General features: G+C 38.4%; 2 protein-coding genes and 1 non-coding gene across 3 annotated transcripts; 1 reads left to right on the top strand and 2 right to left on the bottom strand.

Moving 5' to 3' along the window:
* The first annotated feature begins 24,429 nt into the window (after positions 1 to 24,429).
* Positions 24,430 to 125,270, top strand: CCDC150 (coiled-coil domain containing 150). The gene is made up of 28 exons (XM_010381609.2): positions 24,430 to 24,576; positions 31,125 to 31,288; positions 43,559 to 43,779; positions 43,884 to 44,062; positions 45,672 to 45,740; positions 52,738 to 52,854; positions 53,880 to 54,009; positions 56,960 to 57,003; positions 59,480 to 59,572; positions 61,366 to 61,473; positions 63,292 to 63,416; positions 63,707 to 63,884; positions 64,445 to 64,513; positions 81,051 to 81,164; positions 93,667 to 93,750; positions 104,286 to 104,393; positions 104,831 to 104,893; positions 110,714 to 110,842; positions 111,689 to 111,858; positions 112,765 to 112,858; positions 113,698 to 113,867; positions 118,374 to 118,500; positions 121,681 to 121,875; positions 122,280 to 122,348; positions 122,444 to 122,605; positions 123,344 to 123,430; positions 124,506 to 124,625; positions 124,917 to 125,270. Exons 1-28 carry the CDS (start codon positions 24,565 to 24,567, stop codon positions 125,031 to 125,033), a joined length of 3,318 nt encoding a protein of 1,105 aa, XP_010379911.1. The 5' UTR covers positions 24,430 to 24,564; the 3' UTR covers positions 125,034 to 125,270.
* Positions 72,932 to 73,115, bottom strand: LOC115893369. Its single transcript, XR_004053381.1, has one exon.
* Positions 125,271 to 132,319: 7,049 nt separating the features above from the next.
* LOC104676736 (60S ribosomal protein L21) lies at positions 132,320 to 132,879 on the bottom strand. The gene has a single exon (XM_010381611.2). It carries the CDS (start codon positions 132,841 to 132,843, stop codon positions 132,361 to 132,363), a length of 483 nt encoding a protein of 160 aa, XP_010379913.1. The 5' UTR covers positions 132,844 to 132,879; the 3' UTR covers positions 132,320 to 132,360.
* Between the last annotated feature and the right edge of the window lie 11,300 nt (positions 132,880 to 144,179).

Below are 144,179 nucleotides of genomic sequence, written 5' to 3'. Positions count from 1 at the left end.
TACCCAGTAGTGGGATGGCTGGGTCATATGGTACATCTAGTTCTAGATCCTTGAGGAATCGCCATACTGTTTTCCATAATGGTTGAACTAGTTTACAATCCCACCAACAGTGTAAAAGTGTTCCTATTTCTCCACATCCTCTCCAGCACCTGTTGTTTCCTGACTTTTTAATGATTGCCATTCTAACTGGTGTGAGATGGTATCTCATTGTGGTTTTGATTTGCATCTCTCTGATGGCGAGTGATGATGAGCATTTTTTCATGTGTCTGTTGGCTGTATGAATGTCTTCTTTTGAGAAATGTCTGTTCATATCCTTTGCCCACTTTTTGATGGGGTTGTTTGTTTTTTTCTTGTAAATTGGTTTGAGTTCTTTGTAGATTCTGGATATTAGCCCTTTGTCAGATGAGTAGATTGCAAAAATTTTCTCCCATTCTGTAGGTTGCCTGTTCACTCTGATGGTAGTTTCTTTTGCTGTGCAGAAGCTCTTTAGTTTAATTAGATCCCATTTGTCAATTTTGGCTTTTGCTGCCGTTGCTTTTGGTGTTTTAGACATGAAGTCCTTGCCCATGCCTATGTCCTGAATGGTACTACCTAGGTTTTCTTCTAGGGTTTTTATGGCATTAGGTCTAACATTTAAGTCTCTAATCCATCTTGAATTAATTTTTGTATAAGGAGTAAGGAAAGGATCCAGTTTCAGCTTTCTACTTATGGCTAGCCAATTTTCCCAGCACCATTTATTAAATAGGGAATCCTTTCCCCATTTCTTGTTTTTGTCAGGTTTGTCAAAGATCAGATGGCTGTAGATGTGTGGTATTATTTCTGAGGACTCTGTTCCATTGGTCTGTATCTCTGTTTTGGTACCAGTACCATGCTGTTTTGGTTACTGTAGCCTTGTAGTATAGTTTGAAGTCAGGTAGCATGATGCCTCCAGCTTTGTTCTTATGACTTAGGATTGTCTTGGCAATGAAGAGACTATTTAAAGAGGGATTGGCAATTTCAAAGAACAAGAAGACATGGTAAAACATCCAGGGAGTGATGACAGCGGGAAACCCTTACCACCTCCAAATATGAAGAGGGAGGGGAAGGGAGTAGTGATCCCAGGGCCTGGAGTGAGCTGCAGCAGTGGAACAGGAGTCAGAAAAGAGCTGAGAACTTCAGCAGAGAAATTAGAGGATCTCACTTGCTGCTTAAGCCAAGGTCTGCTAGGGAAATAAATACCAGGCTCTTGTTCCTTCCTACCCCAATCTCCTGTCTGTGACTTTCATTGACCAAAACCAACCAGAAGCCAGGAGAACCTATAATATATGAGGCTGTCCTTAAAGGTCAGTTTCTTGTACCACACAACGGGAAACGGAAGGGGAGAAAATTGATTTGGAAAGGCAAACAGATAATTATCAATGTGATTGTTTTGTACTTTCATAATTAACACAAATATTAGCAGATAGTATATAAACTTAAGTTTTTTTTTTTTTTTTTTTTTTTTTTTTTTGAGACAGAGTCTCACTCTGTAGCCCAGGCTGGAGTGCAGTGGCACAATCTTGGCTCACTGCAAGCTCCACCTCCCGGGTTTAAGCCATTCTCCTGCCTCAGCCTCCCGAGTAGCTGGGACTACAGGCACCCACCACCACATCTGGATAATTTTTTGTATTTTTTTTTTTTTTTTTTTTTTTGTATTTTTAGTAGAGACAGGGCTTCACTGTGTTAGCCAGGATGGTCTCGATCTCCTGACCTCGTGATCCGCCCGCATCGGCCTCCCAAAGTGCTGGGATTACAGGCATGAGCCACCGTGCCCTGCCCATAAACTTAATTTTAAAATGATGTGTTAACTAATTCCTTCCATATAACCATAAACTAAAAATCCAAGTTGTTAAACCACAATTTTATTTCTGACACTACAGTTGTTTACTACTATGCATTGGCAACAACAACAGAAAAGAGAAAGCGATGGAGAGATGGAGAGAGAGAGAGAGAGAGAGAGAGAGAGAGAGAGAGAGAGAGAGAGAGAGATTGATTCCAGAGTTCCCTGAAGAAAGGGTAGACTGGTTTTTCCTCTCTGATGTTTTAGGGAGGCAGCAAGACAAGAGAAAAGATTCTGTCTTCTTGTCAATTGAACAACTTCAGAATTGCCGAGTGTTCCATCCTTCACCTTCCCCTAGCAGGAAACAGAAATATGACAGCAGAAACACATGCTGTTAGCAAATAAATACCATAAATACCATTGCCCTGCCTTAAAAAGCAAAACAAAACAAAAAACACAAAATTATTGAGATATACTTCAAATACCATATAATTCACTCATTAAAAGTGTGCAATTTGATTGTCTTTATTTTTTCTTTATTTTTTATTTTTTGAGATGGAGTTTCGCTCTTGTTGCCCAGACTGGAGTGCAACGATGTAATCTCGGCTGACCGCAACCTCCACCTCCCATGTTCAAGCGATTCTCCTGCCTCAGCCTCCAAGTAGCTGGGATTATAGGCATGCACCACCACGCCCGGCTAATTTTGTATTTTTAGTAGAGACGGGGTTTCTCCATGTTGGTCAGGCTGGTCTCGAACTCCCGACCTCAGGTGATCCCCCGTCCTTGGCCTCCCAAAGTGCTGGGATTACAGGCATGAGTCACCGCGCCCGGCCTGGATGGTCTTTACTATGTTCAGAGTTATGCATTCATCACCACAGTTGATTTTAGCACATTTTCATCACCCCAAAAAGAAATCAATACCCCCTAAGCCATCACCCTGTTGATGCTCGTTCTTTTTCAGCTTTTTTGATCATTTGATGTAACACTGAAAGAACTAATATTACTACCTAATTTACATAACTCTATGGCATGTACAATATGTTCTTTTCTTCTAAATTCTGACTCTCAAATCTGAAAGACTAAACCAGGTTAATCTTTTGAATGCATAAGTAACATTTTCCCCTTATTTATTACCCTTCACCAGAGATGCCAAAATTAATTTGTTAAACATGTCAATAACTACATGTTCAATTCTTAATCCTTTAAATTACTATGAGATGTGTTCAAGATTTTTAATTACTTTGGTAAAATTTCAATTATCTTCAGCTTCCTGCAATATTGTACAAGATAAGTGAAATGCAATTTCGGATGCAACAGGTTGTTTAAAAGTTTTAAATGATGTTATTGGCACAAACAACAAAAAATTATGAAATACCCAGAAGAAAGATAGTTCTGCTTTATTGGGAATTAATTAGAACCTTTATTAATGCACTGCCTTTAAACTTTCTTCTTTTTAAAATTGATAAATAATGGATGTACTTATTTTTGAGGTACATACGATAACAAAACATTCTTATCATTTGTAAGGATCAAATCAGTGTAATTGGGTAATTACATTTGGGCAATATATATATATATATATATATATATATATATATTACCTTAACTATGTGTCTTTTCTTTATGGTGGAAGTATTCAAATTATTCTTTTTTAAACGATTTTGAAATACACAATAGATTCTGGTAAACTGTAGTCACCCTACTGATCTATCAAATACTAGGTTTTATTTCTTCTACCAAAGTGTACATTTGATAGAAGAAATTAATCAACCTCTCTTCATCCTCCCCTCTACCCTTCCTGGCCTCTGGTAATTACCAATCTACCAGCTCATGAGATCCACCTTTTCCGCTCCCACATGAATGAGAACATGTAATATTTGTCTTTCTGTGCTGGATTTATTTCACTTAACATAATGACCCCCAGTTCCATCCATGTTGCTGCATATGGCAGAATTTCATTCTTTATTATGGCTGAATAATATTCCATTGCATATGTATACCACATTTTCTGCATCCATTCATCCATTGATGGACACTTAGGTTGGTTTTATATTTTGACTATTGCGAATAGTGCTGCAATAAATATGGGAGTGCAGGTATCTCTAACATATTGAATTTATTTTCTTTGGATATGTACTCAATAGTGGAATTGCTGAATTATCTGGTAGTTTTATTTTTAGTTTTTTTGAGGAACCTCCATACAGTTTTCCATAGTAGCTATACTAATTTATATTCCCATCAACAGTGTATGAGAGTTTCCCTTTCTTCCCATCCTTGCCAGCATTTATTATTCCCTGCCTTTTTGATAAACGTCATTTTAACTGGGATGAGATGATATCTCATGGTTTTGATTTGCATTTCTGTGATGGTCAGTGATGTTGAGCATTTTCTCATGCATGTGTTGGCCATTTGTTTGCCTTCTTTTGAAAAATGTGTGTTCAAATCTTTTGCCCATTTTTAATCATATTATTATTATTTTGCTATTAAGTTGTTTGAGCTCCTTATATATTCTGGCTATTAATCCCTGACAAAAGGATAGTTTGAAGATATTTTCTTCCAATCTGTGGATCATGTCTTTACTTTGTTTATTTTTTTATTTTTTTTTTATTTTTTGCTGTGCAGAAGCATTTTAGCTTGATATAATCCTATTTGTCCATTTTTGCTTTGGTTGCCTGTGCTTTTAAGGTCTTATACAAAAAAATGTTTTCCTAGACCGATGTACTGGAGCATTTCTCCAATGTTTTTTTCCTAGCAGTTTCCTAGTTTCAGGCCTTAGATTTAAGCCTTTAATCCATTTTTATTGATTTCTGGATATGGCGAGAAACAGTGATCTAATTTCATTCTTCTTCATATGGCATATTCAGTTTTCCCAGCACCATTTATTGCATCATTTATTCAAGACATTGTTCTTTCCCCATTGTGTGTTCTTGATGTCTTTTTTGAAAATGAGTTGGCTATGAATGTTTGGATTTATTTCTGGGTTCTCTATTTTGTTCCATGGTCTATGTGTCTGTTCTTATGCCAGTGCCATGCTGATTTGATTACTATAGCTTTACCTCTAATTTTAATTCCTTCATTTAAGTGTAATATAGAGAAACAAGAGACAGTCCAGAGGGGAGCAAACAAAATAAAGGATTTTAAAAGGGAATAAGTGTAGAGAAGTATAGAAGTGGATCTTGTTTCACTCTGAAAATGAGAAGGCCGAGGAACAAATTGGCTCTCCTCAAGTTTAAAGAAAGGATAGTTCATCTACATCTCCACAGATGCCTGCATTACTCTCACTATATACACCCACCCTGGGCAATCTCATCTACTTCCACTGCTTCACCTACTGGTTGTGGATCTACAAGTGGGCAATCTCATCTACTTCCACTGCTTCACCTACCGGTTGTGGATCTACAAGTGGATTCTGAACTTACCGCTCCATCTCTAACCCTCTTTTCTGGCCCTGGACCCACGTATCCCACTGAATATTTGTATTTGAATGTTACAAGAAACTCAAAATGTCCAAACTGAACTTATCTTTCCCCTTGGGGTAGACAGATTCTAAGGTAGTCCCTTGATCCCTGCCACACTGTGTTCACATCTTGGTGTCATCCCCTCCCCTTTGAGTGTGGGCAGGACCTGTGACTTGCTTCTAACCAGTAGAATACGGCAAAAGTAGTGGATGTCACTCCTGTGGTCATACTATGTTATACAACGTTCCATTTTGCCAGCAGGATCACTTTAGAGACTCTCTCTGCTGACTTAATAACATAAGTAGTCATTTTGGGAGAGCCCAGGTGGCAAGAAACTGTGACCAATCTTCAGAAACTGCATGTGGCCTCAAGGAGCTAAAGTAAGAAGTGGGTACCCTCAGTTCTACAACCACAGGACATGAACTCTGCCAGCAACCAATGGCCAACACTTTGATTATAACCTTGTAATATGCTAAGCAGAGGACCCAGCTAAGTTATGCCCAGATTCCTGACCAAACCCCCTCTGACCAAAAAAAAAAAACAGTAAGCTAACAAATGTGCTGTTTAAACTGCTAAGTTTATGAAAATGTATTACACAGCAATAGACAACAAATTTACCCCCAAATCTCATCCTCTTCCTCTTTTCTTTGTCTCCTTAAATGGCTGCATACTCTACCCTGTTGACCAAGTCATTCTGAATTCTTCCCTCTTCACTACCACATTTAATCAGTCTCTGTGGGCCATCATTTCTGCCTCCTGAATAGCTTCCTCAATCAGCAATTCCCAAACTAGGTCCCATAGACTTCAAATAGGTGTTCTACACACACACACACACACACACACACAAATTCAGTGTCAATTAAGTATGCCACATGTAAATTCAGGTCTTTAGAATTATTTGCCTGCCATATCACTGCCATAGCCTTTTAATTTGTCTCTCTACCTCTATCCTTTACTATTTCCAATTCAGTCTCATAAGACTGCCAAATTTATCTCTCCAAAACACAAATCCAACCATTTCATTCCATAAATAAATGACATCAATGGCTTACTGGCAAAATTCAGACAGCCTCAAGACGAAGTTCAGAGTCCTTACTGTAACTTCGATCTAAGTAGTGCCTACTTTCATTCCTCACCATTTCTGCTCTAGTCACACTGCAGTTTCCGTTTCTCACATGGACCTTGCTTTCTCACTACCAAACACACTTGCACGGGTTGTTCCTCCCACCTGGGGCTCCCTTTCTGCCTGTAGTCAACTGGATCACTCCTGTTTATCGCTTTTCACTTAACTATGACATCATTTCCTCCAGAAAACTTTCTCAGAGCCCTATCCAAATTAGATGCCCCTCCTGAGCCTACTGGACTTCCATCACAGGAGGTGGCTTAGTTGTTTGGGTTTCAGTCTTTCTTACCAGACAGTGAGGTCCTTGTCTTCTGGAACTTTGCCTTATTAATTTGCTACCCCTACAGTTAGCATAGTGTCTTATCCAAGCAATAAGTGGTCAGTTAATGAACTAAGTCAGCTCACACCTCATATAGAGTTTGGCAGAAAATGCAGTTATTGACTACACAGGGAGAAGGCAGAGACTCTTGCAGGAGCAAGATGTAAAATAGGAAAGCAGCTTTTCCTCTGCCTCCAGCTCAGGACCAAGCAAATGCGCTTCTTCTTTCTAGAAAAAGCTGGTGGAAGGTTGAACATGGTTTTCTGAGCTTGAGTCTTGGCTCAATACAGGCCTAAGATCTCCTAAGCATTGGTGGAAATAGTAGAAAGTTGAGGATAGGGCTCAGTGACATCTCAGAGCTGCAATCAGTCTTCGTGTATTAGAGGGAAGGCACTGCCATCCTGGCTAACACGGTGAAACTCCATCTCTACTAATAATACACACAAAAAATTAGCCAGGCATGGTGGCAGGTGCCTGTAGTCCCAGCTACTTGGGAGGCTGAGGCAGGAGAATGGGCTTGAACACGGGAGGCAGAGCTTGCAGTGAGCCGAGATTGCGCCCCTGCACTCCAGCCTGGGCAACAGAGCGAGCGAGACTCCATCTCAAAAAAAAAAAAAAAAAAAAGAAGGCACTGAGAATTGAAAGCAGCTCTGATATGGGTTATAGTTTTAATTTGAAAAAACAACTCAAATAGAACATTTAATTGCACAAAAGAAAACCAAAGCCCATATAAGACAGTGTAGATATTGGAGTTCTTAGTCATTGGGTTTTTCCAAAACCTGAATCTAAGAAAGGACTTGGGTGCAGATTGATTATTTAGGAAGTGATCCCAGGCAGCTGAAATAAGTGAGTGGAGAAAGTAAAACAGAGAAGGGAGAAAAGCCAACAAAGAGTGCCTCATTGAGTTGTGGGCAACTGGAGTTGGTTGAGGGTTGGCCCAGGAGCAACTGCCGCCTCCTCCTATGCTTTTGTCTGAACTTTTCAGCTGAATCTGTTTGGGTTGGGCTGAGTGGCCTTCTGTTTTTCAAGGAAAGTCTTGAAGTAGAAAGGCAGAGAGATGCCACTGCCCACATTTGAGGTCGAATGTGACACTGTGCTTGGAATTGTCTACCATAGCTATGCTGGAATCACCTGGGCTAAGGGTGTTGTTTGGGACACCCAAGTATCTGCTGTGAGTTCTAAGAAGCTAAACTGCATTTGTGGTCATGCATTTTTCTTTAGGCTATAGCCAGAGCTGAATGTCTGCAATCCATGTCCTCTTCGGAGAAATGTTTTCTGTAAGTAGATTTAAACTGCCTTATGCCTGCAAATGTTGCTGGGTTTTGTTGAGATTATTGTGTTCTCATTTGAGCAGTTATTACAGAAAAGGCCCTGTAATCCTCAAAACTGCAGGAAGCATGTTCAGACATTTTATTCATCTCACACTAGAGAAGAAGTCATAAAAGGAACCAGACTGGGTTTAGCAAAGCTCACCTTGGACTGAATTCCTGCTGTCAAGGATATGATATTATTGAAAATATAACAACACAGGTTTGATAAATGTTTAAGAAATGTTTTTTGTCTCTTTGCTATTTGGAAGTGGGACATTTAAGATTGCAATCCTACTGCTTTTGGGTGTGCATCTCCTGTATCGATATTGGATACTGTGCTCTGAGGTGTCATATTGAGGAGGATATGTGAGCTGTTATGAAGGGCATGGTTGTTTTCACTGCCAATCATGTTGGGAAGAGGAGGATGCTAAATCAGATGAGAAGGAATTTTTTTTTTTCACCACTCTAGGCCTGGGCTCCAAGAACATACATGAAGCTACTCATAAGTGGTAAAGGAAACTGGTGTCTGCCACAGGGAAATACGTGGTAACCAGGCAAAAGAGCACCCGTATGGATGAATCATGGGTACGAAAAGAACTATACCTGGTAGCCAGTTGTCTCCAATGTGCTTCCATCTAGCCTGAGACTCATTAAGTTTTGTTAGAGTGAAGAGCCTAACTTCAGCTCAGTTTTGAGGCTGGGAGTCTATCTGTGCTTAACGTAGAGTACTCTCTCCTAAAACTGAAGTAAACACAGTATGCCCAAAAGAACAAGGATGGACAATGGTGTTACACACTACAGAAAGGTCAGAAAGAATGAAGACAAGAGTTTTTAAAGTCACCAGGACCCTGCAAGATGGAGGTCAACAGTGCCATCCCCGATGGCCACTGCAGGGAAAGTACTGAAGATCACCATCCAATTACAGTGCCTAAAAATAGGCAGATGAAAGAAGTGGAAACAGTTTAGAAAATTCTTTATGTTGCAAATTAAAGGAAATCATAGAGTTTTTCTTAGTTATTGTTTGAACTATTACACCTTTATATTGCAAATAAAGAAACTAAGTCTCAGATTGTGACTTCCCAAAGTCACACAGCTAGAAAGTTAACAGAGCCAGATTGTTTTCCCTCTTGTTCAATTATTTTCCCCACTCATTTTCAGGCTGGTGGCTTGATAACCGGGGTCAAATAATGGTTTTTGTTTTATTTTTATGTACTCTTTTCTACCCACTCCCTTCTCCCCCAACAAATGGCCATCTGGACATATCTATACACAGAAGATCAAAAGCCAGGGGAATATTCTAAAGACAAGATAATAATTAAAGAGGTAAGCTGGGCATGGTGGTGTGTACCTATAGCCCTAACCACTTGGGAGGTTGAGGCAGGAGGATCACTGGAGCCCAGGAGTTGAAGGCTGCAGTGAGCTAAGATCACTCCACTGCCCTCCAGCCTTGGCAACAGAGTGAGAACCTATTGCAAAAATAAAATAAAATAAAATAATAAGGAGGCAAAATTCTTCCAGTCAGTCATTTATTGAAGCTATTACCCAGAGTCAATAACATGTGAGAAGGTGTTTTCTGGGCCTTCTGGGAGAGAAAATCATGTACTTTTCACAGAAGTTATCAGCGCTATCTCCCTCCCCGGACCTGCTGGAGGCACTGGAGGAAGATGAAGGTGGTAAGGTGAGGATGGTTTAAAAACAGAGATTGAAGACAACACTGTGGGAGGCAAAAGAAGGTTAGCAGACATACAAAGACAACAGGATCCTTGGAAATAGATATTTACCTTGAGACCTTACATTTTTATAGCTCTCTATCTCTTTGGGAGGCCGAGGTGGGCAGATCACGATGTCAGGAGATCGAGACCATCCTAGTCAACACGGTGAAACCCCGTCTCTACTAAAAATACAAAAAAATTACCCGGGCATGGTGGTGGGCACCTGTAGTCCCAGTTACTCGGGAGGCTGAGGCAGGAGAATGGCGTGAACACAGGAGACGGGGCTTGCAGTGAGCAAAGATCATGCCACTGCACTCCAGCCTGAGCGACAGAGCCAGACTCCATCTTTAAAAAAAAAAAAAAAGTAATACATATATATATATATATATACATTTTCCTACAATGCAAAAGTACGTAAAAGTATAAAATGGAAGTTATTTCTTCATCTCCCAACTCTAATACTGAGAGATAAATACTGTTAACAGTTTATATATTTATCTCTTTACTATGCATATAAAATAAATATGTGTATGTACAGTTTTAAAAATAAAAACAGGATCATATTATAGATATTATACACCTTGTTTGTTTCATTCAGTGATGTATTGTGAACATTTTCCATTTTAGAACATTCAGATATACTCATTCTTTCTAATAGCTGTTTAGTATGGATATACAATTATTAACCACTTTCCTGTTAATGAGTATGGTAGATTGAATTATTGATTCTGATTATTTACTCTTCTATGATATATCCAACACCCTTGCCATGGGTGGCCTCAATGTGGTTTTCTCTGCCTTTACTTTGGGCTCAGTTATGTTGCTTGTTTCAACCGTTAGGATGTTATTATGTGACACAAGCAGAGGCTTGAAATGTGCTTGTGCAGTTAGATTTGTCATCTCGTTTTCTATCGTGGCCAAGAAAAGCATGCCCCAGAGAGTGAGGTCCCATTTGCCTGGGCCCCAGAAAGGGACACAGGGAGCAGAGCTGTACCAGATAGCTTGTAGGCAGTAGATGAGATTAAATGCTTATTTGTGTGTAACACTGAGTTTTACAGTGGTTTCGTTAGGCAGTATTACTGTGGCAATATAAGAATTATAGAATGTTCTATAAGAATGTAATATAAGGCATTATAGAATGCTCATTTAGGTTGGTTCTAATTTTTTGTTGTTATAAAGTTTTGTAATTAATATCCATCCTTTTAAACATATCTTGTGTCCAGACACAGTGGCTCATGCCTGTAGTTCTAGCTACTCAGGAGGTTGAGGTGGGAGGATCACTTGAGCCTGGAAGGTTAGGCTGCTGTGAACTGTGATTGCACCACTGCAATCACACAGAGCAAAACCCCATTTCAAAAAAAAAAAAAAGGAAAGAAAATACCTTATAACTCTAAGCCAGATAAGTTCCCAGAAATATAATTGCTAGATGAGAGCTTAGTATTTTTGAAGCCACATAAAGTTGATAGTAATAAATATTAATATTAATAATGTTAATATTTGTTGATTTCTTGAGCGCTTCCTACATTCTAGACTCTTTTTTTTTTTTTTTTTTGAGATAGAGTCTCACTCTGTTACACAGGCTGGAGTGCAGTGGTGCGATCTTGGCTCACTGCAACCTCTGCCTCCCGAGTAGCTGGGACTATAGGCGTGTGCCACCATACCTGGCTAATTTTTGTATTTTTTTAGTGGAGATGGGGTTTCACAATATTGGCGAGGCTGGCCTCGAACTCCTGACCTCAGGTGATCTGCCCGTCTCGGCCTCCCAAAGTGCTGGGATTACAAGGTGTGAGCCACCATGCCTGGCCATATTCTAGACTCTTAGTCTTTTATGTGTCAAGAACTGTAAAGGATCTGAGAGTTGACCTTACTTGCAAGCTAAGAAGTTATTTTGCCAGTTTCATGGATGCTGACAGAGCCCTGAAACTCCTGGGTCAGAGATGAAGGACTTTGTTATTCATGACACAGCAATCAGCACGATCGTCAGCACGTTTGCATGAGTTGCTCTTGACCCAAAGTACCAGAGGGACATCACATATCAGTCCAGATGGGTACTTGTACATGTAGCAGGTTGTATTTCAGTAGGTGATTCCTGAATTTAGGGAATCCAAATTTTTTATAATTGGTGGTAAGCAAGACTGCCCTTTGCTTCAGAGGAAGACATTATTTCCATTTTCCAAGGCTGTTCCCTATGCAAATATTCTTGAAAAGATGGTCCGAAATAAAAGGCATTCAGTGCCTTTTCTAATAAGTCATGTAGAAATGGGAAAGACCTATAGACAATTGTCTCCTAATGGTATTTATTAACTTAATACTCTTTACTTTACAAATATACTCTACTTTTCAAATATACAAACTAAAACACAGAGAGCGTAAGGAACTTACCCAAGATCACACAGCAAATGAATAGTAGAGCCAGGCATATTGGTTGATTTTTTCATTATCATTTAAAATAGCAGACTTTTTGAATTTATTAAGCTGTTCCATTTATGTAAGAAAAAATTGTGTCTTGGTAGTGCTGTAGCTAGAGAGAATGTTTTCCATTAACAGTTATTTAAAGAAGCCAGGATGCTTTCCAGGAAGAGAATGTATAGGGATAGAAAATGAAAGCAGCCAAGCTGTCAAAAGTTTCAAAAGACAGTATGCACTTCAGGGCTAATGTAGAAACTTGATTTTTTGTCAATATGTTTGATTGATGTACTACTTCAATGAGTCTTCTCTACTGATCGCTATGAGGAAGCAACAAAGAAACCAATGTGAATATGGATTTTTCTATTTGTTGAGGGCCAGAGGAGAAACACTTCTACTTTGTAATATAATCATATCAAAGAAGGTTTTATAAAGATTTAGCCTTTTACCATCTGATAATCGTCTCACTAAGATATCCAAGTGATACCTTGAGCTCAATTTTAATGATTTTAGTGGAATATATATTTTTGTATTCTGTAGGGGGTTACCACTATTGTAACAATAAGATGTCATCTGTATCTGAATATAATTAATATCTAGAAAAGAATCAGAGAACCTTTCCAAAAACGGAAAAAAATCCTGAGAAATAAAATTTATAAACCAATTGTTTTAAATTCAATGTCTCGGGAAAATGTTATTTTGATTTTCACTTTTGTCAGCCACCTGAAATTTCCTACATCTTTGATGAGACATTTTGTTGTTGTAATAATGACTTTTAGAGACAGGTCTCACTCTGTCAACCAGGCTGGCCTCGAACTCCTGACCTCAGATGATCTGCCCACCTAGGCCTCCCAAAGTGCTGACATTACAAGGTGTGAGCTACAAGGTGTGAGATTACAAGGCCAAGAGTTTGAGGATACAGTGAGCTATGATCGTGCCAGTGACCCATGACTGAGTCACTGCAGTAGAGAGCGACCCTGTCTCAAAAAAAAAAAAAAAAAAAAATTTCATAAAAAGAAAACTTGAATTTGTGGGGCACCACATACTACGTTGAATCCACCCACATAAATGAAGTGATGTGTAGGCATAATACTAGGTATTATAAACAACCTAAAGATAATTTAAAGTATAGGAGAGGATTGCATAAGTTACATGCAAATGCTGTGTCATTTCATGTAGGGGATTTGAGCATTCCCAGATTTTCTTATCCACAGGGGTCCTGGAATGAATCCCCCATGGATACCAAGAAACAACTGTACTTATCTGAACGTATTACTTGGTTTTAATTTATCAAATCAGTTCTCTAGGATATATATGTATGTGCACATGTTTTTCATATGATTTTTAGGAAAGACATAATTTTCCCCAAAATCTACAGAAGGAATAGTGTTATAGCCCCTTTCATTCCAGAAATAAAACAACTGTATTCTATTCATCTGATTTATTGGCTTCTGGAATTCAAAGACATACTAAATATCCAAAAATGCAGCTGGGTACAAATGAACCAAAGTTCTGACTGTTAGAACATTTCACTCAGACATTTAACTCTAAATAACCACATTATATATTTTATTTCCAATCAGTTTTCCTATTATTGTATAGGTTTTGTTGTGCAAAAATTGTGTGGAAGAGGCACTGGCTGTGTTGGGGACACACATTTAGAACATATATGAAAATGACAATTCTCACAGTCACCATGTAGATAGAGAACAGATTTTGAGGAAAAGGATCGGAGATAGGGAGACCCTCAATGACAACCTCTACAGAGAATCTGTAGTCTCCTTTTCTTTCATCCTGATTTTTTACAGCAAGTTGCAGTTTACTCTTTCTTTGTATGCATGATGCCTCAAATGAATTGGTAGGCAGAGAAGGATAAATAATAAAAACAAAATAACAAAATCTGTGTTGATAATACTTTATGTTACCAAACCCAAAGATTAGGAATGCAGAACAAATCAATCGTTCAGTTCTGCTACATATGTTATATAGGCTTTCAGATTTGGATGTGTAATGATTACCTCCATTTTCTTCAGTGAAGCCCAGGTAATCACAATGCTAACAGATTGATTGATTCATTCATTTATTCAACAAGCTTACACTGAGATCTTATTACATGTGAGAAACTATGCCAGTATTTGAATAATGCATTTATTTTATTTTTAAATAGGTTATACATTCAAATGATTAACATAGATGCAAAAATCCTCAATAAAATACTAGAAAACCAAAGTCAACAGCACACTAAAAGGATCATATACCATAGTCAAGTAGATTTGTTCCTGCTGTGCAAGGATGGTTCAATATACACAAATCTATCAATGTGACACAACACATTAACAGAATGAAGGATAAAAACCATATATGATCTTCTCAACAAATGCAGAAAAAAACATTTGACAAAACTGAACATCCTTTTATAACAAAAATTCTCACCAATTAGCTATAGCAAAAACATACCTTAACACAATAAAGGCCATGTATGACAAGCCTACAGCTAACATCATATAAATATGTGAAAAGTTGAAAGTTTTTCCTCTAAGATTACAAACAAGACAAGAATGCTCACTCTCACCACTTCTATTCAACATAGTGTTGCAAGTTCTAGCCAAAGCAGTTAGGCAAGAAAAATAAATAAAAAGCATCTAAACCAGAAAGAAAAAAGTGAAATTGCTTCTGTTTGCAGATGGTATGATCTTACATATAGAAAATCCTAAAGACTTCATTAAACAAATGACAGGGCTAATAAATTCAGTAAATTGTGAGATACAAAATCAGCATACAGAAATCAGTTATGTTTTTCTACACTAAGAGTGAATGATCTGAAAAAGAAATTGAGAAAACGATCCCTTTTACAATAGCATAAAAATAAAATACTTAGGAATCAATTTAACCAAGGAGGTGAAATATCTATACAATAAAAACTCTAAAACACTCATGCAAGAAATTGAAGAAGACACAAAGAAATAGAAAGATATCCTGTGTTCATCTATTGGAAGAGTTAACATTATTAAAATGTCCATACTGCCCAATGTGATCTCTAGATTCAATGCAATCTCTACTAAAATTCCAGTGGCATTTTTCACAGAAATAGAAAAAAAAAAATCCTAAAATTTATATGAAACCACAAAAGACCCCAAATAGAGAAAACCATCTTGCATAAGAAGAACAAAGCTGAAGACATCTTTCAAACTATATTGCAAAGCTATAGTAATCAAAGCAGTATGGTACTGGCATAAAAACAAACACATAGACCAGTGGAACAGAATAGACAGCCAAGAAATAAACCCATACATATTTGGTCAACCAATTTTCAACAAAAGTAACAATAATACACAATGGGAAAAAATAGATTCTTCAATAAATGGTTCTGTAAATTGGATATCCACATGCAGAAAGAAAGAAAGAAAAGAAAGAAAGAAAAACAAACAAACAAATAAATAAATAAATAACTTGAACTCCTCTCTTATAGCATACATAAAAATCAATTTAAAAGGGAGTAACGACTGAAACATAAGACCTGAAACTATAAAACTCCTAGAAAAAAGCATAAAGGAAAAGCTTTACAACATTGATCTTGGCAATAGTTTTTCAGATTTGATACCAAATGGAAAGCCAATAAAAACAGAAATAAGCAATGTACAGTAATAAAACTAAATGTACCTAACATACAGTATCAAACTAAAAAATTTTTGCATAACAAAGAAAACAACCAACAAAATTAAAAGACAACTTATGAAATGGTAGCAAATATTTGTAAACTACATATCCAATAATGAGTTGACACTCAAAATATGTAAGGAACTCATAAAACTCAATAGCAAAAAAAAAAAAAAAAAAAAAAAAAAACACTAAATAACCCAATTTAAAAATCGGCAAAGGGCCTGAATAGACATTTTCCTTAAGAAGACATACAATATCCAACAACTATATGAAAAGATGCTCAGGCCGGGCGCGGTGGCTCAAGCCTGTAATCCCAGCACTTTGGGAGGCCGAGACGGGCGGATCACGAGGTCAGGAGATCGAGACCATCCTGGCTAACACGGTGAAACCCCGTCTCTACTAAAAAATACAAAAAACTAGCCGGGCGAGGTGGCGGGCGCCTGTAGTCCCAGCTACTCGGGAGGCTGAGGCAGGAGAATGGCGTAAACCCGGGAGACGGAGCTTGCAGTGAACTGAGATCCAGCCACTGCACTCCAGCCCGGGAGACAGAGCGAGACTCCATTTCAAAAAAAAAAAAAAAAAAGATGCTCAACCTCACTAATCATCAGAAAATTGAAAATTAAACTGAGATATCCCCTCACACTGACCTATCACCTCACACTTGTTAGGATGGTTTTTACCAAAATGTCACAAGATAACAAGTGTTGGCAAGGATGTGGAGAAAAGGGAACCCTTAGACTTTTTTTTGTGAGAATGTAAATTGGTACAGTTGTTATGGAAAAAAGTATAGAAGTTTCTCAAAAAAATTAAAATAGAACCACCATGTGATCCAGAAATCTCACTTCTGGGTATGTATCTAAAGAAATTGAAGTCAGTATGTCAAAGAGATATCTGCACTCCCATGTTCATTGTAGCATTATTCACAACAGCCAAGATGTGGAAACAACCTAAGTGTCTGTCAACAGATGATGTGGATACAGAAAATGTGGTACACATATATACTGGAATATTATCAAGCCTTAAAAACTAAGTAAATCTTGCCATTTTCAACAACATGGATCAAACTTGGAGACATTATGCTAAGTAGCAGAAACCAAACACAGAAAGACAAAACTGCATGATCTAATTTATATGTGGAATTTAAAGAAAAGTGGAACTCGCAGAACAGAGAATAGAATGATTGTTACCAGAGGCTGTGGAGAAGGGGACAAAAGAAGATATTTGGGGTACAAACCTTCAGCCATAAGGTAAATAAGTACTGGAGACCCAGTGTACAGTATGATGGTATATTAGTCCATTCTCGCACTGCTATAAGAAACCACACGAGACTGGGTAATTTATGAAGAAAAGAGGTTTAATTGATTCACAGTTCCACAGGCTGTACAGGAAGCATGGCTGGGGGAGACCTCAGGAAACTTACAATCATGGCAGAAGGTGAAGGGGAAACACACACATCTTCACCTGGTGGAGCAGAAGAGAGAGGGCAAAGGGGAAGGTGCCATACACTTTTAAACAACCGGATGTCCTGAGAACTGAATCATGAGACAGCATTAAGGGACTGGTCTAAACCATTAGAAACCACCCCCATGATCCAATCATCTCCCACCAGACTCCACCTCCAACACTGGGGACTACAGTTCAACATGCCATTTGTGTGGGGACACAGAGCCAAACCATATCAGATAGCGATAGTTAATAATAATGTACAATTTAAAGTTGCTAAAAGAGTAGATCTCAAGTATTGTCATGAAAAAAGGTAATTATGTGAGGTGATTGATACGTTAATTAGTTTTATTGTGGTAATCATTTTACTATGTATGCATATATCAAAATATCATGTTGTATATTTAAAATATATCCAATTTTTATTTGTCAATCGTATCTCAATAAAGCTGGGAAAAAACTCCAAATGATTTTAAATCAAAATAGTCCTAAAAGGTATACACTGTAAAGTTTTATTCCCACAGAGGTTCCCATCTGCTTCTCCCTGTCACATATCCTATAGGCAGGGTGATCATACATTGTGGTTCCCCAAGAACATTTCCAGTTTATGCCTTTTTTTCTTGGTTTAATTATTAATACTGCCCCCATTTACTCTCAAAAGTTTAAATAATAAACATGAGAGGAAAAAAAAAATCAATGAACTTGAAAACAAAAGCAATAGAAAAAAATTAATGAAACCAAAAGCAGATTCTTCTAAAAAGTCAATAGAATTAATAAACTTCCAGCCAGACTGACCACGAAAAAAAGGAAGAAGACAAAATTACCAGTATTGGAAATAAAAGAGGAGCTATCATGACAGACCCCCACAGAAATTAAAATGATAAAAGGAACACAGGAGGTCCTCAAAGTATGTCATTTCATTCAACTTCGATGAGATTGATTAACAAAAAATTGATTAATGACACACGGTCTGTGTGGAGTTTGCATGTTCTCCCCATGTCTGTGGGTTTTCTCTGGTTACTGCAGTTTCCTCCCAAATCCCAAAGATGGGTATGTGAGGTAAACTGCTGTGCTAAATGGTCCCCATGTAACTGATTGTGCGTGTGTGTGTGTGTCTGTGTGTGTGTGTGTGTGTGTGTGCCCTGAGATAGGATGGCATCCTGCCTAGGGCTGGTTCCTGCCTTGTGTCCTGAGCTGCAGGGATAGACTCTGGCCACCCACACCCTGAACTGGGATAACTGGGTAAATAATTATCTTACTTGTTTTTATTATTATTATTATTTTTTGAGACGGCATCTCTATCGTCCAGGCTGGAGTGCAGTGGCTCAATCTCGGCTCATTGCAACCTCCCCCTAACAGGTTCAAGCAATTCTCATGCTTCAGCCTCCCCAGTCGCTGGGACTTCAGGCATGTGCCACCATGCCTGGCATTTTTGTATTTTCAGTAGAGACGGGGTTTCACCTTGTTGGCCAGGCTGGTCTTGGACTCCTGACCTCAGGTGATCCACCCACCTCGACCTCCCAAAGTGCTGGGATTACAGACGTCAGCCACCACATCTGGCCTACTAATCTTTCTTAAATGTATGTGTAGCTCTCATTTATTTCAATATTTAATATTAGAAGTGTTCTGGTCTTTATTTAGAAATTTGGTGATGTTTTTGTGACCAGAAGTATGTCATAGGCACATCTCATTTATATCAATTAGCCTATAATAAAAGTGGTCTCCCAACCCAAATGTCCATCAGTGATAGCCTGGATTAAGAAAATGTGGCACATATACACCATGGAATACTAGGTAGCCATAAAAAAGGATGAGTTCATGTCCTTTGTAGGGACATGGATGAAGTTGGAAACCATCATTCTCAACAAACTATTGCAAAGACAAAAAACCAAACACTGCATGTTCTCCCTCATAGGTGGGAATTGAACAGTGAGAACACTTGGACACAGGAAGGGGAACATCACACACCAGGGCCTGTCCAGGGGTGGGGGGATGGGGGAGGGATAGCATTAGGAGATATACCTAATGTAAAAGACTAGTTAATGGGTGCAGCACACCAACATGGCACACGAATACATATGTAACAAACCTGCACGTTGTGCACATGTACCTTAGAACTTAAAGTATAATTTAAAAATAAAATAAAATAAATAAAAGTGGTTTCCTTAAACTTTCAATTAAAGTTTCCGTTTCCAAGAACCTATTGAGGACGTTAAGTAAGGATTTACTGTCCTGAAAACAACTCTATGCCCATAAATCCAACAACTTAGATAAAACAGACCAATTCTTAAAATACACAAGCTACCTAAACTCACTAAAAAAAAAAAAAAAAAAAAAAAAAAACAGACAAAACCAAATAGTTCTACAACTATTAAAGAAATTGAATTTGTAGTTATACATTTTTCAATAAAGAAAACACCCTGCCCGTATTTTTTACTGCAAAATTCTAGAAAACATTTAAGGAAGAAACAATAACAGTTCTATACAACCTTTTTCTGAATTTATAAGAGAAGGAAACACTTCCCCATGCAGCTTACGAAGCTACCATTACCCTAATAACAAAACCCAACAACAGCAGTATAATGAAAGAAAAATAAAGACCAGGCCAGGTGCGGCGACTCACGCCTATAGTCCCAGCACTTTGGGAGGCTGAGGCGGGCAGATCACTTGAGGTCCGGAGTTTGAGACAAGCCTGGCCAACAAGGTGAAACGTTTTCTCTTCTAAAACTACAAAAATTAGCTGGGTGTGGTGGTGCATGCCTTTAGTCCAGGCTGCTTGGGAGGATGAGGCCCAAGAATTGCTTGAGCCTAGGAGGTAGAGGTTGCAGTGAGCTGAGATCACACCACTGCACTCCAGCCTGGGTGACAGAGTGAGACTCTGTTTCCAAAAAAAAAAAAAAGAAAGAAAGAAAAGAAAAAGAAAGACCAATATCCCCCACAAACATAGACACAAAAATACTCAACAAATTATTAGTAAATTGGTTCTAGAAATATATAAAAAGGGAAAATACAGAATGATTAAGTGGGATTTATCCAAAGAATGCAAGATTGTTTCAATTTGGGAAAAGTCAACCAATGTAATTTACCAGATTACCAAACTAAAGAAAAAAAGCATGATTATCTAAACGGCATTTGACAAATTCAAATTTCTTTCCAACAAAAACTCTCAGCAGACTAGAAATGAAAGGAAATTGCCTGGATATGATTAAGGACAACTATAAAAACCTGTGACTAACATCATACTTGATGGGAACAAGATAAGGACATCCTTCTTTCACCACTGCTATTCAATATCATAGTAAAAGTTTTAGCCAGTGCAACGAGGCAAGAAAAAGTCACTCCGATCAAAAGGGGAAAGAAAAAACTCTATTTGCAGATGACATAATTGTTTATGTAAAAAAAATCCCAAATAACATATAAAAAAATCTCTAAAGCTAGTCCTAAAACTAGTAAGGGAGTTTAGCAAGGTCATAGGATAAGAGATCAAAATACAAAAGTCAATTATATTTCTATATACTAGCAACAAACAATGGATTTGAAATTTTTAAAAAACACTATTAACAAAAGGTAGAAAACTTAAATACAAATCTAACAAAATATATAGTATCTATATGTTGAAAACTGTAAGACACTAATTAAAGAAATCAAAGAAGACCTTAGACATGTGGAGAGATATGTTATCTTGGTTTGGATGAAAATTATATGGTCACACTATCTACACAGGTAATAAAAGATACTTTTATTGATTTGTGTATATTCCCAGTGCTTATTTATGCAAATATAAAATTCTTATCCCCCCTGGTGTTACACAGTACCTCATTTGTTCAACTTAAAATATATCCTATAGAATTTTCCATAAGTACATAGAAATTTTCCTCATAAAAATTTTTTATCATGAAAATAATTTTAGACATACAGAAAATTTGTAAGAATGGCATAGCAAATACTCACATACCACCACCTGAATTTCCTTATTTTCTCTGATAAACATGGTATTTGATTGTGTGAAGTTAATTCATATATTTCTCATTGCGTAGTTAGATGCTGTAAATTCTGTCTTACCCCACTGCTGTCAGATGGGGTGGAGAATGGTAGGGGATGGAGTCTAACCAAAATGTATAGGCTTTGAAGTGAGACAGAGCCATCTCCAAACACCCATTCTGTCACTTATTGGCTGTATGGCCTTTAGGCAAGTTACTTAACTTTCCCCCGTGTCAGTTACTTCATCAGTAAAATGAGAATATAACTACTACACCAAAGGTTACAGTCAGAATCAAGTGTGGTGATATGATAAAGTACCAAATAGTACTTTAATCTTAGGAAATGTAAAATAAAGCTGCAGCATCATCATCATAGCCTTGACCTTATTCATAAGTTTGGTTAACGTAACAAGGTGAAAATCTACCTGACTATAAAATTTAGTTGGTGGAGCTAAGTGACAGAGACCTTATAAGAAACACTGTTACCCTTGGCCAATTCAATTAACAGAATTATCTTCTCAGCCTTGGGCTGATTCACCAGTTCATTAAAAAGTCAAAGACTCTTTCAATCCTAATCTCTATACCCGGAGCCAGTACTTTACCAAAATATCTGAATTGCCCACACAAGGCGAGGAACCAGTTAGTGAATTTGCCATTCTTATTTCTTTATTGTACCAACAAGATATGAAAACTTTGGGTGTTTTGTTTGCATTTATTTGTCCAAGGAATACATTTCCAACTCCAAGGTGAAGCAGTTGCAGGTAACTTTACTGCCATTCGTGTAACTACAATGTCAAATCATCAGCAGCATATATTCTATTTGGAGGCCTTTTCCTGGCATACAAGTAGAGAGTGAAACACAGCCTCTATTAGTAGGGCCATTCAAAATGTATTCATTCACTCACCTAACAAAAACTTTCCAAACCCCTAATGTGTGCCAGGTATTGTACTTGGTGTTGAAAATAAACAACAAAAATTCCTGTCTTTAAGTAGCTTACAGCTCAAATAAGGGGAAATAAGATACACTGACAATTATGAAGTGCTTTGGGAGGGAATAGAATGGCTTCACAGAAGAGGCTAAGTTTCTGTTGAGCTGGTGAGACTGACAAGAGGAAGGCCATTCCCAGCAGAGTGAGCATAACCTGCAAGCACAAAGACATTCTATGCTAGCAGGCTTGAATTCAGAGTTCCACTGGGGCACTAGGTGCAGAGGAGCCTGGAGGGTTCAGCTGAAGCTATTACCAGTTTGATCTTCATCCTGCTCAACGGAAAACTTTTAATTCAATGGGGGAACCATTAAATGCTTTTAAGCAAAGGCCTGAGATAATCAGATTTACTTTTGTAAAAAATCTGGTAGCCATATGAAGGATACTTTGGAAGGAGTAATAGGAAAACCAGTTAGGAGGCTATTGTAATGAAAGAGAATGTGGTCCTCACGAAATATCTAGGATTTCCATGGATTGAAATGATCTGCTTTGATAAATGGGGTAATGTCTGAGAACTATTTATCAACTGAAAATCAAGAGGGAAATCAGCAAGAAAATCGGTATGTTCAGCATTATTTCAATCAAAATCCTAGCAGAATTTTTGTAGGTATCAACAAGTTGATTCAAAGCATTTGGGAGAAAGGTAAAGGAACTAGAAAGTTAAAGGAACAGCCAAAACAAATTTGAAAAGGACAAAGTTGGAAGACTATACTCCCTAGTTTCAAGTTTATTGAAGACTTCGGGTCCTTTTCTCTAACTTTGTAATTGCTTAAGTTCTTACACGGTTTGCCAGATAGTGAATAGGGGAAAACAAATGAAATAATAATAAATAATAATAAATAATCAGTTTGGTTCCCTGACTGCTTCTTAATATGCAGATTTGAGGAGAAGGTGAAAACTCTCATTACACAGAAACACGTAGATTTCTTAATTCCACTGATAAACCAGAGGTCATTGTAAGATAAAACATACATAATAAAAATAATTGGCTCTTCGCACTGACGCTTTAAAACACATTTTCACTTCCTATTAAAAGCTTTATTTGGTCCCTTTCCCTGAATAATGCATGCAGTGCTCATTTCTCCTTCACCGGATCGGCTCAAAGCTTGATGAATATGGCCGTGGTTTGATGGGCAGTCTCTCCATCTCACGTTGAGGCTTGGCTATGAAAAGAATTAGAATAGCAAGATCAATTGTCAGGCTAAGTAAATGAGGTCTCATCTCGGATCTGATTGCTTATATGAGAGGGCTGAAGTGATTCTTGGCTGCACTCTTAGGGAGAAGAGAGAAATGCATTTTAATTGCCCTGGCAGGGATAACAGGTGTTCTTCCAGCTACCAAAACGCAAAGCTGCGTTGTCTTTGCACTATAGAAGTCTTTCCCTTAAGTGAGAATACGTATTCTTAAAGCAAAACAACCCAGAAACGCTGGCGTGGTGATGCACGCCTGTAATCCCAGGACTTTGGGAGGCCGAGGTGGGCGGATGGCTTGAGCCCAGGAGTTCCAGACTAGCCTGAGCAATATGGTGATAACTCCGCCTCCACGAAAAAATACAAAAATTAGCCAGACGTGGTGGCGCGCGCCTGTGGTCCCAGCTACGGGGGAGGCTGAGATTGGAGGATCGCTTGAGCTCGGGAGGTCGAGGCTGCAGTGAGCAGAGATCGCACCACTGTAATCCACCCTGGGCCACAGAGGAAGGCCCTATCTCAAAAAAGCAAACCACCAAAAAACCCAGGGGTAGTTCAATGTTCTTTTTCGTTTCATAGCTACTTCAACTCAAACTTACAAATACCTATTATCTTGTCGACAGGGCAAGAAATAATTTATGCTGAAGAGACGAAAGACCAGAAAGCACATTTCTGTGTTTTATTCTCCATGTGGCCATCATGGACGAGGACGAAGAGGGACATGATTTTTCCTTTAACGAGAAGAATGCTTAAGCTCTGAATTTTTAACCAATTTTTATGCTCGTTACCCTGCTGTAGGGTATGTATTTACCAAGATTAGCAGAACACCGCGAGTTCACCAGGCAGAGACAAGTCACTGTGAAGTAGATAGCACAGGACCTCCCGGAGGGTAGCGGCCAGAAACTACATATCCCGGCGTGTCCCGCTCGCCAGCACAATGGAGCCTGTCGTCATTCGGTTCACGACGCTACGCATTCCCTGAGCGCCGCCGGATGCCGGCCTGGGTCCCGCCCAGTGCGGAGGGCCCCCCTGGGCCAGGAAAACTACAGTTCCCGACATGCCCCGCCACGGGTGCGCCTGCGTACCGGAGCTACTGCGCCGGGGAGCGGGTTGGTTTAAAACGCTTTGTTAGTTTCAAGGAAACCCGCTCGCCTGCAGCAGTACGGAGCCTCAGGCGGACAGATGGACTGTAGGGTGAGGCTGCCGGGCCCTGGGCGGGTGAGCTGGGGTCGGAGGCTCGTTGGGGAGAGGCGTCGGCCCAGATAAGGACAGTCATCACTCCCTGGCGCCCTCTCCCTGTCCTGACGGAGTCCAGTCTCACTCCCTGGACCTCAGGGCCCTGATTTAAGGCTCTTCGGCGTTGGCTGCTGATGAAAGCCATTAGGAGTGAAGTTTGCATTGGCCTGGCTCCAGCTGAGGGATGGGAGATAGCCGCGGAAGCCTCCACATAAGCCCAATACCACCTTTATTTATGTGTTAAGTTGGAGGTTAATAAGTTCCTGGGAAGGCTATTTCGGCGTTAATGTTTGCTTTTTACCCCCAGTTAATCCTCCCTGGCTTGCTTACCAGAATATAGGTGTCAGGAATTTGCACTTGTTCTTTACGGCTTCTGCAGTACCTGGCGCTTTTGCTAGAACGGAATAGACATTCGTTAAGTTCCTGTCGAAGTATTCTCCTGTTTATTTACCACCCATAATTTCCCAGGCACTGTACTGGGCTCGAAAGATAGAAAAGTGTCTATTTTGACCCCACTTTGGGGAAGTTCTGTTAGTCTGCCGTAAATGCCCGCACACACGTGCTTCTAATTTGTTAATCTTGGCATGCTCAGGACTAGGTCCTTTAGTCCTTTCTGTTCTGTTATCCCGCCTTATGGTTTTCTTGAGCTCTTCAGAAACTAATCTCCAGTCCACACCTCATCCCCAAACTTTAGATCCACAAATTCAATAATGTATCTTTCATGTTTTAAATTTGACATTTTAAAAACTACTATCTTTTCCACGAAACGGATTCTTCCTTAATAAGTTTCCGTTGTCTCAGTGATAGCACCGTCCAGGCCAAAAACCTTGGAGTAATCTTGGCTTTTGCCTTTCCCTCATATCTCATATCTAATGCATCAGCAAAAGCTATCTTTCAAATATATCTAGCCACTAACCTCTCTTACAGTAAGAATACCACTGCTGTCACCTTGGTTCTGACCGGTAGCATCTCTACTTCTGCTCTTGTTCTTCCACCATTTGGAGTGGGAGGGAGTCAAAGTGATCCAGTTAAAAGGAAAGTTAGATAGCATTCCTCAGCTATAGACCCCCAGTGGCTCTGAGAATCACTGACAGCAAAAGCCAGACTTTTACATTGGCCTTCAAGGCCCTGTGTATTCTGATCTATTTATTTTTTTTCTTTGAGATAGAGTCTCACTCAGTCGCCCAGGCTGGAGTGCAGTGGTGCGATCTCAGCTCACTGCAAGCTCCCTTTCCTGGGTTCACGCCTTTCTTGTGCCTCAGCCTCCTGAATAGCTGGGACTACAGGCACATGCCATCACGCCCGGCAATTTTTTTTTTTTTTTTTTTTGTACTTTTAGTAGAGACAGGGTTTCACCGTGTTAGCCAGGATGGTCTCGTTCTGCTGACCTCGTGATCCTCCCGTCTCGGCCTCCCAAAGTGCTGGGATTACAGGCGTGAACCACCGCTTCCGGCCGTATTCTGGTTTTATTATTACCCTCTCACTTCATCTGTCAGTGTTCTCTGTGTTACTCCTTCCTCTCCAGCCAAACCCACGTCTTTATTGTATGTGAACTCATCAGACCTTCTAACTTCAGGCCTTTGCACTTGCTGTTTCCGTCTTCTGGGCCTTTCTGCCCTCTGATATCTATATAGCAGGTCTTTGCTCAAATCTTATGAGGCTTTCTTTGACCACACTACTTAAAATGAAAACCTGCCCTGCAGCCTTCATCCCATGTTCTTTCCTATTTCACTTTCCTCCTTTGCACTTATCACCAATAAACAGACTATGTATTTTACTTACTGTCTTCTTCAACTGGAATATAAGCTCCACAAAGGCAGGGAGTTTTGTCGGTACTGCTCTACCCCGTCCACGCCCCGTGCCATTGCCTATAACAGTGTCTAGCTCTTGGTAAATGTTCAGGAAATGTTTGTTAGATGTGTGAGTGAATGAAGATAGTGTTACCATATTATTTTCCAGTGGTTGTGATAAACAACATTGACTCCCTGGACTGTTATTTTGGAACCAATGGCATATACTTGTATATGCTTTTGCCAGTGTGCACCTATTGCCAGGTGTAGGAATGGAGCCTGTGTCCACAGAAGCAAGTGTTCTCTTTTAAAAGTCATCTGGCTTTTACTAGTATATTACTTGTGACATTGGTCTTTTTCTTGCCATGCTTTCCATAAGGTTACCTGCCTAGAAGCTCTTTGGAAATTTTCTTCCTAAACATTAAGACAGAATTCTATTAGTTTGATAATGATATATGCATAGAAATTAGTTATGAATGAACTTTTTTAAAATTAAAAGTTTATATCTCAGTATTTTTATTGCTGTTACTATCAAGCATTAGGACTTAGGTTCAGGGCAGCAATCAATATTTGCTCCTTTTCAAACACAACAAAGCACAGATATGTTAAAGCTGTTTTCTCTTTGCTAGAATGTCAGCCAGTAGAGGTAGATTCTTTTCATGTAATACTGTTCTTCTTGGGCTATGAGCCATAGAACTATGACTTATGAGGATCTGCCAAGTGGCCAATGGAGAGTGTGTGTGTATTTATGTGTGTATGGGTGTGGGTGGCATTTCTGCTCTGCCTTGGGCCTACCAGATAGGGAGGACAGACAAGGGTATGAGCAACTGCAGTGAAAATGAAAATCTTTCTTTAACTTTAAGCCCCAACTTGGTAGATTAATTTACTGGATTGAAAGTTCTTATCTCATACTTTAACAGCCTCCCAGATACTTGGGGACTCTGCCTGGTGGCTTTAAGACTGTCCTCTTGCTGCTCAGCCATCACTGCCCCCTCCCTTGCTTCCAAGGACTCTCCTGACCTTGGCATTGTTTGGTTTTGTTTTTGTTTTCCCATGGTGGGAAGTGGAGGTGGTGGTTGGGAGGGAAGGTTTTCAGCTAACCCTGAGACTTGTTTTTATTTTTATTTTTTTAGAGACAGGGTCTTGCTTTGTCACCCAGGCTGGGGTGCAGTGGCACAATCATAGCTCACTGAAGCCTGTACCTCCTGGGCTCAAGTGATCCATGTGCCTCAGCCTCCCGAGTAGCTAGGGCTACAGGCACAGGCCATTGTGCCCAGCTCATTTTTAAACATTTTTGGTAGAGAATAGGGTCTTGCCATGTGGGCCAGGCTGGTCTGGAACTCCCGGCCTCAAGTGATCCTCTCACATGGGCCTTTCAAAAATGCTGGGACTACAGGCATGAGCCACTGTGCCTGGCCATGAGATCTGTTTTTAGTAAATCCCCAAAGGCCAGATTGGCTTATTTAATTTTTGCATCAGCAACTTTGATGACCTGAACAGGATTCTCAGCGATTGACTAAGAGGATATTTTAAGGACAACACCATATATTTCACTCAAAAGCTTTGTCCCCTGCCTACCATCAATCAGTGTCCCAGTCACCTCAATCTCCCCCTTCTTAGGGTGAATTTTCTACAAACCTCCTGCCCCTCAGAGACCGGGGCAAGTTGGTTCCTCCTTTTTGAAAGTATATTTTCTCTGTGGAAGCCTGAGAAGCTTCAGTGTAGAGCAGGGTCGGATGGCATTGGGTGTGGATGCAAACCAAATTCCTACCACGACATGTTGGACCTTCTTTTTTTTAAAACAAATGAAGCAACTTAAATGATTTGCCATTTTCATTTCATGGCTGAATGTACACATGTCCTGGAGAGTGAATGTGAGCATTTAATACAGATCATAGGTTCCTTAGGGAAATATCAACAAAACTAGACATTTGAACAATGACATGAAAAAATTTTAGTTGGGAATCTGCATCCTATTCAAACTATGTGGGGGAGCTTCTCCATTTCCTATATATTTTTTTCCGAAGATAGACTTTTGCAAAATGCATATTAGTATTATGTGCTTGGCTTCTGATATAAATGAACATGGACAAGACTCTGTATTATAACTGGCTACCTGGGCCTAATAAATTGCCACAGAAATTGTTCTCCCTCCCCCGCTGTGGCACTGCTTGTCATTTTTACTTCTTCCTTCTACTTTTTTTCCACCAGCTAATGCCTGGGCCTACCGTATGGAGAAGAAAGTGACTAAAACAAAAAAACAAAAGTTTTAAATCTCACATAAGCAGAGTTTGAAGATTACTGGTTTTGCCCAAATGTCATGTTAGTCTGAGGTGCACTGTCTTTTCCTTGTGTTTATCAGACCATGGTGATCCTTGGCTCTTTGTATTTGAGAGTGAGGTGCTGCATGCCTGACTGATAGAACGCTCTGGGAATTGTAAGGGGGTAGGAAAAGACAGGTGCCATCTTTTCTCTCCTTTTTATTTAGAAAAACAAAATCCTGCCTAGGAGCCCTTTTGCAAACTTCTGCCCAAAGTCTCTTTGGCCAGAATATTCACATGAGTGTGCCGCTGAGGCGAGGCTGGGGTCATGAGCTTTTCTGCTGCCTTTGGAGAGAGAACAAAGGAGCTGTGTCTGCACACACCTGTTAGCCAACCTTTCCTTACTTTTTCTCCCCACCTTTGGCCTGATTTATCTCTAGGTCAGTAGCTGGACAGCAGGTGACAGAAAATAGCATGGAGGTGTTTCTCCGTTGTTACCCCTCCATTTTTTGCCCACCCAGTGCTATTGGTGGCTCCCCCAACTCCAGCCCTGGTTTATGGCAGCTGATCCAGCCCTATGGGCTTACTCAGAGGCTCTTCCTTTTACTACTTGAGGAATACTATACCGGCTCATGTGGTAACATTACCAGGAGTCTCCACATCTGTTTTTTTTTCCCCCAGAAATATAGACGAACCCTACTTTGAATCTTTGTATGTCCAGAGACTGCATCAGTATCTGCATGTCTTTGTCTTTCCTTCAGGAATGAACTGAAAAAAAAGAAAGTTAGTTAATAGAAGGGAGCTTCTTTCACCCCATGTCGTTAAGCTGACTTAACAGCAGATCTAAAGAATGCAAAAAGCTTGTGTCAAAAAATGCATTGTTTCACAGTAGGGCATGAAAGAAAAATTCTGGTCAGAAACACCATAATAAGAGTAAAAAGAAAAACAGGCTGGGTGTGATGGCTCATGCCTGTAATGCCAGCACTTTGGGAGACTGAGGCTGGCGGATCACTTGAGGTCAGGAGTTTGAGACCAGCCTGGCCAACATAGTGAAACCTCGTGTCTACTAAAAATACAAAAAAAAAAAAAAAAAAAAAAAAAAAAATTAGCTGGGCCTGGTGGTACACACCTGTAATCTCAGCTACCCGGGAGGCTGAGGTGGGAGGATTGCTTGAACTCAGGAGGTGGAGGTTGCAGTGAGCCAAGATTGCTCCATTTCAGTCCAGCTTAGGTGACAGAGCAAGACTCCGCCTCAAAAAAGAAAAAAATAGACCATTTTCTGGGACCTGTGAGAAGAGATAGAAAGTGAATTGGAGAGCTATTTCAGGATGAAGAAACATCCTCAGCAGGTATAGCAAGCTCAGCCCCACCATGATTCTTGCTCCCACGAGTCCTCCCACTTCATGAATTCTTGCCCTGGGTCCTGGGACCACCTTCAGCAACTTGAACATGAGGTGGACCCCCCTTTCACTTACAGGAAGGTGAGGGTCAGGGAGATACCTAATTACGTAGGAAGTGGTAACAAGGTGTATTCCTGATACTCCAAGTTGGACCCTTATGAACACATTCCCATATGAACACGATCCCTAGAAATGGCTGAGGTTTACAGCATGATTAGTAGAGAAATGTCTGTACAGGATGGAGTTGCAGGAAAATGTTTTTAAAGTTTTCATCAATTACTTTGTCATTGAACACGATTCATTTACACGTTGGGACCACGTATAAGCTAATTCTGCTTCTGTCACTAATATCTTGAAAGAGTATTCTCACTATTCTTATTTTCATTGGGTTTTGGGGGAGGAGCCTGTGGAAATTTGATGTCAATAGCTGTAGAAAGGTCTTTGCTTTTGCTTGAAGTTAAGGTTGCATGTTATTTTTAAAAATGCTGCTTCAATGTAGGATACATAGTTGGTAAATCATTTATTTTATGACAGCTGTACAGAAGTCCAAGTATAGAATGTTTTTCAAGAAGGTTGAATGGTAATAATGTTATGATGAAAATGGCTAGTAATAAAAGCCTTTCCCTCAGCAAGTCATAGGTCCTCGTGTGTGACTAATAGTGGCAAATAGAATAGATTAAATTATGATGAAATAAACTACTCAACAATCTTACTGGCTTACAACAACATAGGTTTATTGTATGTCATGACATGCACACTGTATATCATGAATGGGTTGTGGGTCTGTTTGATGTCATCGTCACCTTGGGACCCTAGTGCATGGAGAAAGTCCTGCCTGGGATGTTGCTCATCTCATGGGGGAGGGAAAAGAGAGAGATGGTGAAGAACAAGCTGGCTTTCATAACTTCCACCTACATTTAATTGGCCAAAGCAGAACACATGACCATTCCTGAGTTCAACAGGACAGTGATGCCTAATCCTGGCACAGGAATGGCAGTGACTATTTTTGAACAATAATAGGACGTACCACACTAAGATTGTGACTGTATTCTTAGGTACATATGGAGACTGCAGCGTCCAGACCGGTCCTTTCTCCAACCCACATCAATGCTACAGCTTCTGAAACATTCACAGTACTTCAGCAAAGGATGAGAATAGTTGAGGAACAGACCAGTTCACTGAGGGATGACCTAATAATGTTGGATTTTGGTGAAAAAAGGTAACAAAAATGAACTAGATCTCTGTAGGTTGAAGAATTTTGCTTCACTACTTATTAAGTCACAGTAGTTTGGCAGATGAGATGGATATTTGCAAAAGAACTGAGAAATAATTTTCATTTGAGCATTACTTAGAAAACATTTACAAAATGAAGAGTTGTCATTCTGTGGTAGAGCTAGAGTTACTATCACTTCTTTCCTAAACAGATACTTAAAATGTGTTAATTAGGTATATAAACTTCGGTATTCTGTTCGCTTGATTAAAAACAAATGTAATTTTTCATGTAATAAAAAAAGATTGGTTCTTATTTTAAAATAAAAAGAGACATATTAAGGTTAAAAGCTAGAATGTTGCTTCATGCCATTAATTTGGTCATTTTCTTCTCCCATATTTATTGTAAATTAAAAGAGGTTTTTGAAGTCTTTAAAAATTTTATAATTTAGAATGAGATACTCAAAAAAAATTGTTTTTTCCCCTAGTGCCTCTAAAGAAGTAATTAAAAGTTGGATTATCAATGGCCTGCAGAATCTGTGGGCTTAAGCAGCCAATTTAGAGTTTACTGGTGTGATTTTTAAAAAATTACATGTATATTTCCTGAGTGTCTCTCACGAAAGGTATCAAATTAGTATAGTGGGTATTGCACCTATGGAATAAATAATCCTTTATTCACAATATAGTTGTTATAGCACCCATGAAATAAATAACCCTTTAGCAGTTAAAGATTAAATTTGGTTCAAATGTTGAGTATGTTGGTAACACAATAGGAATATTTATTATGAATTTAAAAATTTTCTAAAAACATGAACATATTGCCTCCATGCAGACTTTAATAGTTCACTATAATAGAATTAACATTTAACATTTTTATGCATATAAAATATACATATATGCATACATATTTTATATACATGTATTATGTATCTTATCACACCTTAAATATTTAACATATTTTTATTTATTTATTTTTTATTACACTTTATAGGGTACATGTGCACAACATGCAGGTTTGTTACATGTGTATACATGTGCCATGTTGGTGTGCTGCACCCATTAACTCTTCATTTACATTAGGTATATCTCCTAATGCTATCCCTCCCCTCTCCCCCTCCTCACAATAGGCCCTGGTGTGTGATGTTCCCCTTCCTGTGTCCAAGTGATCTCATTGTTCAATTCCCACCTATGAGTGAGAACATGCAGTGTTTGGTTTTCTGTTCTTGTGATAGTTTGCTAAGAATGATGGTTTCCAGCTGCATCCATGTCCCTACAAAGGACACGAACTCATCCTTTTTTATGGCTGCATAGTATTCCATGGTGTATATGTGCCACATTTTCTTAATCCAGTCTGTCACTGATGGACATTTGGGTTGATTCCAAGTCTTTGCTATTGTGAATAGTGCCACAGTAAACACATGTGTGCATGTGTCTTTATGGCAGCATGATTTATAATCCTTTGGGTATATACCCAGTAATGGGTAGACTGGGTCAAATGGTATTTCTAGTTCTAGATCCTTGAGGAATTGCCACACTGTTTTCCACAATGGTTGAACTAGTTTACAGTCCCATCAACAGTGTAAAAGTGTTCCTATTTTTCCACATCCTCTCCAGCACCTATTGTTTCCTGACTTTTTAATGATTGGCATTCTAACGGGTGTGAGATGGTATCTCATTGTGGTTTTGATTTGCATTTCTCTGATGGCGAGTGATGATGAGCATCTTTTCATGTGTCTGTTGGCTGTATAGATGTCTTCTTTTGAGAAATGTCTGTTCATATCCTTTCCCACTTTTTGGTGGGGTTTTTTTCTTGTAAATTTGTCTGAGTTCTTTGTAGGTTCTGGATATTAGCCCTTTGTCAGATAAGTAGATTGCAAAAATTTTCTTCCATTCTGTAGGTTGCTTGTTCACTCTGATGGTAGTTTCTTTTGCTGTGCAGAAGCTCTTTAGTTTAATTAGATCGCATTTGTCGATTTTGGCTTTTGTTGTCATTGCTTTTGGTGTTTTAGACATGAAGTCCTTGCCCATGCCTATGTCCTGAATGGTATTACCTAGTTTTTCTTCTAGGGTTTTTATGGCATTAGGTCTAACATTTAAGTCTCTAATCCATCTTGAATTAATTTTCGTATAAGGAGTAAGGAAAGGATCCAGTTTCAGCTTTCTACTTATGGCTAGCCAATTTTCCCAGCACCATTTATTAAATAGGGATTCCTTTCCCCATTTCTTGTTTTTGTCAGGTTTGTCAAAGATCAGATGGCTGTAGATGTGTGGTATTAGGGGCTCTGTTCTGTTCCATTGGTCTATATCTCTGTTTTGGTACCAGTACCATGCTATTTTGGTTACTGTAGCCTTGTAGTATAGTTTGAAGTCAGGTGGCGTGATGCCTCCAGCTTTTTTCTTTTGGCTTAGGATTGTCTTGGCAATGCGGGGTCTTTTTTGGTTTCATATGAACTTTAAAGCAGTTTTTTCCAATTCTGTGAAGAAACTCATTGGTAGCTTCATGGGGATTGAATCTATAAATTACCTTGAGCAGTATGGCCATTTTCATGATATTGATTCTTCCTATCCATGAGCATGGAATGTTCTTCCATTTGTTTGTGTCCTCTTTTATTTCACTGAACAGTGGTTTGTAGTTCTCCTTGAAGAGGTTCTTCACATCCCTTGTAAGTTGGATTCCTAGGTATTTTATTCTCTTTGAAGCTATTGTGAATGGGAATTCATTTATGATTTGGCTCTCTGTTTGTCTGTTATTGGTGTATAAGAATGCTTGTGATTTTTGCACATTGATTTTGTATCCTGAGAGTTTGCTGAAGTTGCTTATCAGCTTAAGGAGATTTTGGGCTGAGACGATGGTGTTTTCTAAATATACAGTCATGTCATCTGCAAACAGGGACAATTTGACATACTTAATTAGGTACCTAATTATCACACCTTAAATATTTAACATGTTTTATGTATCACTTGTTTCTACATAACAAGAAAAGGTTTATGAAAAATCCATATTAAAATAAACAACAATTAAAAGTCAGTGGTCCTCATTTATCCCACATTGGCCTCATCTTTACCTAATAACAAGAAATATATTTAAAATTGAAATGGTTAATAAATGCTTGTTAACTAAAGAGTCTATTCTTTTTTCTTTTTTTATATTTCATTTTTAATTGACAAATAATTGTATATATTTATGGGGTAAAATGTAATGCTATGATGCATGCATACATTGTAGAATTATTGAATCAGGCTAACTAACATATCTATTACCTCACATACTTATTTCCTTGTGGCAAAAAGATTTAAAATTACTCTTTTAAGAATTTTGAAATATGCAATACATTATTATTAATTATACTCAATGTACTTTGCAGTGGATCGCTAGAACTTATACCTCCTCTTAAACTGGAGCTTTGTACTCTGATGAACAATCTCTTCTTTCCCTATCTACCTCCTCTCCTTTACCCAGCCTTTGTTAACTACTGTTCTACATTCTACTTCTGTGAGTTTGACTTTTTAAGATTTACATATAAGTGAAATCATGCATATTTGTTTTTCCATGCCTGGCTTATTTCCCTATTGATGGGCATTTAGGTTGTTTCTGTATCTTGGCTATTGTGAATAGTGCTATATCCCTTTATATAGGAGTGCATATATCCCTTTAACATACTGATTTCAATTCCTTAGGATGTGTACCCAGAAGTGGGATTGCTGGATCCTATGGCAGTTCTGCTTTTAGTGTTTTGAGAAGCCTCCATACTGTTCTCCAAAATGGCTATACTAATTTACATTCCCATCAGCTGTGTACAGGAGATTCCCTTTTCTCAGTACCCTTGCCAACTTGTTATCTTTCATCTTTTTGATAATAGCCATTCTAACAGGTGTGAGGTTTTCTCATTGTGGTTTTAATTTGTATTTCCCTGATGATTTGTGATGTTGAGTTTTGTTTTTATGTATCTGTTGGCCATTTGTATGTCTTCATTTGAGGAATGTCTATTCTGGTTTTTTGCCCATGTTAAAAAAATAAGGTTGTTTTCTTATTATTGAGTAGTTTGAGTTTCTTGTATATTTTGAATATTAGTCCTTTATCAGATGTATGATTTGCAAGTATCTTCTCCCAATCTGTGAGATGTTTCTTCATTCTGGTGATTGTTTCCATTGCTGTGCAGAAGCCTTTTAGTTTGATGCATTCCTATTTGTCTATTTTTGCTTTTGTTGCCTGTGCTTTGGGAGTCATATCCAAGAAATCATTGCTGAGACCAATGTTAAAGAGGTTTTCCCTTATGTTTTCTTCTAGTAGTTTTAGTTTCAGGTCTTATGTTTTACATTTGTCTTTAATCCATTCTGAGCTGATTCTAGTATATGGGGTGAAATAAGGGCCCAATTTCATTCTTCTATATATGGATAGCCAGTTTTCCTAGTACTTGATTGAAGAGACTGTCCTTTCCCATTGTGTATTCTTGGCACCTTTGTTGAAAATCAATTGACCATAAATGCATAGGTTTACTTCTGGGCTGCCTATCATATTTCGTTGAGATATGTGTTGTTATGTAGAAATGTTTAGATATACAAATACTTACCATTGTTTTACATTTGCCTACAGTATTCAGTACAGTAACATGCTATACCGGTTTATAGCCCAGGAGATATAGCCTAGGTATGTTGGACAGTGTATCTTTTTGTGCAGATACTGTGCTCTCTTTATTACTATATCTTTGTAATATATTTGAAATTAGCTAATGTGCTGCCTCCACCTTTGTTATTTTTGCTCAGGATTGGTTTGGCTATTTTGGGGGTCTTTTGTGGTTCCATATGAATTTTCAGGTTTTTCTATTTCTATGAAGAATGACATTGGGATTTTAATAGGGATTGCAGTGAATCTGTAGATGACTTTGGGTATTATAGACGTTTTCACAGTATTAATTCTTTTAATCCATAAACCTGGGATATCTTTCAATTTACAGTCATGTGGCACATAAGGTCCTTTCAGTCAGTGACAGAGTGTATATTAGATGGTAGTCCCATAAGACTGTAATGGAGCTGAAAAATTCCTATTATCTGGTGATGTCATAGCCATGGTAACATTGCAGTGCAAGGCATCACCTTTTCTATGTTTGGATATACAAATACTTACCATTGTTTTACATTTACCTACAGTATTCAGTACAGTAACATGCTATACCGGTTTATAGCCCAGGAGATATAGCCTAGGTAAGGAGTGGGCTATAGCATCTATGTTTGTGTAAATGTACTCTATGATGTTTGTACAATGACAAAATCACCTAACAACACATATCTCAGAACGTATCCTTGTCATTGCATAACTTATTACTGTATTTGTGTCATCCTCAATTTCTTTCATCAGCCTTTTAGAGTTTTCATTGTACAGATCTTTCACCTCCTTGGTTAAACTTATTCCTCAGTAGCTTTTTTTTTTTGATGCTCTTGTAAATGGGATTATTTTCTTAATTTCTTTTTCAGATAGTTCATTGTTAGTGGATAGAAATGCTACTGATTTTTTGTATGTTGATTTTGTATCCTGCAACTTGACTGAATTCATTTATTGTAATCATTTTTTGGTAGAGTCTTTAGGGTTTTCTGTACATAAGATTTTGTATGTCTTCAACAAAAAGAGACAATTTCACTTCTTCCTTTCCTGTTTGGATTTCTTTTATTTCTTTTTCTTTTCTAATTGCTTTGGCTAGGACTTAAAACAGTACATTGAATAGAAGTGGTAAGAATGGGCATCCTTATCTCAGTCCTGATCAGAAGCTTTCAACTTCTCACCATTGAGCATGATGTTAGCTGTAGGCTTATCATATATGGCCTTTATTATGTTGAAGTACATTCCTTCTATACCTTTGATGTTGAGAGTTTTTATTATGAAACTATTGAATTTTGTTAAATGCTTTCTCTGCATCTATTGAGATGATTATATAATTTTTATCCTTCATTCTATTAATACAGTGGATCACATTTATGGATTTGCACATGTTGAACTGTTGTTACATCTCAGGGATGAATCTCACTTCATCGTGGTGAATGATCCTTTTACTGTACCGTGGAATATGGTTTGGTAGTGTTTTTTTTGTTTGTTTGTTTTTTGTTTTGTTTGTTTTTGAGACCGAGTCTTGCTGTGTCACCCAGGTTGGAGTGCAGTGGTGCAGTCTTGGCTCACTGCAACCTCTGCCTCCTGGGTTCAAGCAATTCTCCTGCCTCAGCCTCCTGAGGATCTGGGATTACAGGCATGTGCCACCACGCCTGGCTAATTTTTGTATTTTCAATAAATACAGGGTTTCCCCATGTTGGTTAGGCTTGTCTCAAACTCCTGGTCTCGTGATCTGCCCGCCTCGGCCTCCCACAGTGCTGGGATTACAGGCATGAACCACTGTACCAGCCGCTGATGTTTTTATTGATAATTTTTGCGTCTGTATTCAGGAATATTTACCTGTAATTTTCTTTTCTTTTAGTGTCTTTGTCTGCCTTTAATTTCAGGGTAATGCTGACCTTGTAAAATGAATTTGATGTATTCCCTCCTCTTCAATGTTTTGACAGCTTGAAAAGAATTGGTATTCTGCATTAAATGTTTGGTAGAAATTCGCAGTGATGCCATCTGGTACTGGGTTTTTATTTGATAGGAGGAAACTTTTTATTACTGATTCAATCTTCTTACTCTTTATTGGCCTGTTCAGATTTTCAGTTTCTTCATTATTCAGTCTTGGTAGGTTACATGTTTCTAGGAATTAATCCATTTCTTCTAGTTATCCAATGTGTTCTCATTTTGCTGTGTGGTTATTCTGAGGATTGCAAAAAAACACAATAGGCTATTTTAAAGTGATAACAATTTAAGTTTTACTGCGTGCCCGAACTCCACACTTTCACTCTCCCTGCTCTCACTATTTATGTTCTTAATGTCACAAATTACATGTGTTTATAATGTGTATCTCTTAGCAAATTATTGTAGCTATAGTTGTTTTTATTAGTTTTGTCTTTTAACCTGTATACTAGAGATATAATTGATCAATAACCTGCTATTACAGCATTAGAGTGATTTGAATTTGACAGTACTTTTACTAGTGATTTTTATGCTTTGTTTTTCCTTCAGCTTGAAGAACTTTCTTTAGCTTTTCTTGTAAAGGTAGTGGCAATAAACTCCTTCACCTTTTGTTTGTCTGAGAAAGTCTTTATTGCCCCTTTGTTTTTGAAAGATAGCATTGCTGAGTATAGTATTCTTGGCTGACAGTTGTATTTTTCTTTCGGGATTTTGACTGTATATTCCACTTTCTTCTTGCCTACTAGGTTTCTGTTGAAAACTTCATTGATAGTCTAATATGGGTTCTCCTGTATGTAACAAGCTACTTTTCCCTTGATGCTTTTAAAAATCTTTGTTTTTAACTTTTGACAATTTGATGTCAATGTGTCTGCATTAGTCCATTCTGCATTGCTATAAAGGGATACTTGAGACTGGGTAATTCATAAAGAAGAGAGATATATTTGGTTCATAGTTCTGCAGGCTGTAAAAACATGGTGCCAGCAACTACTCAACTTCTGTTGAGGCCTCAGGAAGCTTACAATCATGGTGGAAGGCAAAGGCGGAGCAGGTGAGTCACATGGTGAGAGAGGGAGCAAGAGAGAGGAGGAGGTGCCAGGCCCCTTTAAACAACCAGTGTGAACTAACAGAGTGAGAAGTCACTCATTACCATGGGGAGGGCACCAAGCCATTCATGAGGGATCTGCCCCTGTGACCTAACAGCTTCCACCAGGCCCTACCTCTAACAATGGAGATCACATTTCAACATGAGATTTGGAGGGGACAGACATCCAAACTATGTCATATGCCCCCAAATCTCATGTTCTTCTCACACTGCAAAATATAATCATCCCTTCTCAATAGTACCCTAAAGGCTTAACTTATTCCAGTGTTAATTCAAAAGTCCCAAATCTGAATTCCAAAGTCTCATCTGAGACTCAAGGCAAGTTCTTTCCACCTATGAACCTGTAAGACAAAATGAAAGTTATTTACTTCCAAGATATAATGTGGTACAAACATGGGGTAAACATTCCCATTCCGAAAGGAAGAAATTGGCTAAAAGAAAGGAGCAGTGGGTCCTACAATTTAAAGCTCCAAAACAATCTTTGACTGTGTCCCACATCCTGGGTACACTGGTATGCCAGATAGGCTAGCAAAGCCCTGAGCAGCTCTGCCCCTCTGGTTTTGCAGGTTGCAGCCCCCGTGGCTGCTCTCAAGGGTTGGAGTTGAGTGCCTGTGGCTTTTACAGGCTCAGGGTGAAAGCTGCCAGTGGCTCTGCCCTTCTAGGGTCTGGAGGGTGGGTTCATTCCCACAGCTCCCCTGAGCAGTGCCCTCAGGTGGACCATTTGTGGGGACTCCAGTCCCATATTGCCCTTCAGTGCTGCCCTAACAAGTCTGTTGCAGGAGCAGAGCCTTTGCAGGCAGCTTCTGCATGGGCACTCACACTTTCTCATACATCCTCTGAAATCCAGGTGGAAGCTGCCAGACCTCCTTCATTCTTGCATTCCACATGCCTGCAAGCTTAGCACCACATGGAAACTACAAAGGCTTATGGCCTATGTCCTCTGAAGCAGTGGCCTGAGCTGTATTTGGGGCCCTTTGAGCCCTGGTGAGAGCTGGAACAGCCAGGATGTGGGGAGCACTCCTGAGGTGGTGCAGGGCAGTGACACCCAGTCCCCAAAACCATTCTTTCATCCTAGGCCTCTGGGCCTGTGATGAGAGGGGCTGCTTCAAAGATTTCTGAAATGCCTTCAGAGCCTTTTCCCCATTGCGTTGGCTATTAGCATCTGGCTTCCTTTTAGTCATGCTAATCTCTCTAGCAAATGGTTGCTCCACAGGCCACTTGAATTCCTTTCCTGAAAATGTTCTTTTGTTCTCTACCACATGGCTAGGCTGTAAATTTTCCAAATTTTTATATTGTGCTTCAATTTTCAATGTAAGTTTCAACCTTAAGTCATTTCTTTGCTCCTATATCTAATTGTAGACTGTTAAAAGCAGCCGCCTCACTTCTGGAGCATTTTACTGCTTACAGATTTCTTCTGCTTGATACCCTAGGACATCACTCTTAAGTTCAGACTTCCACAGATCCCTAAGGGCATGGACACAGTGCAGCCAAGTTCTTTGCTAGGGTGTCACATGGGTGACCTTTACTCTATTTTCCGGTAACTTCCTCATTTTTATCTGAGACCTCATCAGCCTGTCCTCTGTCTATATCTGAGATCTCAGCAGCATGTCCTCTGTCTATATTTCTGTTGGCATTTTCATCACAACCACTTAAGTCTCTGAGAAGTTCTGCTTTCCCTTGTTTTCCTGTTTTCTTCTGAGCCCTCCAAACTCTTCCAATCTCTGCCCATTGCCCAGTTCCAAAGCTACTTTTACATTTTCAAGTACCTTTATAGCAGTGCCTCACTATTTGTTTCCAACTTTCTGTGTTAATCTATTTTGTGTTGCTTATAAAGGAATACTTAAGGCTGGGTAATTTATAGAGAAAAGACATTTATTTGGCTTATAATTCTGCAGGCTAAAAAGCATGGCACCAGCATCTGTTTACCTTCTGATGAGGGCCTCAGGAAGCCACCAATCATGGTGGAAGGCCAAGGGGGAGCAGGTGAGTCACATGATGAGAGAGGAAGTGAGAGAAAGAGGATGAGATGCCAGGCTCCTTTAGATAGCCAGCTCTTCTGTGGACAAAAAGTGAGAACTCACTCATTGCCAAGCCATTCATGAGTGAGCTGTCCCGTGACCCAGATAGTTCCCACCAGGCCCTACCTCCAGCAATGGGGATCACATTTCAACACGAGATTCGGAGGGAACAAACATCCAAACTATATAAGTGTCTAAGTATGGGACTGTGGAACTCTGAATTTATCTTGTTTGTTGTCCTTTGGGTTTCTTGGATCTGGATTTCTATGTCCTTCCCCAGGCTCGGGAAGTTTTTTGTTATTATTTCTTCGAATATGTTTTCTATTCCTTTCACTTTTCCTTCTGCAATTTTGATAATGGGCATATTGTTCTGTTGATGGTATCTCATAAGTTCCATAAGCTATCTTCACTCCTTTTCATTTTTTTTCTTTCTGCTCCTCACATTGGATGATTATCAGTGACCTGTCATCAGATTTACTTATTCACTTCCACTTGATATAGTCTGCCATTGAACCCCTCTATTGAATTTTTTCAGTTCTCTTACTGTATTCTTCGGCTATATGATTTGTTGGGTACTTTTTTATACTTTCTTACTGTCTTTTGTTGAAATTCTGTTTGTTCTTGCATTATTCTCCTGACCTTGGCGAGCATCTTTATGACCATTATTTTGAATTGCCTCTTGGAAAAACCACATATCTCCATTTCAGTAGGACTGGTTTCTGGAGATTTGTCTTATTCGTTTATTTGGAACATATTTTCCTATTCTTTTTTTTTTTTTTTTTTAACTTTCTGTGTTGGTTTCTGTACATTGAGTAAGACAGTAACCTCTCCCAGTCTTGTCAAACTGGCCCTCATGTAGGAGATCTTACCAATTCATAGAGCCAGAAATTATAATGTGTCTCTCAAATCTCTGTGTTTGTACAATCTGATATCTCTGTTTTTGGTGGCCCCAGAAGATTAAGATGTGCCGAGTCTTGTTAGTACCATGAGAGCAGTAAGACAGAAGCCACGCTCTCTAGATGCAGCTGAAAATGTTAGGGTGTTAGATGCATGTTCCAGTTCCTTCTATCCTCAGGGTGAAGCTGAGAGCAGGTATTTATCCCTTATTGCACTAAAGCAGGCATTATCTATCTGCACTAAGGCAGGCATTTATCTCTCTCTACTCTAAGCCAGGGAGAAGCTCTGTGGCAAATACCTATACTACTGTCATTCAGACTACATCCTCTGAGGGTACGGCACTGGGAGTGGGCCCGTTGTATGTCTACCTTTTTGTTTTCTGTGGTCTAGAGAGACTTGAAAATGCACAGCCAAATCAGCTTCCAGAACTGGGTGGCTAAGGAGGTAGTCCTTGTATGAGAGCTGTAGGAGTTATGTCACTTGATGAGTGGACAAACTACTTTTAGGAAGCTTCTGTAGACTTGGAGTTATTGCTAGGGCAAGCTAGGGGAGAAGTCTTGGCAAGTACCAAGCTCTCATTTAGGCTGCCAGAGGTGTATTGTTTGCCTGCCCCGTTAATTCCCTGATGCAAGTTAGTTAGAAGCCAGACCATCAAGTATTCACTGGGAGAATGTATAGAGAAATCCTTATTAGTGAAAACCAGAACTGTGTGTTTCAGCCCTTTCTCCGCACTGCTTCCAAGAAGTGTGGTCCCTGGAACTGCTTGCACTCCTGTTTAAAACCACCTCTTAGTATTGTGATTTGGGAAGATTCTCATATGAGACTCTCGTATTCCTAATCCTTTCTGTCCCTAGAGCTACGAGGTTTAAAATGCAGTCCCTCAAGTAGAAGTTATAAAAGTTAGGGCGCTTGATGCATGGAAAAAGTTTTTCCAGGAGGAATTGGTAGACTGTAGTTATTGATGGAGTGAGCCAGGGGAATAGGCTTGGGGGCTGCCAAACTCCCCTTTAGGCTGCCAGAGGTTATGTTTGTCAGCCCAGTTAATTCCCTGATGCAGGCTTGTATGAAACTCAACTGGTAACAGCAGCAGTTGACAGAGTACATTGGCAAACCCCTTCCAGGCAGAAACTGGGAGCTTTGAGTTGTAGGCCCTTCTCTATCCTGATCCTGGGGGATGAAGCCTCTGTAAGTGCCTACACACCCATGTGTAATCACCTCTGTGTTCTGTGGTCTGGGGAGACTCGGGTATGCCTAATCACTTCTGCTCCTAGAGGCAGGTGAATTCAGAGCCACACTGTGGGGAATCTTAGAGTTAGGGTGCTAAATATGAGGTCCAAACGCTTCTCTCCTCAGGGAGAGAATACGTGTTGGGGATACCTTCTTAATTGGATGGCACAGTTCCTGGGGTGAGGTTTGGACCTGAGTGTGCGTCAGCTTTTCCTACCTAGTCAATGTGGATATTTTCTCAGTTACCAGATACAGAAGAGTCTCTCAACTTGTTTCTGACTTTCCCTCAGAGGGAATTGATCTGTGTCAATTAATCACTTCTCGGAGGGAATTGATTAGCATGTCCCTGCGTGGAGGGAGAGTCAGAAGCCCACCATGTTCGTGGGCTCCAATTATTATTCTTATTGGAAATGTTACATTGACTCAGTTTTGGGCATTACCGTAGTAGAAATTGCATTGCATAATATTGTTATTTTGGGATCTTTGTCCCAGAGGCTATTTGGAGGCTCCAAACTGTTTAGAAGACCTGGACAGCCAGAAAGTCATTAGTCCTATCCAAAATGAAGCAATTTGTGCAGGAAAAACAGATATTTTATGGAAGAACTGTGAGTTTCTGGTAAATCGAATGTGCCGTCTTGAAAGCCTCATTCAGTCCTTGAAGATGAACATCTTCCGGCTGCAAACTGAAAAGGATTTGAATCCTCAGAAAACAGGTATAGAGATAAGAATCATCAGAAATGTGGTCCTGTGTAGGTGCTTGATTTACTTTACTGACCTTCTTTCTGCTGCTTGATGCCCCTCTTGTGCTGTCTGGTAGCTTTTCTGAAAGATCGACTGAATACAGTACAGGAAGAGCATTCTAAGGACCTGAAGCTGTTGCATCTTGAAGTTGTGAATTTGCGCCAGCAACTGAGAGCTGTACAAGAGGAAGAAGACAAGGCACAAGATGAGGTGCAAAGATTGACTGCCACTCTGGAGATTGCCTCGCAAACAAAGGTTTGAGTCTAAGAGTTCTGAAGTGTAAACACACTGTTAGGTGTTAGCTGGAGGAGGCAACAGACCTATGACACTGACTTTTAAAAATAGGTGATGTCGATACGAGGATTCTTGGCATTTGACATTTGGCATGTTGATTTGAGGATTCTTGGCCTATTAGATTTGCACTGTACAACTCTTACCCCATACAAGTGATGGTGTGGGTCCAGAGGTATGAGATAGAGCCTGTGCTCTTCAGGAACTCATATGCTAGTTGGGAGAACAAGCCACAGCATGAAAAATTCAAAAGGGAAAAATAAGTATAGAAAGTGTTACAGAACAGTATAGTATAGGACAAAAAGTGAATATTGCCAAGTAAGGGCTTTGTGTTCAGACATGTTTGAGAGGGTGAGGATGCCCTATCTGGAATAGATTAGGCAGGCTTCAGGGAAGGCATAGGACCTTTAGAAGCAAAGTGTAGGGGTGAGGACATTTCAAGGAGCACACGCAGAGGCAGCAAAGAATAAGGACTACTTGGAAAAGAAACTAACAATGTTGTTCTCCCTTCATGGGCTAGGCAATGTAATAGATATTCCACGTGTTATTTTGTGTAATCTTTGCAAAATCTTGTGAATAGGATATTATTGTCCCCATTTTTTTAACAATGATAGTACTGGGTCCCTGGGATAAATCACTTGTCCAAGATCACACATGCCTGTTATCTTCTTGTTACCCAGGTTTGAACCTGGATCTTTCTACTGGGTACAGCTAGGAGAAATATATAAACTAGCCTTACAAGAGTGAGGATTTGTTTGTGGGAAATAAGTTGGATATTAGCTAGCAATGACATTATACAGCATCTGAAAATCACGAATAATTAGTAGTTGGGGTTGATCCTATGGGGAGTGATTAAGATTTTTGATATGGAAGTGACATAATGAAAACAGGAAAACAAATTTAGCAATATAGAGGGAGAGAAACTGGAGGCAGGGAAACCAATTAGGAATCCATAGCATTATTTGAGGCATGAGCCAAATTAGGTCTGAGCTAGGGTTGTGGCATTTTGAAAGGAAAGAGGAATGTTCTGTAAAAAAAAAAAAAAGATATGCTAGAATATGGTACTGGGAAGGACTGAAGGCAGTAAATAAAGAAGGCAAAGATGGTTCTGAGGTTTTACATCTGAGATTGTGGTGCCATTTATCTTAATAGAGAATAAGTAGGGAAAGCTGTGTTTTTCATCCTCAGCTTGTAAGCACGAATAATATTTGAAGCTGGAAAAAATAGAGTTCTTTAAAAAATTAAGAATATATCCTGTAAGTAAAATGTCTGTCAATTGCCAGATTGACCTCTAATTATTGAATTATATGTAGGAGGTGGGTGCAAGTAATCACTGTTTATGATATAAAAGAGGAAATTATAGAAATCATGTATCAAAGTAATAAAATAGCTTTCCTGTTAAATAACTCATGGTAATAATTACTTCAGACTTATAACAAAGACTATTTATAACCATATTAAAAATAGCATTTATAGGTTGCCAGAAAAAAACCTGATTTGATCTGATATACCGATAGACAATTTCTTCCTGTCATTTCAGATTATTTAGAATCTTTTCTCCTTCTGCTTTTAGAAGAATGCAGCCATTGTTGAAGAGGAACTGAAGACCACAAAACGTAAAATGAACCTTAAAATTCAAGAGGTAAGACAAAAAGATGGAGGGTGGAGGAGGTGTTGGAATTGCAGAGGGGAAATCAAGGAAGCAGAAAGAGAGAATGAAAAGAAACCTTTGAAGAAGAAAATATGTGACTATGTAGTAGGAAGACTTTAAAAATATGCCACATTGAATTCAAGTGGAAGTGCCTGCCCTTACATGACATTAAGACTTCCTTTTACCTCAATACTGGCATGAAACTAGAAATAAAAAATAAATGCTTTGTGAGCCAGGAAGGAATAGTTACCACTTGTGGCTGCCCATATACTATAATTAAGTGGACACTTTCATGCAAAGGCCTTTTAAAGTTGTATTTAAAATAAAAAACTATTAATAAGTCTGTTCATCTAATTTTACCTTAAACTTTCATTTCAGCTTGTTTTTTAGTAGATAGCAGATTGGGAAATATGAAGTAGGTGGCTGCTAAAAGCTGTTGGACTAAAAATTTGCAGCTGAAAACAGTGGAAGAATCTGTAGAATTGCTAACTCAATATACTCTGGCAGTGGCCTGAAACCTCAATATTCCCTGACATAATAGTATTAATAATTGATGTTCAAATCAAATGGGTCAAATTATATTTAAAAGATTCTGTTAATACAAAATAGAGAAGTAGACATACTTTTTAGGAAAATTCTTATGCAAAACTATTTTTAAGGTTATAAATTTTAGTGCTTAGGTGGTAAGCATAGGTATTTGGAAAATTGCATTATATTAAGTACTTTATTTGCCAGTAATTACTGATAAAAGCTTGATTGTTCATAGTTAGAATGTATTGAGTTTATTTTTAAGATATTTTAATAGACTATTTTTAGGGCAGTTTTAGGTTCACAGAAAAATTATGCAGAAAACACAGAGTCCTGTATACCCCACTCACCACTCCCGCAGTTTCACTGTTATTAACATCTTGCTTTAGTATGGTACTTTTGTAACATTTGATGAGCCAATATTGAGCCATCATTTAGTGAAATATGTTAAGATTCACTATTCATCATGCTGTAAAGTTCTATGGGTTTGACAAATGCATAACGCCATGTATTTATCATTATAGGATCACACAGAATAGTTGCACTGCCCTGAAAATGCCCTGTGCTTCACCTACCCATCCCTCCTCATGTCTTCCCCTGAGCCCCTGACAACCACTGATCTTTTTTTTTTTTTTTTTTTTTTTTTTTTTTTTTTTTTTTTTTTTTTTTTTTTTGAGACAGAGTCTGGCTCTGTTGCCCAGGCTGGAGTGCAGTGGCTGGATCTCAGCTCACTGCAAGCTCCGCCTCCCGGGTTTATGCCATTCTCCTGCCTCAGCCTCCCGAGTAGCTGGGACTACAGGCGCCTGCCACCTTGCCCGGCTAGTTTTTTGTATTTTTTAGTAGAGACGGGGTTTCACCGTGTTAGCCAGGATGGTCTCGATCTCCTGACCTCATGATCCGCCCGTCTCGGCCTCCCAAAGTGCTGGGATTACAGGCTTGAGCCACTGTGCCCGGCCAACCACTGATCTTTTTATCGTCTCTCTAGTTCTGTTATTATTGGAATCATACAGTATGTATGTAGTCTTTTTGTACTGGCTTGTTTTATAGCATATGGGCTTAAAGTTCCTTCATGTTTTTTCATGGTTCAGTAACTCATTTCTTTATATAGCTGAACAATATTCTATTGTATGTACTGCAATTTGTTTATCCATTCACCTATTGAAGGACATATTGGTTGCTTCCAGTTTTTGGCAATTATGAATAAAGCTGCTATAAACATTGTGTGCAGGTTCTTACATAGACATAAGTTTCCCACTCATTTGGGCAAATATAATACCCAGGAATGCAATTGCTGGATCATCTGGTAAGCCTATGTTTAGCTTTGTATGAAGCTGCTAACCTGTCTTACAAAATGACTGTATCGTTTGCATGCCCATCAGCAAGGAATAAGGGTTATGGTTGCTGCACATCCTCACCAGAATTTGGTCTTGTCAGTGTTTTGAATTTTTGCCATTCCAGTGGGCGTGTAGTGGTATCTTGTTTTGATTTTCAATCCCTAATGATATAATGACATTGAGAATCATCTCATGTGTTTATTTGCCATCTGTATATCTCCTTTGGTGAGTTATCTGTTAGACTCCTACCCCATTTTGTAACTGGGTTATTTCTTATTGTTGTGTTTTAAGAGTTCTTTGTATATTTTGGATACCAGTCCTTTATCAAAGTTGTGTTATGCAGTTATTTTCCCCTACTCTGTAGCTTATCTTTTTATGCTCTTAGCTGTCTTTCACAGAGCAGGAACTTTTAATTTTAACGAAGTCCAGTATATCAATTTTTTTCTTTCATGGATCGTAATTTTAGAATTGTATCTAAAAAGTCTACAAACCCAAGTCGCTAAGATTTTCTCTTGTGTCATCTTCTAAGAGATTTTATAGGTTTTCGTTTTACATTTAGGTCTTTGATCTATTTTGAGCTAATTTTTATGAAAGGTATGAGATCTGTATCTAGATGAATTTCTTCTTGGCATGTGGATGTCCAGTGTTTCCAGCACCATTTGTTGAAAAGACAATCCTTTGTCCTTTGGATTGCCATTTAACATTATTTTTTACTGGGGAAATCTTATTCTTAATTCTTGGTTCTATGGTAAAGTTTTGAATTTTGATTAAGCTCTGTCAAAGACTTGCAAAAGTGCTATGATAGTCAAACATGGGCATTCTGAGGGTATGTGAAAAAAAGAAAGGGTGTATTAGTTTGCTGGGCTGCCATGACAGAGTCCTAAAGACTTGGTGGTATAAACAGAAATTTATTTGTTGAAGTTCTGGAGGCTTGAAGTCCAAGATCATGTTGTTAGCAAATTTGGTTTCTCCTGGCCTTTCTCCTTGGCTTGCAGGTGTCCACCTTCTAACTGGGTCCTCACATGCTTTTCTATTTGTGTGTAGCCATCCCTGGTGTCTCTGTGTGCCCAAATCTCTTCTAATCAGGATATAGTCAGATTGCATTAGGGTACACCCCAATGGCTTCATTTTAATTTAATCACCTGTTGAAAGGCCCTGTCTCCAAAGAGAGTCTCATTGTGAGGTAGCAGATGTTCGGCTTCAACATAGGAATTTTGGAGGACATAATTCAGCCTATGACAGAGGGTTATCTGCAGATAGAAGTGTGGTATTTATCTTCCTAAGACATATGAAATATATATAAAATAGATACAAAATCTGGATGTTATAAACATTAAATGGATTAACTGATTGCCCTTAATGGTACTTCAGAAACAAATACTTCAGTAGTAAAGGATTCTTTTTGTAATGTGCTTTTGTACAGCACATTATAGGTATATCATGTATAAAAGAGGAAAATGTCTCTTTTTAAAAGTGGCCGTTCTTTAAAAAGTGGCTAGCTGAATGCTTTCAAGCCTACGTAATGGGGGTCACTAAAACAGAATTTAAAAGAGTGAAATATTTAATTATGAGTGAACTAGAGGTTGAATCACATTTGACAGTGATGCAACTAAAATTTAAACGAGATGATTTCCTGGGTAAGTATTTTGAAACTTTCAAGGAATACATTATATTTTGGACAAATTGTAGTACATAATTTAATACAAAGTTTAGAAAAGTATATTAAGCTGCTATATTTGAGAAAGTAATTATAATCTGATACTAAAATCTGAAAAAATATAACCACAAATAAAATGGCTCATTCTTACATAAGATTGTAATATTTAACTTATCATTGGATAAGTAAGCAATTTCTAAGCTTAAAAAGAACGAAATTATAAAAAGTCAATAGATTTGACCACATAAGAATACTTCTACATATAAAAAGCAAAACTAATAAAGCAGTAGTCCCTAATCTTTTTGGCGCTAGGGACCAGTTTCTTGGAAGACAGTTTTTCCATGGGGTTGGGGCAGTTGAGGGGAATGGTTTTGGGATGAAACCGTTCCACCTCAAATCATCAGGCATTAGTTAGATTCTCATCAGAAGCGCGCAACCTAGATCCCTTGCATGCACCATTCACAATAAGGTTCACAGTCCTATGAGAATCTCATGCTGCCACTGATCTGACTGGAGGTGGAGCCCAGGCAGTAGGGCTGGTTCACCCACTGCCCACCTCCTGCTGTGTGGCCTGGTTCCTAACAAGCCATGGAGCAGTGCCAGTCTGTGGCCCCAGGGGTTGGGGACCCTTATAATAAGGTATTATAACACAAATAGGCAACGTGTTAATAGTTTTCCCTTTTAAAGAGTTTAACAGCCTGGGCAACATGGCAAAACCCCGTTTCTACAAAAAAACAAACAAACAAACAAAAACAGCACAATGGTGTACACCTGTGGTCCCAGATACTTAGGAGGCTGAGGTGGGAGGATCACTTGAGCCTGGGAGGTCGAGGCTGCAGTGATCATGCCACTGCAGCCTGGGCCACAGAGTGAGATCCCATCTCCAAAACCCACCACCCCAAAACTTAAAACTGCCAGGTACAGTGACTCATACCTGTAAGCTCAGCACTTTAGGAGACTGAGGCAGGAGGATTGCTTGAGCCCAGGGGTGAGACCAGCCTTGGTAACAAAATGAGACCCTGGCTCAACAACAAATTTTTTGAATTAGCTGGGCATGGTGGCACACTCCTTTAGTACCAGGTATTCAGGAGGCTGAGGTGGGAGGTTCACTTGAGCCTGGGGAGGTCAAGACTTCAGTGAGCCATGGTTGCACCATTGCACTCATCCTGGCTGACACAGTGAGACCCAATCTCAAAAACAAAAACAAAAACAAAAAAAGTAAAATTGTCTTAAAATGCCCGAAAAACAATGGACAAAGGATAAGTATGACAGTTTATTACATAAATATATAAAGAGCTGATAACTATATTAGAAGATATTTAATCTCACAATAACCAAAGAAATCCAAAATTATTAAGATGTTAGTTTTCATTTATTAGATCAGAAGAGATTTAAGAAAATTTTAATACATAGTACTGATGAGATTTATTCAAATACTATTGATAAGGTAATAATTGGAAAATTATGAAGGTAATAATGGGAAAAAATGATTCTTATAGGAATTTATCCTTAGGAAATAATCAGAAATGTAAGGAAAGACCTGCTCACAAGTATATTCAGGAGAGCAGCATTTACAATAGTGAAAAATCGGAAAAACCTACATGTCAAATATCAAGGACATGATTAAAAACGTTATAGAGCATTTCCAAAATGAGCAATCTTGTAACAGTTTTATCCCAAGACATTTTTTACCTTTTAACTTTTAAAAAACATTCTAAAAATTATAAAATATGTTATCCATAGAGGAAAAAATGTGTACAATTTAGAAAACAGGTATAGTGTACTCTTAATGTCATCTACACTGGAGTTTTAAAATAGAATTTCTTTCAGTTTCACATCACTTCTTAAAAGGAATAGCATTCTCTGCAATTCCCATTTCAATTGGAAAGGATCTCTTTACCTAATAATAAAAGAGACTCTTAACCTTCTTTATGTTTTATGTGATTCTTTTTATAGTCATTTATTGACAAAAATAAGGTCAGTGTGCCTCCAAAATAGGGAAGAAAACAAAAAGTGTGTTTTTCTACTCTCACATACCTCACAGCAGAACACTTCTGGCACCCAACAACACACCAAGAAATTCTGTTCTTCAGTGGACATCAGTTGAGTGTCCTGTAATTCAATTCAGTCCTTACACTATCTACCCTGAAGACAGGTGAGGACTCAGTCTCACAAGATTGCCCCCCACTTTAGACGCCAGTTGCAAGCCCCAAGTTGTCCTTCTGGCTGACTTGCAAAAAATCGGTGTTCCCATGATGCCCCTCAACAAGTTTAAATAATTTGCTAGAACAGCTCAGAGAATTCAAACACTTGACTTACATTTGCCCATTTGTTATAGAGGACATTACAAAGGATACAGCTGAGCAGCCAGATGGAAGAGATGCACAGGGCAAGGCATGTGGGAAGGGGCACAGGCCCTTTCTGGGGCTCACCACCTTCCAGGCACCTCCATGTGTTTAGCTGTCCAGAAGCACTCTGAACCCAGTTCTTTTGAATTTTTATGGAGGCCTCATTACATAGGCATGATTGATTAAATCACTGGCCATTGACGATCAACTTACCTTCCAGCCCTTCTCCCCTCATTAGAGGTTGAGAGGAGGGGCTAGAAGTCCCAGTCCTCTAATCATGCTTTGATCTTTCTGGGGACCAGCCCCCATCCACAGCTACCTATCTTCCCTCACCCCCAGCCAATCAGTCATTAGCACACAAAAGACGCTCTTCTGAGGTGATTCCAAGTTTTTTATGAGCTATGTGCCAGGAACTAGGGTCAGAGATGAAATAATATATTTCTTATTATATCACAATATCACAGTACCCAAATTATTGGAGTGTTGGTTTGGTCTGCTACTTAATGGTTACTTCATTATTTGTTTAGACCTCTAAATTCCAAAATTGAATGAAAACAGTTTCAGTAATGTTTATAATACTGCAAGATAAAAAATATATAGATAAATCAAAATACGGGAAAATAAGAGTTGAAAAATAAAGTCAGAAAATATAGAAATACAAAAAATACACAGTAAGGTAAGATACTAGTGTTTTTCAAACTTTTTTTGACAATCCATTGTTGAACATGTATTTTACACTACAACACACGTACATATACACAAACATTTCACAAAGCAGCACTTACCCTTACTACTTGCTATGCACTCTGATATTTTCTTTCTACTCTTTTAGTTTTTCCTTTTTCTGAGTGCTGCTTTCAATTTACTAATGGATTTTGACCTCCATTTTAGAAAACAGACCTAAATTATAGGAGGATGAGTGCAATACGTTTGATCTACATTCCTTAGGAGGTAATCCTAGGCCTTCTAGGGAGAAACAAAAGCATGCTTCTGAGTAGTCATAAATGAATTAAGACTGGGGGTGAGATGGCATGTCTGATAAACTTCTCAGGTAACTTTGATCTTTGTTAAACTAGTATGATGTTAAATTGGTCTTGCCTAACTGTAATGTTGCTTTATAGCTAAGGAGACAACTGGCTCAGGAGAAGTACCTTAGGGAATCTTTAGAGAAATCAGCATCAGCCATGCTCCTCAAAATACAAGAAATGGGATCAGCAGTGGAGGTAGAACGAAAACAGGTAGAAAGATTTCTTCTCCTTATGTATGTTTGGGAAGTGAAACCAAACAAAAACTGGTATTTTACCTATACACTTAAAATTTTACTAATTTCCTCTAGATTTGTTAAAATATTTACTTTTTGTTAGCAATATGTTAACAATCTTACTACAGTTTTTTTTTTTTTTAAGTTAGTGCAAACTAAGACCCTAATGTCATTATTCAAAACTCTTAATTTATGAATCAGAGAGCTAAGGACCAGAAAAGTTAATTTACCTCAGGCTTTATAGAGGTGAACTCTTGGCTCCTAAAAGAAAGATAAAGTATTTTTCCATTATACCATACAATCTCTGTTATAGACATTGATTTTGGAAGGCATTGCCCTGGTCTCATGCTGTGTATGTCTGCCATGGATAGAAAATAAAGACTAATGCGATCTAACACTGGAAGCAAAGAATATCAATAAGTAAAACAATTAGGACTCTATTTACGCTGCTGTTTTCAGTTATCATTATTTTAACATATTTTGGCCTTCATATTTATTTGAAGTACCTACAAATAATTTAGAATACTTTAACTGAGTCAATTCATAGTTTCATTTTTAATATAATTGGATGACATAATCTTTATTATTTTAACGAATGGAAAAAGTTTCCCTTCATAACTGAATTATAACAAGGATTCTACTTTAGGAATTTGCAAATGATCCTTTGTTGCCATAACTTGCAATGCCAATATGGTAGCCATTAGCCACATATGGCTGTTTAAATAAAATAAAATATTTATTTCTTCATGCACTAGCCACATTCAGGTGCTCCATAGCCACTTGTGGCTAGTGGATTGTTGCACTGGAAAGTGCGCAGAAGGTTCTATTGGATGGCACTGCTCCAAGACCACATTCTGTTGAGATTTTAGCTATAACATAGACTAACTTCTCGTTGCTTCTCAGTGACATTAAGATTGGAATGTTGCCTTATGCATGTGCTATAAGGCAACTTATTAGAAATCTTTATCTTATAGAAAAGGAGTTTTTCTTATACAATTTCAGGTGCACATTTTGCAGCAAAACTGCATTGCTCTACATGATTCTATACAGAGCACTCAAGAACTACTGGCCCAGGAACAACAACAAAAAGAAGAGTTGGAGACTGCTACTTCACAGCTCAAATCTGATCTAAGTATGAAAATAGATGCTAGAAATCACCTTCTTGTTAGTTTTTTGAGATTTCATGGAAAAACTCTTAAGATCCCAAATTCTTGAAGTGGCCCGTGTTATTGGTATTTCCCACAGTGCTGTATGGAAAACATTGGGGATTTCCCTTCTACCTGTAGTACTGAGACAGAGAAGGAATGTTGTTAATAGTATATTTGACTCTCTTAATTGTAAACTATTCCTTATTTGTTTTTTTCCAGCTTGTTTGTGGACCTGGGAATATTTGGTTTCTAGACATCTGGCTTGAATATTGGGCAAAAAAGTAAAACAATAGATTGAATATTGGATAATAAAATATTAATAAGGAAGTAAGGCCCCAAATCCTTGATAACTTAGGGATTCTGTCAGTTCATCATGTCAGATTCTCCATTCTTCATGTTATCAATCTATTTTGATTAACTTATATTTGTAGAGATGGATAGTTGTACCTTAAAGAGAGCTTAGATTAATCTCTTTTTATAGATGAGTCCTCAAAGATGACAGAGCTGGGAAATGAAAGAGCCTGGACTTGATCTGAAGGTGTTTGGTCATGTTCTAACCCATCAGCCTTTTATCATATTACTGTTGCTAGTACTTCATTATAAAGCAGTTTCCAGATAGTCTCAATGACAGAGGTCATTGAGATACAAGGACAGTGCTTCATGTGATTAATACATCATGGTTTACATCGAACTTTCACATAAATTATTTCATTCAATACTCAAAGCTGTCTTTCCAGACTTACAAAAGGAAAAAATGGCAAAGTAAGACCTAGAACTGGATCATCTAACTCCAAGCTAGTGTACTCTCCAGTTCACCTTCTGTACTCTGTGGCTGTAATGGGGGCAGAGAATACCAAAAAGGAAATGGAAATTATAAAAAATATAGAGCAAGAGTAATCTATTCAATGTTTTGACTTACTGCTTTTAGCAGAAAATATTCCCTTTTCTTATAGTAGTGAATTACTGTGTGAAGTTCTCACTGACAATGCCCCTGGATAATTTTCTGTCTTCCTGTAATTGTGTGCCTACAAAAATATATGTACATTTTATGGTGCTGCCACATTATCTCATTTGAGCACTGCAACAACCTGTCAGAAAGATAAGAAAATACACACATTCTATAGAAGATGTAAAAGGGGGCTGGGCCCGGTGGCTCACGCCTGTAATCCCAGCACTTGGGGAGGCCAAGGCAGGTGGATCATGAGGTCAGGAGATTGAGAGCATTCTGGCTAACACAGTGAAACCCCATCTCTACTAAAAATACAAAAAATTAGCCAAGTGTGGTGGCACGCACCCGTAGTCCCAGATATTCAGGAGGCTGCCAACTACTTGGGAGGCCGAGGTTGCAGTGAGCCGAGATCATGCCATTGCACTCCAGCCTGGGCGACAGAGCAAGACTCCATTTAAAAAAAAAAAAAGAAGATACAAAAGGATCTACACTGACTGTACCCAAAGACCCACAGCAAGTAGAATTAGAATAGCTGGGCCTAAAACAGTTATCTATTAGTTGGCCCTCTGAATTTTTATGTTACTTTCTTGTTGGATTAATGCTTTATTTTTGAATTTTATAAAGAATTTGTGCAACACTATTAAAAAACCAAGATTAAAACAACAATTCAAACTGACATGAGGAAAAGGAAGCCCGTCTGAATGCCAACTAGGTGCATAATACTGAATTATAGACTTGACATATATGCAATTTTATTACTTTAAGGTACAAGTAGTTATTCAAGCTACATTAATAAAAGGAATGCCTTTAAATATTTGCTTCAATGAATTTAAACATGTAATTAAGTTTATTAACAATAAGCAGATTATATACAGATTTATAGTACTTACCATGAATAAATTGTTCTTCCAAGTAAGATAAACACTCCCCTTTCATTCTTACTTTGATTAGTAGAATTTTCCCAAGGTCATATAGTTCATCTTTTTTCTCCTTCATGTATTTTAAGTTTGAGTTTATTCTGTTGAATTGTGGATTCATATGTTCAAAAAGTATAGTTTTTCTAAGGTATATCCTATATAAAATGTCCCTTTTCATATGTTTTATAATTTCTGGCTTTAGAATATTTAAGTGAAACAAGACTGATAGATCACTATGAATTTTTCTGTGAAGGCAAAACATTACTCTCAGATAAGTTTACGCTTTTTGGCTGCTAGTATATAATGCCAAACTGTTCCACAAGTTTTAGTCTTTGGTTTTCTTTTCATTTGTGCATGCTCTGAGTGGTTTCAGATCTGTTTTTCCATACAAAATCATCCTCCTGAGTTCTAGACCAGTATCTGACTGACAACTAAATATCTACATTTGGATGCCTTGCAGATATATCAAAACACATAGAATACTTAAGTGTTTCACTCATTCTGTCCCCAAAACCTGCTCCGTGGTCTGTATTCCCTATTTAGCTGAAGAGTCCACTGTTCACCCTGCTGCCCAAGATGTTCTCCTTGTCTCATCTGTTGATTTTACCCCACCAGTAAGCCACCAAGTCCAGAAGTGCTCTCTGTTTACTGTTTCACACATCTGTTTTTCCACTGTGTCTCTGTTGTCATGACCAGTAAGAGTCAGTCCTCATTATCATTACTTTATTGAATTGTCATTTACTCATGTGTCAGTTACTTTAACAGCTACTAAATTCATCTCCTTGCCTTTATTGTACCTCTGTTAGAGTGATCTCTCTAACAGAATCTTTTGATCATGCCCCTCCTCAGCTTAAAATCCTTCAGAGACCTCATTTACCATTGCAAATGACTGTGGACTAGTTTCTTGATAATTCCATAACAGTTTCTAGTCTATAAAAATATGATAGAAATAGTTGGGTTCTCCTTATCTCTACAAAAAATAGACATAAAATATTTAAAGCTTCTCACTATGTGATTTCAATGTAGCAAGTTACTATTATCATAGTTGTGTGTAATTTTTGTTTTTAGCTTCTAGAGATGACCTCATTTCCAAGTTGGTTGAAGAAAATAAGGTGAGTTGTGAAGTTGTGGAGTACAGAGGTGGTCTTTCCTCTCTTCGCTAAGTCCTGTTTCTTCCATGTTGGCTTACAGTGCTTCTTATTCTCATAAAAGTTTTATAAAAAAAAGTTTCATGTAAATGAGTAGTATATTTAGGATAATAGTGTTAGGAACTAAGAAATCATTTCATGAAGGTTATTAGAGTTTGAAAAATGTCAGTTGGCAAAAATAATAAGATTTATTTGTGTTTTTTGCCTATTGCAAGCTAATTGTTTAAAATAAACTTAATGTAAAAAATATAACTACTCTTTGGTGTTGGTGGTTGCACAACAGTGTGGATGTGTTTAATGACACTATACACTTAACAGTGGTTCAAATGATAAATTTTGTCTTATGTATATATTGCCATAATTTTTAAAATTAAAAACATAATGACTTTATGTCTTACTACATTTCTAAGTCTCTTGATGTGTTGATTCTATTTCTTTTGGATGCTGTCTCGTCCTGTGTTATATGATGTTTATTTTTCTTGAGATGCTTCTTCTGGGAAAATAGAAAGGTGTTTCTTCCTCTGTAGGAAGAAGATTTATATTTTGTCTTTCCCCATTCTACTAAGTACGTTTTAGGGAAAGTCCCACCTACAATGCACCTCTGTTATCACTTCTCTCATCTCAAAGAAAACTAGCTTTTTTTTTTTTTTCTATAACCACAGAACAAAGGTGTTTTCTTCTGTTCCACCCTCAGGTCCTCATTTTTGAAAATATCTTCACTTATAACTTTAAAAGATCCTTGAATGTCTTCCTTTGAAGTCATAAGATCTTACTGCTAATAGGAAAAAATGTGTATGTATAATAATATAACAAATATTTAATCTTAGGGAGTAGAACTTTGATATAAAGATACTAGATATATTTAGGTTATGGTTTTAGGCAAATTCTTTCTAACTGGAATCTCAATATAAGAATAGGTTTAATAAACAGTTTTTAAAAAATAGGCTTTATTTTTAAGAGCAGCTTTAAGTTCACAACAAAATTGAACAGAAGGTAAAGAGATTTCCCGTATACTCTGTACCCCTATTCATGCATAGGCTTCCTCATTAGCCATTTGATGGATATCCATTTAAAAAATTGATGTACCATTTTACATCCCCCACCAGAGTGGTACATTATTACAGTTGATGAACCTATATTGACACATTGTCACCCAGAGTCCATAGTTTACATTAGGGTTCCCTCTTGGTGTTGTGCATTCTATGGATTTAAACAAATGTATAATGACATATATCTACCATTATAGTAGATATATTTTATATTATAGTATCATACAGAGTAGTTTCATTGCTCTAAAAATCTTCTGTGCTTTGCTTACTCATCCCTCCCTCCCCTTCTAATCCCTGGCAACCACTGATCTTTTTACTGTCTTTGTAGATTTGCCTTTTCCAGAATGCCATATAGTTGGAATCATACAGTCTATAGCCTTTCAGTCTATAGCCTTTCAGACTGGTTTCTTTCACTTAGTAATAAGTATTTATGTTTCCTCCATGTCTTTTCATGGCTTGATAGCACATTTTTCTTTTCTCTTTTTTTTTTTTTTTTTTTGAGACGGAGTCTCACTCACTCGAGCTGGAGTGCATTGGCGCTATCAGATCACTGCAACCTCTACCTCCTGGGTTCAAACAATTCTCGTGTCTCAGCCTTGCGAGTAGTTGGGATTACAAGCGCCCTCTACCACGCCTGGCTAATTTTTGTATTTTTTAGTAGAGATGGGGTTTCATCATGTTAGCCAGCTGGTCTCAAACTCCTGACCTCAGGTGATCTGCCTGCCTCAGCCTCCCAAAGTGTTGGGATTACAGGGATGAGCCATAGTGCCTGGCTAAAAGCTCATTTATTTTTAGTGCTGAATAATATTCCTTTGTCTGGATATACCACAATTAATCCATTGACTTACTCATGGATATCTTGATTGCTCCAAGCTTTGGCAGTTATGATTAAAGCTGCTATAAGTATCTGTGTGCGGGTTTTGTGTGGGCATAGGTATTCAGCTCCAAATGGATAAATCTCAAGGAGCATGATTACTGGATCATATGGTAAGATATGTTTAGTTTTGTAGGAAATCACCAAACTGTCTTTCAAAGTAGCTGTACCATTTTACATTCCCGCCAGCAATGAATGAGAGTCCCTGTTGCTCCACATCCTTGACAACAGTCGGTGTTGTCAGTGTTCTAGATTTTGGCCATTGTTTTAGGTGTGTAGTGGTATCTCATTATTGTTTTAAATAAACAGTTTTGATAAATAGTTCTGAAATAAAGAGAAGTTTAGGAGTTGAAGATACCAAGATTTTTATACATTCTTTATAAGACATTTATAAAGTTCCAGTGTATGTCATTGGAACTTGAACTGGTACAGGCTGAAATATAAAACGGTTATTTTTATAGGGGTGCACACAATATCTCTTATATGTGAAAAAGAGAGTAATTTTTTTTTCTTATAGAACCTGCAGATATCTTTCAATAAGGAACATGAAGAAAGTGCATATTTGAGGTCCAAAATAACGTCTCTTCATGAAGCATCAGAAAAAGCACAAGTAAATGAACATGATTTTGCTAATTTTTAGATGTTATTTAATTTTGTTCAGTTAAATAACCAAGAAACAAAATTAGTCTTGATTATATAAATTCATACCATCTCCATCACTCAACTTTTCATTTCCATAAGATTTATTTCATCTTTGAAACATTATCAAATTAACTACATTTCTCATTTCACTCTCCAAATTCCTACGATATATAAGTATACAAGATGTACTGCTAAAATTATATACTAGCTTACACTTTGCCTTTGCTTGCTTGCTAATTTGATCATTAAATATATGTATTTACCCTTCCAAAGTGAACTTCTGAATAGTTCCATGGCAAGGGCTATGTCTTATGCTTTCTTTGTATCTTCTATAGTAAATAATTGTACAGTAGGAGCCTAACAAATGCTTGCTGGATTTTGAAGTTAGATGTAATCATTTCAGGGATGATGATTCCCAAATTTAGGTGATGTTTTATATATATGTGCATCTGCAACAAGAAGAGTCACCAGATATGCAGCCAAATTGGAGTTACTTACCACAGAGCCTAAAGAATTGTTTATCATTTAAAATACCTTTTCTCTTGGTACAATTTGATTGTCTCAATATTAGGATCATAGTGTTGCTGGGCTCTCTGTATAATAAAAATAATAAAGAAAATGCAAAGCGGATGTGTTTTTAATATAATAACTTCAACTACTATTACTCTTCATATACTAATAGTAGTTAACATTTTTACTGAGCCCATTCCACATTCCAGGCACAATTCCAGGCACCTTATATTAGTAACAAATAGTAATCCTACCAATAACCCTATGAAATGAAAACTATTATTCACATTTTAAAGATAAGGAAGCTGATGTACAGAGAAGTTCAGGAACATAGATAATAGGTGGCAGAGTTGGAATTTGAATTCAGGTAACCTGGCTCCAAAGAAAATTAGCTATTTCTTTTCAAAGAGCATGGGTTCTCTGTTTCATCCCCGGGTATTCCTTGATGAATAGTTTGTACATCTGCATCTGGTGTGACTTTACGCCCCTGAATGTGTTTCTAACTACTGTACTGCCCATACCACTTGTGATGTTTGCCAGATAATCTTTTATTTATCTTTTACTCCATTTTATTTCTTGTATTTTTTTCCTAGTGCTCCTTCAAAGTTACTTGTTCTTGAAGAACTTGCTTAAAACATAAGATCTTTGCCAAATCTACCTTGCAAAAATAACTGATAAATGAGATAAATGTTTTTCTCAATAATACAAATTTCAAATTATGAAAAGAGAATTATTAACTACCTGCATATATGATAGATCTGTGTAGCTCAAAAGATTTTTGTTTTATTTTGAAAGATTAATCTCATGATGGTAAAATCATCTATATTTTGCTTTTATGAATATTGTCAGCTAGTGGCGAAGGAGCTTAGGTATTTTGTGTTACTAGCTAAATAATTCTGAATGCTCATGGATTTCTGTAATATTGGCTAGGTACTGACATTGTAAATTCCGTTTTGCAGGTGTCTTGCTCTAATGAACCAGTGTTCAAAGTTGTGAAGAATAGATCAGTAAAATGCCATATGCTTCAGTTGCTCTATCAAATCAACAAATCTCTTAATTTAGAATTATTTAGGGTATCGACTTTTAATATTTGAAAGTATTTTTTAAACTAATGACACGTGAATTGAGGATAGGTTAAATAGATTAGGTTCACATATACAGTGAGATACTATGTAATCATTAAAAATAATACTTAAGTAAAAATAATTCTTTATTGGAGAGACCAATGACTTGCTGTGTGTGTTTTCTTAGGTTTTGAATGACCAATTGACTAAAAAGTGTTCAGAGCTGAGCTGCATGCTTCAGACTGTTACTATGGAAAAAGCCAGACTCATTGCTGACCATCAGGCCATTCTGCAGGTATTCATTTAATGCTGGTGAATGTGTTAAATTTAATGGAGTTCACCAGGTGGCAGAAAGCCGACCTCGTTGATAGATCAGGAAATGTTTATGGGCAACTGGAGGAATAAAATATTTTAACAATAAATTTAAAAAATTGACTGAATTATCTTATTTCTATTAGTGCTTTTCAATTTTCATCAGAGGGGTGATTTGGCCTTACACTCAGGGCTTTTCATGATTTCTTCTCAAATATCATCGCTTGAGGAAAAATAATTATTTGTCCCATTATTTATAGAATCATGGAGAACACGTATAACTAACCCTAAAGTACTTAACCTTTTCCTCAAACACCTTACAATTTCTCATTTTGCTTATGCCATTTTCTCTGCTGAGAATGCTTTTTACTTCATCTTCAATATCTGAAATTCTCTTTATTGAGTTACTTTCTTCAGGGAGCTTGATCATCCCAACAAGAAGGGATAAGTTTTCCCTTTCAACTTCTATTCCTGGAAAATTAACAGACTACCATAGAAATAGATCACTTTCTCTTTTTGTAAGCATACTTACTATATATACTAAGCATTGTGCTAAGGATTTTACACATATTACCTCCTTTAATTGTAGCAGCCATTATGTAAAGAGTATTCATTACTCTTATTTTACAGATAAGAAAATGAGGGTTAGAGAAGTTCACTTGCCCAAATTCACCTAACTAACAAGAAGTAGAGTTGCCTTTTAACCTCAGGTGACTCCAGAGTCAATGTATGTAATCATTATGTTATGCTGCATCCGTATTCTGCATTCTCTAGTAGTAATTTATGTGCTGGTTCATTTCCTGGATTACACTGTGAGCTCCCTAGAGGCAAGAACATTGCCTTATATATCTTTATTTCTCATAGTGCTAAGCCTGCTTTGCATGTAACATATACTCAATAAATATTTAGTTGTTAACTCTGTGCAAGTATAATGCTATATCTAGATAGGATTATAGTGGTGAACAAGACAAAATTCCTATTTTCATGAACTTATAATTCAGTGGACTGAATATATAATGAAATACTTATTACAAATATTTCAAAATTTTGGAATATAGCACAATTGGGATCCCATTTTACCAGTGTGAAGACTTGTTTTGCAATCAAATGTTAAAATAGAAGTCTTTTAAAAAGAATTTATAAAACTAATTATTAATATGTACTGTATTTGCAAAAATTTTATGGATTATGTGTAGGGGTATATGGTACATAAAAATGTCATGTTTTGATAATCCCAAAATGGTGAGCCAAAGAAAATAAATTATGTAAAACAGTTATAGTGCTTCTGCTGTAACATTATCTGAGTGCAATTTAAGATAGTCTCAAAAGAATTCACAGCAAACTGTTAAACATGATAATCCTTAGAATGTGGGATTATTTGGAGGGAAAGTGTAGATAGAGAGGAAGGGATCTTTTCATTTTATATACATTTATATTGTTTTATTTTTAAAAATGAAGTACCATGTTGAAATTTTAAAATACCAAAAATACTCGTAACATAATTTTCTATCTTTAAAAATATGTTGGTATTAGGAGTTTTATAATTTTTCAGCAGGCTGGGTAAATAATGCATCTTGACTATTGGCTAGTAGAGCTATAAAATGGTAGAATTGTAGTCAACTCAGAGGAGGACAAAGAGAAACTGGGCATTAAAATAAATTGTTTTAAAAAGAGGTTTTATTTATGTAAATATAACTTGTTTTTTTAAGTTAGTTCAGTGTTTTTGATCAGTTACTCCAAATGACACCCTATCAAAAGACTTCCTGGAGTTTCAACTTCTACTATTGCTCTTAACACTCAGGTAGAGCAGAAAATGATGACGCAGACATTTCAAGAACAAAACTTATTGCTGGATGCAGCCCATGCCAGTATCACAAATGAACTGCAGACTGTTCAGAATGAGAAAACCCAACTCCAAGCACATCTGTAAGTAAATTATGGGCAACTTCTTATACATCTTTTGTTCTTACATTTGTGTTTCTTATCATGTGTCTGTCTGTCTCAGTCTCATCTTCAATGAAAACATTTGATTGTGCATTTTTTGGACCAGCCACAGAGATAAAATAAAGACTCTGCCCTTAAGAAACTAGTTTTGTTAGAACATTTTAGTAACTACTCTCAGTCAGGAAATATGTTCTATAAGAACATGTAATTGCTCTTTCTGTTAAATTAGAACTCTCATTTAGCTTTCATATGTTCTTGTTCTCTTCCTGCAGGGATCATTTAATCCTTGAGCATAACCAGTGTATCCAGAAAGCACAGGATGCTGAAAAGAGAACAGCTGTGCAAAAAGAGTTGCTAGAATCAACTATTGCAAGATTGCGAGGTGAATTGGAAGCATCAATGCAAGAGAAGAAGTCTCTGCTAGAGGAGAAAGAAAGATTTCAGAGGGAGGTAGGTAGAACCAAATTTACATTATCTTCTCTTTGTGGTGTGATGATGTTTTAAAATTGTATTCTAAATGCAAAAGACAAGAAAAGAAATAAAACCCAGATGCAGTTTGTCTGAGTTGCCCAATGAAGAATCTTTAGGTGGCTAACCTATGCCTTTTAGCCTGTGAAGTAGTCTGTGCCAAATAGAACAGTATATTCTTATCCAGCATTAGTGAATGTTAATTAGTAACTCACACATCCTCATGTTAGTTAAGGGGTCAGATTTTAAAAATTGATTTCCCCTGAAGGAGTGGGACAGTGAAGGTTAAAGGGGAACAGCCCTGTCTTCCTACTTAGGAAGGAACCAGCAGAGTCTGACATGCAGACGTGTCTTTCTAATTTCAGGGCTATTTGTGAAGTCTGCTCTGCCTCAGAGACTCCCTGATTGGCCCCTTTTCTGAGAGGATGTGCTATCTCTGCAGTGTAGGTATTAATTGACATGCAGGATATGTCTGCTATAGTGGAGCCTGTCAGCTACTATAAAATTGACCTATTTCTTTTTTTCCCATCCCCCTTGGGCAGGTTAATAAAACAGAAAAAGAAATAGCACAAGAAAGATGCAATTTGGAAAAGGAATTAGCTAAAAACAAGGTATTCTACATTTTACTTACTGATATTTCACTGTATTTCCTTCTATATTGCTGCCTACTGTATCAGCTTATCTTAATGAGGAGATGGGTGATGAATACCAATCTGCGGGGGAAAGGAGAGCTATGAAGCTGGATGCCACTCAGAGCACACCAGTCACTGCAGCAGACGGTTGTCTCTGGGGAACGTTTTCTTGTTGAGCATCTGATGTTTGCCAGTGAGTCATCACTGCCTCTGGCCCTAGTGTTAACTGAGGATTCTAGCCAAGAAGTCACCTGAGAGTTAGCTAATGGGCCTGTGAGAGGCAAAGAGATGATTGCTGACTAGGCTGTTTTAAAATAAAAAACTAAAGGCTGGGCGAGGTGGCTCACACCTGTAATCCCAGCTCTTTGGGAGGCCAATGCGGGCGGATCATTTGAGGTCAGGAGTTCAAGACCAGCTTGACCTACATAGTGAAACCCCATCTCTACTAAAATACAAAAATTAGCCAGGCATGTTGGTGGGTGCCTGTAATCCCAGCTACTCGGGAGGTAGGAGAATCTCCTGAACCCAGGAGGCAGAGGTTGCAGTGAGCCGAGATCGTGCCATTGCACTCCATCCTGGGCGACAGAGCAAGACTCCTTCTCAAAAAAAAAAAAAAAAAAAAGCAAAAACTAACTCAGGCTGCCTGAGTACATATCAGCAGCTGCCACTTTATCTTTGAGATACCATTTTCTGGGTTCTAAAATAGAATGTTCAGAGAAACAAATGAAATCCTTATTAAAGTTAAACAAGAACCAATCTTTAAAACATTGCTGTTTGTGTTTCAAATTTTGAAGAGAGTAAAGATTATGTATCACTGTCATCTAGAGAATATATCTGGAGCAGCAAGGAGTATTAGCTTACTTAGGCAAGAAATCCAGCAACAGGTATTGGGTATAGTCATCAAGCCTTGACTGTTTCTTTGCTTCTGGTTTGCCCAAGTAGCATTTGTATTACTATATATACATGTAAACTTTTACTTTAAGGATTGGAGAGAGGAGAAATGCTAGAGTTTGAGCCTGAACTCAAATGCAGTTACCACCAAGCTAGCAGGTGCCTTCTCTAGTTCTAGTGATATGAAAATAGTCCACCCTAAAAATCCTCAAATGAGGCTGACTTCCTGTGGCAAGGACTTTGGTGGTATCAATTTGGCCTCAACCATGCTTTCTAAAATTGGGAAAATTGGTGACTACCATTACATTCATTAATGCTTTTTGCTTAAAAATATTAGTGAATGAGGGCGGGCGTGATGGCTCACACCTGTAATCCCAGCACTTTGGGAGGCCGAGGCGGACAGATCACTTGAGGCCAGGAGTTTGAGACCAGCCTGGCCAATAAGGCAAAACCCTATCTCTACTAAAAATACAAAAAAATTAACCAGGTGCGGTGGCGCACACCTGTAATCCCAGCTACTCGGGTGACTGAGGCATGAGAATTGCTTGAACGTCGTAGGTGGAGGTTGCAGTGAGCCAAGATTGCACCACGCACTTCAGCCTGGGTGACGGAGTGAGACTCTGTCTCATAAAAAAGTTAGTGAATGTTACATGGCCGAGGCAAATGCTGTGAATATGTTTGGGATAGAAACATAGCATTATTATTTTGCTTGTCTGATTTCATTCGTCTTACTGTAGGCTAAGTATAAGTTCACGGTGCTGAAAGATACTTGCTCATTAGAGACATTCTGTGAAGCCAAATGATAATGCTTATAGAGAATCTCATTTTGTGCTATAAATTGATTTTTAAAATATGTGTTCTTTTAACGCTATGCTTTTTTAAAAAGTCAGGTTTATTATAATTTACATACAGTGAAATTCACCCTTTTTTAGTGTATAGTTCTATGAATTTTGACACATACAATCTTGTAACCACCACCACAATCAAAATATAGAACATTTTTGTCGCCCTAAGAAAGTTCCCTTGTGCCCTTTTGTAATCAATGCCTTCTTCCACCTCCTTCCCCTGGCAACCATAGATCTGTTTTTTTGTCCCTATAGTTATAAATTATCCAGAGTGTCATATAAATAGAATCATATAGTATGTAGCATTTTAAATTTAATTTCTTTCATTTAGCATAAGGCATTTGAGATTCATCCATGTTGTGTGTCAGTAATCTGTGCTCCATTGCCTGGATGTATCACTTTCTTTATCCATTCACCAACTGAAGGACATTTGGGTTGTTTCCAGATTTTTGGCAATTAATAAAGCCTCTATAAATATTCAAATATACAGATATGTATTTCTGTTGAGTAAATTTCAAGAGTTGGATTTCTGGTTCCTATGGTAAATATATGCTTAACATAATAACAAACTGCTCAACTGTTTTTCAAACAATCTGTACCATCTTACATTTCCATCAGTAATTCATGACTTCCAGTTTCTCTACATTCTTACAGTACTTGGTTCGGTTTTTTAGTTTTATCTATTAGAATTTGTGTGTATCAGCGTATCACTGTGCTTGTAATTTGCATTTCTCCAATGACTAATAATATTGAGCTTCTTTTCATGCGCTTATTTGCCATTACAAATTGACATATCTCATCAAATCTTTTAACTATTTTAAATTCAATTTTTTTCTTGAATTTTCAGAGGTTTTAAAACATATTTTTAAATCTTAAAAATATTTTTACTGTTTGTATATATACAAATCTTTTGCCAGATATGTGTTTTACAAATATCTTCTTCCATTTCATGACTTATCTTTTCATTTTCTTTCAAAGAGCAGAAGTTTTAAATTTTAATGAAGTCTAATCAATTTTTAAAATTTTGTGGATCATACTTTTTGAATTTTTGCCTAACCTAGGATCACTACAATTTTCTTTTTTGTTGTCCTCTAGAAGTCTCATAGTTTTAGGTTTTATACTAAGTCTATGATCCATTTCAAGTGAATTTTTATGTATCATGCAAGGTATTGTTCAGGATTCATTTCACTCTTTTTTTCAGGGTCTCACTCTGTCGCCCAGCCTGGAGGGAGGTGACACAATCACAGCTCACTGTAGCCTCGACCTCCCCTGGCTCAGGTGATCCTCCCACCCACCTCAGCCTCCCGAGTAGCTGGAAGTACAGATGCATGCCACCACACCCAGCTAATTTTTTTATTTTTTGCAGAGATGGAGTTATGTTATGTTGCCTGGCTGGTCTTGAACTTCTGGGCTCAAGCAATCTGCCCAGATATCTCAGCCTCCCAAAGTGCTGAGATTACAGATGTGAGCCACTATGCCCAGCCTCGTACCTTTTTAAAATTGGTGGGCTTTTGGGTTGTTTCAATTTTTGGGGTATTAATGATTCTGTGAGCATTTGTATACAATTTTTGTGTGTAAACATATGTTTTCAATTGTCCTAGGTATAACCTAGGAGTGGAACTACTGGGTCATGTGATTATTCCATGTTTATCAATTTAAGATACTGCCAAACTCTTTTTCAAAGTGGCTACACCGTTTTACAATCCCACCAGCAATGTTTGAGAGTTCCAGTGTCTCCACATCTTTACTAACACTTGTTATTGTTCACATTTTTAAAATAACCATCCTAGTGGGTGTGAAATATTTCACTGTGGTTTTTAAATTGAGGTGAAATTCACATAATATAAAATTAACCATTTTAAAGTGAATAATTCAGTGGTATTCAGTACATTTGCAGTGTGGTGCCACCACTGCCTCTGTCTAGATTCAAAATATTTTCATCACCCCAAAAGGAAACCCTGTACTAGTTAAGCAGTCACTCCCCATTTCCTCCTTCTCCCAGCCCCTGACAACCAGTAGTCAGCATTCTGTCTCTATGGATTTACCTATGCTGGATATTTTATGTAAATATAATCATACAATATGTGATCTTTTGTGTGTGGCTTCTTTTACTTAGCCTGATGCTTTTGGGGTTCTTCAACATTGTAGTATGAATCAGTACTTCATTTTATGGATGAGTAATGGTGATTATATGTATGTATGTGCATGCACACACACACACACACACACACACCAAATTTGTCTGTTCATCTGTTAAAGAACATTTGCACTGCTTTTACCTTTTGGCTATTGTGACTAGTGCTGCTATGAACCTGTATATACATATATTTCGGTACCTCTTTTCAATTCTTTGTGATATATGTATCTAACAGTGGGATTGCTGGATCACATGGTAATTTTATATTTAACTCTCTGAGGAATCACCAGTTTTCCACAGCACTAAACCATTTTACTTTCTCACCAGTGATGTACAAAAGTTCCAGTTTCTCACATCCTCACAAACACCTATTTTGTGTTTTATTATAGCCACCCTAATGGGTGTGAAGTGGTACCTCACTGTGGTTTTGATTTGCATTTCCATAATAACTAATGATGTTAAGCATCTTCTTGTGAGCTTACTGGTCATTTGTATATCTTCTTTGGAGAAATGTCTATTCAGATCCTTTGCCTATTTTTAAAAGGGATTATCTTTTAATTATCAACTTGTATGAGTTCTTTACATATTCTAGATACTACACCCTTATCAGATACGTGATTTGCAGGTATTTTCTCCCATTCTGTGGGTTGTATTTTTATATTGGTAATGTCCTTTGATGCATAAAAGTTTTAAAAAAATTTAAGTTTAGTTTATCTGTATTTCCTTGGATTGTTTGTGTTTGGGTATTATATTTGAGAAATTCTTGCCTAACTGAAGGTCATATAGATTTATCCCTATTTTATATTATAAAATTTTTTATAGTTTTATGTATTAATTTAGGTCTTTGATCCACTTTGAGTTAATTTTATATGTACTATGAGGTTAGGGTTTGACTTCATTATTTTGGCTATAGATATACAATTGTCCCAGCACTCTTCATTGAAAAGATCATTCATTCTTTCTATTGAATAGTTTTCACTCCCCTGTCAAAAATCAGTTAATCATAGATATGTAGGTTTATTTCTAGACTCTTAATTCTCTTGCATTGATCTGCATGTCTATCGTTATGCCAGTACCACACAGTCTTGATTACTATTGTTTTGTAGGAAGTTTTGACGTCTAAATGTGAATCTTCCAACTTTGTTGCTGTTGTTGTTGTTTTAAAGATTGTTTTAGCCATTCTGGGTCATTGCATTTCTGTATGAATTTTAGAACCAGACTCTCCATTTCTGTAAAAAAGAACAGCTGGAATTTTGGTAAGGTTTATATTGAATCTGTAGATCAGTTTGAAGAGTATTACAATCTCAATAATACAATTTGTTGTGTATTTTCTGTATAAAGTATTTCCTCACTTAATGTCATCAGTAGGTTCTTAGTTTTCAACTTCAAGTGAAACGATATACAGCAGGTCCTTGAATAACGTCATTTCATTCAATGTTGTGTTATGATGTTGATAAGAAAAAACATTGATTTTGTTATACATTATCATTTCACTTAAAGTTGCAGTCTCCAAGAACCTATCAATGACAGTGAGGACTACTGTCTCTACAAACTATATAAATTATCTCTATTTGTAATCGAGATAGTTATTTTTTGTAGAGGCGGAGTTTTGTTATGTTGCCTGGCTGGTCTCGAACTCCTGGGCTCTTTATTTGCTGTGTCTATTTGTAATAGAGATAGTCTCACTTCATCCTTTCCAATTTGGCTGCCTTTTATTTCGTTTTCATATATAACTGCCTGATAGAATCTCCAGTGCAATATTGAATAGAATTGGTGAGAGCAGATATCTCTGTCTTGTTTCTGATCTTAGAGGGAAAGCTTTTAGTTTGTCACCATTAAGTATGATGTCAACTGTGGGGGATTTTCAATGCTCTTCATCAGGACTGGAAAATTCACTTATATTCCCAGTTTGTTGGGAATTTTTGTCATGAAAATATGTTGAATTTTGTCAAATGCTTTTGCTATGTCTATTGAGATGATCTTGTGGGTTTTGTTCTTCGTTCTATCACTATGGTGTATTACAGTGGTTGACTTCAAATGCAAAACTAAGCTTGCATTCCTTGGATAAATTTTACTTGGTCATGTTGTTCTTTTTATATGTTGTTGCATTAGGCTTGCTAGTATTTTGTTAAGATTTTTTGCATCTATATTCATAAGGGGTACTGTTCTGTAGTTTTATTTTCTTGTGATGTTTTTGGTTTTGGTATCAAGATACTGTTGGTCTCTTAAAATGATTTGGTAAGTAGTCCCTCCATTTCTATTGTTGGGAAGAGTTTGTGAGGGATTGGGGTTAATTCTTCTTTAAATATTTTGTAGCATTTACCCGTGATGCCATCTGGTTCTGGGCTTTCTTGTATGTAAAAGGTTTTGTTTCTTTGTGTGGTTTATTCTTTTTATTCTATAGGTCTATGCAGATTTTCTACCTTTATTCGAGTCAGTTTCAGTAGTTTGGTTCTTTCTAGGAATTTGTCCATTTCATCTAGGCTATCTAATTTGTTAGCATACAGTTTTCAGAGTAGCCCCTTGTCTGTCTTTCTGTAAGGTCAGTAGCAGAGTCCTCTCTTTGATTCCTAATTTTAATAATTTGTGTCACCTGTATTTTGTTCTTGTTTAGTCCAGCTAAAAAGGTTCGTCAATTTTGTTGATCTTTCTAGAGAACCAACTTGTGGAATTTTTTAGAGATTTTTCTCTGTTATTTTTCTCTATCTTATTTTTGCGTCAGTCCTTACTGTTATCTTCTTTAGATTTGCTTTGGGTTTAATTTGCTTTTCTTTGTCTAGTTTCTAAAGATAAGCTTAGGTTTTTGATTTGAGAAATATTTCATTCTTAAAATGTAAGTGCCTGTAGGAGTCACTCTGAACCTATTCCGGTTCAGGGGAGTGCCCCTAAAAAAATAAAAATAAGTGCCTGCAGCTACAAATTTCCCTCTCTGCACTGCTTTAGCTGCATATGAGATGTTTTGTTATTTTGTGTTTTCATTTTTGTTTATCTCAAACTGTTATTTAATTTCCCTTGAGATTTCTTTTTTGACCCATTGGTTGTTTAGAAGTGACATGTTTAGTTTATTCACATATGTGAATTCCCCAAATATTCTTTTATTGATTTCTAATTTTATTCTATTGTGGTTGGAAAACATACTTTGCATGATATCAATCCTTTCAGATTTATTGAGAGTTGTTTTATGGTGTAACAGGGATATACCCTGAAGAATGTTCCATGTGCACTTGAGAAAAATGTGTATTTTGCTGTTATTGGGAGGATTGTTCTATAGATGTCTGTTAGGTTACTTGGTTTATAGTGTTGTTCTTGTCTTCTCTTTCCTCATTAATCTTCTGTCTAGTTGTTCTGTTGATTAATGAAAATGGGATATTGAAGTCTCCAACTATTACTGTTAAATTATTTATTTGTTCCTTCAATACTGTCATTTTTTGCTTCATATATTTGTGGCCTCTGTTAGGTGCATATATATTTATAAATGATACATCTTCTTGACAGGTAAACACTTTTTCAATGTCTTTTATCTCACCCGTTTTTTCTTAATGTCTATTTTGTTTAATATTAGGACAGTCATTTAGCTCTTTTTAGATTACTGTTTAATTTATATGGTATATATTTTCCACACTTTTGTTTTCAACCCCATTTGTACCTTTGGATCTAAAGTGTATATTTTATAAAGAGCATATAGTTGGTTTTTTAAAAACTCATTTTGGTTTTTTAAAAACTCATTTTGCCTATCCATATAAATGGAGTGGTTTGATCCATTTATATTTAATATAATTACTGTTAAGGTAGGATTTATATCTGCCATTTTGCATTTTTTGTTTTTTGCTTTTTGCTCCTCTATTTCTCATCTTTTATGTTAAATATATATTTCTAGTTCACCATTTTAACTCCCTTATTTCTTTTATTCTATATTTTAGTTTATAGGTAACAGAAAGAATTACAAACAAAAATATATAGTACCTTTTATATATACCTATATTGCTACCTTTACTATTACCTTTTAATTCTTATGTGGATTCCAGATATTGTCTACTACCCTTTTATTTTAGCCTAAAAAACTTCCTTTAGTATTTCTTACAGCATATGCTTTCTAGCTTCACAATCCAAACCCCACCAAAAATGGGGACCTGGAGAAATTACTCTACATTTTAGGTGAAGTCTGAAGAACTACATTCTCAAGAGTGTATTTAAACCAGAAGAAAAACTCTTCTATGAATTATTTCAATTTTTATTTATCTGGGAATGTCTTAATTTCTTTGTTGTTTTTGAAGGATAGGTTTGCTGAATTTAGAATTCATGGTTGAGTGTTTTTCTTTCAGCGTTTTGAGTATGTCATCCCATTGCCTTCTGGCCTCAACTTTCTGATGAGAAATCAGCTGTTAATCTTGTTGAGATCATCTTGTACATCAGGAACCACTCCTCTCTTGGTACTTTCAAGATTTTGTGTTTCTTGCTTTCAACAGTTTACTTGTGTATGTTTTGGGGCATGTCTTTTACACTCATTCCCACAGTTGACAACTCTCCTCTAGCTTTCATTTCTGATCACCAAACTGCTGCTGGAATGCTCACACCTGTTACTGCAAATTCAAAACCTAGGGAAGACTTCTCCTGGGAATTTACTTTATGTCGGTCTTGGGCTGCCTGGTACATAGCTGCACCCACAACTGGGCAAGTTCAACAACACAGGAGCCTTTCCACAGACCATGATTATTGTAGCTTTATAATAAATCGTGAAATTAGGTAGAGTCCTCCAACAGTGTTGTTTTCCAAAAGTGTTTTAGCTATTTTAGTTCATTTGCTTTTTCATGTATGTTGTAGAATGACCTTAATGATTTCTACAAAAATGTTTTGTGGGGATTTCAACTGAAATTAGAGTTAACATCTCAGCAATATTGAATCTTCTAGTACAGTTAGGTTGTCACTTAATGATGGAGATACATTCTCAGAAATGCATCTCTGGGCAGTTTTGTTGTTGTGCAATAGAGAGTACTTACACAAACCTCGATGGTATTGCCTACTGCACACCTAGGTTTTTTTTTTTAATTTTTAAGTTCAGTGTACATGTGCAGGTTTGTTACATAGGTAAATGTGTGTTATGGGGGTTTGTTGTGCAGAGTATTTCATCACCCAGGTATTATTATTTTTCCTGATCCTCTCCCTCCACCCGCCCTCCACCCTCTGACACACTCCAGTGTGTGTTGTTCTCCTCTTTGTGTCCATATATTCTCATCATTTAGCTCCCACTTATAAGAGAACATGCAACATTTGGTTTTCTGTTCCAGTGTTAATTTGCTAAGGATAATGGCCTCCAGCTCTATCCATGATCACGAGGACATAATCTCATTCTTTTTTATGGCTGCATAGTATTCCATGGTGTTATGTACCACGTTTGCTTTATCTGGTCTATCATTGATGAGCATTTAGGTTGATTCCATGTATTTGCTATTGTGAATAGTGCTGCAGTGAACATACACACGTGCATGTATCTTTATAATAGAATGATTTATACTTCTTTGGGTATATACCCAGTAACAGGATTGCTGGGTCAAATGGTATTTCTGTCTTTAGGACTTTGAGGAATCGCCACACTGTTTTCCACAATGGTTGAACTAATTTACGCTCACACCAACAGTGTGCAAGTGTTCCTTTTTCTCCACAATGTCACCAGCATCTGTTATTTTTTGATTTTTTGACTTCTTAATCATTCAGACTGGTGTGAGATGGTATCTCATTGTGGTTTTGATTTACATTTCTCTAATGTTCAGTGATGTTGAGCTTTCTTCATATGATTGTTGGCCACATTTATGTCTTCTTTTAAGAAGTGTCTGTTTATGCCTTTTGCCCACTGTTTAATGAGGTTGTTTGTGTTTTTCCTGTAAATTTAAGTTCCTTATAGATGCTGGATATTAGACTTTTGTCAGATGAATAGTCTTCCATTCTATAGACTGTCTGTTTACTCTGTTGATAGTTTCTTTTGCTATGCAGAAGCTCTTTGGTTTAATTAGATCCCATTTTGTCAATTTTTGCTTTTGTTGCGATTGCTTTTGACATCTTTGTCATGAAATCTTTGCTCGTGCCTTTGTTCTGAATAGTATTACCTAGGTTGTCTTCCAGGGTTTTTATAGTTTTGGGTTTTATATTTAAGTTGTCAATCTATTTTGAGTTAATTTTTGTGTGTGGTATAGGGAAGGGATCCAGTTTCCATCTTCTGCATATAGCTAGCCAGTTATCCCAGTCCCATTTATTGAACAGGGAATCCTTTCTCTATTGCTTGTTTTTGTCAGGTTTGTCAAAGGTCACATAGCTGAAGGTGTGTGGTCTTATTTCTGGGTTCTCTATTCTGTTTCATTGGTCTGTGTCTGTTCTTGTACCAATATCATGCTGTTTTGGTTACTGTAGCCCTGTAGTATAATTTGAAGTTGAGTAGCATGGTACCTCCAGCTTTGTTCTTTTTGCTTAGGATTTTCTTAGCTATTCAGGCACTTTTTTGGTTCCATATAAATTTTAAAGTAGTTTTTTCTGGTTCTGTGAAGAATGTCAATGGTAGTTTAATGGGAATAGCATTGAATCTGTAAATTGCTTTGGGCAGTATGGCCAATTTAATGACATGATTCTTCCTATCCATGAGCATGGAATGTTTTTCCATTTGTTAGTGTCATCTCTCCTTTCTTTGAGCAGTGTTTTGTAGTTCTTCTTCTAGAGACCTTTCACCTACCTAGTTAGCTATATTCCTAGGTATTTTATTCTTTTTGCGGCAACTGTGAATGGGAGTTCATTCATGATTTGGCTCTCAGCTTAACTTGTTGGTGTATAGGAATGCTAATGATTTTTGCACATTGATTTTGTATCCTGAGAGTGCTGAAGTTGCTTATCAGCTTAAGAAGCTTTGGGGCTGAGGCGGTAGGGTTTTTGAGATATGGGATCATGTCATCTGCAAACAGGGATAGTTTGACTTCCTCTTTTTCTTTTTTAATGCCCTTTATTTCTTTCTGTTTCCTGATTGCCTTGGCTAGAACTTCCGGGTTCTGTGTTGAATAGGAGTAGTGTGAGAGGGCATGCTTGTCTTGTACCGGTTTTCAAGGGGAATGGTTCCACCTTTTGCCAATTCAGTATGATGTTGGCTGTGAGTTTGTCATAGATGGCTCTTATTATTTTGTGGTATGTTCCTTCAGTACCTAGTTTATTGAGAGTTTTTAACGTGAAGGGATGTTGAATTTTATCGAAGGCCTTTTCTGCATCTGTTGAGATTATCATGTGGTTTTTCTCTTTAGTTCTGTTTATGTGATGAATCACATTTATTGAATTGCATATGTTGAACTAACCTTGCATCCCAGGGATGTAGCCTACTTGATCATGGCAGATAAGCTTTTTGATATGCTGCTGGATTCAGTTTGCCAGTATTTCATTGAGGATTTTTGCATCAATGTTCATCGAGGATATTGGTCTGAAGTTTTCTTTTTTTGTTGTATCTCTGCCAGGTTTTGGTATCAGGATGCTGCTGGCCTCATAGAATAAGTTAGAGAGTAGTCCCTCCTTTTCAGTTTTTTTCGGAATCATTTCAGTAGAAATGATACCCACTCTTCTTTGTACCTATGATAGAATTCAGCTGTGAATCAGTCTGATCCTGGGCTTTTTTTTGGTTGGTAGGCTATTTATTACTGCCTCCATTTCTGAACTCATTATTAGTCTGTTGAGGGATTCAATGTATTCTTCCTGGTTAAGTCTTGGGAGGGTTTATATATCTAGAAATTTATCTTTTTCCTCTATATTTTCTAGTTTATGTGCATAGAGGTATTTTTAATATTCTCTGATAGTTGTCTGTATTTCTGTGGGGTCAGTGGTAATATCTCCCTTATCATTTCTGATAGTGTTTATTTGAAACTTCTCTCTTTTCTTATTAGTCTAGCTAGAAGTCTATATATTTTATTTTCTTGAAAAAACAGCTCCTGGGCTGGGCACGGTGGCTCACGCCTGTAATCCCAGCACTTTGGGAGGCCAAGATGGGCGAATCATGAGGTCAGGAGTTTGAGACCAGCCTGGCCAATATGGTGACACCTCGTGTCTACTAAAAATACAAAAATTAGCCAGGCGTGCTGGCACAGGCCTGTCGTCCCAGCTACTCGGGAGGCTGAGACAGAAGAATTGCTTGGATCTGGGAGGCGGAGGTTGCAGTGAGCTGAGATCGCGCCTCTGTACTCCAGCCTGGGCGACAGAGCAAGACTCCATCTCAAAAACAAAACAAAACTAAACAAAAACAGCTCCTGGATTTGTTGATCTCTTGAATGGTTTTTGTGTCTCTATGTTCTTCAGTTCACCTCTGATTTTGATTATTTCTTGTCTTCTGCCAGCTTTGAGATTTGTTTGCTCTTTGTTCTCTAGTTCCTTTAGTTGTGAGGTTAAGTTGTTAACTTGAGATCTAATTTTTTGATGTGGGCATTTAGTGCTATACGTTTTCCTCTTCACAGTGCCTTAGCTGTATCCCAGAGATTCAGATATGTTATCTCTTTTTTCTCATTAGTTTCAAATAACTTATTGAATTTTGCCTTAATTTCATTATTTACCTGGGAGTCATTCAGGAGCAGGTTGTTCAATTACCATGTAGTTGTGTGGTTTTGAATGAATTTCTTAGTCTTGAATTCTAATTTGATTGTGTTGTGGTCTGAGAGACTGTTATAATTTCAGTTCTTTTACATTTGCTGAGGAGTGTTTTGCTTCGAATTATGTGATCAATTTTAGAGTAAGTGCCATGTGGCAATGAGAAGAATGTATGTTTGTTGTTTTGGGGTGGGGAGATCTGTAAATATCTGTCAGATCCATTTGATCTAGTGCTCAGTTCAGATCCTGAATATCTTTGTTAATTTTGTGTCCCTATGACCTAATATTGTCAGTGGAATGCTAAAATCTCCCACTATTGTTGTATGGGAGTCTAAGTCTCTTTGAAGGTCTTTAAGAACTTGCTTTGTGAATCTGGGTGCTCCTGTGTTGGGTGCATATATATTTAAGATAGTTCTTCTTGTTGAACTCTCTACCATTATGTAATGCCCTTTTTTGTCTTTTTTTGTCTTTATTGGTTTAAAGTCTGTTTTTTCAGAAACTAGGATTGCAACCCCTGCTTTTTTCTGTTTTCCATTTGCTTGGTAGATTCTCCTCCATCCCTTTATTTTGAGCCTGTGATATGCCTAGGTTATATGGTGTAGCTTGTTGCTCCAACCATTGTTGTATATGTGGTCCATCATTGATTGAAACATTGTTATGGAACACATGTCGGTACATGAACATTATATATCTCTCTGTTTTATTTTGTTTTTTTCTCTCAGTATTTTGTAATTTTCAGCACATCATATCTTAGACATATTTTGTTAGATTTGCACTTAAAGAATTTCACAGCATTAGTACTGTTTTAAATGGCATTTTAATGAAATGTGAATTTCCAATTGTGCATTGTTAATATGTAGAAATACGATTTGCCCTTATCTCCTTCAGCCTTGACACACTCACTTATTGTAACATCTTGCCTTACTGCACCAGCTGTGGCCTCCTGAATGATGTGGAATAGGAGTGGTGAAAGTGGATACCTTTGCCTTTTCCCAGTTTTAGGGGGAAAGTTTTTCACTATTAATATTGATATTAGCTGTAGGATTTTTATAGATACTTTTTTAAATCAACTAGAAGTTCCCTTTCATTTCTAGTTTGCTGAGTTTTTATAATGAATTGATGTTGAATTTTATGAAATTCTTTTACTGCATTAAGATGGTTATATGGGTTTTCTTCTATAGTCTGTTGAAACGGCATATTATACTGATTGATTTTGAATGTTCAACAAGCTTTGCATTACCGAGATAAGCTTCACTTAGTCCTAATTTGTTATCTTTTTATATGTTGCTGGGTTCATTTTGCTAATATTTTGTGGAAGATTTTTTTTTTTTTTTTTTTTGAGATGAAGTTTCACTCTTGTTACCCAGGCTGGAGTGCAGTGGCGTGATCTCGGCTCACTGCAACCTCTGCCTCCCGAGTTCAAGTGATTCTCCTGCCTCAGCCTCACAAGTAGCTGGGATTACAGGCATATGCCACCACTCCCGGCTAATTTTGTACTTTTAGTAGCAATGAGGTTTCTCCATGTTGGTCAGGCTGGTCTTAAACTCAACCTCAGGTGATCCGCCCACTTCAGCCTCCCAAAGTGCTGGGATTACAGGCGTGAGCCACTGCTCCTGACTGGAAGATTTTTGCATCTATATTCATAAACTTGAATTGGCTTTAAGTAAATACCAGAAGGACTTTAACTTAGAGTAAAGGGGAACTATGTAATTTACAATAACCCTTTTGCTGAGGGCAACTAGAAAAACTCAAAAAATGATGAGAGAGAAAAAGGGTTCTTTTTAAAAAAATTATTAGACCCACAAACCACACAGAGAAAAGGGTTCTTAAAAACATCATAGAGTGGCTGGAGGCTGTGGCTCACGTCTGTAATTCCAGCACTTTGGGGGGCTGAGGCGGGCGCATCACAAGGTCAGGAGTTTGAGACCAGCCTGACCAACATGACGAAATCCCGTTTTGGCTAAAAATACAAAAATTATCCAGGCATGGTGGTGCGTGCCTGTAATCCTAGCTACTCAGGATGTGTCTGCAATTGGTGGATTCTTAGTCTCACTAACTTCAAGAATGAAGCGATGGACCCTCGCAGTGAGTGTTACAGTTCTTAAAGATGGTGTGTCCAGAATTTGTTCCTTCAGATGTTCAGATGTGTCCTGAGTTTCTTCCTTCTGGTGGGTTCGTGGTCTTGCTGGCTTCAGGAGTGAAGCTGCAGACCTTCACAGTAAGTGTTATAGCTCTTAAAGGCGGCATGTCTGGAGTTATTCGTTCCTCCTGTCAGGAGTTGTTCGTCCCTCCTGGTGGGTTCATGGTCTCACTGGCTTCAGGAGTGAAACTGCAGACCTTCGCGGTGAGCGTTACAGCTCATAAAGGCAGTGCAGACCCAAAGAGTGAGCAGCAGCAAAATTTATTGCAAAGAGTGAAAGAACAAAGCTTCCACACCGTGGAAGGGGACTCGAGTGGGTTGCCACTGCTGACTGGGGCAGCCTGCTTTTATTCCCTTATCTGACCCCACCCACATCCTATGGGCCAATCGCCCATATGCCACCACTCCCGGCTAATTTTGTACTTTTAGTAGCGATGAGGTTTCTCCATGTTGGTCAGGCTGGTCTTAAAATCTCAACCTCAGGTGATCCGCCCACTTCAGCCTCCCAAAGTGCTGGGATTACAGGCGTGAGCCACTGCTCCTGACTGGAAGATTTTTGCATCTTCCAGTCGATTGGCCCATTTTACAGAGAGCTGATTGGTCCGTTTTGACAGGGTGCTGATTGGTGCGTTTACAAACCTTGAGCTAGACACAGAGTGCTGATTGGTGCATTTACAATCCTTTAGCTAGCCACAAAAGTTCTCCAAGTCCCCACTAGATTAGCTAAACACAGAATGCTGATTAATGCATTTACAAACCTTTAGCTAGACACAGATTGCTGATGGTACGTTTACAATCCTTTAGCTAGACACAAAAGTTCTCCAAGTCCCCACTAGATTAGCTAGACGCAGAACTCTGATTGGTGTGTTTACAAACCTTGAGCTAGACACAGAGTACTGATTGCTGCATTTATAATCCTTGAGCTGGACACAAAGTGCTGATTGGTGCATTTACAATCCTCCAGCTAGACATAAAAGTTCTCCAAGTCCCCACCTGACTCAGGAGCCCAGCTGGCTTTGCCTAGTGGTTCCTGTGCCAGGGCCGTGGGCGGAGCTGCCTACCAGTCCCGTGCCATGAGCCTGCACCCCTCAGCCCTTGGGTGGTCGATGGGACTGGGTGCTGCAGAGCAGGGGGTGTTGGGGAGGCTGGGTCTGAGCAGGGGGGTGGGGCTTGGGCCTGGGCATGGTGGGCTGTAGGTCCCGAGTCCTGCCCCGTGGGGAGGCAGCAGCTGAGACCCAGCGAGAATTCCAATGTGACACGGGGGGCCAGCAGTGCTGGGGAACCTGGCGTACCCCTTTGCAGCTGCTGACCGGGGTGCTAAGCCCCTCACTGACCAGGGCGGGCAGCGCCAGCTGACTGCTCCAAGTGTGGGTCCTGCTGAGCTCCTGCCCACCCAGAACTCGTGCTGGCCCACAAGGTCTGTGGGCAGCCCTGGTTCCTGCCCACGCCACTCCTTCCACACCTCCCCACAAGCAGACTCTCCCTCGCCAGCCCAGAGAGGGGCTCCCACAGTGCAGCCGCCGGCTGAAGGGCTCCTCAAGTGGGGCCAGAGAGGACGCTGAGGCTGAGGAGGCGAGGAGGCGCCCTAGAGCAAGTGAGGGCTGCTAGCACATTGTCACTTCTCAAGGAGGGTGAAGCAGGAGAATCACGTGAACCCGGGAGGCAGAGGTTGCAGTGAGCTGAGATCACAACACTGCACTCCAGCCTGGGTGACAGAGTAAGACTCCATCTAAAAAAAATTAAAAACCATAGAGCTGTCAGACTGGTCATATCTCCACATTTAGAGGCAAGGAAACATATGGAAGATATTGTCCATTTTACAGTTATAATTGTCATTTTAAAAATAAGGTAATACTTTTTGGATCTGGCATAAATAGTTTCTTATTTACTTTTGTTTCTTTAAAGGTAGACATAAATACATTAACTCATAACCTGCAGACTCTTGAAGAAGAGAATAAACACCTGGCAGATCAAATGGCATCCCTAGAACTTCAGCAAGTCACTTCTGATTACCATGGGGTGGGTATAAAAAGGTCAGTCTAAATAGCAATTAATGACTACTGAGTTCAGAAATAACAACCAGAGGTCAGGAGATGGGTTTTCTTTGTGTTTTCATAATTATTATAAATCTTGAATAATTCAGAATAAATAAAGCAGAGATTCTTACAGTATTCAAACAATAGTGAATTTGAGAAACCAAGAGTTTAAGGGATTTATTAAAATATTTGCCTTCACAAACAATCTGTGTTACTGAAAAGTACAAATATATCTGATGTTTTAAAATAGTTCCTCTTCCACAAATTATGAGAAAGAAACTTGTATTTTTGTCTGATCAGACAGTTTCCTCCATTAGGCAATCAGTAATAAGTCTGATTTCTGAAGGCTATTTGACAAGGTCAGTGCATTACAAATAAATAGTACAGTTCTTAAAACATCTTCTCCAGGCTGGGCATGGTGGCTCACATCTGTAATCCCAGCACTTTGGGAGGCCGAGGCAGGCGGATCACGAGGAAAGGAGATCGAGACCATCCTGGCTAAGCTAACACGGTGAAACCCTGTCTCTACTAAAAATACAAAAAATTAACCGGGCATGGTGGCGGGCGCCTGTAGTCCCAGCTACTTGGGAGGCGGAGCTTGCAGTGAGCCGAGATCACACCACTGCACTCCAGCCTGGGCGACAGAGCGAGACTCCGTCTCGAAAAACAAAACAAAAAATCTCCAAGTAAAGGGGATTTAAAGATATGGTCATTCTGTTAAGTAGCTAATAATTTTCCTGTGTGCTTTTGAATACATGAAAAAGTATTACTTACTGCTTTTAAGCATGCAAATAATCTTTGAAAATTCCTGGAAGACCTCAGTGTGAGTCTGTTTTAATCTGAGCTAAAGTCTTTCAAACTGTTGTAAGCTGCTCATTACTTCAACTATGAAAAATTATACAGACTAAGTCTAAATCTTCTTATATGGTCATGGTTTTCAAGCCAGATTTCCTGCTTTTCAGTTTTGGCTGTGACCTCGGGTATGATCCTTAACCTCTTTGAGCCTGTTTCTTAATCTCTCAAAATGAGGATAATAATGCTATAACTGTGTGGATGTTTGAGGTTAAGTAAATTAATACACACAGAACATGTGGCAGATAGCTAACATTTATTGAATTCTTAGTATCTGAACTGTCTCAGAGGAAAAAAAAAATTATATATAAGTGCCTATTGGAATGACAAGATCCGTTAGCTGTGTAATCCCTGATACTATTTCAGACCAACCCACTCTCTCCACAGAATTAAAGATTCAGCCATGTCCGTTGCTGGTTGGCAAGACTCAGCTGGGTTCCTTTGGAAGACCACATTCTCAATCTGACTGATTCTTTCCTGAATCCATTGCCAGTGAGCAGGCCTAGCCTTACTCTGTTAATGACTTTGACAGATCTTGCCAGTGATTTGGTCAGTATTGAGTTTTGCCTGTCTACCACGTCTTGATTACAGGTTCCCAGTGATGACTCATAGATAACGCAATTCTAGCTTGCAGTTCTGTCTCCACCCAGAAGTGTCTCTGGCCATGCCTGCCTGGAAATGCTTCAGTTGGCTATATGAGTTTGAGGAATAAGCTAGGGATTTCAGGATTTGTTTTTGAATTTAGCAGTATCATTAAATCTATTGTCATTCAATGCTGGCAGTGTATTTTTGTTCTTTGAGAGTTAAAACTTGAAATTCTTTATAAAGGGTACCTTCTGGTCTTACCCCTCATTGATTTTTGGAGATACATATAAGACTGTGTGTTGTGTGTGTAACATCACAAACTTGAATTCAGATAGATCTGGTTTCAACCTCCATTTACTGTGTGACCTGGGCAGGTTCTTAACCTCTCATAGCCTGCAATGCCAAGAGGATCTTTCCTAGTGTAGGTATCCCACAGTACACTCTGCACACACATATCAGAATAATTACCACATTGATTAGAAATTGACCTGTTTATGCATCTGCCCTCATTCTCTTCTAATGCAATAACAGTATTCACTTTATATTCCCTTGCCTAGCATAATGCCTAATACATAATAGGTGCTTTAAAAACATTGATTGGGGGGGCGGAGCAAGATGGCCGAATAGGAACAGCTCCAGTCTCCAACTCCCAGCGCTAGCGACACAGAAGACCGGAGATTTCTGCATTTTCAACTGAGGTACTGGGGTCATCTCACTAGGGAGTGCCGGACAATCGGTGCTGGTCAGCTGCTGCAACCTGTCCAGCGAGAGCTGAAGCAGGGCGAGGCATCGCCTCACCTGGAAAGCGCAAGGGGGAAGGGAATCCCTTTTCCTAGCCAGGGGAACTGAGACACACAACACCTGGAAAATCGGGTAACTCCCACCCCAATACCGCGCTTTAAGCAAACGGGCACACCAGAAGAATATATCCCTCACGTGGCCAGGAGGGTCCCACGCCCACGGAGCCTCCCTCATTGTTAACACAGCAGTCTGTGGCGATCTAACCGCGAGGCAGCAGCGAGGCTGGGGGAGGGACGCCCGCCATTGCTGAGGCTTAAGTAGGTAAACAAAGCCACTGGGAAGCTCGAACTGGGTGGAGCTCACAGCAGCTCAAGGAAACCTGCCTGTCTCTATAGACTCCACCTCTGGGGGCAGAGCTCAGCTAAAAAAACAACAGGGGAAGCAGGAGAGGCCTGAGCAGACGCGAACGACACTGTCTGACAGCTTTGAAGAGAGCAGTGGATCTCCCAACACGGAGGTTGAGATCTGAGAACGGACAGACTGCCTGCTCAAGTGGGTCCCTGACCCCTGAGTAGCCTAACTGGAAGACATCCCCCACTAGGGGCAGTCTGACACCCCACACCTCACAGGGTGGAGTACACCCCTGAGAGGAAGCTTCCAAAGTAAGAATCAGACAGGTACACTCGCTGTTCAGCAATATTCTATCTTCTGCATCCTCTGCTGCTGATACCCAGGCAAACAGGGTCTGGAGTGGACCTCAGGCAATCTCCAACAGACCTATAGCTGAGGGTCCTGACTGTCAGAAGGAAAACTATCAAACAGGAAGGACACCTATACCAAAACCCCATCCGTACGTCACCATCATCAAAGACCAGAGACAGCTAAAACCACAAAGATGGGGAAAAAGCAGGGCAGAAAAGCTGGAAATTCAAAAAATGAGAGCGCATCTCCCCCTGCAAAGGAGCGCAGCCCATCACCAGCAATGGATCGAAGCTGGTCAGAGAATGACTTTGACGAGATGAGAGAAGAAGGCTTCAGTCCATCAAACTTCTCAGAGCTAAAGGAGGAATTACGTACCCAGCCCAAAGAAACTAAAAATCTTGAAAAAAGAGTGGAAGAATTGGCAGCTAGACTAATTAATGCAGAGAAGGTCATAAACGAAATGACAGAGATGAAAACCATGACACGAGAAATACGTGACAAATGCACAAGCTTCAGTAACTGACTCGATCAACTGGAAGAAAGAGTATCAGCGATTGAGGATCAAATGAATGAAATGAAGCGAGAAGAGAAACCAAAAGAAAAAAGAAGAAAAAGAAATGAACAAAGCCTGCAAGAAGTATGGGATTATGTAAAAAGACCAAATCTATGTCTGATTGGGGTGCCTGAAAGTGAGGGGGAAAATGGAACCAAGTTGGAAAACACTCTTCAGGATATCATCCAGGAGAACTTCCCCAACCTAGTAGGGCAGGCCAACATTCAAATTCAGGAAATACAGAGAACGCCAAAAAGATACTCCTCCAGAAGAGCAACTCCAAGGCACATAATTGCCAGATTCACCAAAGTTGAAATGAAGGAAAGAATCTTAAGGGCAGCCAGAGAGAAAGGTCGGGTTACCCACAAAGGGAAGCCCATCAGACTAACAGCAGATCTCTCGGCAGAAACTCTACAAGCCAGAAGAGAGTGGGGGCCAATATTCAACGTTCTTAAAGAAAAGAATTTTCAACCCAGAATTTCATATCCAGCCAAACTAAGTTTCATAAGTGAAGGAGAAATAAAATCCTTTACAGATAAGCAAATGCTTAGAGATTTTGTCACCACCAGGCCTGCCTTATAAGAGACCCTGAAGGAAGCCCTAAACATGGAAAGGAACAACCGGTACCAGCCATTGCAAAAACATGCCAAAATGTAAAGACCACCGAGGCTAGGAAGAAACTGCATCAACTAACGAGCAAAATAACCAGTTAATATCATAATGGCAGGATCAAGTTCACACATAACAATATTAACCTTAAATGTAAATGGACTAAATGCTCCAATTAAAAGACACAGACTTGGCCGGGCGCGGTGGCTCAAGCCTGTAATCCCAGCACTTTGGGAGGCCGAGACGGGCGAATCACGAGGTCAGGAGATCGAGACCATCCTGGCTAACACAGTGAAACCCCGTCTCTACTAAAAATACAAAAACTAGCTGGGCGAGGTGGCGGGCGCCTGTAGTCCCAGCTACTCGGGAGGCTGAGGCAGGAGAATGGCGTAAACCCGGGAGGCGGAGCTTGCAGTGAGCTGAGATCTGGCCACCGCACTCCAGTCCGGGCGACAGAGCGAGACTCCGCCTCAAAAAAAAAAAAAAAAAAAAAAAAGACACAGACTGGCAAACTGGATAAAGAGTCAAGACCCATCAGTCTGCTGTATTCAGGAGACCCATCTCACATGCAGAGACATACATAGGCTCAAAATGAAGGGATGGAGGAAGATCTACCAAGCAAATGGAGAACAAAAAAAAGCAGGGGTTGCAATCCTAGTCTCTGATAAAACAGACTTTAAACCATCAAAGATCAAAAGAGACAAAGAAGGCCATTACATAATGGTAAAGGGATCAATTCAACAGGAAGAGCTAACTCTCCTAAATATATATGCACCCAATACAGGAGCACCCAGATTCATAAAGCAAGTCCTTAGAGACTTACAAAGAGACTTAGACTCCCATACAATAATAATGGGAGACTTCAACACTCCACTGTCAACATTAGACAGATCAACGAGACAGAAAGTTAACAAGGATATCCAGGAATTGAACTCATCTCTGCACCAAGTGGACCTAATAGACATCTATAGAACTCTCCACCCCAAATCAACAGAATATACATTCTTCTCAGCACCACATCGCACTTATTCCAAAATTGACCACATAATTGGAAGTAAAGCACTCCTCAGCAAATGTAAAAGAACAGAAATTATAACAAACTGTCTCTCAGACCACAGTGCAATCAAACTAGAACTCAGGACTAAGAAACATAATCAAAACCGCTCAACTACATGGAAACTGAACAACCTGCTCCTGAATGACTACTGGGTACATAACGAAATGAAGGCAGAAATAAAGATGTTCTTTGAAACCAATGAGAACAAAGATACAACATACCAGAATCTCTGAGACACATTTAAAGCAGTGTGTAGAGGGAAATTTATAGCACTAAATGCCCACAAGAGAAAGCAGGAAAGATCTAAAATTGACACTCTAACATCACAATTAAAAGAACTAGAGAGGCAAGAGCAAACACATTCAAAAGCTAGCAGAAGGCAAGAAATAACTAAGAGCAGAACTGAAGGAGATAGAGACACAAAAAACCCTCCAAAAAATCAATGAATCCAGGAGTTGGTTTTTTGAAAAGATCAACAAAATTGACAAACCGCTAGCAAGACTAATAAAGAAGAAAAGAGAGAGGAATCAAATAGATGCAATAAAAAATGATAAAGGGGATATCACCACCGACCCCACAGAAATACAAACTACCATCAGAGAATACTATAAACACCTCTACGCAAATCAACTAGAAAATCTAGAAGAAATGGATAATTTCCTGGACACTTACACTCTCCCAAGACTAAACCAGGAAGAAGTTGAATCCCTGAATAGACCAATAGCAGGCTCTGAAATTGAGGCAACAATTAATAGCCTACCCACCAAAAAAAGTCCAGGACCAGATGGATTCACAGCTGAATTCTACCAGAGGTACAAGGAGGAGCTGGTACCATTCCTTCTGAAACTATTCCAATCAATAGAAAAAGAGGGAATCCTCCCTAACTCATTTTATGAGGCCAACATCATCCTGATACCAAAGCCTGGCAGAGACACAACAAAAAAAGAGAATTTTAGACCAATATCCCTGATGAACATCAATGCAAAAATCCTCAATTAAATACTGGCAAACCGGATTCAGCAGCACATCCGAAAGCTTATCCACCATGATCAAGTGGGCTTCATCCCTGGGATGCAAGGCTGGTTCAACATTCGCAAATCAGTAAACATAATCCAGCATATAAACAGAACCAAAGTCAAGAACCACATGATTATCTCAATAGATGCAGAAAAGGCTTTTGACAAAATTCAACAGCCCTTCATGCTAAAAACGCTCAATAAATTTGGTATTGATGGAACGTACCTCAAAATAATAAGAGCTATTTATGACAAACCCACAGCTAATATCATACTGAATGGGCAAAAACTGGAAAAATTCCCTTTGAAAACTGGTACAAGACAGGGATGCCCTCTCTCACCACTCCTATTCAACATAGTGTTGGAAGTTCTGGCTAGGGCAATCAGGCAAGAGAAAGAAATCAAGGGTATCCAGTTAGGAAAAGAAGAAGTGAAATTGTCCCTCTTTGCAGATGACATGATTGTATATTTAGAAAACCCCATTGTCTCAGCCCAAAATCTCCTTAAGCTGATAAGCAACTTCAGCAAAGTCTCAGGATACAAAATTAATGTGCAAAAATCACAAGCATTTTTATACACCAGTAACAGACAAGCAGAGAGCCAAATCAGGAATGAACTTCCATTCACAATTGCTTCAAAGAGAATCAAATACCTAGGAATCCAACTTACAAGGGATGTAAAGGACCTCTTCAAGGAGAACTACAAACCACTGCTCAGTGAAATCAAAGAGGACACAAACAAATGGAAGAACATACCATGCTCATGGATAGGAAGAATCAATATCGTGAAAATGGCCATACTGCCCAAGGTTATTTTTAGATTCAATGCCATCCCCATCAAGCTACCAATGAGTTTCTTCACAGAATTGGAAAAAACTGCTTTAAAATTCATATGGAACCAAAAAAGAGCCCGCATTGCCAAGACAATCCTAAGTCAAAAGGACAAAGCTGGAGGCGTCATGCTACCTGACTTCAAACTATACTACAAGGCTACAGTAACCAAAACAGCATGGTACTGGTACCAAAACAGAGATACAGACCAATGGAACAGAACAGAGTCCTCAGAAATAATACCACACATCTACAGCCATCTGATCTTTGACAAACCTGAGAGAAACAAGAAATGGTGAAAGGATTCCCTATTTAATAAATGGTGCTGGGAAAATTGGCTAGCCATAAGTAGAAAGCTGAAACTGGATCCTTTCCTTACTCCTTATACAAAGATTAATTCAAGATGGATTAGAGACTTAAATGTTAGACCTAATACCATAAAAACCCTAGAGGAAAATCTAGGTAGTACCATTCAGGACATAGGCATGGGCAAGGGCTTCATGTCTAAAACACCAAAAGCAACGGCAGCAAAAGCCAAAATTGACAAATGGGATCTAATTAAACTAAAGAGCTTCTGCACAGCAAAAGAAACTACCATCAGAGTGAACAGGCCACCTACAGAATGGGAGAAAATTTTTGCAATCTACTCATCTGACAAAGGGCTAATATCCAGAATCTACAAAGAACTCAAACAAATATACAAGAAAAAAACAACCCCATCAAAAAGTGGGCAAAGGATATGAACAGACATTTCTCAAAAGAAGACATTCATACAGCCAACAGACACATGAAAAAATGCTCATCATCACTCGCCATCAGAGAAATGCAAATCAAAACCACAATGAGATACCATCTCACACCAGTTAGAATGGCAATCATTAAAAAATCAGGAAACAACAGTTGTTGGAGAGGATGTGGAGAAATAGGAACACTTTTACACTGTTGGTGGGATTGTAAACTAGTTCAACCATTATGGAAAACAGTATGGCAATTCCTCAAGGATCTAGAACTAGATGTACCATATGACCCAGCCATCCCAATACTGGGTATATACCCAAAGGATTATAAATTATTCTACTACAAAGACATATGCACACGTATGTTTATTGCGGCACTATTCACAATAGCAAAGACTTGGAATCAACCCAAATGTCCATCTGTGACAGACTGGATTAAGAAAATGTGGCACATATACACCATGGAATACTATGCAGCCATAAAAAAGGATGAGTTTGCATCCTTTGTAGGGACATGGGTGCAGCTGGAAACCATCATTCTTAGCAAACTGTCACAAGAAGAGAAAACCAAACACCGCATGTTCTCACTCATAGGTGGGAACTGAACAATGAGATCACTTGGACTCGGGAAGGGGAACATCACACACCGGGGCCTATCATGGGGAGGGGGGAGGGGGGAGGGATTGCATTGGGGAGTTATACATGATATAAATGATGAATTGATGGGTGCTGACGAGTTGATGGGTGCAGCACACCAACATGGCACAAATATGCATATGTAACAAACCTGCACGTTATGCACATGTACCCTAGAACTTAAAGTATAATAATAAAAAAAAAAGATTTAATTCTACTTAAAATGTACCTGTGCATGTGTATTATATACGTAGATTACATGTGCATTATCAAAAAAATAGCAACTATCTCTGAGTGGTGAGACTATAGATGATTTTTTTTTATTTTATAATTTTTGTACATGTTCTAAATTTTCTATATGAACAATAAATATTATTTGTTACTTTGTAAAAAAATAAAATAATGAGCCATGAAAAAAAAAAAAAAACATTGATTGACTGGAATACAGAGAAGGTCATGTCTGTTTTGCCAGGCAGTAAGGATTAATGTCATATTGCAATAATAAATATTATTCTCTCTGGTTTTTCTTTCATATTTTGTAATTTCAGGGTTTTTTTTTTTTTTTTTTTTTTTGCCATTTTAGCCTGTAGTGATAGTGCAATTTAATTCCATTACCACTGGCAGTCAGTCACTCAGGGACCCACAGTAAGAAAAGATCCAAATGTAGGAAGGTTACTATGCCTGAGTTCAGTTTGAATGATTTTCCTCCCCACTTCTCTTTTGGGGTTTATACATGTATTTTAAAATTGTAGCACCAGACAGAAACATAATTCCCTATACAACTGGGACTTTAAAGACTTGAAATTAGAAAATGAACTAAAATGTATTATTTCTTAAAACCAGGATGACATTGTCAGTGTACACTCATGCAGATGTCAAAGTTGGTTTTTCTGGGGCTCATGTCATACCGTTGTTAAATATTTTGAATAAAAAATTCAAAATAATCAAAAACTTTAAAAAATGCTTACAATCTGCTTATAAAATAGCTTTACCAAGATGCCAGTATCCTACTGGTTTTGTGTATTCTTCTAACAGCTTCTGCTAACTTGTACAGCTCACGTGGATTTAAAAAATGATTTTAGAAATAATTTTGTGGCTTACTGTTGATCTTTGGCAACCTATCTTTCATATCTTAAGATAATTCTTCCTATTTTTACTTCCTCTTCTCCGAAGAGTGGTATCTTTGTGTTTCTGAGTTAGAATTCATATTCTAATGCTTGGTATTTTTCTCTGTATGATGTTTCTCAAATGATTCCCCAGTTTCTGTTTTTCTCTATATACTGATCATGCTTATAGTGTATTACCAAGAGTATTTAAGCAAAAGTTAATTTCAGTTCAGTCTTCTATAACTCAGAACCTGAGATATTAACTTATTTAAGTGGTTTCTAATTTCTGGTCTCCTGTACAGGTACAGGGCCTATTTAATCTGTAAACAGTAATTTAAGTAACTGCCTTAACATCCACTTTCCCTTAGCAACTTGGAACAATTTTTTTGTGTGTGTCATAATATTTAAATAAATGACCCTTTGTCAAATATTATCACATTTTTATTTTGCTCAGACAATTTTCATTTAGTACATTAGCACTCTCTTTGGTGGCATAATGGGAAAATTATTATTTTAAACGTATATTTAAAAGATTAATGGAAGTTCTTCATGCCTTTGCCTGAGAGAGGGAATTGTATTGATAGGGGAAAAGCGCCATTATTTTTTAAATGTCTGGTCACCTTTTATAGAAGACCCAGATAATTTAAGTTATTCTTTAAAAAAACCTTTCTCCATTTCAAGAAGATAGTTATTTTTGAGTTTTTAGTATTTGTTAGAGCTAGCATATTTTAGGTTAACTCTAGTTCTTGTTTTTTTTATATGTTCTTACCCATGCTTTACAGCACACTGAGACATCTTAATTTGTAGAAGTTTGAATCGAATTTTAAATAATTAAGCTTTTATTGTTATTGTAGCTTTGCTTTTGTGGTATTATTGAGCATCCTTACAATTTATTTGCTGCTGAAAACTTGGTCAACATAATCCTAAATTGTAATGTTACATTCATGGAATGATTTTGCATCATAGTTCCCAAAATAGAGAATATTTTGGCAAAGAGGACTGTGTTTTCCACAGATAGAAAATTAATTGATGATGAGCTGATTCTGTGATAATATATTTATCGTCACCAATTTCCTATTTATTGATAGCAGTCTACATTTTCCTCAGGTTATTTTGAAACCAATACTCTACTGGTCTAAATGCTTTTTAAAACATATTTTCCTTTGCCTTACTGGGAGCAACACAGTAATTTTTAAAACTTTTAAAAACTGAATTATGAATATGTGTAATAATGTATGAAATAAATATTCTGACAGGACAAATACTTGGTCTAATAGTTAATAATCCACCAAAGCCTAATATTGGGTATAAGTTTTTATATTAAAGGTGTATGATTTTAGGGTAGATGGTATACAAGGGCTAATTCTTTATGGCTTTTCCATTGATTTTTATCAAGTGTTGAATGTCAAAAATGAAATTCTTCTAGCCAAGGCAACTACTAAGGAGAAACAATGCTCCAGACTACTATAACTTTTTTTTTTTTTTTTTTTTTAAAGGAGATGGGGGTCTTGCTGTGTCTTCCAGGCTGGAGTGCAATGGCACCATCATGGCTCACTGTAGCCTCCACCAGCTGGGTTCAAGCAATTCTCCCTCCTCAAACTCTCAAGTAACTAGGACTAAAGGCATGCACCACTGTGCCCAGCTAATTTTTTAATGTTTTGTAGAGACAGGGTCTTGCTATGTTGACCAGACTGGTCTTGAATTCCTGGCCTCAAGTGATGCTCCCATCTCAGCCACCTAAAGTGCTGGGATTACAGGTGTGAGCCACTGTGCCCAGCTTAATGTGCCTTCTCATAGAAAATATTTTGAACAGAGGAAAATAGGATTTACAGATTATAGCAATCTAGTTTGGAATGTGTTTTTGCTTTTATTTAGAAGCATGTGTGGTAGATTCACACACTTAAAGGATATTACAAAGTGGTGACTAAAGAATAGCTGTAATCATGTTGGAGGTAGTGAGGAATATCTCTTATGTAAATTAATACATGGGTTTTATCTATCAGCTTACCTAAAATTGAACATAAAACAAAAATCTAAAATTATTTGGCTTAAAATGCCTAAAAGGTACTCTGTTATTCACAGAATAAGCAAATACAAACCAGAAATAGTGAATGATGGCAATATAAGATACTTACCAACATTAATAAGACTTTGAACTTAAGATTTACTGCAAATGATCCATAGTGCAGCTAGTTAGCTTATAAGTGATTAAGAGTTTGTGTCTTCAGTCACATTTGCTTTGTGTGCATTATCTCCACATTTGGTTTATGAAGACGATTTTGACATATGGCAATATTTCATGTTATTAAGATATAGCACTGGCATTGATTGTGAAGACTGAAAATTTCCATGTTCAATCACTTAATGGTGCCCCTCATATAAAGAAAGTACCAATATGGCCCAAAATTTAAATTTTGTACTTATTTTTTCTAATATAGTATGAGAACAACAGGATATGAAAAAATAACTGTCATTATTAAAGGCTGTTTGAATAATGAAAATATGTAATTTCGTGAAATATGGAACGTTTGGTAATGTTTGTTCCAGATAATATTGTGTTGAGTATTTGATCAAACAATGAGTTTGAGTCTCCAATAAACATTTATTTTGTTTTTGAGATTTTTCTAAACTGCTTTTTACTGTAGTAAGTGAGGTGCCTTCTTCTATCAGTGGTCCTGGTCACTTGCAGCTGCTGTTTCCGTAAAGAACCGTGTAATGCTCTACAGACTACCTGCAGTCACTGATACAACCACACCACATCCGTGTTGGATCACAACTACAAAGGAGTAACTGACATAACAAAAAAGGAGTTAATATACAAAACCAACCAACTCTGGTACTCTTAAGGCTTCATGCTTTTATCAGCAGTCTTCTTGTACATGTTGCATATTAGCCCTGTGATCAACTATGTAGGGAAAGACTAAAAGCAGCAGTAGCAAATAAATAGGAATCTTGATCTTATGATGATAGAAATGGTAAGGATGTAAATACTTGTTTAAAAATGAAAATGGTTATTCTTTTCTATGCCTAGAGGTTCTGATGCCTGTGTTTGCCTTATCAGCTTGCCCAACAGAAGGTGGAAAAAATCTTGGGAAAAATTACTGAAAGTAAAAATAAACTGGCCTATGAAAAGGGAAAACTCCAGGTATGAGATTTATTTTCTGATTTTTCTTGTCTGAATTTTAAAAATACCAATTATCAAAATAAATATTGCTAGATTTTGAGAATACCTAGCTGTGTCATTTACTAAGTCTATAGTCTCTGGACATCCCTAAGTTTGTGGCCTCATCGATAGCCAGGTGACTTCTATTTACATTCCGTAGTTGCTGAAACCTAAAATTGTGAAGCCAAAACCCATTCCGTGACTTTTTGAAGCTTTATTATAATCATTTTATGTGTGGCCATTCCCTGAGAATGTAGAAAGCCTATACCTCTTTTTGCTGAATTTTTAAAACACATTTCTAAAAAGTAAAAAACCTGGAAACAGACTCAGAGGCAATCGAGTGAATGTGATGATACTGTTCTTTTGCTGCCTGTGGGTTTTGTCCCTATGGTACCCCAGAGCAGGAAGCCTGAACTGATATAGGTAAGCTTGACTTAAACTAACTCCAGTGGAAACACTGAAATCCAAATCGGTGGTGCTAAGTCTTAGCTATACATTAGAATCACTGTGCAGTTTTTAAAATTCCTCATGCTGGGAAGTGTATAATATCTGCCACTTTGAAATGCAGCATAGAAAAAATAGGTTGATGGATGGAGAGAGGAAATGATAAATGGATAGATATGTGATAAGCAAATAAGAGAATATTAATGGTAGAATTTGGATGGGATGGTTGGTGTATGCATGTTCACAGTAAAATTCTTTCCATTTTTCTGTACGTTTAAAACATTTTATAAAATGTTGGGGGAGGCTGTGCATGGTGGTTCATGCCTGTTTCCAACACTTTGGGAGGCTGAGGCAGGAGAATGGCTCGAGGCCAGGAGTTTGAGACCAGCCTGGGCAATATAGCAAGACCCTATCTCTACAAAAAAATTAAATAAATAAAAATTAGGCAAGCATGATGGCAAGTGCCTGTAATCCCAGCTACTTGGGAGGCTCAAGTGGGAGCCCCAAGTGGGAGGATCACTTGAGCCCAGGAGTTGGAGGCTATGGTGAGTTATGATCATGCCATTGCACTCCTGCCTAGGTAATAAAGTGAGACCCTGTCTCTAGAAAAAAAATGTAGGGGAGAAATTCCCATGACTAGAATTGTACCCCAGAGCAATTAAATCAAAATCTCAGGGGATAGTTCCTCGACTAAAGTGCTGCGTGTGTGTGTGTGTGTGTGTGTGTGTGTGTGTGTGTGTGTGTGTGAGAGAGATGAGGTCTTGCTCTGTCATCCAGGCTGGAGTGCAATGGTGCAATATCTGGGCTTGCTGCAGCCTCTGCCTTCTGGGCTCAAATGTTCCTCCTACCTCAGTCACCCAAGGAGCTGGGATTCAGGTGTGTAGCACCATACCCAGCTAAGTTTTTTCGTGTTTTTGGTTTGTCCATGGAGATAGGGTTTCTCCATGTAGCTCAGGCTGGTCTCGAACTCCTGAGCTCAAGCAATCTGCCTTGCTTTGACCACCCAAAGTGCTGGGATTACAAGTGACTTCAGTACTTTTTAAAGCTCCTCAGATGATTCCAATGTTGCAACCATAGTTGAGGCCCGCTGGACTAAATAGTATGAAGTGAAGCCCAGTTAGGCTTGGCAACTGTCTTAGTCTGTTTTCTGTTGCTATAACAGAATATCTGAGATTGGGTAATTTGTAAATTAAAGAAGTTTATTTGGCTCATGGTTCTGGAGGCTGGGAAGTCCAGGATCATACAACCTATCTGTGAATACCTCATGCTGCCTCATGTCGTGGCAGAAAGCAGACAGGACAGTGGGTGTTTGCAAAGAGACCAAACACAAGAGGCAGCCTCACTTTATAACAACCCAAGAGCAAGAACTTACTCACACCTGTGAGACTGCATTAACCCTTCATGAGAGCAGATCCCTCATTACCCAGATACCTCTTAGAGATCCCACTACCTCTCAACATTTAATAATATCAGCAGTTAAATTGCAGCATGAGTTTTGGCAGGGTCAAACCACATCCAGACCATAGCAGCAACTATGGAGCTGATTTGGTAAGTAATCTCACTAGAGGTTTGCCAAACACATCAGCATTAACCTCATCCTCATCTACTCAAAGGGTTTACCATAGGGTTAGCAGACAGGATGGGACCCAGAAATAGCAGACCAAAAGGCAGTTGATAAGCCATGCTTGTGGAACAATATATTACTAGAACAATAAAAAGAACTACAATAAAAAGAATTACTAGAACACCTATTAATATTAATGTTTTCCAGAGGTCACGATGCATTTAAATGTTATCTACATTTGTGTGACTGTGGAAAGGTCTTACTTTTCTTGAGTTTCATCTTAATCATCTATAAAATGAGGAGGATAAGCACACCTCTCTTATCTACTTCTCATTGGGAAAAATAGGCTCCATTACAGGCAGGGTGTATACATCTTTACAGGCGTAAAATAACTTTCCCCTTTGTGGAATGAATGATCTCATAAGAGGCTATGATCCATGACTTTAGCCTTTTTTTTAGCTTTTCCAAGAAAAATGAAATACATTATTAAATATATAAGACAAATCCCAGGCCCTCATGACAGACTTGAAGCCAAATTTTGACTGGGAGTGAAATATATTTTATAATTTATGAATGGGTCTAATATTATCTGTCTGACCTTTTAAACCTCTACCATGCAGTCTTAGAAATTATCCAGATTCTGTGTAATCATAAGGGAAATAACATGCCTTTTTGCTATTCATATTCCTATAATAAGGGTTTAAGATTTTTGATAGTCTTTGAAGAAACACTTTTTGAACTATTGTGAACTATTGATTCATTGGTATTTTTATGTCAGGTCTTGGGCTGCTGCATTCCAAAAGCACTGACTTCATCAGCTCTAGGGAAAGTGCTCTTGGAGCACATAACTCTTACAAGACAATTTAAAGGAAGAGCTGTATACTAAACATAGTCAAAACAGTAGTCTTCTGTGTGTTCTCGCTCAACTGGATTAGAATGGATTGAAAATATACATAGGAATCGTATTTGGTAAAAGATTACATTTTCAGAATCAGCTTGTTAATGAATGATAATAAATACTGGATTTTGTGTGTTAATTTAGACTGTATTGGAAACTGCTGCCTCCTTTTCAGTGCTGTACAGTATTCCATTATGTAAACATGCCACAATGTATTTATTCTTCTGTTGATGGATAATCAGCTACTTTCTAATTGCTTGCAAACAGTAACAATGATGATATGATGAATTTTTGTACCAGTCTCCTTATATACAGAAGATTCTCTCAGCTAAATATAATTCTTAGGAGTAGAATTACTGGGTTTTAGGATGTGCATATCCTGAATTTTACTAGATTTTGTAATATTTCCCCTTACTAAAAGTAGTTAAGCCAGTTTTAAAAATCAGTATTTTTTTTATTATACTTTAAGTTCTAGGGTACATGTGCACAACGTGCAGGCTTGCAACATAGGTGTACATGTGCCATGTTAGTTTGCTGCACCCATTAACTAGTTATTTACATTAGGTATTTCTCCTAATGCCATCCCTCCCCCTGCACCCCACCCCACGACAGGCCCCGGGGTGTCGTGTTCCTTGCCCTGTGTCCAAGTGTTCACATTGTTCAGTTCCCACCTATGAGTGAGAACATGGGGTGTTTGGTTTTCTGTCCTTGCGATAGTTTGCTCAGAATGATGGTTTCCAGTTGCATCCATGTCCCTGCAAAGGACACGAACTCATCATTTTTTATGGCTGCATAGTATTCCATGGTGTATATATGCCACATTTTCTTAATCCAGTCTATCATCTATGAACATTTGGGTTGGTTCCAAGTCTTTACTATTGTAAATAGTGCTGCAATAAACATAGTGTGCATGTGTCTTTATAGTAGCATGATTTATAATCTTTGGGTATATACCCAGTAATGGGATGGCTGGGTCAAATGGTATTTTTAGTTCTAGATCCTTGAGGAATCACCACATTGTCTTCCACAATGGTTGAACTAGTTTACACTTCCACCAACAGTGTAAAAGCATTTCTATTTCTCCACATCCTCTCCAGCATCGGCTGTTTCCTGACTTTTTAATGATGGCCATTCTAACTGGTGTGAAATGGTATCTCATTGTGGTTTTGATTTGCATTTCTCTGATCAGTGATGATGAACATTTTTTCATGTGTCTGTTGGCTGCATAAATGTCTTCTTTTGAGAAGTGTCTGTTCATATCCTTTCCCACTTTTTGATGGTTTTTTTTTTTTTTTTCTTGTAAATTTGTTGAAGTTCTTTGTAGATTCTGGATATTAGCCCTTTGTCAGATGGGTAGATTGCAAAAATTTTCTCCCATTCTGTAGGTTGCTTGTTCACTCTGACGGTAGTTTCTTTTGCTGTGCAGAAGCTCTTTAGTTTAATTAGATCGTATTTGTCAATTTTGGCTTTTGTTGCCATTGCTTTTGGTGTTTTAGTCATGAAGTCCTTGCCCATGCCTGTGTCCTGAATGGTATTGCCTAGGTTTTCTTTAAGGGTTTTTATGGTTTTAGGTCTAACATTTAAGTCTTTAATCCATCTTGAATTAATTTTTGTATAAGGTGTAAGGAAGTTTCAGCTTTCTACATATGGCTAGTCAGTTTTCCCAGCACCATTTATTAAATAGGGAATCCTTTCCCCATTTCTTGTTTTTGTCAGGTTTGTCAAAGATCAGATGGTTGTAAATGTGTGTTGTTATTTCTGAGGGGTCCGTTCTGTTTCATTGGTTTATATCTCTGTTTTGGTACCAGTACCATGCTGTTTTGGTTACTGTAGCCTTGTAGTATAGTTTGAAGTCAGGTAGCATGATGCCTCCGGCTTTGTTCTTTTTGGCTTAGGATTTTGCACTGTGGGCTCCTTTTTGGTTTCATATGAACTTTAAAGTAGTTTTTTCCAATTTGAAACTTGTGCCAGTTTCAAAGGGAATGCTTCCAGTTTTTGCCCATTGAGTATGATATTGGCTGTGGGTTTTTCATAAATAGCTCTTATTATTTTGAGATAACATTCCATCAGTACCTAGCTTATTGAGAGTTTTTAGCATGAAGAGTTGTTGAATTTTGATGAAGGCCTTTTCTGCATCTATTGAGATAATCATGTGGTTTTTTTGTTGGTTCTGTTTATGTGATGGATTAAGTTTATTGATTTGTGTATGTTGAACCAGCCTTGCATCCCAGGGATGAAGCCAACTTGATTGTGGTGGATAAGCTTTTTGATGTGCTGCTGGATTCGGTTTGTCAGTATTTTATTGGCAAAATACTAGATTCCTTCTTTTTCTATATTTTGGATTAGATTCAGAAGGAATGGTACCAGCTCCTCTTTGTTTGCAGTATTTTATTGAGGATTTTCACATCAATGTTCATCGGGGATATTGGTCTAAAATTCTCTTTTTTTATCGTGTCTCTGCCAGGCTTTGGTATCAGGATGATGCTGGCCGTATAAAATGAGTTAGGTCGGATTCCCTCTTTTTCTGTTGATTGCGATAGTTTCAGAAGGAATGATATGAGCTCCTCTTTGTGCCTCTGGTAGAATTCGGCTGTGAATCTCTCTGGTCCAGACTTTTTCTGGTTGGGAAGCTATTAATTATTGTCTCAATTTCAGAGCCTGTTATTGGACTATTCAGATATTCAACTTCTTCCTGGTTTAGTCTTGGGAGAGTGTTTGTGTCCAGGAATTTATCCATTTCTTCTAGATTTTCTGGTTTATTTGTGTAGAGGTGTTTATAGTATTCTCTGATGGTAGTTTGTATTTCTGTGAGATTGGTGGTGATATCCCCTTTATCATTTTTTTATTGTGTCTATTTGATTCTTCTCTCTTTTCTTCTTTATTAGTCTTGCTAGTGGTCTATCAATTTTGTTGATCTTTTCAAAAAACCAGCTCCTGGATTCATTGATTTTTTTTTTGAAGGAATTTTTGTGTCTCTGTCTCGTTCAGTTCTGCTCTAATCTTAGTTAGATTTTGAATTTGTTTGCTCTGGCTTCTCTAGTTCTTTTAATTGTGATGTTTGGGTGTCGATTTTAGATCTTTCCTGCTTTCTCTTCTGGGCATTTAGTGCTATAAATTTCCCTCTCCACACTGCTTTAAATGTGTCCCAGAGATTCTGGTGTGTGGTGTCTTTGTTCTCATTGGTTTCAAAGAACATCTTTATTTCTGCCTTAATTTTGTTATTTACCCAGTAGTGATTCAGGAGCAGCAGGTTGTTCAGTTTCCATGTAGTTGTGTGGTTTTGAGTGAGTTTCTTAATGCTAAGTGCTAATATGATTGTACTGTCGTCAGAGAGACAGTTTGTTGTGATTTCTGTTCTTTTACATTTGCTGAGGAGTGCTTTACTTCCAACTATGTGGTCAATATTGGAATAAGTGTGATGTGGTACAGAGAAGAATGTATATTCTGTTGATTTGGCGTGGAGAGTTCTGTAGATGTCTATTAAATTTGCATGGTGCAAAGCTGAGTTCAAGTCCTGGATATCTTGGTTAACCTTCTGTCTCACTGATCTGTTGAATATCAACAGTAGGGTGTTAAAGTCTCCCACTATTATTGAGTGGGAGTCTAAGTCTCTTTATAGGTCTCTAAGAACTTGCTTTATGAATCTGGGTGCTCCTGTATTGGGTGCATATATATTTAGGATAGTTAGCTCTTCTTGTTGAATTGATCCCTTTACCATTATGTAATGGCCTTCTTTGTCTCTTTTGATCTTTGTTGGTTTAAAATTTGTTTTATCAGAGACTAGGATTGCAACCCCGGCTTTTTCTTAGTTTCCATTTGCTTGGTAGATCTTCCTCTATCCCTTTATTTTGAGTCGGTGTGTGTCTCTGAACGTGAGGTGGGTCTCCTGAATACAACACACTGATGGGTCTTGACTCTTTATCCGATTTGCCAGTCTGTGTCTTTTAATTGGGGCATTTAGCCCATTTACATTTAAGGTTAATATTGTTATGTGTGAATTTGATCCTGTCATTATGATGTTAGCTGGTTATTTTGCCCATTAGTTGATGCAGTTTCTTCATAGCATTGATGGTCTTTACAATTTGGCATGTTTTTCCAGTGGCTGGTACTGGTTGTTCCTTTCCATGTTTAGTGCTTCCTTCAGGAACTCTTGTAGGGCAGGCCTGGTGGTGACAGAATCTCTCAGCATTTGCTTGTCTGTAAAGGATTTTATTTCTCCTTCGCTTATGAAGCTTAGTTTGGCTGGATATGAAAGTCTGGATTGAAAATTCTTTTCTTTAAGAATGTTGAGTATTTGCCTCCACTCTCTTCTGGCTTGTAGAGTTTCTCCAAGAGATCTGCTGTTAGTCTGATGGGCTTTCCTTTGTGGGTAACCCGACCTTTCTCTCTGACTGCCCTTAACATTTTTTCCTTCATTTCAACCTTGGTGAATCTGACAATTATGCGTCTTGGAGTTGCTCTTCTCGAGGAGTATCTTTGTGGTGTTCTCTGTATATCCTGAATTTGAATGTTGGCCTGTCTTGCTAGGTTGGGGAAGTTCTCTTGGATAATATCCTGAAGAGTGTTTTCCATCTTGGTTCCATTCTCCCTGTCACTTTCAGGTACACCAATCAAACATAGATTTGGTCTTTTACATAGTCCCATATTTCTTGGAGGCTTTGTTCATTTCTTTTTACTCTTTTTTCTCTAAACTTCTCTTCTCACTTGATTTCACTAATTTGATCTTCAATCACTGATACCCTTTCTTCCACTTGATGGAATCGGCTATTGAAGCTTGTGCCTGTGTCACATAGTTCTCGTGTCATGGTTTTCAGCTCCATCAGGTCATTTGGTCTTCTCTACACTTTTTTCTAGTTAGCCATTCGTCTAATTTTTTTTTCAAGGTTTTTAGCTTCCTTACGATGGGATCAAGCATCCTCCTTTAGCTCAGAGAAGTCTGCTATTACCGACCTTCTGAAGCCTACTTCTGTCAGGTCGTCAAAGTCATTCTCCGTCCAGGTTTATTCGATTGCTGGCGAGGAGCTGTGATCCTTTGGAGGAGAAGAGGCACTCTGGTTTTTAGAATTTTCAGCATTTCTGCTCTGGTTTCTTCCCATCTTTGTGGTTTTATCTACCTTTGGTCTTTGATGTTGATGACCTACAGATGGAGTTTTCATGTGGATGTCCTTTTTGTTGATGTTGATTCTTTCTGTTTGTTAGTTTTCCTTCTAACAGTCAGGTCCCTCAACTGCAGGTCTGTTGGAGTTTGTTGGAGGTCCACTGCAGACCCTGTTTGCCTGGGTATCACCAGCGGAAGCTGCAGAACAGAAAATATTGCTGCCTGATCCTTCCTCTGGAAGTTTCATCCCGGAGGGGCACCCACCTGTATGAGGTGTCAGTTAGTTGCTACTGGGAGGTGTCTCCCAGTTAGACTACATGGGGGTCAGGGACCCACTTGAGGAGGCAGTCTGTCCGTTCTCCGAGCTCAAACACCATGGATGGAGAACCACTGCTGTCTTCAGAGCTGTCAGACAGGGACGTTCAAGTCTACAGAAGTTTCTGCTGCCTTTTGTTCAGCTATGCCCTGCCCCCAGAGGTGCAGTCTACAGAGGCAGCAGGTCTTGCTGAGCTGTAGTGGTCTCTGCCCAGTTTGAGCTTCCCGGACTGCTTTGTTTACCTATTCAAGCCTCAGCAATGGCGGACGCCCCTCCTGCTGCCAGGCTGCTGCCTCACAGGTCGTTCTCAGACTTCCGCACTAGTAGTGAGCAAGGCTCTGTGGGCGTGGGACCTGCCGAGCCAGGCTCAGGACATAATCTCCTGGTGTGCCATTTGCTAAGACTGTTGGAAAAGCGCAGTATTTGGGCAGAAGTGTCCCGTTTTTCCAGGTACCGTCTGTCAAGGCTTCCCTTGGATAGAAAAGGGAAATCCCCCCAACCCCTTGTGCTTCCCGGGTGAGGCGATGCCCTGCCCTGCTTCAGCTCACCCTCCGTGGGCTGCACCCACTGTCCAACCAGTCCCAGTGAGATGAACCAGGCATCTCAATGGGAAATGCAGAAATCACCTGTCTTCTGTGTCGGGCACGCTGGGAGCTCCAGCCTAGAGGTGTTCCTATTCAACTCTCTTGGAACAGAATAACCTAAAATCAGTATATTTAAGAGGGCATGCTAAATGGGTGCATTGGAGTTACATGTGTTAACATGGATGAATCTCATAAAACAATACTATATACTGTTTAGGGATACATATAAATTTATCTTTTAAAGAATAGGAATGATACATTCAGCAGAACAGTTAACTGTAGGATAGAAGGAGATTTGGTTGGGACAGGCTACACAGAACCTTTCAATTTTAATGGTAATTTTATTTTTTTAAGTTCAGGGGTGGATAGATGGGATGATGGCATATATGTCTGAATGATTTCCAGCACTTTTTAAACTGTTTTTAAACATATGTCAGTTTGAGTTTTTTGGCTTCACTCTAATTTACCATTGGCCCCACCACTTAACCACTGGGATTTCAACATTGTGTTAGCTGCCTGGCCCCTATAAGCAACTGCATTTGTGACCTTAATTTAGAAGTTAGGGAAGTGCTTGGTTTACTTTGTTTTTTTTACAGTTAATTTGTTATTGAACTATAGCATATATACTGAAAAGCACACAGGGCACAGCCTGATGAATTTTTTATAAAGTGAATATAGCAATGTGATCAGCACTCAGATCCAGAAACAGAACATCCCCAACACCCAGTACCCTCTTCCAGTAACTGTCGCCCACAAGGCCAATTAACCATCCTGATTTCTAACACCCCATTCAAATTTTAACAGTTGCTGAAAATGTCCAGTAGCTACAGTGAAATAGATGTTTGCACTTTACAGATAGGAAACAAGATATTGAGAGATGGAACAGTTGATTTAAATAAAATTTTGGATGAAAATTTTCCTTATTTAGGGGTAGGTTCAGTAACGTTAATTGTTGTGTGTGAAGCGTTTGGGGATAAGAGGAAGCAAATGTGGAAAAATACATAATTTGGAGATTTATGAGTATATATTAAATGATTTTGTCCTCCAAAATGATAATTTTCTTTAAAGAGAGACTTGTGAGTATTGTCTTTGTGAATTAGTTTTAAGATATAATTCAACGTGTAAGAATTCCATTCAACTTTTGAAATTTTGTGTCAGTGAAACAGAAGACTCTATGCCTGTTCCCCGCCCCTCTCCATTCTTCTGGTCTGATATGTCTGCTTCTTGTACATTGACAGTTCTAATTATACACATTCAAAAGGGTTTTGAATGCCAGGTACCACAATTCAAATATATTAGCAACAAATTTTTGAATTATATTAGCCACAAAATCTCACTGTTATATTCATGAGTCATGTCCATTTGGAGGCCTATAAGCACTAGAAACCAAATGAGTTATCTCAGCACATTTAAATGGCTACAGAGTCTAAATTATTTTTTGCATGATTAAACTTGGGATTGCTTTTTGCAAGTTTTAAGGATTCTTTGTAATTTTTTTTTTTTTTTTACAACTTGACCTTTTTTCCCCCTTCTGGAACATATAAATATGTGTAAATATATATGTTTAAATGTCTTTGTTTTTCATTTTTTTCTTATTTTTGTTTTTCCTCTAGATAAAAGTTAAACAGCTAGAAGAACAAGTACAGTCTTTTACTGACACCAGCTTACAGAATGATCATCTACGCAAGATGAATAAGTCTCTACAGACTAAATATGCTCAGGTGTGATTAATATCTACAAAAGCAGATTGCTGCTATATTTCATTTTTAAGAAATTGTTTGATGTCTTTTTCCCCACTTTACCATAGAATCCCAGAAAGATAAATATCCTGTCACTTGACTCAATTTAACAAACTTTTTTTCAAGCACCTAGTACATACAAGGTTCTGGTAAGCCTCAGAAATTGTAAAGATACCTGAAGCAGGATTGAGACATTCAACTTGCTTATTATAGTTAGGAAATGTACTCCATAAACTTTATTACGAATAGAAAGTTATGCTTTTCAGAAAAATAGATTGTATTACTGAACATTTATAGGGAGCATGATTATGAGTAGAAGCAGTGAGAAATGCTTTCATAAAGGCAGTGCTTTTTGAACTTGAGCCTTACAAATTTTGGCAACTGTGAGGAACAAATATCCTTGTTTTTTTGAATTAAAGGCAAACTCAGAACTCAGTGCCAAGAGGGTACACCTGCAACAAGCAGATGCTCACCTGAAAGAGGTATTGGTAATGAAAGTGCTCACTTGTCAGCATGGTGGCTCTTGAGGCTAAAAACCTTTCATAGGTCACATAATATTTTAACAAATGAATAGAAAAAGTTAAGCAAGATAACAAAAACATTTAGTGAAGAACATACCTCAGGAAGGTGTTACCAGAAGAAAGTGACTCATTTCAATTATTTACAAATTTAACATGCATATCATTAGGTTATTTTTTAAATTGTTAAGTCTTAATAAAAGCATATTAACTTCTGTGTCTATGATATTTGTGTATCTATACCCCTGGTAACCAAGGAACTAAAATATGTTTTCAAATGGAATACTCATAGGATTCTAACCACTTGACTCTGCTGATGAGTGATGAGGTCACAGAGTTGTTAAAAGGGCCTCATTAGATGCGCTCTCTAACAGGGGCTCTCTGACAGGGAAGTTGGCGTAAGGTCTGTTTCTTTGCTGGGTCATATTTTACAGTGTGATCTCTTCACTCTGAAAGTGGAGAAACACATTTTCAAATATATTTTCCATTACGGCTCCTTCTAGAACACTGTTTGTGTTGTTTCTCCTAGTAAAGTGGCTATTCCTTGAAAAATAACTATAGGTTTAGCTGATTTTATTGTTTTTATTAATAATTGATGATGCCTCTAAGAAAAAGAAAATCTCCAGAGAGGCCTGCATCTTCAAAATCCCCTGAAATCTCTAGGTCCCATGTAAACAGTATAAAGGAGAGAACGTCATCAGTTGGTTTGCCTAGTGTTATTCCAAACTCTACACGCCGTGTGAGCTTTGCACCTAACCTGCCTTCTGTAAAAACATCTCAGGATATTGGAGACTCTAGGATCTCTCTAAAGACTCTTTTGAATGCTATTAAAACCATGGAGGGAAGACTGGAAGGCAAAATAGAGATTCTTGCCTCAAGACCTTTAGTAAATGATGAATCACCAAATTTTCTTAAACGAGACTCGGTAAGTGAAGACCACACATTAAATCTTCAGGAAATTTTAAATGTATACAAGAATGAAGTATTAATCCAGAAAGATAATGCTTGAAGATATGAGTAACTAGGAAATAAGGTTCTTCACAAACAGAAAAAAGACTAATATAGATTGAAACCATTATCCTAGCCATCACATAATTAGTTTTAGACATAGAAAATTTGACATAACAGTAACTACTGAGTTTTTTATATAATTTTGATTTTTTTAAAAAGTCAAAATTTCTACTTAATCTTAACATTTGAGCTAAAATGCTTGGATAAAGCCTCATTTTCAAATAGAAATAAATTAATTCAAGAAACCCCAAGAAATTTAACATTGGAAAATATTTTCTTGAGAAAACTTATTAGAGCATTCATCTTTATCTGATATTTAGAAATAGAAAATACTATAGCTTATCTTCTAGAGTGGGCTACTATTACTGGAAGGAGGGCTGTGAGTGTGAGTTGTCCAGGTCCTTGGCGTTTTGAACAAAGAATTGAACAAAACGCACAAAGTGACGAAGGAAGCAGTGAAAGCAGGGATTAAAGCGATGAAAACTCCATAGGGTGTGGAGTTTTCTGGGTTTCAAGTTTACAAAGTTTTCTGGGTTTTAAGTACACCTTTTGAGGTCACTGTGGCTACCCTCTTACCTGGATGAAGGATTTGGCCTGTGGCTAATTAAAGGCTGAGGTGAATTGATGCCCTATGCTGATGAAGGGATGGCCCATGCTCAGCCTGTGGCCAATCCAAGGCACTCTCCCTTTCCATCTGAGACATGGTGGAAGTGGGAGGAGTGTAGGGAGAATAGTAGCCTTTGATCCTTTGCTACTTGCTGGGGAGATGGGGTTTTTCCTTTTGGTGTAGCTTTTGGAAGTTGGTGTTAATTGGACTTAGGGTCCCTGTCCCCAGACCCAGGTGTTTTCTTTTGATCCAGCTTTGGGAAGTCAGCAAAAATCGGCCTCACTTTCGCTGTCCCCAGACCTTGGTGTTTTTCCTTGATTCAGCTTTAGGAAATCAGCATGAATTGGCTTTAAGTTCCCTGCCTCCAAACCCTATTCTCCTGCCTCACTACTATTTAGATGTCTTCCGTAAACATCTAGTGGCACTTTTGCATTTATATGTGTGTGTATATATATACTGATAAATATACACTTAAAAAACTGGTAGAATTTTAAAAATGATATTCCTGTATACTTTTCTAGAACAAAATTCAGTAGATTATCAGGACCTGTAAGTTGCCATCCTTTGCACTTTTCTAGGATCCTTTTCTTTAGAAAAAGTTAAGTATTTTAAATGTTACAGGTTCAAGTTTAAGGATGTTTTATAATGTTGAGGTAGATGTGGGGAAAAGACATCCTCCTTTGTTACTACTGGGATTATGAAACAGTACAGCTTCCTATGGAGGGCAATTTAGCAATATTTATCACAACTTTGACCCTACAATTGTCCTTCTAGGACTTTTTCCTACCGATATACTGGCTTGTACACATGACATATATACAGGGTCACTTACTGAAGTATTGTTGGCTAATAGCAACAGAGGAAGCAACCAAAATCTTATCAATAAGAGACTGGCTAAATAATAGTTTGTATCCATAGTTTTGCAATATTGCTTTGAGATATATATATATATATTTTTTTTATATATATATATATATTTATATATATATATTTTATATATATATATATAAAATTAGGTTTAAACAATAAAAGTTCAGAAGAGTATATGTAGTATTTTACTGTTTGGATGTAAAAGAGGTGGGGAGATAAAGAATATATACATATGCATTCACTTGTATAAGCATAGACTGTCTAAAATGACATAATAAAATGGCAACATTATTTTTGAGGAAGGAAACTGGGTGGCTGGGATGTTTTTCACTTAATCTTTTTGTACTTTAAAAATAATGTGGATGTACTACCTATCCAAAATAGTTTTATGAACGTTTTCTTTTCAACAAAACTGAAAGCAGAGGAAAGATAGTCTTTTCAACAAATGGTGCTGAGATAATCGGATATCCATATGCAAAAACAAAATATCTTTGCTCCATACCTCACAAAATATATAAAAACTAAAATGGATCATAGATCTAAATATAACCCTGAAACTGGAAAACTTTTAGAAGAAAACGTAGAAAGAAATCTTTGTGATCTTGGATTCCACAAAGATTTATTAGATTTGATATCAAAACCATGATCCATAAAGGGACAAAAGCGATAAATTGGAGTTTATCAAAATTGACAACTTATACTCTTCAGAAACATGAAGGTAATGAAGAGACAAGCTACAGACTGGGAAGAATTCTTTGCAAATCACATATCTGATTAAGGCCTTGTTTCCAGAAGGTATTAAAAATAATTTTTAAAATTTAAATACTAAGAAGAAAACCTAAGAAAAAGAATAGGCAAAAATTTGAACGGATAATTTCTTCAGCAAAGTTATGTGGCTAGTAAGTGCTTGAAAAGAGGTTAAGTATCAGTCATTAGGGAAATGCAAATAAAATCACAGTGAGATACTACCACACACCTATTATTAGTACAGCCACTTTAAAAAATAGTTTGGGAATTTCTTTAAAAGTGAAACATACTACCACCATGTGACCCAGTCAGTGCACTACGGAGTATTCACCAAAGACAAATAAAAGTATGTCTCCACAGAGACTTGTACACAGGTGTTCACAACAGCTGTATTTCTAATAACTTAAAACTGGAAACAACTTCAGTGTCCACCAGGTGAATGGATAACTAAATTGTGATGTTCCTACAATAATACTAAGCAACAGAAAGAACTGTTGATACATGCAGCAGATTGAATGACTCTCAAAATAATTACACTGAGTTAAAGACGTTATTCCAAAAAGTGCATACAATACAATTCCATATAAAATTCTAGAAAATACAAACTAATCTATTGTGACAGAAAACAGATCAGTGGTTACCTGTGAGAATCAGTAGGAGTGTGGGAATAGAGAGAGACAGAAGGGGGGAGATTACAAAGGAGCATAAGGAAACTTTTGGAGATGATGGAAATGTTTAATATCTTCATTGTTTCAAAGTCTTATGCATGTGTCAAAACTTATCAAAATGTACACTTTAAGTATATGTAGCTTATTGTATGTCAATTAGACCTCAGAAAAGGTGTTAAAAAAGAAAAATCATATATTACCTATTCAAAAATGTATTAAATGTTTAAAGTAACTTTTTTTTTTTTTTTTTGAGATAGAGAGTCTCGCTCTGTTGCCAGGCTGGAGTACAGTGGCGTGATCTCAGCTTGACTCACTACAACCTCCGCCTCCTGGGTTCAAGCAATTCTCGTGCCTCAGCCTCCCAAGTGACTGGGATTACAGGTGCCCGCCACCACGCCTGGCTAATTTATTTTTTTTTAATTTTAATATTAATTTTTATTTGTTTGTTTGTTTGTTTATTTATTTATTTATTTATTTGTATTTTTAGTAGAGACGGGGTTTCACCATGTTGGCCAGGATGGTCTCCATCTCCTGACCTCATGATCCGCCCGCCTCGGCCTCCCAAAGTGCTGGGATTACAGGCGTGAGTCACCATGCCTAGCCTAAAGTAACGTGCTTGAAAGGACAGAACTGGAGAAATAGAGAACAAATCACTGTACATCAGTGTAGTGTGGGAAAGAAAAGAGAACAAATTAGTGGTTGCCAGAGGACAGTATGAGTTTTTGGAGGGAAGCGCGAATACAGAGATAGCACAGGGGAATTCTTCTCTGGTGATGGAACAGTTCTGTGTCTTGACTGTGGGGGTGGCAGTCATGTGAATACGTAAATAGGATCAAATTGCATGGAACTGTGTGCATACACATGCACACACATACATAGATGAATGAAGGTTGAAAAAATGGCAAAAATGGAATAAATAAGTAATCTAGTTAGTCAAGTTAACAATAGTGTATGCATGTCAATTTCCTGGTTTTGATGTTGAACTACAGCAATATGAGAAGTCAGCAAAAGAAGCAGGATGAAGAGACCGGGCTTGGTGGCTTACGCTTGTAATCCCAGCACTTTGGGAGGCCGAGGCAGGCAGATCACATGAGGTTAGGAGTTCGAGACCAGCCTGACAAACATGGTGAAACCCCTTCTCTACTAAAACTACAAAAATTAGCTTGACGTGATGTTGCACACCTGTAATCCCAGCTACTTGGGAGGCTGAGGCAGGAGAATCACTTGATCCCAGGAGGTGGTGGTTGCAGTGAGCCCAGATTGTGCCATTGCACTCCAGCCTAGGTGACAGAGCAAAACTCAGTCTCAAAAAAAAAAGGATGAAGTGTACGTTGGACTCTGCACTATTTTCGCAACACTCTGTGAGCCTAAAATTATCAAATAAAAAGTTTAAAAAGAGTAATATTTAAAATAGTATGATTATCTGAACTGATGGTGTGGCTCTACCAAAACTGTTTCAAGGATATGAGGTTCTAATACTGTACTTCCAATTAGGATTCATTCTGCTGTAACACTATTTTCTTGACCCTATTTAGTACTTACACATCTTTGCTTTTATAATGTTTGTGCATTTACATTTTCAAAAGGAAGCTAGCCTCATAATAATTTCTTTCCCACTTTACATCTCAGCTTCATAGGTAGTCTTATTCTCCCTATTCTTGTGTTTTCATGGAGATTAATATATTAGGTTTGTCTATGTTTATTCACGCAGATATTTTTATTGTAGTTTCCTTTAAAGAAATAAGCAGCTAATAAAGATGGGTTTTATTTATAGTAGTGAATAAATATATTTAAACATTTAAAATTTTGTTTCTAAATTTCTGTGTCTTATTCTAGTCACTGATTTGTAATGTTATTTATTGTTTCTTTTTTCCTACTTAGGTGAAATCTATTCTTGAAAGAAGTAAAGAGGAGCTGTCCCGAACAGTGAAGTGTCGTAATGCGGCCCTGAAAGAGAGTCAGAAGTTGAAGGAAGACCTCGAGGCTGTGGAGGATAGGGAAAACAGGAAGGCAAGGAATCAGTCCCTTCCGACCGCCTGTCACTGACAAGAAGCACTTATGAAATCTTTCATGAGCCATATGTTTTGCTTTCTTGCTTCCATTAGTAAGAAAAAGGATTGATCAGGGGAGGATTTCTTTTTTTAGAGAAAAGATAATTTTAGAATAGTTAAAAATTTTTCCCTTAAAAATACATTATACATATATATATAACTTTCAATGTTTTTTTTTTTTAACTTTTTGTCTTAAATACTCAAAAGAGAAAGTTCTAATTTTTTCTGTTGAAACACATCTGATCTTGGTAATAATAACCTTTATAGTTATGTTTTATTAATGTGATATAAGATTTCTGTGATGCTTTCTCCTTAACAGTGTGTGTGTGCTTAGTGGGAATAGAGGTCACATCCCAAACTTCTCTTTGTCAGCAAGTGCTAGGTTTTGTCTCTCTGAGGAGGGCTGTGAGTTACCTCATTCTTCAGCAGCTTCTGCTTTTTCTTACAGTCTTTTTTTCTCAGATAATTCCAGTGCATTTCAGATGTATTATTCTCACCTGACCCCATCAGAAGTCAGCTGAGAGGCCAGCCTGGCACCACCTCTGTGCTGGTTTGTGTATGCTGTAACATGACCATAGTTGGGAAGCTGCAGAGTTCACCATAGGATCTGGGGGTCAGCTTTTCTTTTTCTCAACAATAACTTAAGAAACCCCCTAAAAATAAAATATACTTTAATTATTCCCCCTAGCATCCTACTGTGTCTCTTGTCTGCTTTCCATACTGTTTCCTGGGAGTAATGAGATCCACAAGCAGAAGAGTAACCAGAAAGGATCAAATGTCTTTGTGCTGTTACATTTTCTGTTAGGTGGGAAACTTTCAGCGACAACTGGCAGAAGCTAAAGAAGACAACTGCAAAGTCACAATCATGTTGGAGAATGTGCTGGCTTCTCACAGTAAAATGCAAGGTGCTCTGGAGAAAGTACAAATAGAGCTTGGGCGGAGGGATTCAGAGATTGCAGGCCTCAAGAAAGAAAGGTACCTGTGGTTTTTTCCTGTCATTGGTATTGCTGCATTGTACTAAGGAGCAGTGTCAAGTCAATAAATGAAGTCACTTTACGTAGCTTCCTTTACAAAAAAAAAAAAAAAAATTGTAAAATGATATGTTTAAAGAATTACTAAGAGAAAATTTAGAATTAGAAATAAATATTATTTCCAAAAATTCAAAATGCCCCTATTGTGTAGTGATGTGAAGGAATTTCTAGACTATATATCCTAGAAATTCATTAGCTGTACTGTTGTTTTACCCTTGCTTTCTGCACCATGTAAACCTAATTCTGTTCTTGCTTCTACAGAATAGTAATTGTCAAGATAATGGAAACTAAGTACATACTTTAGTTTGAATTAATTATCCATTTATTACTATCCTGTTTCAAGATTAATAATTATTGTAGGTGAATCATCCTGAGAACCACTTCTTGCCATGTTTTATAAGTAAATTCCTTCATAGAATGTTTCAAAAATTAAATAAAATTTCCTTTTATTAATAAAAATTTATTCCTCAGTATAAACGGTCTGAGTTTAATAGGGCATATTGCCTCTATGTTATGAAAGAACAAGTGAGTTTTCTTTTTTCTTTTTTTACATTACATATTGTTTATCTTTTAAAAGTTGCCTTTGCATTTTTAAAACGTCAAGGGAATGGTATTAAAAATACTATCCACAATAACTTTATAAGTGGCTGTTATATGTTTATGCAAAAATCTCAACAGCAAGCCAATCTTTGTAAAGGCAATATATTTTTTACTAGTGACATTTCCTAGTGATATATACGTATGATGCTATTTGAGCTTCTTAGAAGAAAAGTGTTCTGTAACTCCCAAATGATATCATTCCTAGATGATTCTTTTCTGTAATCACTCATTTTGTGCCTTTTATTTTTAGGGATCTCAATCAACAGAGGGTGCAGAAGCTAGAAGCTGAAGTGGACCAGTGGCAGGCCAGGATGCTTGTCATGGAGGACCAGCACAACAGTGAGGTTGGGGCCAGGCTTTAAAAAATGATAACATTGATATGTTTAGTTTTACTGGGATATTACTGTTTTGGGGAAAATGAAGTGAAACAATCAGGTAAATGTTTTTTTCAATCAAGTCTGAGTTTTGGACAGTGACATATCTGCAAATGGGGAATTGACCTGTCTTACAATGAGTCATTTATTGGCAAACCGGTACCACAATAATGACTAATCTCTTTGTCTTATATGGTCTATGTTTTTATTCATTTATTAATGCACAAAAAATTTCAGAAGTTAATGGGCTTAGAAAATATAGTCTGTCAGAAACAGCTTGAGTGATCCCACTATTAATAAGGAGTCACCTACACACACATGTGCTCACAGGTATATGTACATACATGCATACGTATCTATACGCACGTATGTAAAATACACATGGATATTTCATAAATAAGGGTTTTTTTCCTGTAAGAATCTATAAGGAACAGTGGACAGGTTTTTTCTTCAAGGGAGTGAGACCAGAAGGTCATAGGATCAGGAAGGGGAATTTAGTTTAAAATTTAAAAAATTAGGATAAATTAAGCTGAGTCTGTTTTCCAAAGCTCTCTGGTGACCAGTGGAGCATGCCCTTCCCATTGCATTCTGAGTGTTTCCTGAGCAGTGTCTCTAATAAGTTCTCATTCATATATGTATATACATATATATATATATATTCCAGGCACCTGGAATCTTTGCTTCTGGTTCCAACTAATTATTGTTTCAATGGCACTTGATGATAGAATGTGAGGAGTGTTTACACAGTGTTACGGACTTCTTGCATCTATCTGTTACAGTGGAATTGAAAACATGCTTCTCTCTTTCAGATTGAATCTCTACAAAAAGCTCTAGATGTAGCTAGAGAAGACAACAGGAAACTTGCTGTGAGTCTGGAACAAGCTCTCCAGACAAATAGTCATCTGCAAACAAAGCTAGATCACATTCAGGAGCAACTGGAAAGCAAAGAACTTGAGCGACAGAATTTGGAAACCTTCAGGTAAGAGCAGTATAGTCACAGTAAAATTAGGGAAGCACCTCTGGAGGAGTAAGTCACATTCACATAAATGGCTCATTCACATAAATCAGTTAAACTCTTTTCTCCTACTTTGCCCTAGTACTTCCAGCAGAGCCATGTTAAGAACCAGGCATAGCTGAGCACCAGCAGGTAATAGCTGGCTAGAGCATGATCATTTGACTGTCCTTCTCAGCTCTTCCTTCATCCACTATCTAGCTGCTGCTTTACTCAAAGGTTAAATGAAAACTTAAAGAATATTGATTAGAAGGGACGTTTGCATGTTTCTATGAAGGCTTTCCTATTAACAGCTTATATGTCCTTTAAAGGCATGATTTAGACAAGAAAAAACATCAGCCTGGGTGGAATGCCTCCATCTAAACAGATGTTAAGCCATTAAATGTTTTCAGTTTTGACCCGAGATTACTTAGATCAGACCTATCCAGTTCAGGTCAAATGACTAAAGTTTTGCCTTAAATTATACCTAGGTAAATATTTAGATATTAATAGCATCCCATGCAAATTTATACCTAAAGGAAATGCAGTGTGCACGTAGATCTTTATTCCTTTATAAATATTTATTTATTTATTTATTTGAGACTGAGTCTTGCCCTGTTGCCCAGGCTGGAGTTCAGTGGTGTGATCACGGCTCACTGCAGCCTCTACTTCCTGGGCTCATGCAGTTCTCCTACCTGAGCCTCCTGAGTAGCTGGAACTACAGGCATGTATCGCCACACCTGGCTAATTTTTTTTTTTTTTTTTTTTTTAAGAGATAGGGTTTCTCCATGTTGCCCAGGGTGGTCTCAAACTCCTGGGCTCAAACAGTTCACCTGCCTCAACCTCCCAAAGTGCTGGAATTACAGGCATGAGCCACTGTTCTCAGCCTAGATACTTATTCTTTTCAATTAGTGAGCATGTTGATACAGGAAAGAGGTATAAGCTACAGCAGAGATGGTATTTTCCAGATATATAATCTCTGCAAATTTTACATTCAGCTGAAATGTTACTGCCTTAAGACCGTTCCATATTGTGTTTATGTAGTTTTTGGCAGCAGCATTTAAAACTCTCCAATGTCAGTTTAGGTAATTATGATTTAGACAGCTAGTAATTGTTTCAAAGCCTGAAAATTATTTAGTGACTATAAAATGTAGTCCCTGCCACTACTGCTTAAAACAAACAAACAAAACCAAAGGAGAAAAAAATATAATTAGGTCATTTACAGGAAAACTATGAGGTGAGAGTTAGAGGTCTCCTTGCAGCATTTGCTTCAGGATTTACCTTTATGCCACTGCTTATGATAATAGTTTGTATTTTCATCAAAGATGAATCATGCTTTACTTGAGATCTTTGAACCTCCTGAAATCATATGCAGAACTGTATTTATCAGTGCACAGGGTTAGGAAGACAGAGCAGGTTTTGGAGAACTTGTTGGGTTTTAGGTACAGTTACTTAATTTAGAGTTAGAACTGTAGGCTTAGTTCTAAGAAGAGGCTACTATTTGGAATTCATCTCCATAAAGATAAAAGCTAAATGCGAGGCACGGTGGCTCACACCTGTAATCCCAGTACTTTGGGAGGCCGAGGTGGGTGGATCACGAGGTCAGGAGATCGAGACCATCCTGGCCAACATGGTGAAACCCCCTCTCTACTAAAAATACAAACCTGGGTGTGGTGGTGCATGCCTGTAGTCCCAGCTACTTGGGAGGCTAAGGCAGGAGAATCGCTTGAACCTGGGAGGCAGAGGCTGCAGTGAGCCGAGATCATGCCACTGCACTCCAGCCTGGGTGACAGAGTGAGACTCCATCTCAAAAACATAAAAAGATAAACGCTAAAGCTTTGGTGTGGGTTAGACTGCCATGGGAAAAGTATATAGAGAGAACTAAGGTCAGAACTTGGAGATGTGCTGCATTTCAGGTAGAAGGCGAACAGAGGCCACAGAAGGATACAGAGAAGGAGCATTTAGTGGAGGTAAGGAAAGAATCAGTAGAATGTAGTATCACCAAAGTCAAACACAAGTGAGTCAGATGCTGCACAAAGAGACTAGAGAGGAAGCCACTGGGTTTTGCAACAGGTATCTACCAATCATCCTCCAGATGGCCAGTTTCTGTAGATATAGAAGATCACAAGGAGTAAGTGATTGATGAGGAAAGGCAGGCAAGGAGGACAATGGTGAAGATAAAGAAGGTCAGATAGCAGCTCAAGAGTATAACATGAAGAAAAGTCATTCTGTTGCTGTCCTGTTTTTGGAATGGGAGGAACTGGACCATGATTAAAGATTATGGGAAAGAACTCGATCGAACTGGAGAAAGAGGGAGTAGAAGCGGAAGGGTTATCTTTAAAGATGAGATTGGATATTTCTTCCTTTGGGACTAGAGGGAAGCAGAAGCTGGGTGAGTCTTCAGAAGACTGTTGAGGAGGCTGATTGGTAGATGGTCTGCGATTTTCCTTAGAAAAAAAAAGAGCAAGGTGAATACATTCTAGAGATCTGCTGTATAACATAGGGCTATAATGAACAACACTATATTGTATGCTTAAAATTTGTGAAGAGGGTAGACCTCATATTAAATGTTCTTACCACAGTAAAAAGAAGAAGAAAGTAAGAGTTGAAGTTGAAGTGCTATGTGGGGGCTCAGGGCAGAGGTAGAGACTTAAGAGAAATTTTAAAATTTAAAGTTAATAAAAAATTTAATTAAAAAATCTAAAATTTAGAATTTGAATTTTTAGAGCTAGATGATGACAGTAGTTAACATCTGTTACGTGCTCATGATATGTTGGGTAATATGCTAAGGACTTCACATGCATTATTTCCTTTAGTACAAACTATTACCCCCATGATGGTGGTTACTGTTATTATTCCCATTTTGAAGATAAGGAAACAAGCAGGGGAAGGTAGTGTACCATACTCAAGGTCAGACATCATCTTACTAGAGCTGGGATTAGGATCCAGGCAGCAGCAGGCTGACTCCAAAACTTACAGTCTTAATCATTTCGATATAAGCACGATAAATTTAAAGGCAATTTAGAAAGTTATAAGAAAATCAAAATACAGCACTGTAAAAATGGTGGTTTTGTTCCCTTTCTATATCTCCATGAATTTTTTGCTCATTTTTCAGATTGAGGTGGGTATGAGGAGGAGTGTGGGAATGTAAGAAATAACCACAATTATATCCAGTGACTTCAGGATCTCCATCCCTTTATGCTGTGTCTTGAGGACAGGTGTCAGCAACTTTTTAGATGTGATGTACCAAAGTGTATTGATACATTCCCGCCGGGGTACTGGAGGGACAGTTGAAGTTACCACCTGCAAGTCTCATGTATAGACCAAGTCACTGAATGCTGCCAAGTGGAGAAACTGAATCCATTAGTAGATGTGCTTTTACAGACACATGGAGAACATGGATATTTTATACAAATAAGAGCAAGAGATGATCAGGAGGAGAGAGGGGGAAAATGAAGATGATTTCATGACAGGACAGGCTCCTCCTATCCTTTGAGAAAGAACCAGTAACTCAAGAGTAATCATACAGTAAGTCATTATCAGCTGGATCAGAGAATGTTAAAGCTGGAAGAAGCCTAGTAATTGCTTAAATCTATTTAGTCCCTTTTGGAGTCACTTATCCTTTTAAAAATCAGAAGCTATGGACTCAACTACAATCCCTCACACACACACACATTTTGCATATTATTTCTGGGAATCCCAGCATCCTCAGAAGATTAATCATGGGTCTTGACCAAGGAGTTCAAGGAATGAACTGATCTAATTTAGGAATGCTGATCTAATTTAAGGCTCTCAGTTTAAAGATAAGGAAACAATATTATTACAAGTTAAAACTTGAGTAGTAAATAGCTGCTAGCAAAAAGACATCATCTTACTAGAGCTGAGATTACAATCCAGACAGCAGCAGGCTGACTCCAAAACCCATAGTCTTAATCACTTTGCTAAAATAATGGTTTTGTTTGAAAAGACAAAGGCAAGAGAAAAGATAAAAGCAAATATCTCTTAAAGTATTTCTGCTTCCTCCAATATTTTTCTTTGATGTGAGTTTTTTACTCATTTGGTTGGTAAAATGAGTTAATTGTGCCTTAGCCTCCTAAATAGCTGGGATTGCAGGCACCCGCCACCATGCCCAGCTAATTTTTGTATTTTTAGTAGAGGTGGAGTTTCACCATGTTGGCCAGGCTGGTCTCAAACTTCTGACCTCAGGTGATCCACCCACCTCATCCTCTCAAAGTGCTGGATTTACAGGCATGAGCCACCTTGCCCGGCCTGTTTGATGATTTTTACGTAGAATTAATGTTCTTTCATGCTACAGGTAAGTTCACTTCTTTTTTCTTCTGTTAGTGAACTCCAAATTAGGTTCACCAGGCTACTGATAGGCTGCTTGTTTATAAATCACATACCTTTTGGAGAGTTGCACACTCCCCTCCCAAACTTTCTTACCTCCTAAAATGATTTCTAAAGGTGATTTGTCACCTCTCTTCTTCAAAACAGAGACCGGATGACTGAAGAGTCCAAAGTGGAAGCAGAATTGCATGCTGAACGCATAGAAGCTCTAAGAAAGCAGTTTCAAACTGAGAGAGAAACTGCAAAGAAAGTGGCACAACGGGAAGTGGCTGAGGTATAGAGTCATGAGGAAAGTTTCTCTCTTGGTGAATGCCTCTTAGGAGGAAAAGCAGCTCTAGGATTTCAGAGAATGGCTGCAGTTGGCCTTTGACTCTTCTCGTCCCCCTTTGATCAGCAGGCCAGATGTAATTAAGACCTCTCTGTAAAGCAGCACACAAGAAAAAAGTTTCTGACATAATTCTCTGCCCAGCAAAGGTGGGCCTTGGTGGGAGATTTTCCATCACAGAGTGATAAGCAAGAGGGATAGAGGAATAAGGAGACTGCCATGTGATAGACAAGAGAAATCATCTGTCTTCTCAGTTGACTTAACTGGCATCTATTCTGCATCTACCATGTCCTGAGAGACACAGAAAACAGTAGAAGATATGGTCCATGCCCTAGTGTGTGCCAAATGACCCTTGTTTGGGATCTCCACTCTGGACATGAGACAAATAGGGAAAACATCAGAGAACTTTCTTGGGGAGCAGAGGCTGTGTACAACTTTGAAGGAATTCAAAGTAAGAGAAAGTTTATTTTAGGCCATTTGGTTGATAGAAGAAGGGAAGCTTAATGAGAGTACAGGATTGAGACTAGCAGAGATGGCAGGACTGGACACCTTACGAAACAGCACAGGCCAAGCTTACTTACAAAAATGAACAGGACATGCAAGCAGATGAAAAGTAACCTCTGTTGATAAGAGCAGAGACTTTGGGAAATGTTAGAGAAAGAGTGTTAGCTTAAATGGGACCACCTGATGGATGGCCTTAGTTATAGAAATGTTGGATGTGAACTCAGGTAGAAATGGAGCACTATGGGTTTCTGAGCAGGGGGTGGTATGATAGAAGCATAAGTTTAGGAAGGTTAATGTAACAACAGAGGACAGCAGAGGATAATGAAGAGAAACTGGAGGCATGGAGACTCAAGAAAACTATAACAGTTAGTTTGAGTATTAGATGATTAGGGCCAAGGAAAGTAGTTCAGTTGAAAATAGAAAATAATTAAGTCAGAAGGCCCATTTTAATAGAAAAATCATCAAACAGTCCGGGCAAGGCGGCTCATGCCTGTAATCCCAGCACTTTGGGAGGCTGAGGCAGGTGGATCACCTGAGGTTAGAAGTTTGAGACCAGCCTGACTAACATGGTGAAACTCCATCTCTACTAAAAATACAAAAATTAGCTGGGATTTTTTGCCTGTAATCCCAGCTATTCCGGAGGCTGAGGCACAAAAATCGCTTGAACCTGGGAGGTGGAGGTTACAGTGAGCCTAGATGGCGCCACTGCACTCCAGCCTGGGTGACAGAGGGAGACTCCGTCTCCAAAAAAAAAAAAAAAAAAGAAAAAAAAAGAAAAAATTATCAAACAGACATTAAATGTTGTATCCTGGAGAGGGAGGGATTAAAATAATTCCTTGGTTGGCATGGCTGGTCTATGTTTCACCAAATTTGTTACATTTAGTAGTTGCAATTGACAGACGATTCACAAAATCAAACTCAAATAATGGTATATAAAACAATTTTGTGAATTGCAAAGCACTATATAAATACAAATGTTATAAAAAGCAAATTCTTTTTATAGAAGAATTAGGGAACATAAAGTTGTGCTAAATGTAGAAATGTACTTTTAGTCAGAGATCATTGTTAAGAATACTTACAGCCGAGTTCAGTGGCTCATGCCTGTAATCCCAGCACTTTGGGAGGATCACGAGGTCAGGAGATCGAGACCATCCTGGCTAATACAGTGACACCCCGTCTCTGCTAAAAATACAAAAAAATTAGCTGGGCATGGTGGCGGCGCCTGTAGTCCCAGCTACTGGGGAGGCTGAGGCAGGAGAATGGCGTGAACCTGGGAGGCGGAGCTTGCAGTGAGCTGATAATCGTGCTACTGCACTCCAGCCTGGACTACAGAGCGCAACTCCGTCTCAAAAAACAAAAAAAGAATACTTACAAAATGAAATCCTTTGAAGAAGGATCAGTGACAGTGAGGGAGTGACAGCAGTGAGAAGTTGGCAGCAGCAATGGGCTCACAGAGCACTGCCTGAGTCCCAGCTCTGCTTCTTATTAGCTATGAGTTAATTTACTGTGTAAATAAGTGACTTAATTTCTGAGTTTCAGTTTCCTCAGTCATAAAATGGAAACTATCACAACTGTTTTTCAAGTTTATCTTGAGAATTAAATTGGAAAACATTTGTAAAGAAATTATCACATTACCTGAACATAATAATCACTACAAAGTAAATGATAGTTGTTAGTACTTATCCAGTTTTAGAAAGGCTGTGATTGAGGTAACTGGAATATCTAACAGGAAGTTAGTTGGGCAGTAATAAAAGACTGTAGTGTAAAGTTAGGATCTAAAAGAAGGAACTAGTGTAGAAAGAAAAGGTACAGATATCCTTGACTTCACTCTTTGCTGTGTTAAATGCTACCAGACATAGAGAATACCACCTTCCTGTCTTCTCCCTTCTCAACTGCCTCCTCTTCCTAAAGTTTTCGAGTGGCAGTGGTTTAAGGGCATATTAGAAGGACGGGAACTCTGTAAAATTATTTAAGTAACTACTATGCAGTTTTTTTCACGAGATAAGTTTGTTAAAATCCTTGAGAACAAAAAGCAAAATTATAAAAATATATGCCATGACAGTCAATAACTTGACAGATATTTATATAAACTGCCATATAGTTCATTTTCATTTCTTCAGAAATGCGGTTGCAAGTGACAGAGAAGAGCTTATAGCATGATAATCACAGAGTAATTATTGTGTGTGCCAAACTACTTCTTTCTCTATATGATCTTACTTAATTTAATTTAATTGTTATTTGTATTCTATGAAGTAGGCTATACACAGTGTTCAGATGATGAACCGGAGGCTTAAGGTAGTTAATTGCCCCAGATCATTCAACTAGTAAGTGCTGAAGGTGATATTTGGACAGAGGCCTGACTCCAAAGCCATGCTCTTAAAATGCAAATGATGAATATACATTTACATTCTCTATTCCAAGAAAGAGTTTGTTCTTCAGTGATAAAAATTATGAAAACCACTTGGTCTGTTGCTCCGTAAATCTGCTTAATCAGACATTATTATTGCCTCACTAACTCTCCTTTTTAAAAGAAAATCCAAAGATAACAAAATAGAAGGACAAAACTACGTAAGCTTCTCTTGATGGAAAGTAAAAATGTTTCAATTTTTTCCCTTGTGTTTTAAGCTGAAGAAAGCCCTTGATGAAGCTAACTTCAGATCAGTGGAAGTGTCCCGGACCAACCGAGAGCTGCGACAGAAACTTACAGAGCTAGAAAAAATACTAGAAAGTAACAAGGAGAAAATAAAGAATCAGAAGACCCAAATTAAGCTCCACTTGTCAGCTAAGGCGAATAATGCTCAGAATATAGAAAGGATGAAGGTTGTATGAGAAACCTCTTCTCACTTCCTGGATACCCTGTGAGGATGTAGGCAGTCAGTGGTGTCTGGGGAAGACAGGTTTTAGAACCCTACCAGCCCCACGTATGCTCTGGGAATTATAGCCAGTTGCCTTTGGGGAGACTTTTTCAGTGGAGACGCTGCTGTGTAAATGTTTGATTTCTCATTTGCTGCCAGTGTCACATTCTGGTTCCCCATCTGTCCCTTCCGTGTTGATTGTACTGGACTCTGCTCTTTGGGATCAGTGGGCCAGATGGGAAAGAAAGCTCAGCAGGAACTGGTAACTTTGGGTCTCATATTGGAATCTTTCTGTCATCTTATAGGCAAAAAGAGCAAGCCAGTTTTTCCACTGATCATCTTTTTATGTTATTTTCCATTTACTTTTAGCAAATAGAAAAAGAATTGAAGCAAATGGAGCTAATTAAGGATCAATATCAGAAAAAAAACTATGAACAGGTAGATGATTTCCATACACTCTGTGTTTACCTTTCATGCAAAATCTCAGACTTGGAGGGGGTTCACCAAATGTCTCCGTCTTTGTATCCTTCCAGTCTTTGAGCATCCAGAGATTTGTGTGTGAAATGACTAACCTGCAGAAAGAGATGCAGATGTTGGCCAAGAGCCAATATGATGCCTCTGTGCGGAATAAACAGCAAGAGCTGTGCCTAGAAACAGAGCGGAAAATAAGGCAGGAGCTAGAGAATCGGTGCCAGGTAAAAGGTTTTATAAGATTCAACTTAAGGATTATCAGCAAATGACATGTGCCAAAGCCCAACAGTATTGCACCTAGACTTTCTAGAGTCTACAGAAGACAACACATATTTACAAGTAGTTTATCTTAGCTAAGTCCTTAGAATAATAGTATCTAGGAAGAAGACTGTAGTTTGAATATGGCAAATGTACTCCATTTTCAGTTTAATAAAAGTAATGTCAGGTTTTAAAGAACATCTAGGGCTTACATATGCAAAGTATCAGTTACTAAGTAAGACTTCTGAACTGAATTCCATAGCCTTTCAGGAACTTTATACACTTGTTTCTTCTAGCACAGATACACCTGTTGCTGTTACAGGACTCTTGGGTATTCCTAAAGAATAAAAAGCATAACGTCATATCACTGAAAAGGGACTTCAAGAGATCACTGAGCTCTTGTCTTTCAATAGGGTTTGTCATAAGAAGTCTCTCTCCAGTTCTGAAAAGAGATATTAATCACTTTCCTCCACAGAATCCATAAATAAAAAATCAAAATGTGTAATCATATCCACATATGTAGATATGTAGACTTTAGGTTAAACTAAAAATAACAATTCTTATCTCATATGTCGGTAGCACCTGAAGTTAGAAGGCACTCCATCCTATTTTCATATTTGGTTGCCCATTTATTATAACAGTGAAGTATTTGGTTCCTTATGGTATGTTGGAAGTTTATAAAAATCTTTGTATTACATTTTCAGGAATTGGAAGAAACTATCAGACACCTGAAGAAATGTAAAGAGGCAACAGAGAATAAGCTGAAAGAAGCCAGTGTGGAATCAGAACAGGTGAGCCAGACCCATGGACGTAAAGACTTAGACGTTTCCTTCAACACAACCCTGAAGCAACCCAAGTCAATGTGAAATCCTTCATTAACAGAGTTGTCAGGAATGCAACAGGGAAAATCCAGTAACTTCCCAAGCGTAGTCTCTATTGTAAAGAAGTGACTTTTAGATTAAGAGTCTGTGTCCTGATGATAGATGAGAGATAACACAATGCTAAAGTATTAAACCTGAAGTCCAAATCTCCCTACTAAATATGAGGAAAAACCAGCATATGTGTGGATTTTAATGCGTTATTATTTGACATAACCCTAATGAAAGTGGATGTTCTTTGTTCAATCAATCAATAACTAAAAAAGTAAAGTAGACCCTATTTAACTAATTTGTGAATTTGCTTTTTCTATTCTAAACTTAAATTAGCCTTTTAGGGGGTATTTCAAATCATACTTTTTTTTTCTTTCTTTGAAACGGGATCTCACTGTGTCACCAGACTGGAGTACATGGCATAAGCTTGGCTCACTGCAACCTCTACCTCCTAGGCTCAAATGATCCTCCCACTTGAGCCCCCCAAGTAGCCAAGTAGCTGGGCATGGTGGTGTACCGTGCACAGCTAATTTTTGATGGAGATGAGGTTCCACTATGTTGCCAGGCTGGTCTTGAACTCCTGGACTCAGGTGATCCACCAGCCTGGGCCTCCCAAAGTGCTGTGATTCCAGATGTGAACCACTACACCTGGCCCATGAACTATTACATTCTTAAGAGTTCATATATTTTTTCATTTTCAAAGCCATCTTGTACCTTCATTCTTAATTTTCTCCTGGGTCCTCTCTTACATTACTTCACATCCAGGAAACATTAACAAAGGCATGGAAAGCAGCAAGTCTGCATGCATTGTTTAACCCCTCCCTCAGAAATTACTCTCATATATAGGTTGTTAAGTATATTGTGCAAATAGGTTGCAAAGAACATGCAGTCAGAATTTGGGTCTTTTAATTTCTAAGTAAAAAATCTCTGCAACTAATACACAAAAAACTTGTAACTCTTTCTTTGTGTCTTTTAATGGTGATATTTATATGTTCAGATAACAGCTAACCTGGAAGAAGCCCATCGCTGGTTTAAACACAGGTTTGATGGTCTACAACTTGAGCTGACAAAAAACCGGTTGCAGAGGCCTGCTGGGGAAGACAGGTGGCAGGAAAAGGTAAGATTAAGACGTGGATGTCTTAAGCAATTTTCTATTTGTTGCTTCTCAGATTTCTAATTACTAAAGTTCTCTCATCATCTTGATACTCTCTCTGTTAGTCTTTAGTTTCTTTACACTAATGCTAGCAAACCAGTTAATTTCTTTTTCTTACAAAGTTCTACCTGTCACAAACTTTTTAGATTAGAATCACCTGTCTTCATGAATACATGACGTGTAGAGGCAAAACAGGTGCAGATTGCTGCAGTTAGCTTTGAACAGTCAGTGTTAGGTGTGTTTTCTTTCCAACAGGACCAAGATGTAAAACATGATGTCATGTCCAACCAATCTGTTCTGCATCGATGGGAGAAAAAACAGAATCTTAGGCCTATGCCCAAGAAGTATCATTCTGAGGTACAGAGGAAGTGATGTCCTTGACAAGGGAGCTTCTTTATGTGTAGCTGCACTCCGTGATTCCACGAGCCCAGCAGCCAGGGCTGGCCTGTTTCTAGAGTCATAAGAACATGAAGTCTTTGATGTAGGCTGAAGATTTTGGACCTGAGTTTATCATTTTATGAACTATTATATCAGTACAAAGCTACCCCGTTTTTTGGTCCCTTTTTGCATTTTCCACCCAATAAATTTATGTTAATTTGTTTTATGATAGGAGATGGTGTTCCATGATTCTTGTCTGTTTTTCTAATAAGTATATGAAAAAGCTTTTAGCAAGGTTCTAAATGATATTGCTACTAAACGATATGATATTTTGCTTCAATGAAATGTCCTACTCTAACATGCAGTAGATAATCCCTGAAAATAGAAATTGTGTGAAAAATGGTAAAGACTCCTCTACTGTCCTGCAAACTGACACACTTCTGTGTTGGGTAATTACCAGCGTATCTTTTAAATGACTAATATCTCTATTCTCAAATAAGACATTTCAGATATTATATTTACAGCTTCCTTGGTCATTAAAAAAGTTACAGAATGCAGCAGTCTCTTCTTCTCAGGGAGACTATGCCTGACCAACATAGCTCTTCCTTACTATAGTTAAGGAATAAGCTCATCTTCATCTTTTTATTTCAGATGTTGAGTGGTGGATTAGGTAATCCAGATCTAGCATATGTAAATGGATGGCATAATACCTGACTTAATTAATACTCAAGTAATCATAGCTGCTGCTGACATTATCAGGACCTAAATCAAGTAAGCAATAATGAAATTGAAAATAATATCAAATATAAGACTGTCAAAGGTTGATGAGCCTACTACTCAATATCTGATAGAAAAAAACAAAGCTAAATTTATCACTTACTATATAGTAAGGGATAATTGTTGTTCAGGCATAGTCCTCCTTGAGCAGTGCAGACTGTTAATCTCATGTAGGTTTCTTGGGAATATAGAATTCATATTGACATCTGTAGAAGTGTAGTTACTGAAGTGAGACTATTGTTTATTGATTCACATTCAGAAGCATGTTAATTGGAGTGGGTCCATTTCTGTTTGTTTGACTTTAGGAATAAAGGACTCTTGCTGGTTTTCAGGCTTGTAAAAGCAGGTACAAAAAGGCAAGTTGGCCAGTTCCAGTGACTCATGCCTGTAATCCCAACACTTCGGGCGGCCAAGGCAAGCAGATCACTTGAGGCCAGGAGTTTGAGACCAGCCTGGCCAACATGGTGAAACCCTGTCTCTATCAAAAATACAAAAATTAGCCAGGTGTGGTGGTGCAAACCTGTAGTCCCAGCTATTTGGGTGAAGCACAAGAATCGCTTGAACCCAGGAGGTGGAGGTTGTAGTGAGCCAAGATCACGCCACTGTACTCCAGCCTGGGCAACAGAGTGAAACTCTGTCTCAAAAAAAAAAAAAAAAGAAAAAGAAAAAAGTTGTCATTGATCTAATGGACAAGTTAAAAACTAGTAGTTAAAAGCTAGCTGCTTGTTCTCATGGCTTCCAAACAATCAATCTTAATCTGTTTTTGGGAGGATGTAAACATTTTATTCTTTGTGCCACCTTTTGGTCCTCTATCATATGTTAGGACAGTGGCTCTGTAGAAACATTTGAGACTGAACAACAGACATCAAACAACTATTTTGTTAACCCAGGTACAATATGAAGTGTTAGGACTGGTGCATACACCTCTCTGGTTGGAAAAAGAAGATAATTTCATGGCTATTTTATTACCTATAACTACTTTGGTTCTATGGTTTGAATGTGTCCCCTCCAAAATTCATGTTGAAACTTAATTCTTACTCTGGTGGTATTAAGTGGGGGGCCTTTAGGGCCTCTGGGGAAGTGGTATTAACTGGGGGGCCTTTGGGGCTCTGCCCTCATGACTGGAGTAGTGCCTCATTAAAGGGCTGGAGGGAACTAACTTGGGCCATTTTGCCTTTCTGCCTTCCACCATGTGAGGACACAGCATTCGGCTCCTCTGGAGGAAACAGCAACAAGGTGCCATCTTAGAAACAGGGAACAGGGTCCTCACTTGACATCAGATCTGCAAGCACCTTGATCTTGGACTTCCCAGCCTCCCAAACTGTAAGAAATAAATGTCTGTTCTTTATAAATTACTTAGTCTCAACTATTTTGTTATAGCAGCAGAAATAGACTAAGAAGATGCTTGGTTATGAAAAATTTAAGTTGTTTGCTGTGTCTCCAAGGGTTGGGCTGTGTTATTTACTGGGTCAGCTAAAGTGAGAGAACACATTTTTGGTGGTCTCCTCAAGTTGTCAAACTCCTGTGGGATAGGTCACTATCCATAGGAGTTGATGTGATTTGCCTCTGTGTCCCCACCCAAATCTCATGTTGAATTGTAATTCCCAGTGTTGGAGGAGGAGGGGCCTGGTGGAAGGTGATTGGATTATGGGGACAGTTTTCCCCCTTGCTGTTCTTGTCATAGTGAGTGACTTCTCACAAGATCTGGTTGTTTAAAAGTGTGTGTTACCTCTTTGTTCACTTGCTCACTCCTGCTGCCACGTGAAGATGTGCTTGCTTCCCCTTTGCCCTTCCACCATGATTATAAGTTGCCTGAGGCCTCCCCAGCCATGCCTACTGTACATCCTGTGGAACTGTGAGTCAGTTAAGCCTCATTATAAATTACCCTGTCTCAGGTAGGTCTGTATAGCAGTATGAGAATGGACTAATACAGGAGTCTCTCCAAAAAGGGATTTATCCCTTTGGACTCTTTAAGATATATAGTCAGTTGAGGATATTGGGGAATTATAACTTTAAAACAGCCTGACAAGGAGCCCCCCAGAATAATTAACCTTGGTCCAGGGTTGGCACTGAAAACCTTGGTGGTGAATTCCACAAAGGAAAAAGATCCCAGTTACTAGACAAGGGAGATGATCAACCTTATTGGATTGTAAATGTATTACCACTTATGTTGTCATGACAGTCACAGTTATATGCCAAGAATATTTATATCCTCCTTTTCCAGAACAAGGACATTTTTCTTCACTTATGTATTGTCCTAAAGGGTGCCATTATTGATAAAGTTAATGTAACATACCTTTATGTTATTTTTTAGAATGGCTATACTAGATTGGGAGAAAGACATAGTTAGATTGATGATCATTTCTAGTAAAGCTTATATTTGTTATAAGAGATATATGATAGCTAAATCACAACTATATATAAGCTTAAACTAGTAAAGAGAGGAGTATGACCAACAGTAACAGACAAAGGTATGTTAAAGAGAATGTGACAGAAGAATCTTGTTCAAATGGTCTTAGGCAGAAGCCGCCTATTTTGTGTGGTTATCTGCTTGTTCTGAGACTTTTGGGTTAGCAGTCAATTTCTGCAGATTATCTGCTTCTGAAAGCCCTTCAGAGAACTCTGGGATCTCTAATGGGTATAACTTTCTGATTCTATTAAGACCTTTTCTATTTTTCCAGAGGACTGAAGTGATATGAGCAATAAGGATTCATTTAAAAAACAAAGCTTATATAATTCAAATCATGAAAAACCATTCCAGCTTAATGTGTCCCTGTACTATTAGATAGATGTAATGTCCTTGGTGGGAAACACAAACTCAAATCCTTTTTTAGCCATTTTAAGTGCTAGCTTTTTGACAAGGGAGTGCTTCCACTCATCCAGAAAATAAATATACCATTATTACTATATATAACACACATAGAATGAAGTAGTTATATAAAATCCATTTGGATGTACTCAAAGAGTCTTTTAGGATATGGTTCTAGTTCATACCCATCTTTATAACTTTTCCAAATTAATTTCATTACAGATGAGACATTATCTGGCCACATCCTTTGCCATGCTAAAAAAGTTTCTATCAGTATGAATATTTTGGCAAATTTTTTCGTACTGTGATAGGTTGTTCTAAAGAGGATTTTAGCAAGTGTCTATTTGAAGGTTTTTTTTTTCTCTCTTCAGCTTATTTTAAGTTCAGGGGTACATGTGCAGGGTGTGCAGGTTTGTTACATAGGTAAACATGTGCCATGGTGGTTTGCTGCATAGATCATCCCATCACCTAGGTATTAAGCCCAGCATCCGTTAGCTATTCTTCCTGATGCTCTTTCTTCCCCCACTCTGCCCCCTACAGGTTCCAGTGTGTGTTGTTGCCACTCATGTGTCTGTGTTCTTATCATTCAGCTCCCACTTATAAGTGACAACACATGATGTTTGGTTTTCTGTTTCTGTGTTAGTTTGCTGAGGATAATGGCTTCCAACTTCATCCATGTCCCTGCAAAGGACATGATCTTATTCCTTTTCACAGCTGCATAGTATTCCATGGTGTATATGTACCACGGTTTCTTTATTGAGTCTGCTATTGATGGGCATTTAGGGTTAATTTCACATATTTGCTGTTGTGAATAGTGTTTCAGTGAACATACATGTGCATGAATCTTTATAATAGAATGATTTATATTCCTTTAGGTATATTTCCAATAATGGGATTGCTAGGTCAAATGGTTTTTCTGCCTCTAGGTCTTTAAGGAATTGCCGCACTCTTTTCCACAGTGGTTGAACTATTTACATTCCCACCAACAGTGTAAATGCTTTCCTTTTTCTCCACCACCTTGCCAGCATCTGTCGTTTTTTTTTTTTTTTTTTTTGACTTTTTCATAATAGCCATTCTGACTGGCATGAGATGGTATCTCATTGTGGTTTGGATTTTCATTTCTTTAATGATCAGTGATGTTGAGCTATTTTTTCATATATTTATTGGCCACATGTATGTCTTCTTTTGCGAAGTGGCTGTTCATGTCCTTTGCCCACTTTTTAATGGGGTTGTTTTTTTCTTGTAAATTTAAGTTCCTTGTAGACTCTGGATATTAGACCTTTGTTAGAAGGATTAGACAGCAAACATTTTCTCCCATTCTGTAGGTTGTGTGTTCACTCCGATCATAGTTTCTTTTGCTCTGCAGAAGCTCTTTGGTTTAATTAGATCCCGTTTGATAATTTTTGCTTTTGTTGCAGTTGCTTTTGGTGTTTTTGTCATGAAATCTTTGCCTGTGCCTATGTCCTAAATGATACTGCCCAGATTTTCTGTTAGCATTTTTATAGTTTTGGGCTTTACATTTAAGTCTTTAATCTATTATGAGTTAATTTTTGTATATGGTTTAAGGAAGGGGTCCAGTTTCCATTTTTTACATATGGCTAGCCAGTTATCCCAGCACCATTTATTGAATAGGGAATCCTTTCCCTATTGCTTGTTTTTGTCAGGTTTGTCGAAGATCAAATGGTTATAGGTGTGCTGTCTTATTTCTGAGTTCTCTATTCTGTTCTGTTCTATTGGTCTTTGTGTCTGTTCTAGTACCAGTACCATGCTGTTTTGGTTACTGCAACCTTGTAGTATACTTGGAAGTTAGGTAGGGTGATGGTTCAGCATTGTTCTTGTTGCTTAGGATTGTCTTGGCTATTCAGGTTCTTTTTTGGTCCCTTATGAATTTTAAAATAGTTTTTTCTAATTCTTTGATGACCATCAATGGTAGTTTAATGGGCATAACATTGAATCTATAAATTACTTTGGGCAGTATGGCCATTTTCACGATATTAATTCTTCCTATCCATGAGCATGAAATGTTTTTCCATTAGTGTCTTCTCTGATTTCTTTGAGCAGTGGTTTGTAGATCTCCTTGAAGAGGTCCTTCACTTCCCTTGTCAGTGGTATTCCTAGGTATTTTATTCTTTTTATAGCAATTGTGAATGGGAGTTTGTGTTTTGGCTCTCTGCCTGCCTGTTGGTGGAGTATAGGAATGCTAGTAATTTTTGCACTTTAATTTTGTATCCTGAGACTGCTGATGTTGCTTATCAGCTTAAGAAACTTTTGGGCTGAGACAATGGGGTTTTCTGGATATAGAATCATGTCATCTTCAAACAAAGATAATTTGACTTCCTCTGTTTGTATTTCTTTCTCTTGCCTGATTGCCCTGGCCACAACTTCCAACATTGTGTGGAATAAGGGTGGTGAGAGAGGGCATTCCTGTCTTATGGTAGTTTTCAAGGGGAATGCTTCCAGCTTCTGCCCATTCAGTATGATGTTGACTGTGGGTTTGTCATAGATTGCCCTTATTATTTTGAGATACATTCCTTCAATACCTAGTTTATTGAGAGTTTTTAACATGAAGGGATGTTGAATTTCATCGAAGGCCTTTTCTGCGTCTATTGAGATAATGTGATTTTTGTCTTTAGTTATGTTTATGTAATGAATCACATTTACTGATTTGCGTGTGTTGAACCAACCTTGCATTCCCAGGGATGAAGCCGACTTGATTGTAGTGGATAAGCTTTTCAATGTGCTGCTGGATTTGGTTTGCTGGTATTTTCTTCAGGATTTTTACATTGATGTTTATCAAGGATATTGGCTTGGAGTTTTCTTTTTATGTTGTATCACTGCCAGGTTTTGGTATCAGAATGATGCTGGCCTCATTTGATGAGTTAGGGAGGAGTCCCTCCTTTCAATTTTTGGGAATAATTTCAGTAGAAATGGTAGCAGCTCTTCTTTGTACCTCTGGTAGAATTCACTGTGAATCTATCTGGTCCTGGGCATTTTTTGGTTGGTAGGCTATTTATTACTGCCTCAATTTCAGAACTTGTTATTAGTCTGTTCAAGAATTCAGTTTCTTCCTGTTTCAGTCTTGGGAAGGTGTATATGTCCAGAAATTCATCTGTTTCTTCTGGATTTTCTAGTTTATGTGCATAGAAATGTTTATAGTATTCTCTGATGGTTGTTGGTATTTCTGTGGGGTCACTGGTAATATCCTCCTTATCATTTCTGATTGTATTTATTTGATTCTCCTCTCTTCTTCTTTAATCTAAACAGCAGTCTTTTCCAAAAAACCAGTTCCTGGATTCATTGATCTTTTTTTTTTTTTTTTTTTTTTTGAAGGGTTTTTCATGTCTCTTATCTCATTCAGTTCAGCTCTGATCTTGGTTATTTCTTGTCTTCTGCTAGCTTTTGGGTTTGTTTGCTCTTGGTTCTCCACTTCTTTTAGTTGTGATGTTAGGCTATTAACTTGAGATGTTTTTAATTGTTTTGATGTGGGCATTTTAGTGCTATAAATTTCCCTCTTAACACTGCTTTAGCTGCATCCTGGAGATTCTAGTGTGTTGTATCTTTGTTCTCATTAGTTTCAAAGAACTTCTTGATTTCTGCCTTAATTTCATTATTGACCCAGGAGTCATTCAGGAGCAGGTTGTTCACTATCCATATTGTTGTGTGGTTTTAGGGGAACTTCTTTTTTTTTTTTTTCAGCCCAGAGGTCTTTTATTTATTTATTTTTTTTAACACCTATTATGCCATGAATTCATAGGGAATAGGTTCCAGCAGCTCAGGCTCCTTCCCATTGGTCCTCACAAAGTGTGCTTCTCTGGGTGGAGCAGGCTGGCGCTTCAGCTGAACCCAGGTACCTTTCTCTTTGGCTTCTTTCTTTTTCTGATCATTTTCCTTCACGCGTTTCAGGAAGCTATCTCGGCTCTTAGAGTGCTTAATGTGCTCAATACGCACATTAATTCTCTTGGCAAGAATCTTGCCCTTAACTTGTTTGTTTACAACAATGCCAACAGCATGCTGGGTAACGTTGTAGACTCTCCCAGTTTTGCCATGGTAACACTTGTGGGGCATTCCTTTTTGAACAGTACCCATTCCCTTGATGTCTACAATATCACCTTTCTTATAGATTCGCATATACGTGGCCAAAGGAACAACTCCATGTTTTCTAAAAGGCCTAGAGAACATATATCGGGTGCCTCTCCTCTTTCCCTTTGTGTTTGTCATTTTGGCGAATTACTGGAAGATGGCGGTTCCGGCCGAAAAGGTTTGGGGAACTTCTTAACCTTGAGTTCTAATTTGATTGTGCTGGGGTCTGAGAGACTTTGTTATAATTTCAGTTCTTTTGCATTTGCTAAGGAGTGTTTTACTTCCAATTATGTATTCAATTTTAGAGTAAGTACCATGTGGCAATGAGTAAAATGTATATTCTGTTGGTTTTGGGTGGACAGTTCTGTAGATATCTTTCAGGTCCATTTGATCCAGAGCTGAGTTCAGGTCCTGAATATCTTTGTTAATTTTGTGTCTCAGTGATCTAATATTGTCAGTGGGGTGTTAAAGTCTCCCACTATTATTGTGTGGGAGTCTAAGTCTCTTTGTAGGTTTCTAGGAACTTGCTTTATGAATCTGGGTGCTCCTGGATTGGGTGCATATATATTTTGGATAGTTGGCTCTTCTTATTGAATTGAACCTTTTACTGTTACATAATACCCCCTTTGTCTTTTTTGATCTTTGTTGGTTTAAAGTCTGTTTTGTCAGAAACTAGGGTTACGACCCCTCACTGTCTTCCATTTGCTGATAAATTTTCCTCTATCCCCTTATTTTGAACCTATGTGTTTCTTTTGTTTGTTTGGTTTTGGTTTTTGGTTTTTTGAGATGGAGTCTCGCTCTGTTGTCCAGGCTGGAGTGCAGTGGTGCGATCTCAGCTCACTGCAGCCTCCATCACCCGGGTTCAAGTGATTCTTCTGCCTCAGCCTCCCAAGTAGCTGGGATTACAAGCACCTGCCACCATGCCCTGCTAATTTTTTTGTATTTTTAGTAGAGACGGGGTTTCACCAAGTTTGCCAGGCTGGTTTCAAACTCTTGACCTCAACCTATTTGTGTCTTTGAACGCAAGATGGGTCTGTTGAAGACAGCATACTAATGAGTCTTGGCTCATTATCTGGCTTGCCATTCTGTCTTTAATTGGGGCATTTAGTCCATTTACATTTAAGATTATTATTGTTATGTGTGAATTTGATCCTGTCATCATGATGCTAGCTGGTTATTTTACAGACTTGTTTATGTTGTTGCTTCATAATGTCACTGGTCTGTGCACTGCAGTGTGCTTTTTTACTGGCTGGTAATGATGTTTCCTTTCCGTATTTAATGCTTCCTTATAGAGCTTTTGCAAGGCAGGCCTGGTGGTGATGAATTCCCTCAGCATTTGCTTGTCTGAAAAGGATCTTATTTCTCCTTCACTTATAAAGCTTACTTTGGCTGGATATGAAATTCTGAGTTGGAAATTCTAAACCCATTTATGCTGGAGGTTGCAAAATTTTTTTGTGAAAAATCAAACCTTGCCAATGGCCTTGAGCAGTAGGATATAAGTAATTCCAACAAGCTTAGCGTTCCAGTAATGTATCACTAGGCATAAATGGGTTAAGGATGTTGAGTATTGGCCCACAATCTCTTCAGGCTTGTAGGGCTTCCACTGAGAGGTCTACTGTTAGTCTGATGGGCTTCCCTTTGTAGGTGACCTGGCCTTTCTCTCTGGCTGCCCTTAACATTTTTTCCTTCACTTCAACCTTGGAGAATCTGATGATTGTGTGTCTTGGGGTTAATCTCATGAAGTATCTTACTGGGGTCCTCTGCAGTTCCCGAATTTGAATGTTGGCCTGTTGTGTTCATTCCCTTTAACACTTTTTCTTTATTCCTCTCTGCCTGTCTCATTTCAGAAAGATAGTCTTCAAGCTCTGAGATTCTTTCCTCCACTTGGTCTATTCTGCTGTTGATACTTTTGATTGCATTGTGAAGTTCTTGTGTTGTGTTTCTCAGCTCCATCAGGTCAGTTATGCTCCTCTCTAAACTGGCTATTCTGGCTGTCAGCTGCTGTACTGTTTTATCATGATTCTTAGCTTCTTTGCATTGTATTAGAACAAGCTCCTTTAGCTTAGCGAAGTTTGTTATTACCCACCTTCTGACATCTACTTCTGTCAGTTCAACTTTCTTCCTCAGCCCAGTTCTGTGCCCTTGCTGGAGAGGTGTTGTAGCCATTTAGGGGACACAAGGCACTCCGGATTTTTGAGTTTTCAGCTTTTTTGTGTTGATTCTTTCTCATCTTTGTGGGCTTATCTACCTTCGATCTTTGAGGTTGCTGAACTTTGGGGTTTTTGTGGGGTCTTTTGTTGTCATTGTTTTCTGTTCGTTTTTCTTTTAACAGTCTACTCTTCCATAGGGCTGCTGTGGTTTGCTGGGGGTCCACTCCAGAGCCTAGTTGCCTCAGTTTTTCCCATACCTGGAGGTATCACCAGTGAAGGCTATGAAATAGCAAAGATGGCAGCCTGTTCCTTCCTCTGGAAGCTTTGTCCCAGGGGGGTACTGACCTGTTGCCAGCTTGAACAGCACCTGTAGGAGGTATCTGGAGACGCCTTTTGTGAAGAGTCACCCAGTCAGGAGGACTAGCATCACAGACCCGCTTCTTAAAGAAGCAATCTGGCTGTTTTTTGCTAGCGCAGCTGTGCTGTGTTGTGGGGGACTCTTCCTCATCCAGACCATCTGGACTCTCCAGAGTCAGCAGACTGGAGCTGCTGAGTCAACTGAACTGCAGAGATAGCAACTGCCCCTGCCCCCAGCAACTCGGTCCTTCTCAGACCGACTTCAGCCTGTCACTGCTGGCTGGCTGGAATTCCAAGCCAGTGTGTCTTCACTTGTGAAGTGCCATGGAAGTGGGGCCCACAGAACAATGCTGCTTGGCTCCCTGGATTCAGACCCCTTCCTAGGGATATGTACTGACAGGTCATCCCCCCTGCCAGGATCCTGGGGCCAGAGTATGCAGAACTCGTGGGTCTCCGTGTGTGCCGGAGTGACTGCTCTGCCAGGATTCCACACAGCTCTGTATTGGTCGCAAGGCCCTGTTGGCAAGGGCTTATGAGGGGATCTCCTGATCTGCTGGCTGCAGAGATCTATGGGAGAAGAATGGTTTCCCAGATGGGATCACACACTCACTCACTGCTTCCCTTGGCGGGGGATGGGGTGTCCTTTGGCTCCCTGCTGCTCCTGGGCGAGCCATCACCCTACCCTGCTTTCTTCATTCCCCATGGGTCAAGCTGGTTGCCTAGTTAGTCCCAATGCAAGAACATGGATATTTCAGTTGAAGGGGCTGAATTCACTCACTGCCTTCATTCCTTTCCATGAGCGCCACAGACTGCAGCTGCTTCTAATCGGCCATCTTGCCCCCACTCCATCCTCTGCCATTGAAGTTTTATCTTGTGCTACTGAGTGGCCGTTCTAGTTTCACTGTATCTTATCACCAAGGATCTTACAACCCAATCATTCTTAGTGTTTCTTTACAGAATTTGGTAGTGGGGAAAATTTAGTGTATTTCAGATGATATCAGTACATATCCCTAGGAAGGGGTATGCCTTCAACTTTTCCATGGATTTGTTATTTGGGGTTTATTTTTCTTTTTGTATAAGGTGTCTTTATGTAAGGACTTTAGTTAGAACAGCCTGTTTAGTGTGTTGATTTGCTAATGTATTTCTATGATATATTTAAAGTGTTTCTGTGTTATGTTTATAGTGTCTATAATATGATATACTCACTTCCATTGTGGGCCTCTACTTTTATGACAGCAGTAGGATCAAAGTATTCTGAAGGCATCAATTAATTCATGTTTGTTGTTCATTTTTAAAGGATGGTTGAGACTAAGAAATGTCTTTGTTTCTCTAGCATTTCAAAGGAGTGAATTATTCTAAAAGTATTGTAGCTACTAGAACATACATTCATTCTTTATTTTCACAATTTTTCATGCCTTACAAAGGCCACAGTTTAGTCATTTAAACAATTTGGCTCCTGGTAAGGAATTAAATTCCTTCGTAGATATTTGTTGACATTATATAACCAGCCTGATTTGTCCCTTTTTCTTTTTAATATAAGATTCATCAACAAACAATATTCAGTCAGAATTTGGTATTGAAGTGTGCATATGTTCTGTTCAGGACATGAATATGCATTTGAATTACTGAAATGCTGTAATGAAATTCTCTTCCATTGAGTAAGAAATATAAAATTGCTGGGCTAAGGCTATTAAGCCAGGACTTCTGCTTCCGACCACGATAGCGTTACAGGGACTAGATTATCCTCCCACCTACAGCAACCAAAAGACAGACAAATATGGAGACATTGGTTTTTAAGAACACTGGAAGTCATGCAGTAAGAAACAGCGATCCTTGAGAGAAAGGAAACAAATGAGGTAAGCCCTACAATTGCCCCAGTGTATTGAGAAGAAATCAAGTTGGATCCCAGCAGGTCCCCTGAGTTAAGGGCTGGAGCTGAGATTCCAGAGAGACAGAAGTGGCTAGAGTACCAGGACAGAGACCAGAAAGGAGAGCTGGACAGAGGGGACATTTTCAGATATCTGCAGAGGTTCTCTTAGAGTATTCAGAGTAGTTCTGGTCAGCACATGCATGTGAGGAAACCATCTAAGGCTGGAGAAAGAATTATCCACAAGGGTTAGCAGTAATGATGCCTGGTACAAAAATATACTGCCAGTTCCCACCTGCCAGAATTGGAAGCCTCATTGGGTAGAATATACAAAAGGATCTTATCTCAGTAGTAGAGAACAGTTAGCCCTCAGTGAACACTGCTCTGGTCTCACCTAATGAATCTTAAAAGACCCCAAATGATTGATCTGTTTCCAAGTAACTGTGTCCAGGACAAAGCTTAAGAATATTTGCAGGAATACTAAAATAGATGGCATTCATCAAGGTAAAATCACAGTGTCTGGCATCCAGCCCATAACTACCAGGCATGCAAAGAAGCAGGAAAATATGGCCCATAAAGAGAAATCAATCAAAATTGACCCAGAACTAACACAGATGTTAGAATTCATGAACAAAGACATTAAAAAGACATTATCATTATAACTGTATTCTATATGTTCAAAGTATTACGCCAGTGGATGGTATTATGGGAAAGTTACAGTCATATGCTGCTTAATGACAGGGATATGTTCTGAGAATGTGATCTTAGGTAATTTTGTCATTGGGCACACACCATAGCATGTACTCACACAAACCTAGATGGTGTAGCCTACTACACACCTAGCTGTATAGCATATTCTATTGCTCTTAGGCTACAAACCTGTTACTGTACTGAGTACTGTAGGCATTTGTTATGCAATGGTATTTGTGTATCTAAATGTATAAAAGGTACAGTAGAAATACAGTATTGTCATCTAATGGGACCACGGTCACATATGCAGTCTGTCATTGAATGAAATGTCATCATGCAGCACATGACTGCAGTGACATTAATTCATAATTATGTAATTAGTAGAAAAATGATGAGTGGCTTTCTTTAGCAATACAGATTTATTTACCACATGGTAACAGCAGATTTCTTAAAAATCTTAATTAGGATCTCGATCCTAATACAAGATTTGTAGATGCTTTGACTAATTTTTTGAGTGTACTCATTGTTCTGAGGCAAGGAGGCCAAGTCATGGCCACTGAATTAAGGGATAGGCAGTGCTTCTTCTAAGTGTGTGGTGGTGTTGAGTTAACACCCCGAGCATGGCCTAACCTTTTCATGTTTGTGAAAAAAGAGATTTATGAAAATCTAGGAAGAATCCATCTATACTGTAATTGACTTTGCTCCAGTGAATCTGTCTGTGGAGTCTTTTGCCCTTGTACCATAGCTGTTTCTCTGGTAGTTGCTTGAGGTATTTAGTGAGATTAGTGGTGTATTCTAATGTCATATCAGCTATACTCTGATCATATGTAAGAGCTGGAGTATATATTATGAAATCTATAGGTGTCACAGAGAATATAAGGGTATTGTCCTGACTGATCCCAAAGTATCAGCTACAGATTGGGACTTAGTATTATAATTTCTCATTTTTTTTATTGTTTCTAGGAAACCAAAGCAAGTAAAGTTCATTTCCTCTCAAGCTTTTATAATCATTATGCATTCTAAAATTTACCTTTTATCTTTTTCTATTATCTATTATCTGTCATAAACAGTTGATTTTAAGACAAAATCTCTCATAAGTCAGTTTGCCTTTTTTCATTTTAGACAACTTTGAAGTTTCTCTCTGAAGGATCCGATGTTCCATAGTGGTGGGATTAATTGTAGATGACACTAAAATCAACAAGAATGCTATATTGTTCTACTTGCGAGTGTGGAGAAAGGAGAGAGAGTTGTTGTGAACTGATGTCTCCCTTGGAGTGGCATCATTAGACAGATTTTGGATAGGTATCCTTCAGTTTCTGAGCCAGTATTAGACCATTGTTCTTTCAGTGATCCTTTTACTTACACTATCTTCTGGTTTCTTCAATAGTCTTTCAGTTCTTAACAGGAGACTTTCTGGTCTAGTGTTTATGTCAGAGGTCAGTTTTATATAAAGAACCATAAGTCATATTGACTTCTAGCTTGTATACTTCTTAAGGCTACCCAAAAACATTTGTTCACATATTAGATGTTTTCTAAAACAGTTTAATGTTTCAATTTACTTTTTTCTTACGGCACTCTCAAATTTAGATTTAGGCCCGTTAACAAAAAGAGAGGATAAGGCTTTCTTTACTGAGTCTGTTGGGTCTACCCCAGAGTACTGTATGAAAGAAGGGCAACACTGCTAAGACATTTGTCAACTATTTAACATTTGGCATCGCTCTTCTCAAGAGCATTTATTCTGGCTTTTATCTGGTGATCAGTCATGTCATTGAGCAAAAGGGCTTAAGTTGGCACTATACCATGTGATCCTGTGTTCCCTGCCTTGGACTTCTTTAGACAATAGAGATTTATAAATCACTTTCTAATTGTAAGCCCTTTTATAAATGGTCAGAAACAATGTACAGTGTATAGCAGACTAAAATAGACTATGGAATATTTTCTGTTTACCAACCTCAACAGAAAGACAGCTTTGGTTTTTTTTTTTTTTTTTTTTTTTTTGTAGTTCTAATAATATTGAGTCTCATTGGACTGGTCATATGCCTACTGTCAGCCAGTCACTGTGACTTGAAAGATGGATTATGCACTGATGCTGGGGCCTGGGTGCCATGTTCCATCTCTGAAACTGAGGATGGTTTTCCAAAGCAAATCAAGGTGATGTTCGCATAAGAAAGGGGAAATGGTGTTAGGCCAGACCAAAACCACAGATGCCCAACAGTCAAAAGATTGTAAGTAGAGAAAATACACCAAGGCGGTCACTATTGAATTTTATTAATGTTGCAGCCAGAGAGCTCTGAGCTGGTGCTGGGTTCTTCTCTTATTCTGACACCCCTTTTCCTCTAGAGCATCTATATAAGATACCCGCAAGCTGTCAAGTTCTTCCTGAAGGTTTTAAAAACTGATTCTTTAATAACCTAAATGTAGGACCCTCCAGGTAGCTACAGACAATGGCAGCTGCATAGCTACCCTACCTCTCAGTATTTCCTCCACCAGCAATATACGACAAGACAGGAAAAGTCAGTTCTGCATAAAAACCACACCCTCAGCATATATGAAGACGAACAATGCCAAATTTTCAAAATAGCCAAGTAAAAAGAGAAGAATCACCAAACCCCTCTCTACACTCTCTCATATGAGTACTTCTGCCCAACCCTCACCTCACCACAAGGTAGCAAACAAAGGCAGAGCAAGAAAAACTGTAGGGACTACAGAAAAAGGAAGCTAGTGCGGGGGTCCAGGGTTGATCTGAAACCACCAGCACAAAGACTAAATGCACCCTAAGTCTGGAATACTGAAAAAAAAAAAAAAAAAAGGGTCCAGGCAGGTGACGGCGTGAACTACAGGGAAGGAACTTCTTTAGGATACACAGGATTTAAAGATGCAGGCATGATTTAAAGGCAAAGGGCATAGCTTCTGAAAAGGCAAAAAGAAAGGGAGAAAGCCCCTTTTGGCAATTGGATTGTTAAAGGGAAAGGGAAAAAAGGAAAAGAAAAGAGGGCTTAGCAAGAAAAAAGAGAAGCATAAAATCAAAGAACTCATAACCCTTCCCACAATCACCAACACACACACACACACACACACACACACACATACACACACACACACATACACACACACACACATACACACACATACACACACATACACACACACACACTCTCTCTCTCACCTGGAAAAACACCTGGACTTTTTTGAAAACACCTGGACTTTGCTACATTCACAGAAGAGGACATGACAAACTAGAAATATTAATAAACAGCCCAATACCACAAACAGGAACAAGAGGAAAGTTCATACAGAGCTACTGCCAAAAATCAAGAAATGAAACTCCCTCGTATCAAATTAGGAAAAAAATTTCCCAATAACCAATTACAAAGGAGAAGAAACTAAAAGTGAACATTTCAAATAAATATATCAGACAAACGTTGAGGATATGAAAAAACACTGTGAAACAGAAATTCAAAAACAGGATAGAAGTGGACAGAAATCAGAGATAAAAGCAGGAGTCATTGAAAAAGCCAGGAAAACAGACAAGAAAATGAAAATGACAAAGGAAGAAATAAAAAAAGAGAAAAAGTAATGGAATGGAAGACTCCAATATTTGTGTTATTGAGGAAGAAAATTAAAGCAAGGTAACAGAGGTAATGTTTAAAACTATACTCCAAGAGCACTTTTAAAAATAGAAGAAAAAAAATCTATAAAGTGTTTAACAAGTATTAGGTTGGGGTGCAAAAGTAGTTGCAGTTTTGCAATTAAAAGTAATGGCAGGCTGGGCGCAGTGGCTCACGCCTGTAATCCCAGCACTTTGGGAGGCCGAGGCGGACAGATCATCTGAGGTCAGGAGTTTGAGACCAGCCTGACCAACATGGTGAAACCCCATCTCTACTCAAAATACAAAAAAGCAGCCGGGCGTGGTGGCGGGCGCCTGTAGTCCCAGCTATTCAGGAGGCTGAGACAGGAAAACTGCTTGAACCCGGGGGGCAGAGGTTGCAGTGAGCCGAGATCATGCCACTGCACTCCAGCCTGGGCGACAAAGAGAGACTCCGTCTCAAAAAAAAAAAAAAAAAAAAGCAAAAACCGCGATTACTTTTGCACCAACCTAATACTTGGGAAAAACTGAATGATCAAGTTTAAGACATATTCTGATAAAAGTATTAAATTTCAAAGACAAAAGATCCTCAAGGTCAGTAGGCCAAAAGATCAAAAGAATTTACAAAGGCAAAAGACTGTCAGACATTGAGAAACCAATACAGTAAGCAAGGTGACAAGGAATTGGTGTGGTTGGCAGGATTCTAAGAGAGGCCCCAGGATTCTTTGCCCACTGGTGAACACGCCTGCATTATCCCTAGACTGTGAAAGTGATGGATTTTACTCCCGTAATTAGATTGTATGTCACAGTTAATTTTCAGAAAGGGAGATTATCCTGGTGGGCCTGACCTAATCACATAATCCCTTTAAAAGCAATTTTCTCCAGATGCACGCAGAAGAGAAAGAGATTTAAAGCACAAGGGTTTCATGTGCCCTTGCTGGCTTGAAGAGGAAGAAGTCACGCATGCAGGTGGCCTCTAGGAGCTGAGAGCGGCCCCTGACTGAAAGCAAAAAAGCAGTCCCAAAGTTTTGGGACCTCAGTCCCAAAGCTGTACCCACCTGAAGGAGCTTGGCAGCACATTCCTTCCCTGAAGTTGCTTTAGGGTTTGGAGCCAAGTGGAGTTGGAGCTGAATGTTGATTAGAGTTGATGTGGCTCAGTCTGGGCCACCAGTCCATTTCCTGACAGGCCCTCAGCACTTCTGTACCTTTCCAGCACCCAAAGAGGGTGCCTTGGGACAGGTAGAATCTACCACCAATAATAATGATTCCTGTCAAAGGAAACCCAAATAGGATTTCTCTCCCAGCTTAGGTGAGGCTTGTAAGTTTCTGATTTCTACTGCCTTTAATGTAGGTGCCAGCACCTCTTCCCACACCTTTAAAATCACTGCTGCCTCTACTCTCCGAAGCATTGGAGTAGTTGAACAGAGCTATCGTATGTCGTTTCCTCTGATTCTCTAAAGTCTCAGCTTTGCCTCCTTCCATCAGAATTAAGAGTCATCCTGAGTTTCTTTTGCTTCTTGAGCTGCCTGAAACGGCCTGCAGTTGGCAGCACTCTTTGACTCTTCCCCGCCTCCACTGCTTTTGTAAACGTAAGTAAGTTCTTGACGATCCCTAGCAGACACAAAGTGAGAAGACTTCTGGCTTCCTCATGAGACTAGGTTTATTATTAAGGGAAAGCCAAAAGCTTGCTATAAAGCTTAGCCAAGCCCACAGGCCATGTACTCTTTTTGTACTTCTAATCCTAATAACATCTCGGAGGACCTCGTAAATCCTTCACAATCCACCTCTGCCTCTTAGTCTCTGAGGCGCCCCCAGCTCCCACTTTGCCTGTTAGCTCTCCACATCGGCTATTTCAGTGGTCCTGTTCTCTGTTTTGTTGGTCAGATGTAGATGAGGCTGGTCTGCTTTCTTCTGGGATCCTCCTAAGAACTCCATTCGACTTTCCAAGATCTTCCTTACTTTTCTAAACACAATTCAACTTTATTTTGAAGTTTCATGTTGGCCATAAAAGGGGAAAAAACTGATAAACTTGATGATACTAAAATCTCAAACTTGAGTCTTAAAGACACCACACATAAAGTGAAAAGTGATAGGCTTAATACTAGAATAAGAATGCCTATGATTCAATAAGAAATATGACCCAGTTTTTAAAAAAATTGGCAGGGAATCTCAAAAGCAATCCAGAGAAGAAAAAAAAAAAATCCAAAAGGTTTATAAATATATGAAAAGATAGATTTCAACTTAACCAGCATGCAAATGAAACAGTTATTTTTCACTTATCAGTTGGGACAAAAGAAAGAAGTTTGAAGCAAGCATGGGGAAATAGGTATCCTCACACAATTGGTACAGCCATTTGGGAGGGCATTCTGGCAGCATGTACTGTGTTCAAATGCATGTACCCTACAATCCAGGAATTATGGCTGTGTACATGATGAGGCATGCAGTTTCTTTCTCCCCTGGAGAGGCTAACTTGGTTCCTACAGGTCCTGTGCATCCTAGGAGGAAAACTTTAGGCCTTTCCATGTAAATTATCTGCAAGACAAACAGACCTTTATATTGTTAACATTGACTGATACTTGCAGCAGAACTTCAATGTGTTAACACCTTACCGTCTCGTCTCTCGGGGTTACCAAAGAGACCTTCTAGGAAAAGAATGGGAATAGGAAGAGAAAAGATATTGAGGAGAGGGGGAAAAAACTATCCTGTTATTTAGCAACTGAAATTATCAAGATATTTTTGGCCTTTAAAAATTTCCTAGAGATAGAGTTAATGTGAATTGTTTTTCACTCATTCCAAAGCTGGCTTTAGTCTGCGACTCGAAGGT

Source organism: Rhinopithecus roxellana, chromosome 14 (genome assembly GCF_007565055.1).
Source record: "Rhinopithecus roxellana isolate Shanxi Qingling chromosome 14, ASM756505v1, whole genome shotgun sequence".
Taxonomy (NCBI): Eukaryota; Metazoa; Chordata; class Mammalia; order Primates; family Cercopithecidae; genus Rhinopithecus; species Rhinopithecus roxellana.
Note: the sequence above shows the minus strand (reverse complement) of the source record. Positions and strands in the feature narration are given on the sequence as shown.

What these genes read in the sequence shown, in the direction of transcription:
- CCDC150 (XM_010381609.2), top strand. An exon ending in AGATTGCCTCGCAAACAAAG is followed by an intron (nt 44,063 to 45,671) that starts GTTTGAGTCTAA and finishes TTCTGCTTTTAG; the next exon opens with AAGAATGCAGCCATTGTTGA. An exon ending in ACCCAACTCCAAGCACATCT is followed by an intron (nt 63,417 to 63,706) that starts GTAAGTAAATTA and finishes CTCTTCCTGCAG; the next exon opens with GGATCATTTAATCCTTGAGC.
- LOC104676736 (XM_010381611.2), bottom strand. Translation starts at nt 132,843, where the DNA reads ATGACAAACACAAAGGGAAAGAGGAGAGGCACCCGATATATGTTCTCT.